Genomic DNA, 144,179 nt, shown 5'->3' on the forward strand with positions numbered 1-144,179 from the left:
ATAAACAAAACAATATAATGATCAGCAAACCCAGGAGTTGGTTCCTTTAAAATAACAGCAAAATTGAAAGACTTTTGGCTAGATTGACTATTAAAACAGACAAGAGAAAGAAGACTCAAATTACTAAAACAGAAGTGAAAGTAGGGACTTTACCAATTTTTCAAAAAGAAAAAGGATTATAAGAATACTATAGACAAATGTAGGCTAAGCACTCTGACAATCTTGATGAAATGGGAAAACTAGAAATAGACCCCTAGAAATACACAAACTACAAAAAGACCTACAAAAAAATAGAAAATCCAAACAGACCTAAACCAAAAAAAAAAAAAAAAAAAAAAAAAAGAAAGAAAGAAAGAAAGAAAGAAAAAGAAATTAAATCATTAAGCAAAAGCCTCCTAACAAAGAAAAGCCCAGGTCCAGATGGTTTCACTGGTGAATTCTTCCAAACACTTAAAGAATTAACACCAATATTCCTCAAACTCTTCCCAAAACTTGAATTAGAGGGATCACTTCCAAACTTATTCTGTGAGGTCAACACTACCTTGTTATTAAAAAACTACAGCCCAGTATCCCTTGTGAATACAGATGAATATAGATGCAAAGGTCCTCAACACAATACTAGCAATAATAATATGCTAGTGAATTCAACAACCTATTAAAAGAATTATACACTAAGACCAAATGCAATTTATCCCAGTCCTGTGAGGGTGGTACAAGCTATAAAAATCAATGTAATGTTAGGTGACAGGGTGTCTCAATTGGTTAAGCATCTAACTCTTGATCTCAGCTCATGTCTTGATCTCATGGTCGTGAGTTCAAGCCCCGCATTGGGCTCCATGCTGGGTATGGTACCTACTTAAAAAAATCAATATAATGTGCTACATTAAAAGAATGAAGAGACTGTATGATCAATTATGTGTCAGCTTCTCTCTGAAGAGAATGGTGAATATAGATGGGAACACCAGTGTCATGACTGAGGTATAGCAAGGAAATAACTTGACAAGAACAAATATTTAAATGTTCTTTATTTTTTTATTATGAAAGATACAGAGAATAAGAACCTACCTATAAACCAACAACCAGTTTTATCAATTTATAAGAATTGGCCACAGTTGCTTATTTTTTAAAGAAGTAAATGATTAAAACATATCTCCCTTTGCATCCTTTTCTCAATCTCATTTTTTCCCTTCCATATGTCACTCCTGTATTGGATTTATTATTTCCATGAATGTTGTAACACTAAATCTATATGGTATTTAGCCATATACACATAGCATCAATTTGCATATTTTCAAACTTTATATAAGTGGTACCATCTCATACAAAATACTCTCCAGTTCCATTTCATTAATATTATTTTAACATGTATCCTTTTTAAAAAAAGAACAATTTTTAAAAAATGAACAATTTCAATTCAATTTGAGCCTTTAAATAACTTTAAACTCCATGAGGACATAGTCTTAGTATTGATCACTACTGTCTCCTCATATCTAAAACAGTGTCCAGCAAACAGTAGCTACTCAATATTCACTGAATGAGTGGAAACATATATTTCAAATATGTAAAAGCCTATATATATTTGCAACTTCTTTTCCTCAATCCCCTTTTTGGTTTCAATTTTACAACCACTGGTTAAAAAATTTACAAAATTTGTACTTTTTCTGTGGTATGGAACAATTCAAAACCTTAAATTTACCTAGATTCACCCAATACAATTGCCTGAGCCTGGTGTCTTTTTATGGAATAGTATGAATTTTCTATGTTTATTGTTTTTTGGAGTTAATTGTGATAGTGTTTTCTTTCCTTGATCTAAATGTGAGTTCTGTATTCTGTGTGAATCCCCATTTTCTTTATATTGATTGGTTTATCCAATTATCTTTAGAAACTTCCTAAAACTGGTTGTAGGTGTAGGTCTACTACTTGTGTCTATATTGATTACTTATCTAGAGTATGAAGACTCCCACTTATGTTTCTCAAATGCTTGGGTTTTCTCAATTCTGACCTGCTGCTTCCCAGGAATGTTCTACTTTATCCACTGAGGAATCTTATTCTAGCTGTGACGAGTGAGTTTATATATGTTGAGTATGTAGAACAGTGCCTGGTGCATAGTAGGCACTCACTACATGTAAGCTATCATGACTTATTGAAAATCTGCTGTTGTGCTATGTGAAGCACTTTACATGCAAATTTATTACTTAATATGCATCAATCTATGACAGACACTATTTCATTTAATAATCACATTTCTACAATACAGTATCCTTTATTATCCCTATTTTAAGAATTAAAGAAAACCCTGAGGTTTACATAGGTCAAACAAATTCTCAAAGTCACATAATGCCACAGTAGTGGTAGAGCTATGATTTTCCAGAATCTAAGCTTTTAGTCCTGGGAAGTGCCTAGTGCTCAGAGAAGGAGACTGGAACAAAATAAGGCTGAAAGGTTTAGAACCAGATATGAAATGCCTCATAGACAATTTTAAGACTGTAGATATTAGCTTAAGAACAACAGTAAGCCCCAAAAAAGTTTTAATTGGAGGCAGTGATGTATTCTTACACTCAAAAAAAATCAGTTTGGGTCGTGGTGGGAAATGAATTTAAAGGGACCAAAAGTTGATACAGGAAGACATGTTAGAAAGCTACAGCATGGTGATCCAGGTGAGATGAACTGTAGACTATGGCAACATTAGACATAGAGAAAAGAGTATAAATTCTGGAAATGTTTATGAGAATGTCTAGAGGACTTGGTGATTGACAGGATTGGGTGGTGAGAGTGATTCCCCAAGATGGATTCTCTGATGATGAGCAAGGTGTGCATGCTGCCTGAAAGTTTTCTTGCATTCCTTACATTCATAAGGTCTCTCTCCAGTATGAATTCTCTGATGTTGGGCGAGGGATCCACAGTAACTAAAAGCCTTTCCACAAACATTACATTCATAAGGCTTCTCTCCAGTATGAACTCTCTGATGTTGAGTAAGGGATGAGTCATTGCTAAAAGCCTTTCCACATTTAATACATTCATAGGGTTTCTCTCCAGTATGAACTCTTTGATGTTGGGCAAGGTAGGCAATCTGGCTGAATGCTTTCCTACATTCTTGACATTTATAAGGTTTTTCTCCAGTATGAATTCTCTGATGTTGAGCAAGATGTGAATTCTGGCTGAAAGCCTTCCCACATTCCTTACATTCATAAGGTCTCTCTCCAGTATGTATTCTCTGATGTACAGTAAGGTATGCACGAAGGCTAAATGCTTTTCCACAGACATTACATTCGTATGGTTTCTCACCAGTATGAACTCTCTGGTGTTGAGCAATGGATGATCTATTGCTAAATGCTTTCCCACATTCAATACATTCATAAGGTTTCTCTCCAGTATGAACTCTCTGATGTTGAGCAAGGTAAGCAAACTGGCTAAAGGCTTTCCTACACACCTTGCATTCATAAGGTTTTTCTCCAGTATGAACTCTCAGATGTTGAACAAGGTGTGCATTCTGACTGAAGGCTTTCCTACATTCCTTACATTCATAGGGTTTCTCTCCAGTATGAATCCTCTGATGTTGAACAAGATTTGATCTCTGGCTAAAGGCTTTTCCACATTCGACACATTTATATGGTTTCTCTCCAGTATGAATTCTTTGATGAAGAGTAAGAGATGAGCTCTGGCTAAAGACTTTTTCACAGTCATTACATTTCAAGAGTTTCTTCTCTGTATAGATACTCTTGGGCTTAATGGCCATTAAATTTTTTTTAAAGCTTTTCTTATGTGTATCATGCTTATGTACTTTTTCCTCTTTGGTGATTATCTGTTGTGTATGAAGCAGTGTGTTCAGATGGAAACCTCCCCAAGATTTGTTATATTCTTGTGCTCTTTTATTAATAAGGGCTTCTTCATGAGTGATTGTCTCTTCCTTGAAACATGCCTTCTGATTAACTAACTGTTTCTCAAAATTGCCCTCACATTTCCATTCTTCTCTCAAACTAGAATACTCAAAGCCATAGCTTGTGAGTTTTTCTATTATCTTCTGTGATGACTGGGCTTCATAAATGTTCTGCTTTGAAGTTAATTCTTCAGTGTCACACATAGATTCCCATCCTGAAAAATAATAATTAAAGAAAACGTCTTGTGCTTGCTTCAACAGTACAAATTGAAGTATATGTTACATATATAGACATATATATAGTTAGTATATGTTCATAAGTACATATACTAAAAAAAAAAGAAAATGTCTCCTCTATCATGTACTAGAAGAAACATTTATGAAAGTACATTCATACAGTGAAGTATGCAAATTTAATAAAGCCACAAGAAAATTGGCTTTTATAGTTCTAATGTTTGCAAGAAACAAAACAGGTCACACAGAAACTTGAGGAGGAATGATTCGAATTATAAGGAAATCAGTAAGGTAAATCTAAGAAATTTTAGAAGTGGAGGGACTAGTGGTGCCTGGGTGGCTCACTGGGTTAAAGCCTCTGCCTTCGGCTCAGGTCATGATCCCAGCATCCTGGGATCAAGCCCTGCATCAGGCTCTCTGCTCAGTAGGGAACCTGCTTCCTCCTCTCTCTCTGCCTGCCTCTCTGCCTACTTGTGATATCTGTCAAATAAATAAATAAAATCTTAAAAAAAAAAAAAACAAGTGGAGGGACTTGGTTATAATTTTATGCATGTATGATTAACACAGGCACTAAAATAACTTTCATTCTTATAGTTGCTTCTTTCAAGAATATTCACTGAAACTTGTGCCATATAATCTGAATTTTTTAAGATTTTACTTATTTATTTGACACACAGAGAGAGACAGCAAGAGGGAACACACGCAGGGTGAGTGGGACAGGGAGAAGTAGGCTTCCCACTGAGCAGGGAGCCCAATGCGGGGCTCAATCCCAGGACCCTGGGATCATGACCAGAGCCAAAGGCAGATGCTTAAGGACTGAGCCACCCAGGCACCCCTTGGACCTTATATTCTTAGGAGGGATAGGAAATAAATGCTAAATGAGTAAATTTAATTATATATTAGGAAGTACTACGTGCCACAGAAAATGAAAAGCAGGATAAAAGAGATTAGGAATGCTGGTGAAGCAAGAGGTAAAAATAATTAGTAAGTTAACATTTAAGCAAAGATTTGAAGCAAGCAAAGAAGTTAATCACTTAGATATATGGAGAAAGCATTCTGGGAAAAGGAAACAGCCTAAAAGTAGAAGCATGTTTTCTATGTTTGAGAAATAGCAAGTAGGCCAGTGTTACTGGAGAGGTGTAATAGGAGATGAAGTCAGGAGATAAAAGATTATTTAAGCTTCCTATGCTTTCTAAGGAATTTGGCTCTTACCTTGAGAGGGATAGAGAACTACTGAAGTGTTTGTGGAGTAAAGGAGTGATATCTATTTACAGTTTAATAAAAATACTGAAAGGTGGAAAATAGGGATGAAGCAAGGGGACCTAAGATTTTAGTAATCCAGGTGAAGAGATGAGTAACCAGACCAAGGAGCTATCAATTCTAGGTATTTTTTGTAGGAAATGCCAAGAGGATATCCTGACAGATTGGATATGAACCGTAACAGAAAAATGAGACAAGCAAGCCTTCCAAATCTATGGTCTGAGCAATGGCAGGATGGATTAACCAACAACAGTGAAGGGGAAGGCCATGGGCACAGCAGGTTCAGGTAGAAAGATATGGAAGATCTGGAGTTCAATTTTGAATATAATAAACTTTTAAGGTATTTTTTTAGAGAATGAAATGGAAATACTGAGAAGGCAGATGGACCCATAAGACTGAGTTTAAGATAGAGGTCTGGAATTTTAAACTAGGAATTGCCAACATATACATGGTAGTTTGTATGCGTGTGTTTCTTAAAGATTTTATTTATTTATTTATTTATAAAAGTATTTTATAATACCCTGCTGAGCAGGGAGCCCGATGCAGGGCTTGATCCCAGGACTCTGAGACCACGACGTGAGCCAAAGGCAAACGCTTAACCCACTGAGCCACCCAGGCACCCTAAATATTTTATTTATTTATTTGTCAGAGAGAGAGAGCACAAGCAGGAGGAGCAGCAGGCAGAGGGGGCTTCAACCCAGGACTTGATCCCAGGACTCTGAGATCATGACCTGAGCTGAAGACAAATGTTTAACTGACTGAACCACCCAAGCACCTGCCAACATATACGTGGTAATAAAAGAGAATACATTACCAAGAGAATGAGTGTGGATAAACAGAAGAGAAAGGAGCAAGTAATGAACAACCCTAAAGCACTCCAACATTAAGATACCTGAGAAAACAGAACAAAGTCAAAGAGATTAAGAAGGAGTAAGTGTTAAAAAAAAATGTTAAGGGGCACCTGGGTGGCTCAGTCAGTTAAGTATCTGCCTTGGGCTCAGGTCATGATCCCAGGGTGCTGGGACTGAGCCCTGAGTCAGGCTCCCTGCTCCCTGTGTTTATACTGAAAAAGAATAAAATACTAAAAAAGAATAAAATTGGGAGACCTGGGTGGCTCAGTCAGTTGAGCAACTTGCCTTTGGCTAAGGTCATGATCTCAGGGTCCTGGAATCTAATCCTGCTTTGAGATCCCTGCTCAACAGGGAGTCTGCTTATCCTTGTCCCTCTGACCCTCCTCTCTGCTTGTGCTCTATCTCAAATAAATAAAATCTTTTTTAAAAAATTAAAACCTGGAATATTAGTCAAGAAATGTCACAAAAATAATAACAACAGCTAATGATAGTAATCATTAAAAAGAATTATGTGCATGTTTTGACTTGTAAAACACCAGAAATGAGTCATTACATAAATAAAAGGTGCCTAATAGAATGTAGAATCTATGTAGAAGGGAGATTACTGTAGTATTTATACTTACTGTTTCAAATAAGAATGTATCATTTTGCAATTTTAGAATCAATTTTAGAAAGCAATAAGGGAAAATAGAAAATAATTAACCTCAGAAGAAAACTGTAACATTGACAACAAAAATGAAGAGGGAAAATAGCCTAAAAATAAACTTTACAAGAAAAAGGCAGAAGCTTTACAATTCTAATGAGGGACCCAATGCCCCCCCACCATAAATCTGCATAAAGGGAGAAGATGCATACTTTGCTTTTCTATGTGAAGAACAACGTAAAGCCATTAATTCTAAATCAATATATTACTTTCACTCATAATCAGAATTGCATTGTGAATTTTTTTTAAAGATTTTATTTATTTATTTGAGAGAGAGAGACAGTGAGAGAGAGCATGAGCATAGAGAAGGTCAGAGGGAGAAGCAGACTCCCCATGGAGCTGGGAGCCCGATGTGGGATTCGATCCTGGGACTCCGGGATCATGACCTGAGCCGAAGGCAGTCGTCCAACCAACTGAGCCACCCAAGCATCCCTGCATTGTGAATTTTTTTAAAAAAATTGTTTAATAAAGTATTTGGCAGAACTTTGTGGTCCATCTAAAGCCTCTATATTCCTGGAAGGAGTGTCACTGTTATTCATAGTGAGCCCCTTGGACCACACCTGATAGTTTATAACTATAGTTTATGACTCACAACATACCCCTATATAATTTTTGCTAATGTGATGATTTAGTATGGAGGCTGGCCATGCCAGAAAGACCAACCATGTAACTAAAGTATTGATGCTTTGAGCCACCATGATATCAGTTTGACTTTTGGGAAGGGAAGGAGGCTGGAGATTGTATCACATTGAGGACTCAGCAATGACTCACTCAATCATGCCTACATAAAGAAACTGAAACACACAAAAACAAATAACCCTGTACAATGATGCTCTCTAGAGAGCTTATTCTTTTAAACACTGAAATGTCGGGAGGGCCCCTTCATGTTTGCAGGTCTTGGAGACCTTGCCCTTGGTGTCTCTACTTTTGGCTGGTTCTTTGTATCTTTTATTAAAATAAACTGTAATCAGGGCACCTGGGTGGCTCAGTGGGTTAAGCCGCTGCCTTCGGCTCAGGTCATGATCTCAGGGTCCTGGGATCGAGTCCCGCATCGGGCTCTCTGCTCAGCAGGGAGCCTGCTTCCCTCTCTCTCTCTCTGCCTGCCTCTCCATCTACTTGTGATTTCTCTCTGTCAAATAAATAAATAAATAATCTTAAAAAAAATAAAATAAAATAAACTGTAATCATAATATAGTTCTTCCCTGACCTCTGTGAACCACTGTTGTGAATTATCAAATGTGGGGGTGTCTGTGGGTACCTCCTTATCTATAGCCAGCTCGTCAGAAATGAGGGCAGCCCTGAAGATCCAAACTTGCAGCTGGTGTCTGAAATAAGCACGGTCTTGTGCAGACTGTTCTCTCAGATTTTGCAGTTTGGAAAACTGACCTTTTTAAGAATCCAGGGGTGCCTGGATGGCTCAGTGGGCTAAGCCTCTGCCTTGGGCTCAGGTCATGATCTCAGGGTCTTGGGATCGAGCCTCACACTGGGCTCTCTGCTCAGAGGGGAGCCTGCTTCCCCCTCTCTTTCTGCCTGCCTACTTGTGGTTTTTCTCTCTTTCAAATAAATAAAAAATCTTTAAAAATTTTTTTAAATCATAAAGCACATCAAAAAAGTAAACATGTATTTAGGATAGACTATGTGTTGTCTATAAAAGATGCATTAATAAAAAAAGATTGAAATCATACAAATTATCTTTCTCAATCATAATGAAATTAAACTAGGAATCAAGAGCAAAATGAAAACTGGAAAAATCCACAAATGTGTGGAAGTTAAACACTTAACCAACCAAAGAAGATAGCACAAGTTATCTTGAAACCCATGGAAATAAAAATATAACATACCAAAAATTATGGGATGCATCAAAAGCTGTGCTAAAAGGGAAATATATAGCTATTAATGCTTACATTAAAGAAGAAGGAGCCAAAATCAACAACCTAACTTTGCATCTTAACCAACTAGAAAAAGAGCAAACTAATCCATAGCTAGGAAAGACTAAGCAGAGATAAGCAAAATAAACAGAAAAATAATAGAACCAGCAAAACCAAGAGATAGTTATTCAAAAAGGCAGGCAAAACTGACAAACTTTTATTTGGGTTGTCTAAGAAAAAAGAAGATTTGAATAACTAAAATCAGAAATGAAAGGTGCCACACTATTACCAATCATACAAAAATAAAAAGGATTATAAGAGTACTATGAACAACTGCATGCCAACAAATGGAGTAAACTGGATAAAATGGACAAATTATAAGAAACATACACCCTACCAAGACTGAATCATAAAGAAATAGAAAATCTGAACAGACACATAACTAGTAAGTTGACTGTATCAGTAATCCAAAACCTTCTAACAAGAAAAGGCCTAGGACCAGATAGTGTCTTTGGTGAATTCTATCACACATTTAAAACATTCACGCAAATCCTCCTCAAACTCTTCCAAAGAAATGAAGAGGAGTGATGAATTCCAAACTCATTCTATGAGGCCAGCATTACTCTGATACCAAAGCAAGACTATAAGATACTATGAGAAAACTAGAAACCAGTATCTCTTATGAGCACTGATGTAAAAATCATCAACAAATACTAGCAAATTGAATTCAACAGCATATTATAAGGATTATACACGATAACCAAGTGGAATTTAATGCTGGACTACAAGGATGGTTCAGCAAAAATTAATGTAACACACATTAACAGAAGGAAAAATGATTATTTAAATTGGTGCAGAAAAAGCATTTGACAAAATCCATAACCCTTTCATGATAAAAAACACTCAACAAACTGGCAATAGAAAGAAACTACTTCAACATAATACAAACTATATATGAAAAGCCCATAGCTAAAATCATATTTAATGGTAAAGACTGAAAGCTTTCCTCCAAGATTTCCAGGAAAAAGGCAAGAATGCCTACCTTCACCACTTCTAGTCAGGACAGTACTGGATGTTCTAGCCAGAGCAATTAGTCAAGAAAAATAAAATTTAAAAATCCGTATTATAAAGTTAGAAGTAAAATTATGTGTTTGTAGATGACATGCTCTTCTATGTAGAAACACTAAAGACTCCACTTGCCCCCACCATCCATTTTAACTAATAAACAAATTCAGCAAAATAGCAAGATACAAAGTCAACACATCCCAATTAGTTGCATTTCTATACATGAACAATGAACAATCTGAAAATGAAATTAAAACAACTCTATTTATAATAGAATAAAATAGGAATTAATCAAAGAGGTGAGACTTATATAATGAAAACCGCAAAACATTGCAGAAAGAAATCAAATAAGCTGTAAATAAATGGAAATATCCTGAATTCATAAATTAGAACATTAATATTCTAAGAAGTATATACTACCTAAAGCTATCTACAGATTCAGTACAATTCCTGTTAAATCCCAAAGATTTCTTTTTCAGATATAAGAAACAATTGATCCTAAAATTCATATGGAATCTCAATGGACCCCAAATAGTGAAAGTAATCTTGAAAAGGAAGATCAAATTTCCAGACCAAATCTGGAAAAGCAAGAACAAAGTCCCACAATTCCTGATTTCAGAAATTTTTACAGAGCTACAGTAATCAAAACAGTGTATTACTGGCATAAGGACAGACATACAGACTAATGGAATAGAAAATAGAAAGCCCAACAATAAACCCTCACATATATAGTCAAATGACTTTTGATAAGGGTGCCAACGTATATGAAAGACCCAGCAATTATCAACCTCAATAGGGAAAAACTGAGTGCTCTTCCAGTACAGTCAAGAACAAGAGAGTGATGTCCACTGTCACCACTGTTATTTTTTCAAAAAGATTTATTTATTTATTGGAGAGAGAGAGAGAGAGCACTAGTGGGAGGGGTAGAGGGAAAGGAGAGAAAAACTTAAGTAGACTCCACACTGAGTGCAGAGCCCTTAAGTCCTCTTGAGCCGAGATCAAGAGTTAGATAATCAACTGAGCCATCCAGGCACTTCAGGAGACTGTTAACTACAGAGAACAAACTTAGCATGCTGGAGGAGAGATGGGTGGAGAAGATGGGCTAAATGGGTGACGGGCATTAATGAGGACAGTTGCTGTGATGAGCACTGGGTGTTATATATAAGTGATGAATCACTGAATTCTATTCCTGAAAGTAGTACTTCACTATATGTTAACTAACTTGGATTTAAATAAAATCTTGGAAAGAAAAAAAAAAGGAAAGAAATTTGTTGCATTTCCATACATCAATAACAAAGCAACAGAAATATAAATCAACGACTCAATCCCTTTTACAATTATACCAAAAGCCATAAGATACCTAGGAATAAACCTATCTAAAGAGGTGAAAGGGCTGAACTCTGAAAACTATAAAACACTGAAGAAAGAAATTGAATATGCTACAAAGAAATGGAAAGATGTTCCATGCTCATGGATTGGAATAACAAATATTGTTAAAATATCTATACTACCCAAAGCAATCTATAGGTTTAATGCAATCCCTATCAAAATACCAACAATATTTTTCACAGAACTAGAACAAACAAGCCTAAAATTTGTATAGAAACACAAAAGACCCTGAATAGACAAAGCAAACTTGAAAAAGCAAAGCAAAATTGGAGGCATCACAATTCTGGACTTCGAGTTATATTACAAAGCGTAGTGAACAAGACAGTATGGTACTGGCACAAAAATAGACATACAGATCAACAGAACAGAATAAAAAATCCAGAAATTAACCCACTACTATACGATCAATTAATCTATGACAGAGCAGGAAAAAATATCCAATGGAAAAAAGACAGTCTCTTCAACAAATGGTGTTATGAAAACTGGACCACTTTCTTACATCATACCCACAAAAATAAGTCCAAAATGGAAGAAAGACCTAAATATGAGATAGGAAGCCATTAAAATCCTAAAGAACATGGACAGTAACCTCTTTGACATCAGCCATAGCAACTTCTTGCTAGATGTCTCTTGAGGCAAGGGAAACAAAAACAAAAACAAACACTATTGGGACTTCATCAGAGTAAGTTTCTGCACATCAAAGGAAACAATCAACAAAACTAAAAGGCAACCTACTGAATGGGAAATGATATTTACAAATGAAGTATCTGATAGAGTTAATATTCAAAATTCTATAAAGAACTTATCACACTCAAACCCCCCAAAACAAATAATCCAATTCAGAAATGGGCAAAAGACATGTATAGACATTTTTTCCCAAAGAAGACATACAGATGCTAAGGGTGCAAAGACCATTCAGTGGGAAAGGACAGGCTTTTCAACAAACGGTGCCGAGAAAATTGGGTATCCTTATGCAAACAAAAGAGCTGGGCTCTTACTTTACATCATATACAAAAGTTTACCTCAAATGGATCAGAGACCTAAATGTAAAACCTAAAACTAAAATACTTTTAGTTGCCAACATAGGGAAAAATACTCAAAAATACTCATGACATTGAATTTAGCAATGATTTCTTGGTTATGATATCATAAAGCATAAGCACCAAAGGAAAAGTAAAACTGAATTTCACGAAAATTAAAATCTTTTATTTATTAAAGGTTATAATCAACAAAGTAAAAAGGCAACCCACAGAATGGGAGAAAAACATCTGCAAATCATGCATCTGAAAATGCATATATATCCAGAATATATAAAGAACTGCAACTGGACAAGAACACAACTAAAAAATAGACAAAGGACTTGAACAGACATTTTTCCAAAGAAGATATACAAATGGCCAACAAGTATGAAAAGATGTTCAACATCATTAATCATTAGGGGAATGCAAATCAAAACCACAAGATGCTACTTCATACTGATTAGGATGGCTATGATTAAAAAAGAAAGAAAGAAAAAGTAAATTACAGGTGGTAGTGAAAATGTTGGAACTGTTGGTGAGAATGTAAAATGGGAGAGCCTCCATGGAAAACAGTATGGAATTTCCTCAAAAATTAAAAATAAGATCCAGCAATTCCTCTTCTAAGTATATACCCAAAAGAATTGGAAGCAAGGTCTTAAAATAGGCGGTTGTGCTCCTATGTTCACAGGAGCATTATTTACAATACCCAAAAGATGGAAGCAAATATATATATATACACACACACACACACACGCACAGTCAAATGTTATTCCACTTTTGAAAAGGAGGAAATTGGGGCGCCTGGGTGGTTCAATGGGTTAAAGCCTCTGCCTTCAGCTCAGGTCATGATCCCAGGATCCTGGGATGGAGCCCCGCATCGGGCTCTCTGCTCAGCAGGGAGTTTGCTTCATCCTCTCTCTCTGCCTGCCTCTCTGCCTACTTGAGGTCTCTGTCAAATAAATAAATAATCTTTTAAAAAAATAAATGAAAAGCTGGAAATTGTGAGACATGCTACAATGTGATTCAACTTTGAAGACATTAACCCATGTAAAATAAGCCAGTCACAAAAAGACAATTGCTGTTCACTTATATCAAGTACCTAGATTATTGAAATTCAAAGAAAGGTGGAATGGTGGTTGCCAGGGACTAGGGAAGGGGAGAATGGAGACTTAACTGTTTAATGCATATAGAGTTTCAGTCTTACAAGATGAAAAGAGTTCTATGGAAAGATTCTGGTGATTGTAGCAAAACAATATGGAAAATATACTTTAAAAATAGTTAAGAGTAAATTTTATTACAGTAGCCTACTATAAAAAATTAATGTTTTTAATATAAAACAAACGAAAAAAATCCATAATAAGGTAGAACCCTTATAAATATGCAAAATGTATTAATAATTCATTAAAAATAGACAAATGATGTGAAGACACACTTTTAACTGGGTAATAAATGCATGTAACAATATCAATCTCATGTATTCAAAGAAATGTAAATTAAGAAAATACATTATGATATTATATTTAATCTACCATGTTATCAAAAGGTATAGATGCACCCTTTTCTCATTCACATGGAGTGTATATGGGTATAAAATTAGAGACCGCGGAGTGCCTGGGTGGCTCAGTGGGTTAAAGCTTCTGCCTTCAGCTCAGGTCATAATCCCAGGGTCCTGGGATCGAGCCCCGCATCAGACTCTCTGCTCTGCAGGGAGCCTGCTTCCCCCTCTCTCTGCCTGCCTCTCTGCCCACTTGTGATCTCTGCCTGTCAAATAAATAAATAAAATCTTAAAAAAAAAATTAGAGACCGCAACATGGTAATGAGTTGTCAGTCCTTTTAACAGTGTCAGGATTCCTGTCCAGCAATAGAGCAGGCTGGTTAGTATGACAAACCTGTCTGGTTAAAACAACTAAAAAACATAAGATGTTATGTAAAATACAGAAAATATCTTTTTAGATGTGTTGCAAAGCTGGCAAGACATTAAGGTAAACTTCCAGAAGTTAAAAAGACTCCAGAAGGTACTTTTAAGTAAGTAAGGGGCAACTGAAGCTAACACCCTTAGTTTAACCCTAATGAGAAAGAAGGTGTTAGCCACATCTAACTGGAGTCTTAGGAAAAGAAAATATAGAGAATAGGGAAGTGATAATATGTGAAAAAATAACCACTGATCATTACCTAGGACCTATTAAGACCTGAATGGTCAGATATCAGAACCATAATCCCAAGTAGAGCAATTAAAATGTTATTTAATTTAGATATGTCATGGTGAAAATACAGAATAACAAGGGCAAAGAGAAGGTAGTTTTTAAAAGAAGCAAGGAAGAAAATATTAATGAAAACTGACATCTTAATACCAACAATAGAAGCCAGAAAAGTATGGAGTGGTATCTCTAAGGTGCTGATAAAAATAATGGCTGTCAATTTATATGCATGAAAGCAAAATAAGTACACCAAACAAATGAATAAATTAATAATAACAAAATAGACTGTATAAATAGTATATTTATTGATAAAGGAGTTGACACAGGAAAAAGTTCTGGGATATAGAAAGGAATGATGAAAGAAGAAAATGAAACATGGGTAAATCTAAACAACACTAACTGAACAAAATAATGGTCTAAATTTTTAACTTCATAAAATGAAATGATTTATGGGATTAAAAAAACTGAAATGAGGATAAGTGAAATTAAATCATTCTAAAGTTCTTATATTTTTAAGGAAGGAAAATAAAGGTAAGGATTAATTTTAGACTTTGTTAAGGTGATTATTAATGTTAACTTTTTTTTTAAGATTTTATTTTCAAAAAAAAAATAAAAAAAAAAAAAGATTTTATTTTCAAGTAATCTCTACAGCCAAACTGGGGCTCAAACTTACAACCCTAAGATCAAGAGTCATATGTTTTACTGACTGAACTAGCCAGATGTCCCATAAATGTTAAATTTTTTAAGCTAACCAATAGAAGAATAGAAATAGACTGTTTATCTTTCAAAGTAGCAGATGGAGTAAAAGTCAAGAAACAAAATATAGGAAAAGAATTTATAAAAGAAAATAAGATGGTGTAAATTAGTCCAATTCTACCAATAATACCAAAATATGTAATTATCATCATTTAGTTAAAAGATACAGATTATCAGAGTAGACTAAAAATCTCTTTAGCTATAAATACTCTTTATAAGAGAAACACAGAAAGTAAGGGAGTAGAGGAATAGAAAAACTATACCAAGGAAGTATTAACAAAAGAAGGCTAGTATAGCTACACTAATATCAAGCAATATAGTTAAGGGGAAAATCATCACTAGATTTAAAGAGGGTAACAATAATATATGGAGGAGTTTACCAGAGAAATAAAACAATTCCAAAAACATATGACCTAATAAAATACTTTTAAAATATAAAAAACCAGTTGTCAGAATTACCCAAAAAATTATGTATTCACCATTAGAGTTTTTGGACAAGTCTTCCTATAATTGACTTCTCAGAGATTTTTTAAAAAAATCAATGATACAGAAGATTTGATCAGCAAAATTAATGAGCTAATTCAAAGGACATATATCAAATGCTATATATTGTACAACCAGAAAGATATTATTTCCTAGGACATACCAACTATTTATCAAAATTAACCACTAAGACATAAAATAAATTTTAAAGAATTTGAATTAAATAGACCATATTCTCTAACTACAGTGCAGTTAAAGAAGCAAAAACTTGAATTTGGAACCTAAAAATCCCAAGTAATTCATGGGTCTGCAAAAAAATCAATGGAAATTAGAAAATGCTTAGATATACATGATAACAAAAATACAACCTATCAACATATCATGATATCAACATATCATATATGTGGAATATATTCCTAATATGGTCTTAAAAATTTTTATTTCTAAGTAATCACTATACCTAGTATGGGGCTTGAACTCACAATCCCAAAATCAAGAGTCACATGCTCCACTGAGTGAGCCAGTCAGGTGCCTCTGTTCATAAGTCTTAAGTGCTTAAAATAGAAAAGAGAGATCCTCAAAAACAATCAATTATCTAACTTTAAAAGTTAAAAAAAGATTGGGGCGCCTGGGTGGCTCAGTGGGTTAAAACCTCTGCCTTTGGCTTGGGTCATGATCCCAGGGTCATGGGATCAAGCCCCACATCGAGCTCTCGGCTCAGCAGGGAGCCTGCTTCTCCCTCTCTCTCTGCCTGCCTCTCTGCCTACTTGTGATCTCTCTCTCTCTGTCGAATAAATAAATCTTTTAAAAAAAAAAGTTTAGAGGGGCACCTGGGTGGCTCAGTGGGTTAAGCCGCTGCCTTCGGCTCAGGTCATGATCTCAGGGTCCTGGGATTGAGACCCACATTGGGCTCTCTGCTAAGTAGAGAGCCTGCTTCCCTCTCTCTCTCTCTGCCTGTCTCTCTGCCTACGTGTGATCTAGCTCTGTCAAATAATTAAATAAAATCTTAAAAAAAAAAAGAATAAAAACAGTTTAGAATAAACAAAGGAAGAAGTTTAGAAAGTTTAGAAGTTAAAAAAGTTTAGCATAAACAAACAAGGGAAGAATTAAATAATAAAGAAGATAAATAAATGAAACTTTTAAAAGAGATTTTTATTTATTTGACAGAGGGAGAGAGCACAGGCAGGGGGAACAGCAGGCAGAGGAGATGGAGAAGCAGGCTGTGAATAGAGAGCCTGATGTGGGGCTCGATCCCAGGACTCTGGGATCATGACGTGAGCCATCCAGGCACCCCCATGAAATTTTTAAAAAGATAAACTAGAGAGGATCAGTAAAGTGAAAAGTGTCTGAAAATACAAAAAAAAAAAAAAAAAAAGAGAAATCCATGAAAAATTTTGATTCTTTTTGGAAGAAAAAAATAGGTTATAATTACAAACAATGCCAACTTTAGATAATAGAAGATAATGGATAACTTTATATAATAAATTTGAATATTTACATAAGACATAAAAATTCTTAGAAAAATACTACAACTCCATGATTATAAGAGAAACAGGATCTTGTAACAAATTGAATTAGTTGTTTAAATTCTTTTCATAAGAAAAATCACAGGTCAAGATGAACAAAGTTCTACCATTCAAAAAACAGAATTTTGATTTTACACAAATTATTCTAAGGAGGAAAAAAGAGGAATACCCACCAATAAATGTTAAGAGACTAATATCTTGATTCCAAAATCTGACAAGAAGAGTACATGAAGGAAAAATTGAACTTCAACATTACTCACTGATTACTGTAGATGCAAAAAACCTAAAAAATATATTGGCAAACAGCAAGTAGCCATGAATGAAAAAGAGATAAATGGGTTTGTTTCAGGTCTATAAAGTTAGTTCAACATTAAAAATGTAATATGTAATTCACCATGTTAACAGATGAAAAACTAAAAACCATCTAATCATCTACAGAGCTGGAAAAACATTTGTTAAAACATAAAAGCTTTCTTTCTTTTTTTTTTTTTTTTGAAGATTTTATTTATTTATTTGACAGAGATAGCACAAGCAGGGGGAGCTCCAGGCAAAGGGAGAGGGAGAAGCAGGCTTCCCACTGGGCAAAAAGTCCAATGTGGGGCTCAATCTCAGAACCCTGGGACCATGACCTGAGTCAAAGGCAGACGCCCAACCAACTGAGCCACCCAGATGCCTTTCAAAAGCTTTCTATAATGAAACTCTAGCAAACAGAAGCAAAAAGACCCCAAAAACCTCTAAATATCAGAGTTATTAATAACGAAATATGAAAGCACTCTCATTAAGACCAAAAGTGAGCAAGAATGCCTGCTATCATCACACAAAACTACATGAAATAAAAAGCATCCAAATCGAAAAGAATGTCTTCACTATTAGATGACATGATACTATATATAATAGAAAAATCCAAAAGACTCCACCAAAAAATTGCTAAAACTGATAAATGAATTCAGTAGTGACTATAAATGTTGCAGGATACCAAATGTACAGAAATCTGTTGCATTTCCATACACCAAAAATGAAATAGCAGAGGGGTACCTAGGTGGCTCAGTGGGTTAAAGCCTCTGCCTCCGGCTCAGGTCATGATCCCAGGGTCCTAGGATCGAGCCCCGCATAGGGCTCTCTGATCAGCAGGGAGCCTGCTTCCTCCTCTCTCTCTGCCTGTCTCTCTGCCTGCTTGTGATCTCTGTCAAATAAATAAATAAAATCTTTTAAAAAAATGAAATAGCAGAAAGAGAAATTAAGAAAACAATCATATTTACAATTGCATCAAAAGTAGTAAGACACCTATAAATAAACCTAACCAAAAAGGTAAAAGACCTGGGTTCTGAAAACTATAAATACTGATGAATGAAACTGAAGATAACACAAAGAAAATATCTCATGCTCATGGATGGGAAGAACAAAATACTGTTAAAATGTCTATATTGACCAAAGCGATCTATACATTTAATGCAATCCCTATAAAAATGCCAACAGCATTTTTCACAGTAGAGAAAATAATCCTAAAATGTGTAAGGAACCATAAAAGAACTCAAAAAGTCAAAGCAACCTAGAAAAAGCAAAGCAAAGCTGGAGGCATCACAATTCCAGACTTGAGTAATACACAAAGCTGTCATAATCAAAAGAGTATGATACCAGGAGCACGTGGCTGGCTCAGTTGGTAGAGCATGCCACTCTTGATCTGAGTATTGTAAAAATTTGAGCACCACGTTGGGTGTAGAGATTACTTAAAAACAAAATCTTAAAAAAAAAAAAAACCAACAATATGGTATCAGCACAAAAACAAACACATAGATCAAAAGAACAGAGTAGAAAATCCAGAATGAAACCACAATTATATGGTCAATTTCTGACAAAGCAGGAAAGACCATCCAATGGGAAAAAGGGAGTCTCTTCAAATGTTGTTAGGAAAACTAGACAGCAATATGTAAAAGAATGAAACTAGACCACTTTTTTATGGCATACACACACCAAAAAAAAAAAAAAAAAAAACACCTCAAAATAGATTAAAAACCTATATGTGAAGTCTGATGCCATAAAAATCCTACAGGAGAGCACAGACAGTAATTTCTCTGACAAAGGCTGAGCAACTTTTTTCTAGATAGGTCCTCTCAGGGATGGGAAATAAAAGGAAAAATAAATTCCTGAGACTACAACAAAATAAAAACCTTCTGAAAAAAAAAATAAATAAAATCCAGCACAGCAAACAATTGAGAAAACTAAAAGTGAGGGGAGGGGCAGAGAGCGAGAGAGAAGCAGACTCTCCACTGAGCAGGGAGCCCGACTCAGAGCTCACTCTCACAATCCTGAGATCATGACCTGAGCCAAAATCAAGAGTCAGATGCTTAACTGACTGAGCCACCCAGACCCCCCTCAGGAATATAATTTTGAGTTGAAAAAAAAAAGTCAGAATTATATGCCCCACATCTTTTCAGATGTAAAAAGTTAAAATACACAAATATCATATTTTGTTTAAGGGTAATGGCACAACTATTAAGAAAAGTCAAGAAAAGATAAGCAAAATTGTAGAATAATGGTTTCTCTGGTCAGGGGTAGGATGGGCCATGGGTGGGTAATGGTTTATCATTAGGGAGCCCTCAAAGGCCTATAATGGCATTGACAATTTCTTATTTCCTTTTTTTTAAGTAATCTCTATACCCAACATGGGGCATGCTCTACCAACTGAGCCAGCTAGGCACCCCAATAATTTTCTATTTCTTAAGCTAAGAAGTAGGTACATGGCTTTTGTTCTATTACTATTTAAACCATATACATATGCTAATATACATTCATGTATGTATGATTTATTTAGTAATAATAATTAACAAAATTTAATCATATATTCCTTGATACTACAGTTTCATATCAAATATTGTTTTTAAAAAATTGAATAAGAACATAAAAGACTAGGGAGGAGTACTGGGGGGGGTGAGTTGAGTGATACTGACAGAGATATTTACAGTAATACTCATTTTCCTTTTAACTTTAGTCTTCTGTTTTACCTAATGCTTCCTATGTCTAACTAAAACTCCTTCCTATGCCACAAACCTAAACTCTTAATTTATTCTCTCTCAAATGTTTTCTAGCGTCTCATCTGTGTTATATAGAGACCATAATCTTCTCAGTTACCCAGACTTTTTGGCCTCTCACCTCTTTCTCTGAGCTTCCTTGTGTGAGCTTTCTTCTCACATATGCCATTTATAGTTTAATATTGTATCTCTGCTACTGGCCCATCAATTGTTTGATAACTTCTACAAATACATAGTGCTCTAGGGGCACCTGGGTGGCGCAGTGGGTTAAGCCGCTGCCTTCGGCTCAGGTCATGATCTCAGGGTTCTGGGATCGAGTCCCACATTGGGCTCTCTGCTCAGCAGGGAGCCTGCTTCCTCCTCTCTCTGCCTGCCTCTCTGCCTACTTGTGATCTCTGTCTGTCAAATAAATAAATAAAATCTTTAAAAAAAAAAAAAAAACAAATACATAGTGCTCTAGCATCTTGCATGTAATCTTCAAAAATTCAATAAATGTTGATGAAAGGAATGAAAGAATGAATGAACTTACCATTAAAAGAAAAACAAGGCATTTGGGGAGACACTACTACACTACTACTACTACAATAACAACTAACAGCCTTTGAGTTCACAATATGAGAAGGGAACTGTTTAAGCACTTTAAAAGTATATCTCCAAAGACGACATACACATTGGCTAATAGACACATGAAAAAATGTTCATCACCACCAGCCATGAGGGAGATTCAAAGCAAAACCACATTGAGATACCACCTTACACCAGTCAGAATGGCAAAAATTAACAAGATAGTAAACAACATGTGTTGGAGAGGATGTGGAGAAAGGGGAAACCTCTTACACTGTTGGTGGGAATGCAAGTTGGTACAGCCACTTTGGAAAACAGTGTGGAGATTCTTTAAGAAATTAAATATAGAGCTACCCTATGACCCTGCAATTGCACTACTGGGTATTTACCCCAAAGATACAGATGTAGTGAAAAGAAGGGCCATCTGTATCCCATTGTTCATTGTGGCAATGGCCACAGTTGCCAAACCATGGAAAGAACCAAGATGCCCTTGAATGGACAAATGGATAAAGAAGACATGGTCCATATACACTATGGAGTATTATGCCTCCATCAGAAAGGATGAATACCCAACTTTTGTATCAACATGGACGGGACTGGAAGAGATTATGCTGAGTGAAATAAGTCAAGCAGGGAAAGTCAATTATCATATGGTTTTGCTTATTTTTGGAGCATAAGGAATAACATGGAGGACATGGGGAGATGAAGAGGAGAAGTAAGTTGGGGGGAAATTGGAGGGGGAGACAAACCATGAGAGACTGTGGACTCTGCGAAACAAAAGGTTTTGGAGGGGAGGGGATGGAAGGCTGGGTGAGCCTGGTGGTGGACATTATGGAGGGCATGTATTGTGTGGAGCACTGGATGTGATGCATAAACAATGACTTCTGGAGCACTGAAAAGAAATTTTTTTTTAAGATTTTATTTATTTATTTGACAGAGAGAGATCACAAGTAGGCAGAGAGGCAGGCAGAGAGAGAGAGGAGGAAGCAAGCTCCCTGCTGAGCAGAGAGCCCGATGCGGAACTCGATCCCAGGACCCTGAGATCATGACCTGAGCCGAAGGCAGTGGCTTAACCCACTGAGCCACCCAGGTGCCCACTGAAAAGAAATTTTAAAAAAGAAGTATATCCCATTTTACAGATAACAAAATAAAAGTAGAGAGGTTAAGTAACTTGCCTAGAATTTTATTGCACGTAAGAATCAAGACTTGAATCTAGCCCTTTAGTTACAGCTGTCTGTACAGCTCAAAAAGTTTATCAGATTAGGAAAAGATTAAAAGACTGGAAGAGACTTATGAAACTGGGAAGGAATGGGACTCAGAATAGATAAATGAGTTTTTAGAAAGGAGGGAGCAAATTATTAAAGGAGGGACCATGAAGAATAAATGGGAGAGAACATTAAAAGGCCCAAGTTTCTAGTAAGACCTAGAACATCAGAGAACATGCCAACAAAGAATGAAGAGGTGATACCTCTAAGTCAGGCTGAGCCATCATCTCCAGAGGTTTTTGCCTGCCTATTTCCTCTTCACTCACCTGAGCACAAGCCTTTTGCCAGCTCTCTCCTCACCATCCAGGGCTCTTTCCCTTGTTCCAACAATAATATCACATTTGGCTTAGAAAAGCAAAGTCCTGCATGTATGAAAAGAAACAATCTGGTCATGCAGAGGATATCCCATAATTTATAGCCAATCTGATCAACAGGGAAGAGGGAGTTTACAGTAAGCCAGAGAAAAATATATAAAGGGTTTGTATTAAAATTACAGGAAAGCTGAAGCTTCCAACATAGATTAATAACAGACCCATCTACTGGCAACTTTACAAATATTAAACCATTACTTTGGCACAGCGACTTCAGCCAAGCACTGAGGATGCCACCCAAAGATTCACAATAATGGTAGCAAAGAGGCCCTTATGAGCAGAAGCTCAATTTTACAAGGATAAGATATCCTTACCTAGGGACACCAAGATCCGGTAGTTCTCCAACATCACATTACTATACAGATGCCTCTGAGAAGAATTTAGACAGTCCCACTCCTCTTGGGAGAAATCTACAGCCACATCTCTGAAGGTTACCAACTCCTGAAATGAAATAAGTGAAATAACTTCATCTCTTACCATATACACCTTACTTGTTTTGCCCTAGGTATACTGTGCTTTCCCTGATATTACATCCTCAAATCAAAATAGTCAAACACGTTCCCCCTCGGGCCTTTTGGACTTCTCAGATCATTCTGTATTAAAATAGCAAGCTCTTACTCCTGTTCTGTATTTCCCTAACCCTCCTTTGTTGTTTGCCATGGCACTAATTATTTTGTTATTGTGTGCTCCCAACCTCCACTAAAATGTCAAGTCCAGGGGCACCTGGGTGGCTAAGTGGTTAAGCCCCTGCCTTTGGCTCAGGTCATAATCTCAGGGTCCTGGGATCAAGGCCTGAATAGGGCTCTTTGCTCAGCAGGGATCTTGCTTCCCCCTCTCTCTCTGCCTGCCTCTCTGCCTGCTTGTGTTCTCTGTCTGTCTAATAAATAAAGTCTTAAAAAAAAATGTGAAGTCCATGAGGGCAGAATACATTTTTGCTTTACTCACTGTTATAGCCCTAGTTATAGGACAGTATTTGGCACACATGAGGCATTCAAATATTTGCTGAATAAACTGAATTAATGAATGATCGGTTTGAAGAGTTCAAGAAACTATGAAAGGATCAAAAATGAGACCAGGAAGTGCTGGGGTACCTGGGTGGCACAGTGAATTAAGCATCCCACTATTGGTTTCTGATCAGGTCATGATCTCAGGGTCCTGAGATTGAGTTTCATTGTCAGGCTCTGTGCTCAGCTTGTAGTCTCTCTCCTTCTGCCTCTCCCCTTGTGCATGCTCTCTTTCTCTCTCAAATAAATAAATAAATTTTTAAAGAGAGAGAGAGAGAGAGAGAGAGAGAGAGACCAGAAAGTTCTTGCTATATCTCTGAAAATTGTGCTAGACCAAGGACAGCAGATCATCGATTCTATTAAAATTCAAATACTTTAACCCAGAGTACTTAAAATTTTGTATAAAGAAATGAGTGGGGGTGCCTGGGTGACTCAGTGGGTTAAGCCTCTGCCTTCGGCTCAGGTCATGATCTCAGGGTCCTGCATCGGGCTCTCTGCTCAGCAGGGAGCCTGCTTCCCCCACAACCCCCACTGCCTGCTGCTCTGTCTACTTGTGATCTCTCTCTCTCTGTCAAATTAATAAATAAAATCTTTAAAAAAAAGAAATGGGTGTTCTTAAAATGGGCAAAGTGCTTAAAATTTGGAGCTATGCTGTGATTCAGCTGGATATTAGTTTGCTATAATGTGACTGCCTGCTGATGAAAGCTAACATGTGTTTGTGTGTGTATATAATTTTTAGAAGAGGTGAATCTGTCAAGGCAAGAAAACATTTATTGGGTATTTCATACAATTTTGTCATAGTTAAACTGTCTCTACAGAATATAAATTATTAAAGTGTTTTACAGAGGTGCCTGGGTGGCTCAATCAGTTAAGCATCTCCCTTCAGCTCAGGTCATGATGGGATCCTGGGATCCCAGGTCCTGGGATTGAGCCTTGCTCAGCAGTGAGCCTGCTTCGCCCTCTCTTCTCTGCTTGTGCTCTCTCTTGCTATCACTGTCTCTCTCTCTCAAATAAATAAATAAAATCTTTAAAAAATTCTTTATTTTTTTCAAAGTTATTTTTTAAAATGTGTTTTACAACACTCAGTAACTTTTTCTTATTTATAATGTGAAATAGTTTGTGAATTTCTTCATCTCTGCCCTACCAATAACATCCCTCATATATTGCAATAACATCCCTCATATATTGTTCCTGTTAAGAGTTTGGTTCATATGCCATATATGCTTCCAAAAATATTTTCCTTACCTTATATAAATATATATAATAAATGTATAACTATTTTTTAATATATGACATACACTTTTCAATGATTCCTTTTTTTTAAATTCATTTATTTGACAGACAGAAATCACAAGTAGGCGGAGAGGCAGGCAGAGAGAGAGAGGAGGAAGCAGGCTCCCCGCTGAGCAGAGAGCCCGATGCGGGGCTTGATCCCAGAACCCTGGGATCATGACCAGAGCTGAAGGCAGAGGCTTTAACCCACTGAGCCACCCAGGTGCCCCGAACAAACACTTTCTTAGCAAAGTCTGACCCCTCCACTTGTCCACTAGCCCTCAGGTCCTCCTCCTACTCAAGCAGTGTTCCAGCAATCCCCTCTTCACTTTTCTTCATCTTCAAATTTCCCTTTCCACTGAATCTTAAACATCAGAATACAGCTATAAACCCATCTTGAAAAAAACCTTGTTGACCACACTTCAGTTACTACCCTTTCTCTTATTCCCTTACAGCTAAAATACTTGAAAGAATGTCATATACTTTCTATTGTTTCTATTCCTACCATGAAGAATCATATAATATGACTTGTGTAACAGAATCACTTTGACTGCTCTGTTGAGAATAGGCTAGAAGAGAGGAAGGGTGGAAGTAGAAAGAAAAAGTAGAAGAGCAAAGCAATAACCTAGATGAGAGATGACAGTTTGGACCAGAATGGAAGCAGTGTGGTAGTAAAAGTGGTCAACTTCTGGATATATTTTGAACATAGAACAAACCAGAACTTCATGATGGAAGACTTTTAGCTTGTGTACCTGAGACAGGGACATATGTAAAATATTCCTAATTGGTTTCCCTATTTCTATCCTTGTCCCATTCAGTTTATTCTCAACAGCAGCCAGAGTGATTCTATTAAGTGAGAATTAGATCATGTCACTTCTGTGCCCCCAAACTTCTAATGGCTTGTTTCACTAAGTTTGAGACATTTGAGTTTGAGGTATCATTATACAACCAAATGAAGATGCTAAGTAGGTAGCTGGATATACAAGTCTGGATTTCAGGAGAGAGGTCTCGACTATATATAATTTGGTGATTGTTGCCATATAGATGGCATCTGAAGTCATGAGACAGAATGAGATTACCAAAGGAGTGAGTGTAGGTGGAGAAGAGGACCAAGGACTAAGCCTTTTTACTCAACAGGTGCTCAATAAAAATTTGTTGAGGGAATAAATGTTTGAGCAGAATCTATAATGAAGAAGTTAGTCTGTATCTTGGGGAACAGCATTCCAGGCAGAGGGAACAGCAAGTACAAGTCTATAAGTTAAGAATGTATTCAGGTAAAAAAAAAATTTTTTTTTAAATGTACTCAGCTCACTACAAGGACACTAGTGTGCCTAGAGCTGAGTGAGTGAGTTACAAATGGAGTGATTACCTGAGCTCAAAAAGTGGACCAGATTATGTACGGCCTTAAAGGCTAAGGCAAGGACTTCAGCATTTATCCTGAATGAGGTGGGAATCAGCTGCAGGAGGGATATAATAAGTGACATGATTACTCACCCAGGAAAGTTTCAGCAAGAGCAAAGTTAATATCTGTTTGGTATAAAGAGCAGTAAAATATTTCAGGAAATAGAAAACACCAACTGACCTGGTACATGGCTTTAAGAAGTCCAACAGCCATTCTTTCCTCCTCTTAGCTCTTCTCTTGGGAAATGGCAGTGTCCTCAGATGACTGAGATGGGGAAGAGAACATGAAAAACTAGGGTTTCCTTGCAGCATCCAGAATCACCAGCCTAGAATTTTTCAGCTTCTCTTTCCTTCTGTTGCACCCTTCCTTCCAACAGAGAGAAAGCATAAGGGAGAGATCTAGAAATTTGTTTGCATGCAATTTAACCCATGACTAAATCACTGCCTAATTTGTTATTTTAGCAATAGATTTTCTAGATTTTTACAAATAAAGACTCCCAAGGAATGTAATCATTTACATAAAGACACACAACTAATGAATAACAGTACCCAGATCAAACAAAGGTCTTCCTGACTCCAGTCTTTCTTCTCTCCAATAAATAGACTAGTGCTTCTGAAACTTGGTGGCACAATGGCATCACCTGGCTAGCTTCAAAAGATACTGGTGGCACACAGTCTCACTCAGTACCCCCACCTACTCATTCTTAAAAACTACAGCGCCATCCACGGTCTTACACACAGAACAATCAGTCTGCCATGGGTATGGGCAGTCTCAACCCGTCACGCTCATCTGTAGCTCCAAGTCTCAAACACGAGGGTACCACAACCTACGTTTACAGTCAAACAACTCCAGTTACAAAGAGGCCGTGGGTACTGGAACAACGGGGGACACAATACCCTCCCACCCCCACTCACAGTCTCACACTCTGTAGCACCAACCATCAACTCGCCTGCGCCCACGGTCACAGATACGACGTGCACAGTCACATCAGATGACAGCCTCACGCTGTATGACAACCAACCACCATCTCGCACCTAGAGTCACACCGAGGGCCTGGGAACCGACGTCCGGGTGACCCACAGCCCACTCCTCAGCCCATTCCCTACCTGCAGAAGTCAACTGCGGAAAGACCCAGTCCCTGCTCCGAAGGCTCGGGCAATCTCTATTCCGGCCCACCTCCTGCCTTAAGAGTCTGATGGGAACCCACCCCCGCGGGCCCGGAAAGAAGCGACTGGGCCTCCGGAGGACACAAAGGGACCGCCGGCCCTGTGCTCGCAGGGGCCACTGGGAAATGTAGTCCAGACAAAAAAAAAAAAAAAAAAAGCGGCGCTGCCTAGTCCGACTGCACTGGCGCGGCGCAGTTCGGGGGTTAGTAACGCAGCCCCTCTGCCCCGGGTCCTCCCCACGCCGGGCTGTTCCAGGCCCTGCAGAGGGAGCCTAAATCTCACCTCGGATCCGGTGTCCGCCAAAGGAACCGGGTCGAGCGTCAACTAGACGGACTGGGACTGAAGTGCGCAGGCACAAGTGCTTGGTCCACCTCCCTTTGCAACGGGGCGGAGAACTTAGAGACGCCGAGTAGCCGCAGGGGGTGCGGTTCGTGTGTGCGGTCCGCACAAACGGGGTGAGGGACGTGCTCCTACAATTGAGCTGGGGTACCCGAAAAAACTGTGGGACAGGGAGAGCAGAGAGTAGAGTGCGCAGGTGCATTGTAATTCCACCCAGCTCCGCCTTCCCTAGGGCGTTTTTGGTTCGGAATGGGTTAGCTTGAAGATCCGAAGGGAGTGAGTCACCCTTTGTGTACGGTTCTTGTATTTGTGATTTGGTGATTATGGGTGTGAATGTGTCCCCCCCGCCCCTTACTAAAATGGCTCTTCTGCTGGGTATCTTCAAAGTTCCCTTACTTTAATATCCTTTCAGATATTAATGTCACACCTCCACAAAGGCCTTCCCTGATCACACCTCTCTGACCGCCTTAATCTGATCTATACTCCCTTAGAACAATAGCGTTTGTATTTTAAATTTTTATTTATTGTCTCCCCACAAGTTCTATCACAGAACTAATTTTGTGAGTTGCTGCATGACCCTTTGATTCTGTCATTGTGTGTGTTTCTGTATAAAACTCTGGGTGTTAGGGTGGGTATGCTGGTTTTCTGTGACCATGTGTAAGGTTGTATTATTGTGTGACATTTGTGGTGTTACCTGAGAGAATGTGTTATACAGAAAGGGACTGACTGGTGGAGAGTGGGGTAAGAATGTAATAGGATAGTGTGTGTGACAGGTCCTGAGCACTAGTCTAATGGATGTGGATAGTGATTGAAGTTTTTCTCTTAGGTATCTAATTAGAAAGCACCAACTGTGTGCCAGATGCTCTTCAAGGTGCTGGGATAGACATAGACAAAATAAACTTTAAAAAATCGCTAATAGAATATTAATGAGCAGAAGGACAACCTCAAGAGGCTAAAATATATGTATGATTGAATAACAAATAGAAATCTGGATCTACACAAGGGAATGAAGAGCATTAGAGATGATAACTGTAGGGTAAATATGTAAGACATTTTTATTAATTAAATCGCACCAAAAGATAAGTTACTGTTGAAAGAAAAACAATGTAGCTTTGGATATATATGGAAATCATAGAGTAACAATAGCAGAAAGGCCAGGAGAAGAGAAGGAAGTGGAAATAAACTATGTTTATTTCCTTATAGAAGTGGAAATAAACTATCCTAAGTTTACTACATTCTTTTTTTCTTTAAGATTTTATTTATTTATTCGTCTGAGAGAGCGCACACATGAGCAGAGAAGAGGAACAGAAGGAGAGGGACAAGCCAACTCCGCGCTGCATGCAGAGCCCAACATGGGGCTCAATCTCTGAACCCTGAGATCACAACCTAACCCAAATTCAAGAGTCAGACACTTAACTGACTGAGCCATCCAGATACCCCCAAGGTTCCTACATTCTTTGTGAAGTAATATAGTATCACTTGAACAAACACTGTAACAAGTGAAAGATTTTCACTCTAAGCCCTACAGCAACCACTAACCTAACAAAATAAAAAGTTATAGCTAATAGTCCAACAAGGAAGATAAAGTGGAATCCAATTATCATAAATCACTCAATCCAAAAGAAGTTAGAGAAGGGAACAAAAACCAGATGGGAAACAAATTGCAAAATGGAAGGCTTATATCAATTATCAGACTAAATATAATTTACTGAACATCCAATTAAGAGGCCCAGAGTTTCAGATGGGATGAAAAAGTATGACTCAACCACATGCTGCCTCTGAGAAGTTAAATAGAACTCTACCAATAGTTAGAAATACAAGATGGAAATACACCATGGTAATGCTGTGTAGAGAAAGCTGGAATAACCTCAGATTTTTCTTAGATGTGACAACAAAAGCACAAGCAACCAAAGGGAGAAAAAAAAAAAAACCAGATATATAAGACTTCCTCAAAATTAAAAACATTAACAAGAAAGGACCTTATCAAAGGACATTATCAAGAAAGTGAAAAGAGCCTACAGAATGGGTAAAAATATTTGTAAATCATGTATTTGACAAGGATTTAATATCAGTATATAAAGAACTCCTAAAGCGCAACAAGAAGACAATCCAATTAAAAGATGAGCAAAACACTTGAATTTATATTTCTCTAAAGAAGATAAAAATGGCCAATAAACACAAAGAGGCTCAATATTGTTAAAAATGCAAATAAAACTATGAGATACCACTGTATACCTACTAGGATCAGTATTATCAAAATAGCAAATATTGATGAGGACATGTATAACTTAAAAGCTTTGTATGATGATGTTAAGAATATAAAATGGTGCAGCTGCTATAGAAAACAGTTCGTCAGTTCTTCTAAAGCTTAGGTTTACCATATGACCTAGCAATTCCACTCCCAAAAGAATTGAAATCAGGGGCTTGAACAGATACTTGTATTCCAGCGTTCATTATAGCATTATTCAAAATAGCCAAAAGGTGGAAACAACCCAAGTATCCATGAACAGATGAATGGATAAACAAATGTGGTATGTACATACAATGGAATGCTATTCAGCCATAAAAAGGAATAAAGTTTGAGAACACATTACTACATGGATGAACCTTGAAACAATTATACAAAGTATAAATCATACACAAAGGGACAAATATTGTATTCTGCTTAAATGAGATATTTGGATTAGGCAACTTCATAGAGAAAGAAAATAGTAGTTACCAGGAGCTGTGGGGAAGGAGGGATTGAGAGTTGATTGCTTAGTATGTTTAGTGATTATAGAGTTTCCATTTGGATGATAAAAATTTTGGAAATAGACAGTATTGGTGATTATACAACATTGTAAATGCACTTAATGCCACTGAATTGTACACTTAAAAAATGTTAAAATGGCAAATTTTGTTAAACATTTTATATTAATATAAAATTTAATAATGTAACATACCAAAAATTGAACACATTAAAAGTTTGAATTGTATGATAGGTGAGTTGTATCTCAATAAAGCTGTTAAAAAAAACTGGAGTAGCTGTATTAATGTATACAACATAGATTTCAGAACAAAAAATATAGGGATAAAGAAGATCATTTCATAATAATGAAGGTCAGTTCATCAAAAGAAAATAACAATCATAAATGTTTATGCATCTAACAATACTTTCAAAATACATGAAACAACAACTGACTAAACTGGAAGAAAAAGAAAAATCCACAATGGTAAATCAGAGAGTCCAATACCACTCTCAGTAATTGCTAGAGGGGCACCTAAGCGGCTCAGTGGGTTAAAGCCTCTGCCTTCAGCTCAGGTCACATGATCCTAGGGTCCTGGAATGGAGCCCCCTCTCTCTGCCTGCCTCTCTGCTTACTTGTGAATTCTCTCTCTCTCTCTCTCTCTCTCTGTCAAATAAATAAATTTAGAAGAAGAAAGTAGTTAACCTGACTAGCCCTTATATCTATTAAATAGCATTTGTAATTAAAAACCTTCCTGAAAAAATAAAAATAAAAATACCAGTCCCAGATAGCTTCACTGCTAAATTTTATTACACATTTCTATTTAATTTTAATTTCTAGTAAACATTTTAAATTCTCTTAAGCATTTGAAGAAAAAAATGATTCTATACTCTTTCAGGATACTGAAAAGAGGGGAAATCTTCTCAACTCACTCTAGGAGTTATCTAGACAAAAATACTACCCCCTCCCAAAAACCACAAACATCCCTCGTGAATTATTAATAAAACTTTAGCAAATTGAATCCAAAAATATATAAAAATGATAATGCACAATGGCCAGGTGATGTCTGTCTCAGGAACCTAAGATTGGTTTAAGATTTGAGGCCCAGTGTAATTCACTATATTACTGTAGTAAAGGGAAAAAAGAGAAAATCAGTATTACCATCTAATAGATGCAGGGAAAGTATTTGACAAAAATCAACATCCATTTTTAATAAACACACTTACTAGGAAAAGAAAAAAACCTTCCTAATTAAAAGCTATCTAGCAGGGGCATCTGGGTGGCTCAGTGGGTTAAGCCTCTGCCTTCAGCTCAGGTCATGACCCCAGGGTCCTGGGATCGAGCCCCACGTCGGGCTCTCTGCTCAGCAGAGAACCTGCTTCCTCCTCTCTTTCTCTCTCTCTCTCTGCCTGCTTCTCTGCATACCTGAGACTTCTGTCTGTCAAATTAAAAAAAAAAAAAATCTTTAAAAAAAAAAAAGCCATCAGGGACGCCTGGGTGGCTCAGTGGGTTAAGCCTCTGCCTTCGGATCAGGTCATGATCTCAGGGTCCTGGGATCGAGTCCCGCATCGGGCTCTCTGCTCAGAAGCAGGGAGCCTGCTTTCCCCTCTGTCTCTCTGCCTGCCTCTCTGCCTACTTGTCATCCCTCTCTCTCTGTCAAATAAATTAAAAAAAAAAAAATCTTAAAAAAAAAAAAAAAGCCATCTAGCAAAAACCTTTCAACTACCATTTCACGGAACAACACTGCATACTTTCCCTCTAAGATCAGATACAGGGCAAAGATATCCCTACTTCTATTCAATCTTTTTCTTTAAATTTAAATTTAAATTTTATTATTTTTATTATTTTTAATTACATTTATTTTCAGCATAACAGTATTCATTATTTTCTCACCACACCCAGTGCTCCATGCAATCCGTGCCCTCTATAATACCCACCACCTGGTACCCCAACCTTGTATTGAAAGTTTTTGCCAGTGAAATCAGAAAAGAAACAGCATTCAGATTTGATAATGTAATGAAGAGTCTAATTCTATTTTTTGATGTTTGACTGCTCACAAATTGGAAAAAAAAAAAACACTTTTTTTTTAAACAAGACCCTTGACACAAAGGGAAAACTATCTAGGGTTCATTTCTTTTAGAGTAATTTATCCTAACTTAAAGACAGATTGCCTTACATGTAACAGATATGTACAAAGAAGTTATAAAATTATCCTTGGTTTAACAATGATAAATGAAAAACATTAAAATTATCCAATCAAACAAGGTAAACAAGGATTTTTGTTGTTCTGTTTTTGTTAAACAGAGCAAAATAACTTACAGAGTATATAAAGATAAAAGCTGAAAAGCATATTACTAATGGAAATGGGTATTTTCACAAAACCAGTATTTTTCCCTAGCCCATCTCCATTTGATGTTAATTAGCACTTAGGTTTTTTTTTTTTTAAAGCAATATGCTCATGCACGTACACTAATTTATGTACAATAAGGGAATAGGGAAGAGGAAAATGAAAGACCAGAAAAACCATATGGTAAACAGTTAAGATGTGGTGGAACCAAATTGCATTTTTCTAATTGAGGATGTCTTCTTTGTCTGGAGGAACACAGTTCTGGAGTAATGTAGCAGATCCCTTTTTAGGGATCTGTCTGCTGTTAGAACACATCAATTATATTTTCATCATCCATTTCCAATGGTGCAGATGAGTCTGTTTCACTGATTGTCTGCCTGTCAAATCAGAATCTAATTCACCTCATTAACAAACCCTATTGTTCACAGTAGGCTTTCATTTATACTAAGTATTGTATGCCCTCTTAATCTTAAAACTGCACCACAGGACCATCCTATTTCACCACCTCCAAGTGAATATGATCATTGTTCTCAATCTTGACTCATTCCTTGGGCTGTTTGCCAGCTGCATGGTGGTCTAGAGTCTCCTTAGCTGCTGCCTCACCAGGCGTGCACAGAAGGAGCATGCAAGCAGCGTGGAGAGTGGCAGAAGTTCCTGGTTTTTAAGCCTCACTCTTCCTCTTTCCTCTTGTGCCCACAAGCTCAGGTGCTCCCGCCTTTGGCACTTGCAGATTTAAACCCCACAAGTCCTGCCAATTTCAGTTCCTTGCTTTTGCAAACCATTTGCAGACTTTCTTGTGAAGCCTACCCTGCTTCTCCTAGGAAGCTTCATTATGTGAGTAATAAAACTTTCATACCCTCTTGGGATGTGTGTATGTGTGTGTGTGTGTGTGTGTGTGTGTATGTGTGATCATCAGTCTTAATATGCCAACCAAATTTTATGGGTAGTACCTGAAAATTGGAAAAGAAATGGGTATCACTATTTCCAACAATTAGGAATAGGTACCGATGTCTTTTTTCATAGGTGACATGATCATCTATGTAGAAAATCCAATGGAACCTCCAAAATTGTAGTAGAAACACTAAGTGACCTTAGCAAAGTAACAGGCTACAAGATCAACGTACAAAAATCAATTGTATTTCTATATGCTGGCAAGGAACAACTGGAAATTAAAATTTTTAGAAATGCCATTTACAATAGCATCAAAAAATCTGAAATACTTGGGGATAATTCTGACAAAAGATTTCACTACCTTCAAAAACTACACAATATTCCTGAGAGAAATGAAAGAGGATCTAAATGGAGATATATACTGTGTTCAGGGGTCACAAGATTCACCATTTTAAGGATGTCAGTTCTTTCCAAATTCATCTGTATTTTCAACACAATTGCAATCAAAATCTTGAGGTTTTCTTTTTCCATTTCTGTGTTTTGGTATAAACTGACAAATTCCTTCTAAAACCTTTCCAAGGTGTTCACCTAAAAGAAATCGAAATCTAGTCCACACAAAAAACTTTACACAAATGTGTACAGCAGCTTTAGTTATAATGGCCAAAAGTTTAAAACAACTCATGTTCTTCAATGACTGATTGAAGAAAGTGTAGTACATTCACACTGAATACTACTCAGCAACAAAAAGGAATGAATTACTTACACATGTAACAAAATATCTGAATCTCCAGGGAATTAAGCTGCATGAAAAACCAATGCCTATATTACATTTTATCATTCCATTTATTTAATATTCTTGAAAGGTTAATGATTGAACAGATAAGGGTTGCCTGGCTTTAAAGAGGAGGCTGGGGGCAGAAATGACGTAGGGGTGGCTATAAAAAGACACATGAAATATCTTTGTAATGATGAAAATATTTTAAATCTTGACTGTGTCAATGTTAATATCCAGGTTGTGATATTATATATAATATTATATATAGTTTTGGGAGATGTGGTCATTGGGAGAAACTGGATAAAGGGCACATGGGATTTCTGGATTATGTCTTACAACTGTATGCAAATCTAGAATGATCTCAAGTAAAAAATTAAAATTAAAAAAAAGCTAGGCCAAAAAAGTAAATAAATTCTAAAGTGGTAGACCAAAACCCAACTACATTAAATGTAAATTCACTAAATATGTCAAATTAAAGAAGATTGTCATTATTTTTAAAATAATGCTGTTTAATAACATATGCACTTTAAAAAATAGGTTAAAAGCAAAAGGGTAGAAAGAGATAAACCATGCACTAACCAAAAGAAGGATGGTGAAACTATAGTAATATCAATATAGACCAGACAAAAAAGCAATTATTATAAGGAGAAAATTCTATAAGGGACTGTTGGATCAATCCATAAGAAAAGTTACCACAACTCAAAATATATATCATCCAATAAGAGAGCTTCAAAATCTGTAAAGCAAAGTTAACAGAAATCAAAGGAGAAATAGACAAATCTACAAGCATAAAAAAATCAGGATGCTGGACGGACATAGAACAATTAATTCTGTTCTTTTATCATCTCTAAATAAAATGATAAGCAAAAATAATTCTTATAATAATTCAGTAGACAGAAAAAAACTACTATTGGTAGAGACAAAAGACAAGCAAAACTTATTTGGAGGACTTGTTCTGTCTTATGCAGTGTTTGGGAGTCTCTTGTCCCTTCTTAGATATATATTCACACTACTCTGGAAAAAAAAAAATGCCCTTTATCGCCTAGTGAAAGGAAGACTATCTTCTACTGCATCCTAGAGGCAACATAGTCATGTGGCCTTTATATAGCTTCATGGTAAGCTTATGAGTCAGAATCCTCTCTGATACCTCCGACAACCACAAGGTCTTGATATTTAGCATGCTGTAGTCTGCAGCATTTTGTTCTTTGTGAACATACCATAGCAGAAAAACACTGGGTTAGTGTTGTCATAGATATTTTCTCCATTTTAGTCTCTACTGCAAAATTATTGCAGTCTTCAATTTTCATGGTCAATAGTTTTTTTAATTTTTCTGGAGTCAGAGCCAAACGCACAGGAAATGCTGAAAAAAAGAGTGAGATCTTTGGAGCAGAAGTGACATATAGCCTGCTTTGTTAGATTTTTAGGTTTTTGCTCCTGGTTATTTCTCTACTTTCCCCCGTAGACTTTCCACTCCCGACATGACCTTTCCATTTGATGGCTCCATGTCTTTGCCCTCTTCAACAGTATCTTTCTAAATTACCAGTATCACCTTTGTCCATGTAACACACACTGAATATGGAGTAACACAGAATTAAAAAGCATGGGTGTTTCAGTAATATGGATTCACAGAGCTCTAAAATTCCTCCCATTTAATATCTTGGTGACTGTGGTTTATTGGTAATCTTTAAGTTTCAATATTGTAACAGGGGCCAGTCAGAAACGCAGAAACACACAAAGAATTAACAGAAGGACAGGGTCTCTGAAAAAACCGCAGGATTCGAATCAAACGGTTACAAGAACATACACCGCGACCATGGACACACAGATGATCGCGAATTCGCATGACCCCCAAAGTCACTGGATCTCAGAGTCTCTCGACTCCGCAGACACCCTACCCCAAGTTCCACGGCCGATATCTCCCGCACACGGTCACACAACGCCACTCCTCTTTTTCTGACTGCCGCCAGAAGCTTGAGACTCAAGCTGGCCCGTCTAGTCCCTCCACGGACCCCTAATTTTTTCGCCCACCTTCACCCCACTGAAGTCCGGGAGGGGCCTGGACCAGACGGAACTACACCGACTCAGCGGCGCTTCCTTCACGGATCCTGCACCATAACCCCGGGAACAGGAGACCCAGCCAACCATAAGGAGCAAGAGACTTTTCGCAGAAAATTGACTTGGCCGTGAAGACCTCTGGGAAATGTAGTTCGTATCCTAAAGTTGTGCACCCGTTCAGATTCTTCTCAGCACCAAGTTGCACTCCCGGGCTCCGAGTGGAGTGCCGGGCTCAAGCGAAGCAGCTGCAGCAAAACTCAGCTGAACCTCCTCGGCAGATCTGGACGTCCTTAAATGCAGCGGTAGATTATTCCCGCTACTCGCCGGCAGGAAAGCCGACCCGCCCCCGCCTGTGAGCCGCGGGGGCCTCTGGGAAGCGTTGGCCGGCGTCTAACGGACCGAAGCTCGTGCTGCCCTCAGGCACAGCCGGCGCGGACCTTAGAGGCTCCTCAGACTCGGTCCGCACCGGCGGTGCCACTTGGGCGGCACTGAGGTGTGGAACTGTGCCTATCTCCGCGGGTTCGCTGGTGAGTCTCCGGGAGGCCGCGAGCTCTGAGTCCGGGACCCTTTGTGCTGGTTGGGAGTAGGGGCCTGCGGACCCGCTGCCTGTGGTGCTGGAGGAGGATGCCGGCGGGGCTGCACGGGTGCGGCTGGTTTCCCGAGACCGTGGGAGGGGCCCGTGAAGGACTGGGAGTGTAGCGTGATGTGACTGTTTGCCAGACATTTGTTTGCGACAGAGTGTGGCCGTGAGACCGTGTGTGAGCGGATTTGGGGGACGTGCTTTTCCTTCTGTTTCATTATGGACATGGATGCGAACGTGCGTGATGTGGGATCGTGAGTGCTTGAGAAGCTCCGTGGAGGAAAGGTAGAGCACGGCTGTGTGTGTGTGTAGATTCGTGCGGCTTTTTATACCAGGGCTTCATTTCTTTGGTTTATGGTAATTGGAAATACGTTTTTATGAGAGCTACCAATAGCCCCAACACTTTTAGTATTTATTTATCTTAAATTTTATTTTTGTGTATTAGCCTCGTTGTTTTATGTGCGTACTAACTTCTTGTCCCTTGTCCCCGACTGCCCGCCCCAATCGCAAAATATAGAAAAGCTCAAAGAAAATAAAAATCATTCCGAATTCTGCCAGCAACTATCAAAATTTACTTACCATCTTTACCCCCTCTGTGAATACATACACACCCATTCATTTATTAACATATATGTGCATAATAGCTTGGAAATTGTTATTACACTATACATACAGTTCTGTAACCTACCTTTGTCGTTTAACAATACACCGTATCTTTCCATTTAAATTTATGTCGTTGGGCGCCTGGGTGGCTCAGTGGGTTAAGCCGCTGCCTTCGGCTCAGGTCATGATCTCAGGGTCCTGGGATCGAGTCCCACATGGGGCTCTCTGCTCAGCAGGGAGCCTGCTTCCCTCTATCTCTCTGCCTGCCTCTCCGTCTACTTGTGATTTCTCTCTGTCAAATAAATAAATAAAATCTTAAAAAAAAATAAATTTATGTCGTAATTTTAAAGTTTTTCATGCCATACATTTTAATACATTTACCCCTTTTGATGGGTAATTTGTTTTATCCAGTTTCTTGCCATTATGAACAATGGGTTTATCAGCAATTAGTTGTCATATGTTATAATGCGCTTTTCTAATTTGTGTGGGGGGGGGAGGAGACAGGTTCCTGGAAGTGTAACTAATTGGGCAATATGTATGTGTTTATTAAAGAGTCCCTAAGGGGCGCCTGGGTGGCTCAGTGGGTTAAAGCCTCTGCCTTCGGCTTGGGTGATGATCCCAGGGTCGTGATCCTGGGGTCCTGGAATCAAGCCCCGCATCTGGCTCTCTGCTCAGCGGTGAGCCTGCTCCTCCCCGCCTTCTCTGCCTGCCTCTCTACCTACTTGTGATCTCTGTCTGTCAAATAAAATCTTAAAAAAAAAAAAAAAAAAGATTCCCTAAGTCTATCCAATTATTCTCCTGTAAGGTTCAAATAATTTACACTATTATTGGCATAGTATAAGATTGCCTGTATCCATACATCCTGATAACAATGGTTATCTGCTATTAGTAATTTTTGCTAACTTCATAGATACAAAATTTTCTTAATTTGCAGTTGTTTGGTTACTACTGGTCAAGCATTTTATTTTATTTATTTATTTTTTATTTTATTTATTTATTTGACAGACAAGAGATCAAAAGTAGGCAGAGAGGCAGGCAGAGAGAGAGGGGGTGGGGAGCAAGCTCCCTGCTGAGCAGACAGCCCGATGCAGGGCTCGATCCCAGGACCCTGAGACCATGACCTGAGCTGAAGGCAGAGGCTCAACCCACTGAGCCACCCAGGCGCCCTTGGTCAAGCATTTTAAAAATCTTTTTTTGTGTGTGTGAATTATGTATTTCCCAAAATGTTCTTCTAAAGCAGTATTCTGTTTTCAAATTTATTTTCTAGATTCTTCAGGCATTCATTTATTCATCAACATACCATTTATTGACTGCTATCTGTGTGACAGGAACGGTTCTAGATGCTTCAGGTATAGCGCTGAACAAAAGAGAAACACTCTGCTGTCATGGTACTTACATTGTCGTGGTCCAGATAATAAATGAGGTGAGTTAAATATCACATATATTCAGCAGTGAAAAATATTAAGAGAAAAAGTAAAACAAAAACATACAGCATTTGAGAAGGGAATTAGAGTTTTAGATGGGGTAGCCAGGAAAGGCATCCTGAAAAGGTAATAATAAAGATTTGAAGGAAGTAAAGGGGCTATTTATGCATATAATTGAGGAGGCTATTTATGCATATAGTCTAGGCAGCATGGACAACAATTTAAAAAGTCTTGAGGTGGGACAAACCGTAAGTGACTCTTAATCTCACAAACTGAGGGTTGCTGGGGGGAGGGGGGGTCCAGAGAGAGGGGTGGGGTTATGGCCATTGAGGAGGGTATGTACTGTGGTGAGTGCTGTGAAGTGTGTAAACCTGGCAATTCACAGACCTGTACCCCTGGGTATATAAATACATTATATGTTTATAAAAGAATTAAAAAAATAAAAGTCTTGAGGTGGGAACATGTCTGTTACAGCAAAGAGGTTGGTGTGGCTGAAAAAGAGCAAATGAAATGAAGACTAGTGAGAAATGAGAGAAGGGAAGTGGAGGGAAGGAGGCAGATCAGGTTGAATCTTATGGGCCATATTTTGATTTTGGCTTTCACTGTGAATGAGCTGGGAAGCTGTTGGAGACTTTTGATCATGGGAGTGATCTTATCTGCTTACGATATAAGTGGATCACTTTGGCTGCTCTGATAAGAGAACTATAGGAGGAAGGCTGCAGTGGGGGGTCAAGGGCAGAAGCAGAAAGACCAATTAGGAATACAATACAGTAAGTACAATAATCTAGTGAAAAGATGATGATCTGGACCAGAGTAGTAAAAATGGTGAGAAGTCATGTATTTGATATAATTTAAAGATGGAGCTGATACAGTTTGCTGATGGAACTAATGTGGAATGTAACTGTGACAAGATAACAAAACATTTTTTAATCTGAGCAACTTGGAAGAATAGAGGTATCATTAACCGAGAAAGGAAAGACAGTAGGAAAAACTGACTTGGGGCATAGGGAGATAGTGAGATTTCAGTTAGGAATTTAGTATATGTAGCATGGGATGTCCACTAGACATCCAAGTAGAGATATTAAGTTGGCAGTATGATATATAAGTCTGAAGTTCAAAATGATCTAAGATCTAGGTTGAAGACATAAATTTATATCATAAATAAATTTATATCATATATAAATGATATTTAAAGTGTATTTACTGAATGAGATCAGTTAGAGGGTAAGATAGAAAAAGGTAGAGGGCTCAGTCCAACAAAGTCTGGGAAATGAGGAGGAACCAGCGAAGAGGATTGACAGGAGCTAGTTAGAATGGCTGGAGGGAATATAGGTGAGTTTGATTTCCTGGAAATGAAAGGAAAAATATGTGTTAAAAAGAACCGTGTCAGTCCTGCTGATAGGCAGGACTATGAAGACTGAGAAAAGAATGTTGACATTAGTAGCATGAAAGTCATTGGTGATCCTGAAGATCAGTTTCAGTGGAGTATGGGGCTAAAGAGAGAAATGGAGAAGAAAATTGGAGCTACATGGGGCATCTGGGTGGCTCAGTGGGTTAAAGCCTCTGCCTTCGGCTCAGGTCACAATCCCAGGACCCTGGGATCAAGACCCACATGGGGCTCCATGCTCAGCAGGGAGCCTGCTTCCTCCCCCCTCCCCCGCCTCTCTGCCTACTTGTGATCTCTGTCAAATAGATAAATAAAATCTTTAAAATTAATTAATTAATTTTTTAAAAAAATGGAGCTACAAAGTATAGACAACCCTATATTATTATATTATTATTCTCTGTAAATGGAAAAGGGAGGGAAATGGAGGGGTAGATGGAGTTGGATTTAACCAAAGTGTTGGTTTCATGAACTAATTAGGAATAGTGTGAGATGCAAGAGTATCTAAGTTGGTAGGAATTAATTATATTGATTGACTGTGAATTTTAGTCCAGATAGGTAGAAAAGTCAGGATAGGAAGGTGAGGGACAGTGGAAAATTGGTAGAACAGAGGAATGGAAGTTCTGATGGGGTTGGAGAACTGTTGGGTTGGTAGTAAGGTGGAGAGATTGGAGGATATTTGCCCTTTAGTTGTCCACTGTTTTCAAAATAGAACTGTCTTCCTTTTTACCAACATACCAGTTTAAGAAAACATGAGAGATTATCAGCTACATTTCAGTAGGGGTTACAAAATGATTTCTATCTATATCCCTTCTTCATTTACTGGCTGGAATATTTTTTTAAAGAAAAAATTTCTGTCATCAACTCTTTGGTTACATTGAGGAAAGTTTTTATAGGAAAAGTAAAATAAATTGATTCTTTCCCTTTTTAGGTTTTCAGGCTATTGAATTGATTTCTTAGCATTTCCCAGTGAATGATTATTTTACTGTTATATACACATCGATTTTGATATTGTGGTTATTTCCTTTGTGAAGCTCAAATTTTCCCATCTTTGGTTATCTCTTTGAGAGGCCTCTAAGTCTTTTCAACACATCTCCAGAAGTCTGATAATGTTCTACATTCTGGTATGAAGGGTTATTCCAAGATCATTTTGAACATTTCCTGCCCTAGGCATGGAATCAAGCATTTCTTTATGGTCAACTAATCTACAACAAAGCAGGAAAGAATATTCAATGGAAAAAAGAAAGTCTTTTCAGTAAGAGTGTTACTTGGGTTATTTGGGTTACTTGTGTGTTAAATGGGTACTTTTTTTTTTTTTTAAGGGCACAAACTACCAATATTTACTCAATAAGAAATAATCTGAATCGTATATTTATTAAGGAAATTGAATTTGTGTTTAAAAACCCATGATACTGGGGTGCCTGGGTGGCTCAGTGGGTTAAAGGCTCTGCCAGGGTCCTGGGATCGAGCCCTGCATTGGGCTCTCTGCTCAGCAGAGAACCTGCTTCCCCTTCTCTCTCTGCCTGCATCTCTGCCTACTTGTGATCTCCGTCTGTCAAATAAATAAATAAAATCTTTAAAAACAAAATAAAACAGAAAAAAACCCATGATACCAAAAGCAAACAAAAGCAAGGAAGTTAAAAACAAGTGGGACTACATAAAACTAAAAAGCTTATGCACAGCAAAGGAGACCAAGAAAATGAAAAAGCAGTCTTCTAAATGAGAGAAAATATTTACAAATCACATACCTGATAAAGGAGTTTATAAATATATATAAAACTCAGTAGCAAAAAACCCCAAACCAATTTTTAAAATGGGCAGGAGAGCTAATAGGCATTTTCCCAAAAAAGACATACATATGACCAACAGGTACATAAAAAGATAAAGTGATATTCAGCAATTAGTGATCTGGAAGTGCAAATCAAAGCCACAATGAGGTGTCACCTCACATCTGTTAGAATGACTATTATTGAAAAGACAAGGAAAAGCAAGTGTTGGCAAGGATGGGAAGAAAAAGAAACACTTATGCATTGTTGATTGGAATGTAAATTGGTAGAGCCACTATGGAAAATAGTTGAAGGTTCCTCAATAAATTAAAAATATAAATGATCCAGCAGTTGTACTTCTTATTTATCTGAAGAAAACAAAAACACTAATTTAGAAAGATTCATGTACCCCCATGTTTGTTGCAGCATTATTTACAATAGCCAAGATACGGATACAACTTAAGTGTCCCATTGATAGATGAATATGTAAAGAAAATGTGTGTGTGCATGCACATGCACATACATACATACATACAATGGGATATTATTTAGTCATAAGAAAGGATGAAATCTTGCCATTTGTGACAACATGGATGGACCTCGAGTGAAATAAGTCAGAGAAAGAGAAGTACTATATAATTTCTCTTTTATGTGTAATCTAAAAAAATAAAAAAAACAAATGTCACTCTAAAATACCAAGATCATTGATAAAGAGAACAGACTGATGGTCGCTAGAGGAAGGGCATTGGGTAGAGGATGAGAGAAATAGGTGAAGGTTGTCAAAAGGTACAAACTTACGGTTTAAACTTAAGCCCTAGGGATGTAATGTACAGCACAGTGACTATAGGTAACAATACTGTATTGCATATGTGAAAGTTGCTAAGATGGTACATCTTAAAAGTTTTCATACAATAAAAAAAAATCTTGTAACTATGTAAGGTGATAGATGTTGACTAGACTTATTTTGGTGATCCTTTCACAATGTACTCAAATATTGAATCATAATATTGTACACCTGAAACCTATATAAGGCTGTATGTCAACTAGACTTTTTTTTTTTTAAATATTTTATTTATTTGACAGATCACAAGCAGGAGGAACAGAAGAGGGAGAAGCAGACTCTCTGCTTAGCAGGGAGCCTGATGCAGGGCTCGATCCCACAACCCTTGGGATCATGACCTGAGCCAAAGGCAGATAGATGCTTAACTGACTGAGCCCTTCAATTATACCTTAATAAACAAAAAGACTTTCTAAAAAGGAAACTACACACCCAGAGAATTTCACAAGTGAAATCGCGAACATCTAAGGAAGAAATCATAACAATCGTATATAAACTTTCCCAGTTTATGTGAGCTGAACACTTGCCAACTCATGTTATGAGACCACCCTTACCCTGGTACCAAAACCAGACAGAGACAAGAAAAAAAACTGCACACTAATATTTCTTATGGACTAAAAACAAAAATCTTCAACATCGAAATGAAAAATTGAATCTAGCAATATAAAAAGGATAGTATATCATGTCTAAATGGGTTCATTTTGGGAATACAAAATAATTTTTTTAAAGATTTATTTGAGAGAGAGAGCATAATCAGGGTTGGGGGGCAAAGGGAGAGGGAGAAAGAATCCTCAAGCAGACTCCCCACTGAGTGGGGAGCCCAATGTAGGGCTCAATTTCAGAAACCTGAGATCATGACCTGAGCCAAAATCAAGAGTTGGCCACTCAACTAACTGAGATACCCAGGCACCTCAAGATTAATTTTAAGTTCATTATTTGAAAATTAGTTACTGTAATTCACCAGAAGAGAGTATGATCATTTTGATAGATGCAAAAGAAGCACTTGACAAAATCCAGCATTTATTCATGAAAAAAATAATTCTCAGCAATTTAAGAGCAGAAGGGAATGTTCTTTATTAAAGGTCAAAAAAAAAAAAAAAACCCCAAAACAACAAACCCAAATACTAGAGCTTACATTATACTTTGTGTTGAGATAATGCTTTACCTCTAAGATTGGCAACAAAGTGAAGATGTCCTCAGACCACCATTTTTCACCGTTCTATTGGAAGTCCTAACTAGTGCAATAAAGCAAGAGAAAGACAAAGACACACAAATCAGAAAGGAAGAAATACAGCAGTTTCTGTTGGAGACAACACAACTATTAAGATAGAAAACCTCAAAGAATCTACAAAAAAGCTCCTAGACCTCTTACATGAATTTAGCATGGTTGTAGGATACATAATCAGTATATAAAGTTAAATCATTTTTATATTCCAGCAATGAACAATTGGAATTTGAAATAAAAATTTATTAGCATGCCCCAAAATAAAGTACTTAAAAATAAATCTCAGAATATGCATAGGCCTTGTATGCCAAAAATGAAAAAAACTATGATCAAAGAAATAAAACATAAGTGGAGAAATATACTATATTCATGAATTGAAAGACTCCTATTTTCATTTGATCTTTAATTTGATCTATAGATTAAACACAATCCCAGTCACGTTCCTAGCAATCTTTTTTATAGATATCAATGAAGATGGAGGTGGAACTTAAAATGGAAGGCAGAATGAGACAAATTTATTTACATGTACTATTATATAAATGTAGGACCTAACTGTGTTGAAGGTGACATAGAAGAAACCCTCTTTAAATAAGAGCTCACATTTCTTTTCATCATTTGTAAGTCCTTAATGAAAATATAATTTTTTTGAACCATCCTTCCAGTTCACATACTGCTGCTATTAGAAATTTTTTTTTTTTTTTTAATTTGAGAGAGAGAGCAAAGCAGGGGGTGTAGAGGAAAAGAGAATCCCAAGCAGATTCCCCACTGAATGGGAACCCAATGCAGGGCTTGATCCTAGCACCCTGAGATCATGACCTGAGCCTGATGTGGCTCTCAATCCCAGGACCCTGAAATCGAGACCTGAGCTGAAGGCAGACACTTAACCAACGAAGCCTGCTATTAGAAATTCTGTGATGAAATCCATCATGGGGCACCTGGGTGCTCTTTTGGTTAAGAAGGGAAAGAGGAAAGAGAGTAGAGGGAGTTCTGATTGGTGTCCACTCTTCAGCTAGTTGATGAATTCAGTTCACCATAAGCAATTGTTTTTAAATAAAAAAATTCTCTTTTAGTCTATACCCATGCCCACCTTTTTTTTTTTTTTTTTTTTAAGATTTTTATTTATTTGACAGACAGAGATCTCAAGTAGGCAGAGAGGCAGGCAGAGAGGAGGAAGCAGGCTCCCTGCCGAAAGTGAGCCCCATGCGGGGCTAGATGCCAGGACCCTGGGATCATGACCTGAGCCAAAGGCAGAGGCTTTAACCCACTAAGCCATCCAGGCACCCCCATGCCCACCTTTTAATAGACTGATGTTCACTACTAGAACTGGAACAGTCCTGACAACAGAATGTGCTGGTATGTACCTCCAGGCCCAAGGGGCTGCTATATTCAGGAGATAATATGCAGAAAAATAAAATATCACAAATTTTTCCATATCTCTTCTCCCCCAGTAAATACCTTAACTCCTGTTATCCAGTATTGTGTCACATTGTAACTCAGAGCTGCAAGGGTTACTGGAAAAGCGGGTAACAGGAAAAGGAATAGAATTATCTTCACTGTCCTGGATCAATCATGATTCATCCTTGGAAGAATGTATATTGCCATGTGAAAAAATTAAAGTTTAGTTTTCAAGGAATAAAGTGAGGACAACTGGCTATTGTTGGTAACATTATCTGCCACATATAGCCTTTTAGAATATGCTGGCTCTCTCTCCTTAGCAAGGTATCAAATTTTCTTTACAGAATTTTGCACTGTTATTGCTGGGGAACTACTGAGACACCCATTTTATTCTGCTGTTCTCTCTTTCTCTCTCTCTTTTTTTATTTGAAAGAGAGAGCGAGAGAGGGAACACAAGCAGGGGGAATGGGAGAGGGAGAGGGAGAAGCAGGCCTCGAGCTGGGCAAGGAGCCCAATGTGGGACTAGATCCCAGAACTCTGGGCTCATGACCTGAGTGGAAGGCAGACACGTAACTGCTGAGCCACCCAGATGCCCCTCTGCTGTTCTCTTTTAAGGATTGATTATAATGGTTCTAAGAATGTGGGGTTCCCAGGGTCACAGTGCTTATTAGTGGGAGAGAGACTAGAAAGCAAATCTTTGCTCCCAAGTCACTGTTCTTTCCTACTATAATTCATCTGTCCTAAAGCTTTTCTAAAAAAATGCTTTAAGAAAAAACTTCAAATGAGTGACAAAAATCAATTACAATCCAACAACAACCAAAAAATTTTTTTTTACTTAGTAAAAGAAGATTAATTTTCTTTAAAGTAAAACTGGGAAAGAAACTGTGCACGGGATGGAGGAGGACATCTGCGTTGTTCATTATACACTGTAGTACTGATTGCAATGGTATGTGTTTTCTTGATTAAATTTTATTTTGGAGAAAATAATAGGTGAACTTTTATTTTAAAAACTGAAATAATGCTACTAGACTTGTAATAATATGAAAAACTGTGTCCTGTTTCTTTTTTCCCCATCCCTAATTCCTGTTTCCAACGAGAAAGCACTTTTAGCTCCTAAAGCTCCTAAGTGTGATTTCTTAAATTTCTTCAATTTTTCCAAATCACATGTTTATCTTGTTATTATTTGATACTTTACAGATTTATATGTTTATTTTTTACTATGACAAGAATTTAACTCTCTTACCACCACCAATATCTCTGATACACATCACTCAGACACACAAACTACTTCTTACTCCTTCTTTGAAATATATTACCATTTTGGGCAAATTCCCATTTAGTTGGTAATGTCTCAATACATTAAAATAACAGGTATTTTGTCAATTTCATAATTTTCTTGGTTATGTTCTTTTATGAAGCTATATAGCTTACTGTTCCTTGTGAACTGTTTTGTTCTGTTTTCTCATACAGAGTTATTGACAAATTCATGGGACATCTCCCACATATGAGCTCTTATTCTGACCCACCTTATGCCTAAGCTATGCATGATCATTCTAGTCATCCTTATACCTGTCAGCACCTCTGGTATGAATATTCTTGGCCTTTCTGCTGGATCCAAGAATCATTTACAGGGCGACCTTTAATCCACAGTGTGGGTGCAGGTTTCCGAAACCACTAAGCGTGCCTGGTCTAATGGCTTTTCTTCTCTTTCACAGCTTTGCCTTTTCAAGCCCTGTCTATTACCAGAAAGAGGAAATGACTGAATCCCAGGTAAGTTTTAAGTAGTATATTTGTTCTCTACTATATTCTGTAATGTGGTTTAAAAGGATTACAATAATCCGTACAGTAAATTGGAAAATCCTATATAGATAAACTTTTTCAGAGGAATTAAAGTTGGAAGATTAAGACCAGGAAGAGTTAAAATATGGTAATGCAGAAAGGTATTCATCTAGAGAGATTAAAGTTGGGCTTCAGTTTTCAGTTTCATTATTATAGGTGAAACAAACCAGAGCAAAAATTCATGACATAATTTGTATTGCAAATAAAAATTAAAATGAACTTTTTTTTAGGAGAAGTAAGCTCTTCTTTGGCACCTAGGTCAATGAATATATTAGAGTGTGACCTCTTATACTTGACAAATCCAGCTATTGTGATGGTCTGTTTTGGTAAAGGATAAAACAAAGTATATGTGTTAAAAAATAGCCAGCATAGGAAAGAATGCAAATGAAGATTATCAGAAAAAGGGATTAATTATCCCTTGCATGCAAAAGAAGACTACACAACAATTTTTTTTTAAATGACAGATACTGGTTACCCACAACAATATAGATAAATTCCAGAAACATTGGAGTGAGAGAAGCCAGAAACAAAAGATACGGTTCCATTTATATGCAATTTGAAAGCTGGGAAAACTAATCTCTTGTGATAGAAATCAGGATAGTAGTTACCTTAAGAGGATAGTAACTGGGAACGGGTGGGAGAGAATCTTCTGGAGTGCTGAAAATGTGGTTGTTTTGACCTGATTACATAAATATTTAAATGTATAAAAGTGTATCATGTACATTTAAGATTAGTGCATCTTAGGGGTGGCTGGCTGCCTCAGGCGAGCATGTGACACTTGATCTTGCAAGTTGTGAGTTTGAGCCCCACGTTAGTTGCAGAGATTACTTAAAATCTTAAAAAAAAAGGTTAGTGCATTTCACCACATTATTCTATATGTGTCATACATAATTTTAAAGAATACTAGAATGTCCGAAGAAATAGATGAGATATGTGTATCTCAAATGACCCTACATAATTATATTTTTCGGTGGGTATTTACTGTAGATTGGGCCACAGTCTAATAATTTCTGGTAAATTATTTTAGTCCACTGAAATGTGAACAGAGAATATGCTTTATTTGGTTTACTGATGTGTCTCCAGCCCCTAGAACATTCTGGCCTTGTATACATAGTTTTTGTGAATATCTGTGGTTTTAATGTCTTGAATCCATGGTTCCTTGTTTTTTTACTCTTAAAATAAGTGATATTGGGATGCCTGGGTGCTCAGTCAGTTATACAAGTGCCTTAAGCTCATGTCATGATCTCAGGATCCTGGTATCAAGCCCTGCATTGGAGCCCCACATTGGCTTCCTGCTCAGCAGGGAGTCTACTTCTCCCTCAGCTCTTCCCCCTTATGCTCTCTCTCTCTCTCAAATAATTAAAATCTTAAAAAAAAAAAAAAAGTAGTTGACGTCCACCTCCTCTTCAAGGATAATCCTTTTCCTCAGAACTTCAACTTGCATACTTTCTTTGTATCTTTCAGATTTATCCTGCTTTTCATCCTCAGGTCAAAGTTTTCATATACTGAGATATACCTTTCTTTGACTGTGTATCCGTATATAGCAGCTTCTCTATATATCCAGTTTTTTTCTTCAAACACGTTAATTTTCAAAGTGAACACACTGTCAGTGTGTAACTTGCAAAAGCAATAGATCGAGAATTAGAACATTACCCTAATAACCATGAGATTTCTTCTGCACTTTTCTAAAGTCATTACCCCTACCCCAGGGGTAACCACTATTCAATTTCTGTCACTATAGATTATATCTGTCCGAGTTTGAACCTCATTAATATATATACTCTGTGTCTGGCTTCTTTTGCACAATACTGTGTGTGTCAGATTCATGTTGAATTATTGCATGTAGTTATAGTTTGATTAATTTCATTGCTTTATATTATTCACTTATGTGAATAAACCATAATTTTATTTATCCATTCTATTATTGATTGCCATTTAGGTAGTTTTTATTTGAGGACAATTACAAATATTACTGCTATAAGAAAATTCATAGCTGTCTTTTATTGCACGTATGTACACTTTCTTTTGTATATAAACCAAAAGTGGAATTTCTGAGTTATAGGTCGTATACATAGGTTACCTTTTATTGATACTGCCAAACGATTTCTGAAGTGACTGTCCAAAATTTCACTTTAAAAGAAAGGAAAAGTCTGTCTGTTAATATCAGGTATGGTAACAGTCGAAACAGTAAGCTCTAAACAAACAAAAAGAACAGAGCTTTAAAATGAGTGCAATAGATAATACAGATCAATGGTTTAGGACTGCTTTCTTATCAGATAACCAACAGCAAATTTACTGTAAGTAACACTGGAAATAAGAAGATATGTATTGGTAGGGAAACTTTCATTAATGTCTTAACTCATGCTAGATGAACTAGATATAAAAAATGTATCTACCAATAATAATTTGATAGAGCTAATAGATTAAGGTAGCTTATAGCCTCAAAAAAGTTACTATTCCTTATTTGGATATGAAATAACTTAAAAACTGACCATTTATTAGGCATGAATAACATTCAGTAAATTTCAAAAGTAGAAACTGTACATTTCAGTAGTTCCACAATGCAATTAAATATGAAGTTAATAACAAGAGATTCAAAAAGAAAAATATTCACATGGAAATTTTTTAACTAGCATAAACAACCCAGACCAACAGGGACTTAAAAATTTATGTTGCAGAACATCTTTTTAAAAAAATTTTATTTATTTATTTGACAGAGATCACAAGCAGGCAGAGAGGTAGGCAGAGAGAGAGCCCGCCGCTGAGCAGAGAGCCCGCCGAGGGGCTTGATCCCAGAACCCTGGGATCATGACCTGAGCCAAAGGCAGAGGCTTTAACCCACTGAGCCACCCGGGCGCCCCCATGCCCAGATGTTGCGGAACATCTTTAAAAATAAAACAATGCGCAGGGGCACCTGGATGGCTCAGTGGGTTAAGTCTCTGCCTTCGGCATAGATCTTGATCTGAGGGTCCTGGAATTGAGCCCCGCATCCTGCTCTCTGCTCAGCGGGGAGACTGCTTCCCCCTCTCTCTCTCTGCCTGCCTCTCTGCCTGCTTGTGATCTCTCTGTCAAATAAATAATTATTTTTTAAATCTTAAAAAAAATAAAACAATGCACAGAAGAAAAGCTACAGCCTGAAAAAGTGTTAATAAACGTATCAGAATGAAATGAATGAACAAAATATACCATTCTAGTCATTAGAAACAAAATGAGAAAATTTAAAAAGGAATCGGTAAGAATAAAGTTTAAGTCAGTGAGTTAGAAAAACACAAAATAATAGAACTAATAAAGAGCTGCTTTTTTCTTTTTTTTCTTCTTTCTTCATTATTTTAAAATCTAAGAAGAGGGAGGGAGAAGTGGAATAAGCAGCCACATACGCAGCTCCCCAGATTAGCAGATTTTAATCTTTTGTCATTTTTGCCTCAGGATTTTTTTTCAACAAAGTAGTCAGAATATTACAGATACTTTGTCTCACAGGCAGTCACTTTTATGAATGTTATCTATATCCATAGAGCTCATAGTTTTATATTTTTACCACATGATTTTATATATATAAACACTACTTGAAGTTGTTCTATGTTTTAGGTTTTTAAATAACTGGGAACCCGATGGACTTAGAGTTCTGCAACTCATCTTTTTTTTCATTCCACATTGTGTTTTCAGACCTATTCATGTTAGTATATGTATTTCTGACTTTACGTCCTTTTCCATTGTTTTGATTTCCTGTGTCAATCCCGCTATATCTGAATTACCATATATAGTTATAAAAATATTTATTCGATAATGCAAGTTAATCCTGCATCTTTTTCTTCTTCAGCATTGCCTTAGCTACTTGTAGCTACTTATATTTCCTTATCGATTTTAGAATTAGTCTGTTTCCACAATTAAAACTGCTGACATTTTGACATCGAATTACATTAAAAAATATATTATCTGCAAGTGAACAGTTTTCTTCATTTTAAATTTTCATGCCCCCTTTTTTTCTTGCCTAATTTTGATTGCTAAATGTAGTATAATGTTGAACAGATGTGGTGGTGGGTGATCTTTGTCCTATTCTGTTTTAGGAGTATATATTCAGTAATTATGAGTAAGTATGATAATTCGGTATAGGTATTTTTGTAAATACTCTTCTGGTTCAAAGAAATTTCCTTGTATTCTTAGTCTGCTAAGAATGTCAGTCATAAATTGGTGTTAAGTTTTGTCAAATACTTTTCGTGTATATATGATCTTGATCAAAGTTTTCTCCATTTTTCTGTTAATTTGGTTAATCACGAAACCAACCTTGGTGGGTGTATACTCACTTGGGTTTTTCCTGGAGAGTTAATATAGTAGTTTATAATAAGGTATGTTTGACAGACATCAGAACTTCCTTGAAAGCAGATTTTGGTAGGTTGACTTCTGGCATTAGAAGGTAGGGTGGAACCAAGATATAAGTGCCTTTGCAAACCTGTTTTATTTAGCAGTTCCTGTAGTGCCTACCACAAGTGCTCAATGAATGCTCTTTGGACAGAGATGTCCAAAACTATGAAGACGAATTTTTCCTAATGCCAGTGCGATTCTAGCATTGCCAATTTTGTGACTATAAATTCTTTAGAGAATTTGAACATTGTCAGACTTTCATTTACCTCCTCACAGCATCCATATTTTTTGTCTATTAACTTTATTCAGTGATTTCATATATATAAAGGTCACAGAATTACTGTACTACACTGAGATGTGCATTAAAAATACACTTTATTAAAAATATGTTGACATCCTTTATGAATTCTGTTTAACAGAATGAAAAAAGCTAGTTTTGTTTTTTTAACATTTTTAAATTATTACTATTTTTTAAAAGATTTTATTTATTATTTATTTGACAGATGGAGATCACAAGTAGGCAGAGAGGCAGGCAAAGAGAGAGGGGGAAGCGGCCCCCTGCTGAGCAGAGAGCCCAATGTGGGGCTCGATCCCAGGACCCTGGGACCATGACCCGAGCTGAAAGCAGAGGCTTTAACCCACTGAGCCACCCAGGTGCCCCTAAATTATTTTTTTAATAACATATAATGTATTATTTGCCCCAGGGGTACAGGTCTGTGAATAGCCAGGCTTACACACTTCCCAGCACTCACCATAGCACATACCCTCCCCTGTCCATAGCCCAACCACCCTCTTCCCACCCCCCTGCCCCTGGCAACCCTGTTTGTTTTTTCAGATTAAGAGTCTCGTATAGTTTGTCTCCCTCCCAATACCATCTTGTTTCATTTTTTCCTTCCCTACCCCCCAAACCCCCCACTATGCCTCTCAAATTCCTCATATCAGGGAGATCATATGATAATTGTCTTTCTCTGATTGACTTATTTTGCTGAGCATAATACCCTAATACCCTCTAGTTCCATTCACGTTGTTGCAAATGGCAAGATTTCATTTCTTTTGATGGCTGCATAGTATTCCATTGTATATATATGTATGTGTGTGTGTGTACACGTACATATATACATACATATGTGTGTGTGTGTGTATACTTTATCCATTCATCAGCTGATGGACATCTAGGTTCTTTCCAAACTTTGGCTATTGTGGACATTGCTGCTATAAATGTTTGGGTACACGTGCCCCTTTGGATCACTACATTTGTATCTTTAGAATATATACCCAGTAGTGCGATTGCTGGGTTGTAGGGTAGCTCTATTTTCAACTTTTTGAGTATCCTTCATGCTGTTTTCCAGAGTGGTTGCACCAGCTTGCATTCCCACCAACAGTTTAGGAGGGTTCCCCTTTTTCTGGATCCTTGCCAGCATGTGTTGCTTCCGGACTTGTTAATTTTTGCCATTCTGACTGGTGTGAGGTGGTATCTCGTGGTTTTGATTTGTATTTCCCTGATGCTGAGTGATGTGGAGCACTTTTTCATGTGTCTGTTGGCCATCTGGATGTCTTCTTTGCAGAAATGTCTGTTCATGTCCTCTGCCCATTTCTTTATTGGATTATTTGTTCTTTGGGTGTTGAGTTTGGTAAGTTCTTTATAGATTTTGGATACTAGCCCTTTATCTGATACGTCATTTGTAAATATCTTCTCCATTCTTTCCATTGTCTTTTGATTTTGTTGACTGTTTCCTTTGCTGTGCAAAAGCTTTTGATCTTGATGAAGTCCCAGTAGTTCATTTTTGCCCTTGCTTCCCTTGCCTTTGGTGGTGTTGCTAGGAAGAAGTTGCTGTGGCTGAGGTCAAAGAGTTTGCTGCCTATGTTCTCCTCAAGGATTTTAATGGATTCCTTTCTCACATTGAGGTCCTTCATCCATTTTGAGTCTATTTTTGTGTGTGGTTTAAGGAAATGGTCCAGTTTCATTCTTCTGCATGTGGCTGTCCGATTTTCCCAACACCATTTGTTAAAGAGACTGTCTTTTTTCCACTGGATATTCTTTCCTGCTTTGTCAAAGATTAATTGACCATAGAGTTGAGGGTCTATGTCTGGGCTCTCTATTCTGTTTCATTTGTCTGTATGTCTGTTTTTGTGCCAGTACCATACTGTCTTGATGATGACAGCTTTGTAATAGAGCTTGAAGTCTGGAATTGTGATGGCACCACCTTTGGCTTTCTTTTTCAACATTTCTCTGGCTATTCAAGGTCTTTTCTGGTTCCATATAAACTTTAGGATGATTTGTTCCATTTCTTTGAAAAAAAATTGATGGTACTTTGATAGGGATTGACTTAAATGTGTAGATTGCTTTAGGTAGTGTAAACAGTTTCACAATATTTGTTCTTCCAATCCATGAGCATGGGACAGAAAACTAGTTTTAATGCAATCTGTTCAAAACTTAGTACATCAGGAAATTGTTTCTTTGAGTAATTATTCAGTCATTCAGTCAGTCTGTACCCTGTCCTCTTTTAAGGTGGTGACTGAGGTATGGAAGAAGATCTTTCTGACTTGGGGAGGAAGATGTTCCCTGGTCCCTTCATAAATCTGTGCTAGCTGGTATCTACTGAATCTGATTTATCTGGCTCCTTTTTCTCGGCATTCTATAGCTGATAAATTTGTGTTATGTTTCATCTCAGTCATGGTGCAAGAGCCTCTTCTTTTCAACTGTCCTCCTTTGGATCTTGCTTCCTCCATAGATTTCTTGAGTCTCTGTCATGTCCTTCAAAGAGTTGCTGGATTCCATATATCCCACAGTCTGGGGTACTCTTGTCTTCTGCAAGAGCCCTGTCATACCCTACTCAGGATGTATGCTACAATGGGAACCAGAGGCTACTTAAAGTCCTCCTAACTTGACCATGACACTTTGCCCTCCTAACTACTGTCTATCTCACTCCTCCTGAATGTGCTGGAGTTGGGGGGTTCTGAGCACACATTTAACTGCCTACCTCCCTATGCCCCAGTCTTTCTTTTCTATCCCAGGTCTCCAAGGGGAGGGAGAAGGTTTTCCTCTCCCAATTTAACCTCCGTCTTGAGTCTGTGAGTGCCAATATGAAGCCTGGCATAGTATAAAAGAAGGCCATGGAAGGTCCCAGGATATTGATGACAAAGTGCATCTATTCAGAAGTAAGAAAATTAGCCACTAGAGGAAGACTATTTTGTGCTTTTCTTTCCATATTATCTGTTTTTCATCTGGAAATAGTAGGTTCATTTCTCCAGAAACATAGAGCAGAGTGCCTAGGAAAATTAAATTGACAAACCTGTGTACTCTGCATTTGGCTTGGGTTAGTCCTTTACTTGAGCTATTTTTTTTTTCATGAAGATTTTAGTTAATGTTTAGTGTCACTTCCTTTAAGTCTAAGGAACTTTCTTTATTATTTTTGGTGAGGCCAGCTGCTAGCAGTGAATTCTCTGTTTAACTGGAAATATTTTTCATAATCCTTTTCTTAAGTTGAAATTCACAGAATATAAAGTAAATTATTTTATTTTTTTAAAAGATTTTATTTATTTGTTTGGCAGACAGAGATCACAAGTAGGCAGAGAGGCAGGCAGGGGGAGAGGGGAGCAGGCAGAGAGCCTGATGTGGGGCTTGATTCCAGGACCCTGGGACTATGACCCGAGCTGAAGGCAGAGGCTTAGCCCACTGCACCACCCAGGCACCCCTAGAGTAAATTATTTGAAATTGAACATTCAGCAGCATCCACTCTGCCATTCACAGTATTGTGCATCTACCACCTCTACCTAGCTCCAAAGCATTTTCATCACTCTAAAATAAATCCTATGCATTAAGCATTTACTTCTCCATCCTATTCTTCCCCTAGCCCTTGGCAACAACCAGTCTGCATTTTGTCTCTATGAATTTGCCTATTCTGTATAATTCATATTGGTAGAATAATAAAATATGTTACCTTTTCTGTCTTGCTTATTTAGTATGATCATTTTATTTTTGAAAGCTCATCTTGCTAGATATATCATTATTATTTGAGGGGTACCTGGGTGGTGTAGTTTATTAAGCATCTGACTCTTGGTTTTTGCTCTGGTCATGATCTCAGGGTCATGAGATCAAGCCCTGCATCAGGATCAGGCTCTGCACTGAGCAACAGAGTCTGCTGGGGACTCTCCCTCTGCCTGCCTCCCCCCACAAGCCCCCATGTGCATGTTCTCTCTCTCTTTGTTAAACAAGTAAATCTTAAAAAAAAAAAAAAGATTATTAGTAGATACTTTTTTTTTTAAGTATTTTTAATATATTGTCTCAATGCCATTTGGCTTTCATTGTTTCAGATGAGAAGTCAGCTGAACAGTTCTATCGTGGTCTATAGATAATGGATTGAAACTTGTGCTGCTTTTAAGTTTTTCTCTTTACTTTTATCATTTTTAAAGTTTTATTTTATTTTTTAAAATTTAATTTAATTTTTTTTAAAGATTTTATTTATTTGACAGAGAGAGAGATCACAAGTAGGCAGAGAGACAGGCAGAGAAAAGGGGGGAAGCAGGCTCCCTGCTGAGCAGAGAGCCTGACATGGTTTCTCAATCCCAGGACCCTGAGATCATACCCAAGTGGAAGGTAGAGGCTTAACCCACTGAGGTACCCAGGCGCCCCTTTAAGTTTATTTTTTCAGTGTTCTAAGAATCATTGTTTATGCACCATACCCAGTGCTCCATCCAATACATGACCTCCTTAATACCCACCACCAGGCTCACCTAACCCCCCCAACCTCCTCCCCTCCAAAACCCTCAGTTTATTTCTCAGAGTCCACAGTCTCTCATGGCTTGTCTCCCTCTCTGATTTCCCCCAGTTCACTTTTCCTTTCCTTACTCCTAATCTCCTCCATGTTATTCCTTGTGCTCCACAAGTAAGTGAAACCATATGATAATTGACTCTCTCTGCTTGATTTATTTCACTCAGCGTGATCTCCTCCAGTCCTGTCCATGTTGATACAAAAGTTGGGTATTCATCCTTTCTGATGGAGGCATAATACTCTATTATATATATGGACCATATCTTCTTTATCCATTCGTCTGTTGAAGGGCATCTTGGTTCTTTCCCCAGTTTGGCGATTGTGGCCATTGCTGCTATGAACATTGGGGTACATATGGCCCTTCTTTTCACTGCATCTTTATCTTTGAGGTAAATACCCAGTAGTACAGTTGCAGGGTCATAGGGTAGCTCTATTTTTAATTTCTTAAGGAATATCCACACTGTTTTCCAAAGTGGCTACACCAACTTGCATTCCCACCAGTAGTATAAGAGGATTCTTTCTTCATATCCTCTCCTCTTGTTTACTGTCTTGTTGATTTTAGCCGTTCTAACTGGTGTAAGGTGGTATCTCAGTGTGGTTTTGATTTGAATCTCCCTGATGGCTAATGATGATGAACATTTTTTCATGTGTCAGCCATTTGTAAGTCTTCTTTGGAGAAGTGTCTGTTCATGTCTTCTACCCATTTTTTGACGTGATTATCTGTTTTTTGAGTGTTGGGTTTGAGGAATTCTTTATAGATCTTGGATATCAGCCCTTTGTCTGTAGTGTCATTTGTGAATATCTTTTCCCATTCCATGGGTTGCCTTCTTGCTTTGTTGACTGTTTCCTTTGTTTCCATGAGCAGAGAATGCTTTTCCATCTTTTTGTGTCTTCTTCAGTTTCTTTCATGAGTGTTCTGTAGTTCCTTGAGTACAGATCCTTTGCCTCTTTGGTTAGGTTTATTCCCAAGTATCTTATGGTTCTTGGTGCTATAGTAAATGGAATTGATTCTCTAATTTCCCTTCTGTATTTTCACTGTTAGCGTATAAGAAAGCAACTGATTTCTGTGCCTTGATTTTGTGTCTTGTCACATTACTGAATTGCTGTATGAGTTCTAGTAGTTTGGGGGTGGAGTCTTTTGGGTTTTCTGTATAAAGTATCATTAATCTGTGAAGAGAGAGAGTTTGACTTCTTTGCAAATTTGAATATCTTTTATTTCTTTTTGTTTTCTCATTGCTGTTGCTAGGGCTTCTAGTACTATGTTGAACAACAGTGGCAAGAGAAGGCATTCTTTTTTTTTTAATTTAATTTTTTAAATAAACATATAATGTATTATTAGCCCCAGGGGTACAGGTCTGTGAATTGCCAGGTTTACACACTTCACAGCACTCACCATAACACATGCCCTCCCCAATGTCCATAAACCCACCACCCTCTCCCTCTCCCCCCGCCCCCCTCAGTTTGTTTTGTGACATTAAGAGTCTCTATGGTTTGTCTAGAGAGAGGGCATTCTTTTTGTGCTCCTGATCTCAAAGGGAACACTGTCAGCTTTTCCCCATTGAGAATGATATTCACTGTGGGTTTTTCATAGATAGATTTTATGAAGTTGAGGATTGTCCCCTCTATCAATATGCTTTGAAGAGTTTTAATCAGGAACGGATTCTGTATTTTGTCATATGCTTTTTTTTGCATCAGAGGACCATGTTGTTCTTTTCTCTTCTCTTATTGATTTGTTCTCTCACATTGATTGATTTGTGAATGTTGAACCACCCTTGCATCCCCAGGGATAAATCCCACCTGGTCATGGTAGATAATCTTTTTAATGTACTCCTGGAGCTTATTAGCTAGGATCTTGTTGAGAATCTTGGCATCCATATTCATCAGGGATATTGGTCGAAATTCTCCTTTTTGATGGGGTCTTTGCCTGGTTTGGGGATCAGGGTTGTGCTGGCTTCATAGAAAGAGTCTGGAAGTTTTCCTTCCGTTTCTATTTTTTGAAATAGCTTGAGGAAATTAGGTATTATTTCTTCCTTTAATGTTTGGTAGAATTCACCAGGAAATCCATAGGGTCCTGGCTCTTGTTTTTTTGGGAGGTTTTTGATCACTGCTTCAATCTTGTTACTAGATACTGGTCTATTCAGGTTGTCAGTTTCTTCCTGTTTCAGTCTTGGAAGTTTATATGTTTCCAGGAATGCATCCACTTCTAGGTTGCTTACCTTATTGGCATATAACTGTTGATAATAATTTTGGATGATTGTTTCTATTTCCTTGGTGTTAGTCCTGATCTCTCCCCTTTCCTTCATAATTTTATTAATTTGGATCCTCTGTCTTTTCTTTTGGATTAGTTTGGCCAGTGGTTTATTGATCTTATTGATTCTTTTTAAAGAACCAGTTTCTGGATTTGTTGATGTGTTCTACTGTATCTCGGATCTCTAACTCATTGATCTCTGCTATAGTCTTGATTATTTCCTTTCTCGTGTGTGGGGCTGGCTTAATTTGTTGGTGATTTTCCAATTCTTTAAGGTGTAAAGAGAGCTGGTATATTTGGGATTTTTCGGTTTTTTTGAGTGAGGCTTGGATGGCTATGTATTTCCCTGTTAGGACCATCTTTGCCATATCCCATAGGTTTTTGGACCAATGTGTCTTTATTCTCACTGGTTTCCATTAATTGTTTAAGTCCTTTTTTGATTTCCTGGTTGATCCAAACATTCTTGAGCAGGTTTGTCTTGAGCTTTCAAGTGTTTGAATTCCTTCCAAACTTTTTTTTGTGGTTGAGTTCCAGTTTCAAAGCATTGTGGTTTCAGAATATTCAGGGAATAATCTCAGTCTTTTGGTATCGGTTGAGCCCTGATTTGTGACCCAGTATGTGGTCTATTCTGTAGAAAGTTCTGTGTGCACTCGAGAAGAATGAGTATTCAGTTTTAGGGTGGAATGTTCTGTATATATTTATGAGATCCATTTGGCCCAGTGTGTCATTCAAAGCTCTTGTTTCTTTATTGATTTTCGGCTTGGATGATCTGTCTATTATTGAGAGTGTTGTGTTATTATCCCCTCCAATTAATGTATTCATATCAATATGACTCTTTATTTTGATTAACAATTGGCTTATGTAGTTGGCTGCTCCCATATTGGGGGCATAAATATTTACCTGTTAGATCTTCTTGGTGGATAGACCCTTTCAGAATGATGTAGTTTTCTTCTGTATCTCTGACTACAGTCTTTAGCTTAAAATCTAATTTTATCTGATACGAGAATCACTATCCCAGCTTTCTTTTGAGGTCTGTTGGCATGAAAGATGCTTCTCCATCACTTCACTTTCAGTCTGGATGTATCTTTAGGTTCCAAGTATGTCTTTTGTAGACAGCATGCGGATGGATCCTGTCATTTCATCTGATCTGCAACCCTGTACTGTTTTGTGGGAGCCTTTAGGCTGTTCACGTTGAGAGTGATTATTGAAAGTTAAGCTTTTCTTGACATCGTGTTGCCTGTGAAGTCTTTGTTTCTATAGATTGTTTCTGTAAATTTCTGTTCTGTGTCACTCTTGCGTTCTTTCTTCTTTTATATATCCCCCCTTAAGATTTCTTGTAGTGCTGGCTTGGTGGTCACATACTCTTTTCAACCTTGCCGGGCTTGTAAGCTCTTTATCTCTCCATCCATTTTGAATGTCAGTCTTGCTGGATAAAGTATTCTTGGCTACAAGTTCTTCTCATTTAGTGCTCTGAATATGCCTTGCCACCCCTTTCTGGCTTGCCAGGTTTCTGTGGACAGGTCTGACATTATTCTGATAGACCTTTCTCTGTAGGTAAGGAATCTCTTTTCCCGGGATGCCCTTAGAACCTCTTGTCTAAAATTACGATTCATGAATTTGACAATCAAGTGTCTGAAGGTCTTTCTAGATTCATTGATTTTGGTAGGTGTCCTTTCTGCCTTTATCTAGGACACGAATGCTTGTTCAATTCCCCATATTGGGGAAATTTTCTTATAAAATTTGTTCAACTCTATCTTCTATAGTCTTCTTTCTCCACTCCCTCAGGGATCCCAGTAATTCTGACATTAAAACGTTTCACGGTATCATTTATTTCCCTAATTCTGTTTTCATGGCTCATGGCTTCTAAGCTGTTTGTTTCATGCCGCCTCCTGATCCTTTTTCTCTATCAGTTTGTCCTCTAGATCAATAGTTCTGTCTTCTGCCTTGGTTACCCTTGCTGTTAGAATATTTAGATTAGATAGGATCTCATTGATAGCATTTTTAACCTCTGCCAGGTTGGCTCTCACCTCTGCTTTTAGAGATTCTGTGTTGTCACTAATGGTTTTCTCCAACCTAGCCATTGCCTGGATAATTGGTACCCAGAATTCCCTTTTCGACATACTGTTTATGTCCATACCCAACAGTTCTGTGAGAAAGGGCACATTCTCTGAATTTTTCCTCTGTTGGGTGTTCCTCCTCCTAGATATTCTGATGAGAGATGGTTGAGGGGATGTATAGCTGAATATATGAACCACAATCCAGGCAAGGTGCACCCTGGAAAGTTTCAGAGTGATCAGAAGTCACCACCAAAAAGAAAGAAAAAAAGAGAGAAAGAGAGAGAGAGAGAAAAAAAAGAGAGAACCTACCCAGAATGAACCCCCAAAGTAAGATTTATGAAGTATATAAACAAAAATGAACAAAGAAAAAGACCGACAAAAGTATATGATAAGAAAAAAAGAACTCAGCCAAAATGAACCCCACGAATAAGATTCGCATAATAACAGAACAAAAACAAATACACAGAAACACTGACAGACAAATAAGATGGGAGGGTAGTTATGAATCCTTGAAGTGGGCACAGAAGGTTATTTTGGTTCTTCTTGAGTGTATCTTGATATCTTTGTTAAAGGACTCAACTTTCCAGAGATAGAGGAAGATTAAAACTGGTTTATATATAGAGATATATTTTTTTTAAAGATTTTATTTATTTATTTGACAGAGAGAGATCACAAGTAGGCAGAGAGGCAGGCAGAGAGAGAGAGGAAGAGGCAGGCTCCCTGCTGAGCAGAGAGCCCGATGCGGGACTCGATCCCAGGACCCTGAGATCATGACCTGAGCCGAAGGCAGTGGCTTAACCCACTGAGCCACCCAGGTGCCCCTAGAGATATTATTGAGTAGGGAAAAAGAATTACCATGAAACTTAGATCTACATGTATATTAAGGAAAAAAAAGAAAAGAAAAAGAAACAGGTATATGTATGAAAAGTTCAGTTTTAAAAGTTATGGAATATGTTGTATTAAACCTCTAGTTGTAATGGTAAGTAGGTTAAAAAAATTAAAAGAATAAGAAGCGTGAGAATGAATTTTTTTAAAAAGTTGTGTCTATGAAATAAATTGCTTTTCCCTGATGTTGGGGTTTTACAGTTTTATGTGGACCCTGTGGTGGTTTTCCTCCTGTTCTTTCAGTGTGCCTTCTGAGGGAGAGGCCTGTTGCATTGTTCTCCTGTCAGTCTTGCTTGGGTTGGGTTGCCCTGCAGGTTATTCCCTGGGCTGGGCTTTGTGGAAACCAGTTTTTCAGGCTTTTGTTCTCTGGAGGTATTTGTTTTTTTGAAGCTTTTTGCCCCTTTTCAGAAGGTCAGAGTAAAGAAAAAGAGAGAAGCCTTAGACTGTTTCCCTCTGGGTGATCCAGAACACACAGACTTTACCTCTACAAACTCCACTGAACAGTGCAACCACCCACAGGCGGTTTGTACCTCCAGCAACCATCATCCTAGTGGTCACCCGAGGCACCCGCTTGTCTCTGCACCCCCCGTGCCACTAAAATCACGAGGGAGCCCGCTTCCAGTGGCTGCCTTTGCCAGGACTACTGTCTGGAGTCCAGGCCCCACCAGCGGGTGTGCTCAGACCTAGTGGTCCCTCAGTTCACCGAAGGGTGCCACCAAGGGATCCCGACCAGAGATTGTGCTGGGTTCTCTCATGTGGGGGCTGGTAGCATTCAGACCCCATGGCGGGTCACGGAAGGCTGTGGTCCTAGAGACTGCCATCTGGTGCCCACACTAGGCTCTCTCAGGTGCTGCCAGAAGGGGGAGTGAGCCCAGTTGACTGGTGGTGCAAGCAGTGGAAAGCCACGAGCTCAGGGACCTCGGACTGGAGGCTCCACTGGACTCTCTGGCAGGGGTGGTCACCTGCGGTGGCTGACCTGGTTCCATGCGCTTAGGCCTGTGCCCGAGACCGCCCAATTCTACCAGTTGCCCCTTAGGATCTTTTGCTCTTTTTGAGTGCTTTTAACCAGACTCCAAGTTAATTCTGGTCCCCAATCACAGGGCAGTTTCATATTGGAGTATTACTTTCCAGTGGGTTGCTTCTGGTGGCTCCCTTCCCCATCTGTTTATCCTCCAATATCAGTCTGAGCGTTCCCACTCCACTTTTCCTCTCCACTGACGTCTTCTGCCCTGTGGAGATCCACAAGTGTATAATCTTATATTTCAGTCTGATTTCATGGTTGCTCAGAGTGTTCTGGTAGATATATGGCTCACTTTAGAGGACCAGTTGAAACTCCTGCTGCTCTGCCATCTTCCCCCAGGAACCAAGTTTTTATTTTATTTTAATGCCGGTATAGTTAACATACAGTGTTGTATTAGTTTCATGTGTACAATACAGTAATGCAGCAATTCTGTATATCACTCAGTGGTAATTATACATGTACTTTTAATCTCCTTCACTTATTTTACCTATCCGCCCCATCCACCTCCCCTTAGGTAACCATTAGTATGTTTTCTATAGTTAAGGACCTGTTTCTTAGTTTGTCTTTTTTTTTTTTTTTCTTTGTTAGTTTTGTTTCTTAATTTTATATATGAGTGAAATCCTATGGTATTTGTCTTTGACTGACTTGTTTCACTTAGTATGATACCCTCTGGCTCTATCTGTGTTGCTTCAAATGGTAAGAATTCATTCTTTTTTATGTCTGAGTAGTACTCCTGTGTGTGTGTGTGTGTGTGTACTACATCGTTTTTATTCATCTATCAATAGACACTTGGGTTGCTTCCATAATTTGATTATTATAAATAATACTGCAATAAACATAGGGTTGCATATATCTTTTCAAATTAGTATTTTCTTGTTCTTTGGGTAAATACCTGGTAGTGTAATAACGATTATTTTTTTAAAAGGTTTTATTTATTTGACAGAGATCACAAGTAGGCAGAGAGGCAGGCGGAGAGAGAGAGAGGAGGAAGCAGGCTTCTTGCTGAGCAAGAGGCCGATGTGGGGCTTGATCTCAGGACTCTGGCATCATGACCTGAACCGAAGGCAGAGGCTTTAACCCACTGAGCCACCTCGGCGCTCCTTACTTTTTAATTTTTTGCAGAACCTCCATACTGTTTTCCACAGTGTTTGCAACAGTTTGTGTTCCCACCAACAGTGCATAAGGGTTTATTTTTTTTATTATTATTTTTTTTACAGTGTTTTTTTTTTTACAGTGTTGCTAACACTTGTGCCTTCTGTTGATGCTCCCAGACTATTACTAGGGCGGCAGTATGATAATTGCTTGTAGATATCTTTCCTTTTAACCAGGGCAGGAGTCACTTTGGAGTGGTGTTGGCCTCTATAAGGGTTGCTTACACGCTGACAGGCTTGTGGCACTGCTTTGGATGGGCTTTCATTAAGCATTTTGCAGGGGGCAAATCCACAGAAGCAAGTAGGAAGAGTTCAGGAGGTATGCTATTAGCAAGGTTTGCGTGGGACCTGGAGCTGAGGCCTGGCTGAAAGGGGTATGTCCACAGAAGAATGTGGAAGCAGGGCACCCTGTTAGCAAGTTAGGTGGCAGCAACTGTCAGCACTGTACTGGTTCTTGTTATTCCTGGAGAAATCTCTCAAGGATCCCTGCCTTCTAGCACAATGCTCTGAGATTAGTAAACAAATCCTCCCCCCACTCCCGCCTGGTTATGATGAGGGAGCAGGAGGCTGGCTGAGGACAAAGCAAAAGCTGGCGCCTTGCACCCCTTCTTCACCCGCTCCCCTCCATATGTGTAGCATTCCTCAGGCACCCCTGACTGCCATAAAACGATAAATAGTTAACTTGCAGGGATCGCAATGGCTCCGAACCTCCTCACCCCACCGAACCTAACTTAGGTTCTGGGACTTCATCAGTTATACCCCAGAGTTTTTCACACTGCTATTTCTATGTTGTATCTCTGTAGGGGTTTTTGTGCTCTCTTTATGGGTGGGGGCTCAATTTCCTCTCACCCAGCTCTCCCAGAACTGAGCCGGCTGATTTTACAAGTTCCAGGATTTGAGTCCCACTTACTATAAGAACACCTGAAACTTAGCCCCCTTGGTTTTCAAAGCCAGTGTTCTGGGGATTCATCTGACTGGACTCCCCAGTGAGCGAGTCCGTTTCTTTCCACTTTCTGTGCCTGCGGCATCCTTCCCTCTTGAATGTGGTTCCATGGGTTTGTTTAGTTCCCAACTATGTCTCTACCCTTCCTACCCTCTTTGATGGTGCCTCTTCTCTGTATTTAGCTGTAGTGAGTTGTTCTGACGTTTCCTGGGTCATTTTCTGGGTTACACTGATGTGAATGTTCTCTAGTTGTCTTTGTAGGGTCCTCCTGCTCCACCATCTTCCCTGGAGTTCTCCTTTCAGCCTCTTGAATATGAAGTGTTTGGGTTTGACTGTCCATGTTTATCCTGCTTAGGGTTCATTGACTATTTTGGATTTGTGTATTAGGGGGTTTTTAAATATCAAACCAGGATGTTTTCAGCCATTTCTTTTAATTCTTTTTTGTCCTTTCCTCTCTTTCTGATGTTCATATATACCTATGTTCATATACTTATTGCTGCTTCACATTTCTAAGTCTGTGTTCATTTTTAAACATTTTTTTCTTTCTTCCTCAGATTGTATAGTTTCTTTTAATCTATTTCTTCTTAAGCTTGTTGATTCTTCTGGTAACTCAGATCATCATGCAACGCTGATAAAGCCTTAGCCAGTTCAGCAACCAAACATTTCCTATCAGAAGAGTCTCACATCAGGTAGAAATGGTCCAGGCTTTAATACCCTCACTGTTAGTCTTAGCTGGAAGTATCTTGGGAAGATCATGGTCTAAGCATGAACTCAATAGTAGAAGCAAAGAAAGAACAGCTGGAGGATGTCCACCAACTATGCTTCTCAAAGTTGATTCTGTTGAAGGGGATCTTAGAACATATCTCTATGGTTGCAAAGATAGTAGTTTGAAATGCTCTCTGTCTGGCATGAGCATTTTTATCTATGTAGATTTAACTATGTAGATTTAACTATTTAGGATTGCTTGTGATGGCAATCCTAAATAACAGTTGCTTAAACAGGACAGAATTTTATTTGTCCCTCATGTAGAAGTTCAGGTACCAACAAACAGATCTAGTCCTCTGTCTCCAAGGTATAGGAAACCAGAAAACTTCTATATAATTACTCTATCTCATCCTCTAATAGTTCGCTTCTGCTTCATTAGCCCAAATGTATATTTACCTGGCTGTCACATTTCCTTTACTATTCCACAGGAAAGAGGAAGACAAAAAAGGTATCACCTCATCCCTTTAAACTCACTTACCAGTAGTTACACATAATATTTCTACTTTCATCTCATTGTCTAGAATTATTATTATATAAAAATACCTTTTCCAAGGAATTTAAGAATGATAATTTATTTCAGGAGGCCATGAGCCCAGGCAAAACTTTGTAAAAGGGGAAGAATACATCCTGGAGTAAAAGAGTAATGTTCTGTGCTACGGTAGCACACTGTTAACAGATTTCTTCTTTTTCTTTTTAGAGGGTGTAGGTTTCATATTTCCTTTTATTTATTTTATTATTGGAGTATAATTGACAAACTATGCCGTTTCCTTTCAAGTGTATAGTATTTGATTCAGCAATTCTTTTTTTTTTTTTTTAAAGATTTTATTCATTTACCTGACAGAGATCACAAGTAGGCAGAGAGGCAGAAGCAGGCTCCCCGCGAAGCAGAGAGCCCGATGTGGGGCTCGATCCCAGGACCCCAGGATCATGACCCGAGCCGAAGGCAGAGGCTTTAACCCACTGAGCCACCCAGGCGCCCCTGATTCAGCAATTCTTACATTACTCATTGCTCACCATGATAAGTGGTTACCACCTATCACTATACAAAAATATTATAAAATTATTCACTTTGTTTTCTGTGCTCTACTCTTCATTTTTGTGACTTATTTATTTTATAAGTGGGAGGTCACACCTCTTAATCTCCTTTATTTCACTCATTCCCTCCACACATCTGCCCTCTGGCAACCAGTAGTTCTTTGTATTTGAGTATTTTGTGGGGTCGTGGGTGTTTTTTTTGGTATGTTTATTTGTTTTGTATTTTAGATTTCATATAAAGGTGAAATCAGCTGATATTTGTCTTTCCTTCTCTGGCTTATTTCACTAATACCCTCTGGATGCTTCTATATTTTTGCAAATGGCGAGATCTCATTTTTTATGGCTGATTAATATTCCATCATGTATGTTTGTATATATATTACAATTTTAAATCTATTCATCTATCAGCGGACTCTGGTATCTTGGCTATTATAAAGAAGACTGCAGTAAACACAGGGGTGCATACATTTTTTTAAAAGATTTTATTTATTTGACAGACAGAGAGATCACAGGCAGGCAGAGGGCAGGGGAAGCAGCTCCCTGCTGAGCAGAGAGCCTGATGTGGGGCTTGATCCCAGGACCCTGAATCCAATCCCAGGATCCTGAAATCATGATCTGAGCTGAAGGCAGAGGCTTAACCCACTGAGCCACCCAGGTGCTCCTGCATATATCTTTTTGAATTAGTATTTTCATTTTGCATTTTGATGTCCAGTTTTCCCAACACCATGTGTTGAAAAGACTGTCTTAACTATTGGATATTCTTTCCTGCTTTGTCAAAGATTGACCATATAATTGTGGGTTCATTTCTGAGTCTTGTGTTCCACTGAGCCATTCCATTGTCTGTTCTTGTGTCAGTACCATACTGTTTTGATTATTACAGCTTTGGGGTTTTTTTTTAATTTAATTTTATTTTTTCAGTGTTTCTTGTTCAGTGTTCATTGTTTATGCTCAATGCCAAAGATACAGATGTAGTGAAAAGAAGGGCCATATGTTACTCCAATGTTCATAGCAGCAATGTCCACAATCACCAAACTGTGGAAACAGACAAGATTATTATAGATTTGTAATAAACCTTGAACTCCAGAATTGTGATGCCTCCAACTTTGCTTTTGTTTTCAAAACAAAACTGGGTCTATTCTGGGTCTTTCATGGTTCTATACAAATTTTAGGATTGTTTGTTCCAGTTCTGTGAAAAATGCTGTTGATATTTTGCTAGGGATTGCCTTAAATATTTGGACTGACTTGGGAAATATAGACATTTTAACAATATTTGTTCTTCCAGTCCGTGAGCATTGAATATCTATTTCTTTGTGTCCTCTTCAGTTTCTTTCATCATTGTTTTATAGTTTTCAGAGTACAGGTCATTTACCTCTTTGGTTAGGTTTATTCTCAGGTATTTTACTGTTTTTGTGAATTTGTAAGTAGGGTTGGTTCCTTGATTTCTCTTTCTGCTGCTTCACTGTTGGAGTATAGAAATGCAACAGATTTCTGATTGATTTTGTATCCTGTGGTTTTGCTGAATTCGTTTATCAGTTCCTGCAATTTTTTGGTGGTCTTTGGGTTTTCTCTATGTAGTATCATGTCATCTATAAATAGTGAAAGTTTTACTTCTTCCATACCAGTTTGGATGCCTTTTATTTCTTTTTGTTGTCTCATAGACTTCCAGTAATATGTTAAATAAAAGTGGTGAGAGTGGACATCCCTGTCTTATTCCTGACAGTACAGGAAAAAGCTCTGAGTTTTTACTCATTTAGGGTATTGTGGGTTTTTCATGTGTGGCCTTTTATTATGCTGAGGTATATTCCCTTTAATCCTACTTTGTTGAGTGTGTTTAGTGAATAGATGCTATACTTGGTTCAGATGCTTTTTCAGCATGTACTGAAATGATCATGTGGTTCTTAGCCTTCTTTTATTAATGTGATGTATCATGTTGATTGATTAGTGAATATTGAACTGCCCTTGCAACCCAGGAATGGTTCCCACTTCATTATGATGAATGATACCTTAAATGTATTGTTGGATTTGGTTTGCTTGTATTTTGTTGAGAATTTTTGCATCTATGTTCATCAGGGATATTGGCCTGTAGTTCTCTTTTTTAATGATGACTTTATCTGATTCAGGGTAATGCTGGCCTCATATAATGAATTTGAAAGTTTTCCTCCTTCTTCTACTTTTTGGGATAGTTTGAGAGGAATAGGTATTAACTCTTCTTTAAATGTTTGGTAGAGGGATGCCTGGGTGGCTCAGTTGGTTGGACAACTGCCTTCGGCTCAGGTCATGATCCTGGAGTCCTGGGATCGAGTCTCGCATCAGGCTCCCAGCTCCACGGGGAGTCTGCTTCTCTCTCTGACCTCCTCGCTCATGCTCTCTCTCACTGTCTCTCTCTCTCTCAAATAAATAAATAAATTCTTAAAAAAAAAATAAATGTTTAGTAGAATTCACCTCTGAAGGCATGTGGCCCTGGACTTTGTTGGGAGTTTTTGATTACTGATTCGACTTCTTTGCTGTTTTTGTTTTTGTTTTACTATCCAGGTTTTCTATTTCTTCCTGTTTTAGTTTTGGTAGTTTATATGTTGGAGGAATTTATCCATTTCTTCCAGGTTCTCCAATTTGTTGGCATATAGTCTTCATAATAATTCTCCTATAATTATATGTATTTCTGTGGTGTTCATTGTTATTTTTCCTCCCTGGTTTGTGATTTTATGTATTTGTGATTTCTGTGGTAAATTTAGCTAGAGGTTTATCAATTTTATTAATTTTTTCAATGACCCAGCTCCTGGTTTCAATTATCTTTCCTGTTGTTCTTTTAGTTTCTATATCCTTTATTTTTGTTCTGATCTTTATCATTTCCTTTCTTCTGCTGGCTTTAGGTTTCATTTGTTGTGGTTTTCCAAACTCCTAGGTATAAGGTTAGATTGTTTGAGAATTTTGTTTCTTAACGTAGGCCTGGTATCACAATAAACTCTTTTCTAACAGCTTTTTCAAAATCCCGCAAATTTTGGACTGCAGTGTTTTCATTTTCATTTGTCTCCATATATTTTTAAATTTCCTCATTGGCTTCTTTTTTGACCCATTGGTTGTTTAATAACCTGTTGTTTAGCCTCCATGTGTTTGTTTTTCCCAGTTTTTTTCTTCTGTTTTCATTTCATATTGAGGTAGAAAAGATGCTTTATGTGATTTCAGTCTTCTTATATTTATTGAGACTTCTTTTGATGTCTAAATATTATCTGTCCTGGAGAATTTTTCATGCCCCCTTGAACATAATGTGTATTCTGCTGTTTGGGGAAGTAATGTTCTGTATGTATCTGTCAGGTCCATCTTGTCTAATGTGTCATTCAGAGCCACTGTTTCCTTGTTGATTTTTTGTTTGATTGATCTATCCATTGGTTTAAGTGGGTTGTTACAGCCTTTTAATACTACTGTATTATTATCAATTTCAATTTCTCTATGTCTGTTAATGTCTTTTATATATGTATTGGGTATGTAGATATTTATAATTGTTATATCCTCCACTTGCATTTATCCCTTTATCATTATGCAGTACCCTTATTTGTCTCTTGCTAGTCTTTTTTTAAGTCTGTTCTGTTTATATAAGTATTGGTATCCTGGCATATGTTTTTTCATCTGTTCATTTTCCGTCTGTGTTTCCTTAGGTCTGAAGTGAATCTGTTATAGATAGCATATAGATAGGTATTGGGTTTTTTATCCATTTAGTACCTTGTGTCTTCTGATTGGAGCATTTAGTCATTACATTTAAAGGATTATTGATAGGTATGTACTTATTACCATTTTGTTGTTTTCTTACTTTTAGATCTTCTGTTTTTTCTTAAATAGATCTCTTCCTGTGTGGTTTGATGGGGTTTTTCTTGGTCTTATTCTTGGGGTCTTTTCCCTTTAGTTTTTGTGTATGTATTATAGATTTTTGATTAGTGGTTATCTTTAGGTTCATATATAACATCTTTTGTGTATAGCAGTGTATATTAAGTTGTTGCTTAAGTTTGAACACATTCTAAAAGATCTGAGTGTTTACTCTGCCTCGACATTTTATATATATAATGATGTCATATTTTACATCTTTTACTTTTGTGTCCCTTGACTAACTTTCATAGATATAATCAATGTTGCTACTTTTACGTTTTAGTTTCTGTACTGGCCTTTTAAGTGATTAATCTACTACCTTTATTATACATTTGCTTTTACGTGTGAATTTTTTTCTTAGATAATTTCCTTACCCCTAGTTTTAGCCTTTTTTTCCCACTTAAAGATTTCTTGTTAACATTTCTTATAGAGATGGTTTAATGGTGATGAGCTCCTTTAACTTTTTTTTTTTTTTTTTTGGTCTGGGAAACTCTTTATCTCTCTTTTTATTCTGAATGATAACCTTGCTGGATAGAGTATTCTTGGTTGTAGGTTTTTCCCTTTCAGCACTTTGAATATTTCTTGCCACTTTCTTGTGGCCTGCAAAGTTTCTGCTGAAAAATCATCTAATAACTTTCTGAGGTTTCCCTTGTTATGTAACTTTTCTTGTCTTTTGCTGCTTTAAACTTCTCTCTGTATCAGGTTTTTTCCATTGTAATTGTGTGTCTTGGTGTGGACCTACTTGGGGTCATCTTGTTTGGGGCTCTCTGCAGCTCCTGGACATGGCTGTTTCCTTCCCCACAGTAGGGAAGTTTTCAGCTATTATTTCTTTGAAGTTTTCTGCCCTACCCCCATTCCTTCTCAGATATAATACAAATGTTATTTCTCTTAATGATGTTGCAGAGTTCCCTTAACCTATTCTTCTTCTGCATCTGCTTCTTTCTTATATCTTTCTTCTTCACTTTTCTTCTTTCTTTTCTTTTTCTCCTCCTCTTCCACTTCCTCCTCCTCCTCATTATTTTTATTTTGCATTCATTTCATTTCATTTCTTCCAGATCACTGATCCATTCTTCTGCATCCTCTAATCTGTTAATGTCCTCTAGTATTTTTTTATATCAGTTGTTGAATTCTTCAGCTCTGATTGGTTCTTTTTCATATTTTCTATGCCTTTGCTGAATTCTGAGTTCATCCACTCTTTTCTCATGTCCTGTCAGAATCTTTATGATCATTACTTTGAATTCTTTTTCAGGCATATTTCTTATCTCCATTTAGTTTAGATTTTTAACTCTGATTTTGTCTTGTACTTCCATTTGGGACATACTCTTCTATCTCCTTTTGTCTGATTTTCTGTGTATGTTTTTTGTGTACTATGTAGGTGAGCTACATCTCCTGGTCTTGAAAGTTGAGGCTTATGTAGAAGAGGTCCTGTGGTTCCATGTAATGCAATCCCTACTGGTGACCAGAACCAGGTACTCCACTGGTGTCCCCTGTGTAGGTTTCATGCTCCCTCCTCTTGTGCCTGAACTGTATTTGCCTTCAGCCAAGCCAGCTGCAATGACCCGATTTGCTTTTTTTTTTTTTTTTTTTTTTTAATTATTTGACAGGGAGAGAGAAAGCACAAATGGGATGTGGTAGAGGGAGAGAGAAGCAGGCTTGAGCAGGGAGACACTTAACTGACTGAGCCACCAGGCACTCCCTGCTTTGCTTTTTGTGGGCATATTGAGCAGAATTTGCTCCCTGAGTTGTGGAGGGGGCCTGGCTACCACCAACATGTGCTTATTGGTGGGTAGGGCAAACTTTTAGCCTACCTGTCTACAATTAGCCTCTCTGTCACAGCTGCAGGTGCACTGAAGGGCAGGGTTTGCTCCCTGTACAACCAACTAAGAGACCCTGCTTCATGTAAGAGACCCTGCTTCAGGAACTGCATGTGCACTGGTGTGTGCTGTTATCGGTCCTCCTCCCCAGAGCAGGAATCCATTGGGAGTGGCACATTTCTGTCCAAGGCTACCTGCCAAGGGTAAGGAGGTAGGAGCTGCTTTAGAGGAATGCCTACTGAGGTGGATGAGTTGGGTGGGGAAGGTTGGCAGGGGGATGTCGGGTTGGGGCAGGCAGTGCTAGCAGGTTAGATAGGGTTAGTGTTTGCCTGCTTCATTATTTATGTTTTTTTTTTTTTTTTAAGATTTTATTTATTTATTTGACAGATCTCAAGTAGGCAGAGAGGCAGGCAGAGAGAGAGGAGGAAGCAGGCTCCTCACTGAGCAGAGAGCCCGATGCGGGACTCGATCCCAGGACCCTGAGATCATGACCTGAGCCGAAGGCAGAGGCTTTAACCCACTGAGCCACCCAGGCGCCCCCATTATTTATGTTTAAAACATCAACTTTTAGGGTCGCCTGGGGGACTCAGTTAAGTGTCTGCCTTCAGCTGAGGTCATGATCCCAGGGCCCTGGGTTCAAGTCCTGCATCCTCTGTCTGACAAATAAATAAATAAAATAGAAACTTTTAAATCTGGAGATTTATGTATATAAGGTCTAGATTTCTCATTTTTAGGCTATTTTCACATTTGCAAAATTATATTCAGTATTTTCAAGATGATTTAATTATTTCTTTTTGAATTCTCTCACTCTTGAGTTGGGTGCAGTTAGGATTTTCTTGCCAAATCTGTGGTGTTTGTTTTTAAATTTTATTTACTAGTTTATTGATCCATCTTAGGAGAAATATGAGGCTGAGGCAGTATTATCAAGAATTCATCTTACATGGTTCTGTCCTTCTATGTGATTAGTGAAACTATTATGCTAGGACCAGCTTTCTGCATTGTGTTTTCTCCTCGGCCCTACTTCTTAACCAGGTGCTTTGTTCAAGCTTAGGTTGGTGATTAACCCCATTAAAGGGAATTCCCAAGAACTCCCTGAATTTCAGGATCTTAAAACTTTGGCACTTTGCTTTTTAAAAAAATATTTTTCAGCTTTATTGAGATATAATTTACATATAATATTGTGTTAGTTTAAAGTATACAGTGGTGGGTACCTGGTTGGCTCTGTCAGTAGAGTATGCTTCAGCTCTTGATCTCAAGAGTTGTGAGCTTTATGAACTTAGATAATACAATCTCCAGATTTGGAAGATTTCAGGCATTATTTCTTTAAATAGGCTTTCTGCCTTTTTTTCTCAGTCTTCACATTCTGAGATTGTCATAATGTGAATATAGTTTTGTTTGATGATGCACCATGATTCATGTAGACTTCACTCTTTTTTTATTCTCTGAACAGATAATTTATAGTTCTGTCTTCTAACTCACAGATTCTTTCTTCTGCTTAATCCTTTGTGTTGTTGATGCTCTTTAGTGCATTTTTGTTTCATTTATTATATTCTTCTGCTCCAGAATGTTTGGTTCTTTTTTATGATTTCTCTGAGAAATTTTGATTTTGTTCATGTCTGTTTTCCTAATATCAATATATGTTTCTGTGTTTTTTGTAGCTCTTTGGGTTTCCTTAAAACAGCTACTTTGAAATATTTACTGGGAAAATCACATTTCCATGTCTTTGAGATCAGTTACTGATAGATTATTGTGATCCTTTGGCAGTATCATGTTTCCTTGATTTTCTTCATATTCCTTGAAGTTTCTGCCTTGCTATCTTCACATCTGAAGTAGCTCTCACATCCTCCAGTCATTAACTACTTGAAAGTAGTTAATTTCTCTCCTGAAGGAAAGAAATAACTTTCATCAGCACTGCTAGGGATTCTGAGGCTTTCTTAGAACTTCTATTAATACACCTGCCCCACTGTTCTTGCTCTTTCTTGTAGCAGAATTCTTAAGCTTGTCTACCTTCTCTTCATCCTACAGCACACTAGGTTGCTTGCTGACAGCCTCCTTGTTTTTCCAAAGGCAGCACTAAAACTCACGTTTCTGGTCTCTTCCTTGCCTGCATTCAGACTGGATCTCTGCTGTGGGGTGGGAGTTTGTGGAGATAAGGTCTGCAGAACTCTGAGGGTGCCCACGGGTGAGGGGGATCTGTAGGCAAAAAACATGGAGCAGCTCATGAGCAGTCTTCTTAGTGGAGTTTGCAACACAGTAAGATCTGGATCCCTTTAATACCCTATGAGATTCTTTATCTGCTATTCTCCCAGACTCATTCTACCCTCCAGGCATGCAGCTCAGAATTAAGTACTCTGGATGCAGTGAAAGAGAAATAAGCCACTTTGGCTCTATCCCACGCAGCTAGGAAACCAAGTGCTCACTCATACATTCTCACTTTCCTCCATGGATAAGTTCATTGGCCATGAACATCCCTCATGGTCCTAAACTGTGCTACCTTGGGAGATAGGTGATGTGAGTAAAATCACACTGTTCTTCTTATCCCCTGTGATAAGTCCAAACTCATATATTTTTTTTTTCTCTCAGCAATATGCTGGGACATAAGAGAACAAAAGTTCTCTTATTCATGGGTGATTGTCTAAGACAGTATTTTCCAAAGGTCCAGGACCTCAGCCAAGAGGGGTAGATTGGTTCATGGGTCATTACAAAATCCACACCTAGAGCTGAGCTCTTAAATGCCTGTTACCCCAAGCATGAGTAGGCGAGTCTCCTCCTTAGCCTCTTGGTGTATGGTGCTCTGACAGCTCCCACAAAAGCACTTTTGTCCATAGATGGAAATCAAGTTGTTGAGTCAGGGAAACAAATGAGAGATATCTTATTCAGGCATATGGCCTTTGGTTTCTTAAACCTGTTTATTTCAAAGGTCTTGATACTTATTAGAAAGGATTCCAAAAGAGGATTTCAATACTACAGCCTACTCTGAACCCTTTGTGTTAGTAGATGTTCATATTCATAGGGTCCTTTTAGATCTACAAATAAATTCTTAAAAACATGGATTGTGAATTAGCTCCTGGTGATTTCATCTCACCCAGTCTCTCATAGAAATTCCTCAAAGGGTAGCAAGTTTGGACAGACCTCTTTGTTCTGTTGCTGTTGAAGATTTTTTTCCTCTGTTAATCTTTTGAACATTTCAGGTTTTTTATTATTATTTTTATATTTTATTATTATTCAGGTATTATTATTTTTTATTATGTTCATTTGGCTACTGTATAGTACATCATTAGTTCTTTTTTTTTTTTTTAAGATTTTATTTATTTATTTGACAGAGAGAGATCACAGTAGGAGAGAGGAAGGGAAGAGATCACAGAGAGAGGAAGGGAAGCAGGCCCCCTGCTGAGCAGAGAGCCCGATGCGGGACTCGATCCCAGAACCCTGAGATCATGACCCGAGCCAAAGGCAGCAGCTTTAACCCACTGAGCCACCCAGGCGCCCCATCATTAGTTCTTGATATAGTTTTTAACTAGGAAGATTGCATTATATTTCTATATACAAATCATATTGCTCTCATAAAACTTGTCACTGGTACCTCATTTCTGAACTTACTCTAAAGCTTTCTTGATACTCTTTTCTCATGCTTCTAGTTGTGATTCTGGTTCAGACCATTTAAAAAACTTTGTTAATCTTTTTTTAATTGTTTTTATTTATCTGTTATTTGCTAACAAAGTTAGCATTTCTCATTTTCCCATTTTCATGGCTGCATACACTTATTATAGGCTTATGAACAAAACATCCTCATTTTTCTAAATTTCTCTTGATCTAATGAACAATACATCCAGCTGCTACTGTACTTCAAAATTGTGTATATCATTCTCTCCCTATTTCTGCTTCCACCCAAATCCAGTTTTCATCTTTGCCTACCTTAATGAGTCACAAGCATCTAGTGAGTTCCCAAGTAGTAAAGTTTTATATTCCTCCCATTTTCCACACTCAGTATAATTTGGTGCCGAAGATCTCTTTAAACCTATGGTAGGTATTTAACATACATGCTTGCTGATTCTGTGAATGAACACAGACTGATAGAATGTTGTTAATATGTTGGGTTTTTTATGTTGTTGTTTGTTTAGAAAATAACAAAACCCCATAAAATTTTAAATAATCTCTTACCTTTGGATACTCTGAGAACATGGTTCAGTATGTTTTCTACATCATTTAAAATGGATGACTTCAGATTAAGTAGGAGTATGTTGTTACAGGGAACAGTGACATTCAAAGATGTGGCTATTGACTTCACCCAGGAAGAGTGGCAGCAGTTGGATCCTGCTCAGAGGAACCTGTACCGGAATGTGATGCTAGAAAACTATAACAACTTAATCACAGTGGGTAAGGGTAGTTTCTTGTATAACTCGAATTCTGGGAGTAAAATACTTTTCCCCCAAATTTCTGAAATGTGTGGAACCTTTAAATGTTAGACTGGTTTCGCCTTGAGGTGCCTTTGCTTACATGTATATATGTGCTGCAGCTTTCAAAACAAATGGTCATCCCCCTTATGTTTCAGGGGCAGCATCCCCACAAACCATGTCCTTGTCCTTCAGAAAGCCTGGTCCCTGGGCCAGTGTCAATTCTTGAATGATTTAAAACAATTTTTTTTTTTAGTGTTCTGAGATGTTGAATGATTTTTTTGTTCCTGGTGTTTATGCCCAAATCTTATGTTACTTCCCTTGACAGGCTGTCCATTTACCAAACCTGATGTGATTTTCAAGTTGGAGCAAGAAGAGGAGCCTTGGGTGGTGGAGGAAGAAGTGTTAAGGAGACACTATCCAGGTTAGTTAGGGAGGGAACAGACAGGTGAGGTGGGGCCAGAACTCTTTAATGGTTAACCCATGACTAGTTGACCCCTCTGAAATGTTCTCCAAATATATTTTCCTAGAGACTGTAGACTTTTAAGTAATAATAGTCTATGTGAATAATTTACTAACCTAAGATGTCTTTTCTAGATAACATTCTTCTTTCCACAGAACTTAAAGGATTAGTTGGCCTTTTTATCTGTGTGTTAGCATTTCCTAATTCATTTCCAGCTTTACTTTGACAATCATTCTGTTTCTAGCATCTTCAGTCTCTCTGCCCACTTTGTTACATAGGATTCTTTCATTTTGCATTCGCATATTCACATAACCAGTTGCTCAACTAAACTGTTGACATTTATGTTAAAAACTTTCTTTTCTTCCTTCTATTATAAATGCCTTAGTATTTTATTTTGTACTTAGTTACATTTCCCACTGTATTTTTAGCTTTTGCTTTCATACTTCAGTAATGGCTACAGCTGTTTTACTCAGTAAGTTTTCAAGTCAGTGATACTTTTCTCATAGTTTTATTTTTCTGCTGCATTTGCCATGTATTTGTGCACACAGTTGTCTGCACATGTATTTATACACACACATAGACCCACATACATATACATACACATATAGGCAATATGTATATACACATATGTGCATATATTTCTAATTTGGTAGTAGATAGTGCCAAGTCTTTTTTTGCTCTCCAAAGAAACTACATTTTTATTTCTACCAGGGATTTCTGCCGACATAGTCTTAGCATTTTTAAAAACTTTCCCAATTTGATAGGCGAAAAACAATTCATTTTTGTTTGAATTTGTATTTCCTTTATTATGAGTGAAATCGAGGATGTTTTCATATGTTTAAGCTCTGTATTTCTTTATAAATGGCCTATGTTTTTTGCCTGTTTATCTGTTGAATTTTTAATTCATATGACTATATTGATGTGAGAAGCCTTTTATCTTTTGTATCTTTTTCCAGTATTTTTTCACAGTTGGACATTCCTCTTTGAGGTACTTTTGGAACCTTAAGTTTTTTTTTAATGTTCATTTAGTTAAAATAATCTTTCCTTACAAGAGATTATCCTATGATTTTTTCATTCATGTATATAGGTGAATTATGTCTTCATACTTCTTCGTAATTACTCATGCTTACATTTTTACTATGAATTTAAATAATTGTTCAAACTTTTTCAGGCTTTGGATGCATTGTTACACTGGTTTATAATTAGAATTTAAAGCCATTTCTCCTTCTTCTGGAGTACTTGTAATAGCATATAACTCCCTTAAAATTTTGGTTTATCGTACTTGTTCACCTGTTTGGACCTTGTGGGTTATTGAGGTAAAGTGCTCTTGACAGCTTTTATCCATTGTTACTTTATACTGTTCTCTATAGGTGTTTTGTATCTTTTGGCATTAGTTTTTGGTAATAGGTTATATTGTTCTAGAAAATTACCTACTTAATTCTGGTTTTCAAATTAATTTTTACAGAGTTGAACAACTTAATTTCCATAAATACTTGTTTGCTCTGTATCTGTAAAGTTTTACTATACACTGATGTTCCAAGGTAGTCTATTTCATCTGTATTTTCCAATCTATTAGTATAACATTTCCCATGATGCTCTTATTTTTGTCTTCCTTAACGCTGTAGATTTCTTAGCCAACATCATCAGATATTGACTTCCTTCATTCTCTCTACATCTCCTTCTGGGACTCCTAAAGACAGAGGCTAGATCTTTTTTCCTTCATATTTTTTTTCATTTCCTTTACTATTTTGTGTCTCCCTTTCTGTGTTGAGTTCTCAGTAATTACCTTAGATATCTTCAGATTTACTCATTCCGTCTTCAACTGTGTCTATTCATCTTTTATCTCATTTGCTTTTCTTTTTTTTTTTTGGCTTTTTTTCTCCTATGTCTTTCTCACCCCTGATTTCTGTGGCTTGTTCATGTTTGTGTTTTTATCCTTTGCTTTTTTCAAGATATTCTATGTAGCTGTTCTGTTTTTTGTATCTGACAATTCTAATATTTTATGTCCTCAGGTTTAAATATATTGTTTTAATGATTTGCTTATTGTATTTGATTTTTCACATGCTTGATGACTGCTGATTGTGAATTCAGCATTTTTAAACCTTTTTGCAATAATCTTGTTGTCCTAAATTGGGGTTGCATTCTTCCAAAGATGATTCCTATGTGCTTCTGATAGATGCCAACAGCCATTACCAAGTGAAGACCAGTTGACCATTCTTTGAATATTCTGGCTTTTTATAGGAACCTCAGTTGATCTTCTTTTCCTTATTCCTGGCCCGAAGCTTATGCTTCACTTAATAGGCTTTCATTTGTCTAGGAAGTCAAGTCAAATTCATCTTCCCACTTGCTTTCTAAAACCCTCTTGCAGACCTGATTTTGCCTAATACTTGTTTTATTCATTTTTTAGTGTATGGTATTCAGGTGTGGTTGGTGGAGTGTGTTGTGGTGGTCTTGGAGATTTATGCTACTTTATATAAGCCCAGTGATGCATCAGAATTTGTTTTACCATTAGCTTATTCTTCACTGTGAGGCTACTGTACCATAATTTCAATACTAAAAGTACTACCTAGTCTCTTTCCCCCCACATTTGCATGGTATTCTTCATTTTGCTTGGTTTTATTTTTCTCTTCTATTTCTTTCCTTGGTTCTACCACTTATTTTTTTCACCTATCCCTTTCTGTTTTCTTATTTTCACCTCATTTGTTTATATTTTCAGCTCTTGATTTATAGATTTATTATCATTAAGCTTTGCCATTTGTGGAAATAGCCAACATTTTCATTTACTGTGTGCCATAATTGTTTTAGCTGGTGCCTTTTTTCTGCTTTCTTTATATCATGTTTCTTTTACATTTTTTCTTTTGTAATACATCTTATAGATCTGGTTTTAGCCCCTTCTCATTTTTAGTGGTAGGCTAGTTCTTCCTTGACTTGCTTTTTAAATAAAGGGTAATGTTAGGGAAAGAAAATGAGTACTCTGATCTAGAACAGGGATCATCAGAAAACTATACTATGGTTTGTAAGCCTGCCTCTTATTTTTGAAAATACAGTTTTATTAAAACATAGCCACACCCAGTCATTTACATCTTGTGTAGGATTGCTTTCACATTATAATGGCAAACTTGAATAGTTGCATCAAAGACTGTATGACCCACAAAGCCTAAAACATTTACTATCTGACACGTTAAGAAAAAAGTTTACCAATTCTTGTATATGAATGCATCTGTTTTTCATATTGAAGCCCTTTATTGTTGTGGAATCAAATTCTTTTTCATTTCTCTTTGGATGTACTTTGGCAGCCTAATCTGACCTTCAACATCATTTGCTTAATGGGACTTCTCTTTTTCTCCTAAGTTACCCAAAAGGCTAGTATTTTGCCCTTTTACATGTGTAATGTGCAACCAAGTCTCTTAAGTTTACCTGCTTTACAGTTGCACAGGAATTTTCCCTTCCTTTATTATCAGTCTGGCAGAGAGGGAGAAAAATCTCCATTTTCCAACCTCGGAGCTAAGCAGCAACAGGGAACTGAATGTTATCCTTCAGTAAGTAGGTAGGTTTGTAGTTACTCTGTGCTTGAGGCAGTTCCTTTATTTTGTATCCTCTGCCTCATGTTCCTGACTTGACAGCATTTCTGCTTCCATTTTTTAAGAGAATGGTCTTCCAAGAAATTGTCTTTGTTAGTTTATGCGTTTTTCTTTATCTCACATTGGTGTGATTTTGGGTTGGATGAAATAAATTCATGTATTTATTATACCATATTTAAGCTTAATTTCTCCCTCGTTGTTTTCCCTTCTGCTCACCTTACCCACTCCCTATCCAGTCATGCTAAGTAGGCTCTTCCAATTTTATGTTCCAACCCTTTGATTGAGTTTTTATCTGCCCATTGTTTGTTCTCACTTTATTAGTGCAGTACTCAGAACAATTTTACTTACTTTTTAAAATACATAATACATGATTATAGTATAAAAGCTCTAAAGTACAAAAGGATACATATTGAAAAATAGCTCTTCTCTTACACATTTCCTAAGGTGGTAACCCCTAGCATCATTTTCCTTTGAGCTGTATGTAACCTGTATTTTCAAATATTTTTAATGAAATTACATTGATAGGTTAGCTTGTGAATAAACGTCATTTTTGTGGTTGAATGTTCTTTTCCAGCAATGTGATTTTCTTAGTTTCCTAGGGCTGCCATAATGAAGTACCACAAACTGGGTGGCTTAGAATAACAGGAATTTATTCTCACAGTTCTGGAGGCTAGAAATCCTAAATCAAGGTGTTGCCAGGCCATGCTCCCTCTGAAATCTATAGAGGAAGGATCCTTTCTTCCCTCTTTCAGCTTCTAGCAGCCCTAGACATTCCTTGGCTTGCAATGGCACAAGGCCAGCCTATGTCTTTATTCTCACATGTTGTTCTCCCTGTGTTTGTCTGTTCACATTGCATCCTTTGTGTCAGAACACCAGTCAGATTATGAGCTACCTACTCTGGTATGACCTCATTTTAACTAATTGCATCTGCAGTGACCCTTTTTCCAACTAACTTCACATTCTGAGGTACTGGGAGTTAGGATTTCAACATATCTTTTTTGCAGTACACACAATTCAACCTGTAGCACCTTTCCATTTGATCAAATCTGTGTGCACATTTTAATTTTCTGAAAATCTTGGGATCTTATTAAATTCCCATATTTTTTCATATTTTTGTTGTGATTGTAAGTATAGTCTTTTATGTTTTCTAAATAGTTCTTTGTATTTATGAATGTTATTGAAACAATTTCTAAAATACAATGAATTTAATGATTTTACTTTTATAATAATTTTTCACTTTTGATCTTGCATGTAAATTGTTTTATTCTTGACAAAAATGTTAATCTTACCTTTCCTTTCCACATTTTCTACCTCTGATTTGTCTCTCAGGGCACTACACAGTACTGTAATAATAGTGCTGATAGTACTTTTTATTATGTCAGTGCTTTGGGATTTTTCCTTTTTGGGCTTTTTTTGGCTGGGGGTAGATTTTTCTTATTAAATATAGTGCTGTTGAAGTTGCACTGTACTTTTTCCCAAGTTAAATAAGTATTCCCATTTTTTGAAAGTTTCATTGTGGAAAATTGATGTTTAGTTTTATCATTTTTAAAAATATCTTTGGAAATGATTAGATTTTAGAAGTAGATTTTTCTAATAGTAAAATAGATAGTAAAAATAGTAAAATAGTTAAAAAATAGTAAAATAGATTTTCCTAATAGTAAAACATACTTCTGTACCTTAAAACCTACACAAATATGATGTAACATATTTAATGTTCTCAAAGTCACTTTTTTTTTCCTTCTGGGTTATTTTGATGTTTTAGGTAGAATTTTTACATTGATATTCATAAGTGAAGTTGGTGTGTAGTTTGTTTTTTTGTTATCTTTTTCATGTTTTGGTATTGTTACATTTTACACACACAAAAATGGGAAATTCTCTTTTTCTATATTTATAACGTTTTTGCAAATCATGAAAGCGAATGTCCCCTAAATGTTCAAATTCCCATGTGGGTCTTGGTGGGCCTTTTGGATTTGTTTTTATGGGATTGCTTTGTCATATTTTTCCATTATTTTGTGGAAGTTGGTTCATACAGGTTTTCTACCTCTTACAGGGTCAGTTTTGGTAATTTGCATTTTCCAGAAATTTATGTTAAGCAGTTTGTAAAAGCTTATTTTAATAGAGTCCTACAAAATAGTTTTATAATTAACTTCCTATTTTTTTCCTCTGTCATTTTTTCTTACTTTGTTTGTACATTCTGCACTCTCCCTTTTATTTATCTGGCAGTTCATCTGTTTTGTTTCAGATCCCATTTATAAACACAATCAAAGCTATTTGTATTCCTATTTTCCTCTACTCATATTTTTCCTGGGATCTCCCAAAGCTTCAAAAATAGGAGATCTACACACCTGAAATTTGCTTTATAATGGGGAACTAAACCGTAAACCAAGAATCAATCCCATGATAGCATATTTCCTGAAATTTTCTTCATTTTACAATATTGGAAAATTTTTCAAGTGATACTTATTTGCAATCTGTTTTAGGAGAAATGTGGGGGATTGAGCATCAGAAAATCCAGGACAGACTTTTGACACAATTTGAAGATAAATACACAAAAACACTGACTGAAGAAAAAGTCAATGAATGTCATAAGAAATTTGCAAATGCATTTCCTCTTAATTTGGACTTTTTTCCTTCCAGTCACAATCTCTATGAATATGACTTGTTTGGAAATTGTTTAGAACATAATAATTTTGACTGTCATCATAATAGAATCCTTATAAGAAAGGAACATTCTGAATTTAATGAACCTATGAAATCATTTTGCATTAATCCATCCCATCTTGCAGTAACTCCCTTTAAGTGTAATCATTGTGGGAAAGGATTCAGTCAAACTTTGGACCTCATCAGACACCTGAGAATTCATACTGGAGAGAAACCTTATGAATGTAAAAAGTGTAGAAAAGCTTTCAGCCACAAGGAAAAACTCATTAAACATCATAAAATTCATAGTAGGGAGCAGTCTTATGATTGTAATGAATGTGGGAAAGCTTTCATTAAAATGTCAAATCTCATTAGACATCAAAGAATCCATACTGGGGAGAAACCCTATGCATGTAAGGAATGTGGGAAATCGTTCAGCCAGAAATCAAATCTCATTGATCATGAAAAAATTCATACTGGAGAGAAACCATATGAATGTAATGAGTGTGGGAAAGCATTCAGCCAGAAGCAAAGCCTCACTGCACATCAGAAAGTTCATACTGGGGAGAAACCTTATGCATGTAATGAATGTGGTAAAGCCTTCCCTCGAATTGCATCCCTTGCACTTCATATGAGAAGTCACACAGGAGAAAAACCTTACAAATGTGATAAATGTGGAAAAGCCTTCTCTCAGTTTTCTATGCTTATTATACATGTAAGAATTCATACAGGTGAGAAACCCTATGAATGTAATGAATGTGGAAAATCCTTCTCTCAAAGTTCAGCCCTTACTGTACATATGAGAAGTCATACTGGTGAAAAACCTTATGAATGTAAGGAATGTAGAAAAGCCTTCAGCCACAAGAAGAACTTCATTACACACCAGAAGATTCATACTAGAGAGAAACCTTATGAATGTAATGAATGTGGGAAAGCTTTCATTCAGATGTCAAATCTTGTTAGACACCAGAGAATTCACACTGGAGAAAAACCCTACATATGTAAGGAATGTGGCAAAGCCTTTAGCCAGAAATCAAATCTCATTGCCCATGAAAAAATTCATTCTGGAGAGAAACCCTATGAATGTAATGAATGTGGTAAAGCCTTCAGTCAAAAACAAAACTTTATTACACATCAGAAAGTTCACACTGGAGAGAAGCCTTATGATTGTAATGAATGTGGTAAAGCCTTTTCTCAAATTGCATCTCTTACTCTTCATCTGAGAAGTCACACCGGAGAAAAGCCTTATGAATGTGATAAATGTGGGAAAGCCTTCTCTCAGTGTTCACTGCTCAATTTACATATGAGAAGTCATACTGGTGAGAAGCCCTATGTATGTAATGAATGTGGAAAAGCTTTCTCTCAAAGAACTTCTCTTATTGTGCACATGAGAGGTCATACAGGTGAGAAACCCTATGAATGTAATAAATGTGGAAAAGCCTTCTCCCAAAGCTCATCCCTTACTATACATATACGAGGTCACACAGGTGAGAAACCCTTTGACTGTAGTAAATGTGGAAAAGCCTTCTCTCAAATCTCATCTCTTACACTTCATATGAGAAAACATACAGGTGAAAAGCCTTATCATTGTAATGAGTGTGGTAAGGCTTTTAGCCAAAAGTCACACCTTGTTAGACACCAGAGAATTCATACTCAGTAGAAATAGAAACACTGTGAATATTGTGAAGATGGAAAAGCCTTCAGAATTAGCATCTCCTTTCATTAAAGCCTTTTGAAGAAGTCACACAATTGTGAAACATGAGAATTCTTATACAACGTGACAAATTGTGTAACAAATAAGTTGAACATCAAAAACCTTGGTAGACCTCTGTTGATATTTATTCAGGATTCTTATTAAAATATGAAACAAGATGTCTGCTAAGAGAATATCAGCATTACAGTTGAGCTCCTTTTGTAGCCAGTACGTTAAGCAAGAAAAAGAAGATTTGGGGGGAAGGAAGAAACTATAAAAATATCACAGGAAATAGTTAATTGGATAATGTGTTGATATAAAATGTCTAAGGATAACACAACAGCATTACAAGACACACATATATATAAAGTTACAAAAAACATTTTGAAGAACATAAAGTAGGACCTGAAATTCTGAGAAAAATAACACTGTCTGAAAACACATTTTCAAAAATATAAATTCACAAATCTTTAAGGTACTTCCATTCTAAGTTTTCACTAAATTTTAAGAATTTCACAAACTGGTTTAAAATTTTGTATGAGAACATAAAGGACCACAAATAGCTGAAACAAGTGAAAAACAAGAGAAAACACAGTTTACCAGATAGCATCACATATTTAAAGCTGGTATCTAAACAATGTGTTCTTGCTAAATAAATGAATCAGTGGAAAGAAAACAAGGATTGAAGAAAGGAGATAAGGAAATTTTTTGTATGGTATTGCTATTGAAAAGTCATTGGAGAAAGAATGGCCTATTCAATAAACAGAAGATTCATTTGAACAAAAAAATGACAGTTGTTTACTTTATACTATATATACAAATAAAATCCAGATTGAAGACTAGAATATAAAAAGCAAAATTCTAAAACTCTGATGAAAATGAAATAGATTTATTACTTTAGAGTAACTGGATCACTCTAAGAACACATAAATATGAAATAGTCGTTTCTATTTTGGTGTATTGCAGACAGATAAAGGCACGAAGATACACATCTCTATGTTCATCGTGGTTTGTATTACACTAAATTGGACATAACAGATTCTCATTAGTAGAAGGATAGATTAATACCATGTAATTATTGTTATGATAGAATACAGTATTTAGAAGGTACAAATTTTACATATAGTACCTAGATCACAATATAAATATTGAGAGAAAAAAAAGCAAAATGTACAATGAAAAGATGTAACATTTGTATAAGTTTAATAAAATAATGCAAAGAACAGTACTGTGTGTTGGTCATATATTCATTTATGACATTGGTTGCCTTGGTGGAAGTGAGAGAGGTTTAGATGGAATTGTTATATTTATCTGTAAAATTTCTTTAATTAAAAAATGAAAGAATGAAAGCAAATATGGTGGTAACAAATCTGGTTGTTAAGATATGTTGCTATCTTTTGTATTCTTCTTTGGCCTTTCCTTATTTTCCCGTTTCTCTAAAATAAGAATCAAATGGGAGAAGGACACAACCTATAGAAACAACTTAAAAATTGTCTATGACCAAATACTAACATTTATAGAAGACTATCTTTACTAATACACAAACCAAACTGAATTAAGATGATACTTCGCTTACCCTCTCCTCACAATGTTAACTTAGATAATAAAAACCAGCAGTATATACATAGCATTTACTTGCTGGGAATTTTAAAATTTTTATTTTTATTTCAAACACAAATTCTCTATGTTGAAAGCAGTGAAGAAACAAAAGAAATAGTCAATTCTTGACATAACTGGCTCTTCATCTGGGGAAAAAAATCACCTACATTTGGCTTGGTTTCAGATCGAGGAGAGACTGGCCCTTCATACATACTGTAAAAAATGATTAATATTCTGACAGTGTCAAGCCAAGTATAGATGCCTGTATCAGAGCAGAATATTTAGCATATCTCAACAAAGCTTTATTTGGTTTCTGAATCCTTAAATGAGGGTGCAAATGCTCGTGATTTTAGACATTGTGAGGTATGTGGCCAGCGGATATGAAAGCTCACCTCCCTGTATCAGATCTAAAATGTTTTATATTTAGACCTTTCAAATATTTATTGAACTCAAATATCCTTTTCTGTGAATAGCTGATTCATTATTTTATCTCTGTTTTCTACTGGGACTTTGAAAAGATGTCTTTATTGGGGCACCTGGGTGGTACATTTGGCTCAGCATTGGACTCTTGGTTTCAGCTCACGCTATGATATCACGCCCTGCAACGGGCTCTGTGCTCACCTCTGAGTCTGTTTGAGATTCTCCCTCTGCCCCTCTACCTCTCTACCCTTTCCCCCACTTTCTCCAATAAATAAATCTTTTTTCTTAAAAAGATGTTTTTATTTAGAAATAATGATTTATAGGAGGTTGCCAAAATAATACTCTATAGTACTGTTTAGTTCGTGTGTCCTACATCCAGATTCCCCTAATATTAACATTTTACATAATTCAAGTATAATACCAAGTTTGACATTGGCATGATCTGTACATGTTTTCAGGTATCAGTGGTTCTACATGCACCTCGTGTATGTGTCCATGTAGTTATATATGGTTTTATCTCCTGTTGATTTCTCTGCCACCACAATCAACATACAGAACTTCCACCACCACAAAGATCCCTTGTTCTAACCCTTTGCTGTCACACCCTTAACCCCTTTGACAAGCAGTAATCTCTTCTATAATCGTGTCCTCTATCAAGAGTGTTTTACAGGGGCACCTGGGTGGCTCAGTCAGTTAAGGGTTGACTCTTGATTTGGCTCAGGTTATGATCCCAGGGTTGGGAGATCGAGCCCTGCATCAGGCTCTGTGCTGGGCAGGGAGCCTGCTTGGGAATCTTTGTCCCTCTCCCTCTGCTGCTCTCCCTGTGTGCCCTGCTCGCTTTACAACAACAACAAACAAAACAAAACAAAAAACACATTATAAATGGAATCAGGGTGCCTGAGTAGCTCAGTCAGTTACGCATCTGGCTCAAGTCATGGTCTCAGGGTCATGAGATTTTTTTCATTTGTTTTTTTAGTTGTCACATATAAGTGAAATAATACAGTATTTGTTTTTTTCTATCTGAATTACTTAGCATCATGTCCTCTAGACTCATCAGTGTTGTTGCAGTTAGCAATATTTTGGCTTTTTATGGCTGAGTAATATTGTTTTAAAGATGTCACATCTTATTTATCCATTCATCTATCCTTAGACATTTAGGTTGCTTCCGTGATGAGCATAGGGGTACATATGTCTTTTCTAATTGTGTTTTCATTTTCTCCAGATAAATAGCAGTTTTATTTCCCATAGTGATACACCAATTTACATTCACACTGACCGTGATCAAGAGCTCCCTTTTCATCACATCATCACCAAACGTCTTTTTTTTTACTTGCATTTCCCTGATAGTTAAGTGATATTGAGCATCTATTCATGTGTCATCTTCCTTGGAAAAATGTGTATTCAGATTTTCTGCCCACTTTTAATCAGATTACTTTTATGTTGAGTTGTATGAGATTTTTAAATATTTTGAATGTTAACTGTTTATCAGACATACTACTGGCAAATACCTTCATTCAGTAGGTTGCCTTTCTTTTTATTTTTTTAAAAAGATTTTATTTACTTATTTGACAAGAGATTACAAGTAGACAGAGAGGCAGGCAGAGAGAGGGGAGGGGAAGAAGGCTCCCTGAGCAGAGAGCCTAATGTGGGGCTCGATCCCAGGACCCTGGGATCATGACCGGACCGAACACAGAGGTTTTAACCCACCGAGCCACCCAGGCACCCTGCCTTTCTTTTTACTGATGGTCTCCTTTGCTGTACTATAGCCTTCTCGTTTATGTAATCCATTGTATATTGTTCTTTTTGTTCTCCTTGCCTAAGGAGATCAAAAAAGATATTGCTAAGACTGATGTCAGAGTTTACTGCCTTTGTTCTAGGAATCTTATGGTATCAGGTCTCAATGTAAGTCTTTAATCCATGTAAGTTTATTTTTGTATACACTATAAGAAACTGGTGCACTTATGAAAGAAACTGTCTTTCACCATTGTATATTCTTACCTCCTTTGTCATAGATTAATTGGCCATTTTAGCCTGGGTTTATTTTTGGGCTATCTATATTTTCCCATTAATGTATATTTCTTTTGATTACTATAGCTTTGTAGTATAGCTTGAAATAAGACAGTGTGATACCTTCAGCTTTGTTATTCTTTCTCAAGATTGCATTGGTTATTTGAGGTATTTTGTGATTCTCTTCAAATATTAGGATCATTTGTGCTAGTTTTGTGAAAAATTCCATTGATATTTTGATAGGGATCATACTGAATATGTCGGTTGCTTTGGGTATAAATTCTTCCAATCCATGAGCACAGTATATTTCCACAAGTTTCTGCCATCTTCAGTTTATTTCATCATGTCTTACAGTTTTCAGAGTACAGGTCTTTTTCCTCTGTGGTTAAATTTATCCCTAGGTGCTTGATTCTTCTTAGTGCATTTGTAAATGAGACTTTTCTTAATTTATCTTTATGATAATTTTTAATTAGTATATAGATGGGCAAGATTTTTGTATACTAATTTTAGATTTTTGTATATTCACTTTCTATCCTGCAACTTCACTGAATTCATTTATTCTAATAGTTTTTTGGTGGAGTCTTAGGGTTTTCTATATATAAGATCATGTCATCTACAAATAGTGACCATTTAACTTCTTCCTTTCTGATTTGGATGCCGTGTTTATTTTTCTTACCTAATTGCTATGGCTAGGATTGCCAGTACTATGATGAATAAAAGTGGTGAAAGTGGGAATCCTTGTCTTGTTCCTGATCTTAGAGGAAAACTTTTAGCTTTTCTCCACAGAGTATGATGTTTGCCCTGGGTTTATCATGAATAGCTTTATTATGTTGATATACTTACCCTGATAAACACTTGGTTGAGAGTTTTTACCATAAATATGATGAATTTTTGTCATATGGTTTTTCTGGATCTATTGATGATAATATGATCTTTAGTCTCTGTTAATGTGGCATATCGCATTGATTGATATGCATGTATTGAACCATCCACTTGACCATGGTGTATGATTTCTTTGATCGTATTTATTCAGTTTGCCAGTATTTTGTTGAGGATTTTAGCATCCATGTTCATCAGGGATAATTGCTGCTAAATAATTATCTTCCTCCCTCCTTCCCTCCTTCTCTCCTCTCCCTGCCTCCTTCTCCCCAGCCCTCCCTTCCTTTTGTGGATGTCTGGTTTAGGTATCAGTGTAATGCTGGCCTTGTAGAATGAGTCTGGAAGCTTTCCCTCCCTTTTTTTCTTGACATGAGACTGTACTGGTATAATCTCCTGTTAGAACAATTTTTGCTGCATCCTATAGATTTTGAATATTGTGTTTTCATTTTTATTTGCCTCAAGATTTTTTTTAAATTTCCTCTTTGATTTCTTCATTGACCCACTGGTTGTTTAGCAGCATGTTGTTTTGTCTTCACATATTTGTGTTTTTCCAGTTTTCTTCTAATACTTGATTCATAGTTGCATTCATGTGGTTGGTAAAGATGCTTAAATGACTTCAATATTTTAAATTTATTGAAACTTGTTTTCTGCCCTAACATGTGATTTATCCTGGAAATGTTCTATGTCCACTTGAGAAGAATGTGTATTCTGGAATGGAATGTTCTGTATATATCTGATAAATCCATCTGTTCTAATGTGTTTAAAGCCAGTGCTTTTTTTTTTCTTCTATCTAGATGATCTACCCACTTATGTGAGGTGTTAAAGACCCCTGCTTTTATTATATGACTGTCAATTTCTTCCATTATGTCTGTAAATACTAGATTTATACATTTAGGTATTCCAATGTTGAACACCTAAATAAATGTAAGTGCTGTATCTTACTGGATTGATCATTTGTTATTTAATGCACTTCTATGTCTTTTGTTACACCTCAGCTTTAAAGACTATTTTGTTAAGTATTACTACCCCAGTATTATTCCATTTCCATAGAATCTTTTCCCATCCATTCTGCCTTAGTCTGTATCTTTAGATCTGAAGTGAGTCTCTTGTAGGCATTACATAGGTCTCAGGACTCTGAGATCATGACCTGAGCCGAAGGCAGCGGCTTAACCCACTGAGCCACCCAGGCGCCCGATATACCTATCTTATTTAACTATAGTTGACACACATTACATTATGTCCAAGTGTACAACATAGTGATTCAACTTCTCTATGTTATACTATGCTCACCATAAATGAAGCTATCATCTGGCACCACACAATGGTACTACATTATCACTGACTAGATTCCCTATACTATACTTTTTATTCCCATGATTTATTCATTTCATAGCTGAAAGCCTATATCTCCCCCCACTCCCCTTCATCCATTTTATCCACCTCCCCTATGGCAACCATCACCTCGTTATTTATAGGTTTGATTTCATTTTTGTTTCTTTACTCATTAATTTTGTTTCTTAGATTCCACATATGAGTGAAATTATGTCTTTGTTACTTGGTGTGACTTATTTCACAGCATGATACCTTTTAGGCCCATCCATGATGTGGCAAATGGAAAGATCTAGTATTTTATTTTTTAAAGATTTTATTTCTTTATCTGACAGAAATCACAAGTAGGCAGAGAGACAGACAGAGGTGGGGGTGGGTGGGAAGCAGGCTCCCTGCCAAGCAGAGAGCCCAATGAGGGACTCGATCCCAGGACCCTGGGATCATGACCTGAGCTGAAGGCAGAGGCTTAACCCACTGAGCCACCCAGGTGCCCCAAGATCTAGTACTTTTGTGACTACATAATATTTTTTCCGTTGTACCACATCTTCCTTATCTGTTCATCCATTGGTAATCACTTGCTTCCATATTTTAGCTGTTCTAAAATAATGCTGCCATAAACATAGGGATGCATGTATCTTTTCAAATTAGTGTTTTCATTTTATTTCAGTAAATACCCAATAGTGAAAATACTGGATCATATGGTATTTTTATTTTTAATTTCTTGAGGAGTCACAATATGGTTTTCTGCAGTGGCTGTACCAAATTCCATTCCCAGCAGCAGTGCATGAAGGTTCATTTTTCTCCACATTCTTACCAACACTTGTAATTTTTTGTCTTTTTTAGTTTAACCATTCTAACAGGTGTAAGATAATAGCTTATTGTGGTTTTGATTTTTTTGATAATTAGTGATAGCATCTTTTCATGTGTTCCATGCAACATCACTGAATTCATTTATTCTAATAGTTTTATAAGTGGGGGAGCTCTTTAGGGTTTTCATGTATATTATCATGTCATCTGCAGGTAGTGACAGTTTAAATTCTTCTTTCCAAAATGGATGACTTTTATTTCTTACTCTTCTCTAATTGCTGTGGCTAGGAATTCCAGTAATATATTGAATAAAAGTGGTAAGAATGGACATCCTTGTCTTGTACCTAATCCTAGAAAAAAAGCTCTATTTTCACCATTGTGTATGATGTAACCTGTGGATTTTTCATATATGGCCTTCACTATGTTGTGGTATGTTCCCCCTAAACATACTTTGTTGAGAATTTTTATCATGAATTCATGTTCAATTTTGTCAAATATTTTTATGCATGTATTGAGATGATCATATAATCTTCATCCTTCATCTCACATTGATTAATTTACAAACACTGAACCATCCTTTTTTCCCTGGAATAATGTCACTTCACCATGGGGAATAATCCTTTTAATGTATTGCTGAATGTAGTTTACTAATATTTTATTGCAGACTTTTCCATCTGTTTTCATCAGAGAGATTTTTGGTGGTGTCCTTGTCTGGTTTGGGTATCAGAGTAATGCTGGCTTTGTAGAATGTATTTGGAAGTTTTCCGTCCTCTTCCACCTTATGAAATAGCTTAGGAGAAGAGGTACTAATTATCCTTTAAATGTTTGTTACAAGTCCCTGAAAAAATATTTGATACAGGATGTTTATTTCTACGTAGGTTTTTGGTTTTCTGGTTTTGGTTTTGGGGTGTTTTGTGTGTTTTTGTTTTGTTTTGTTTTTTGCTTTTTAGGGGTTTGTTTTGGTTTTTTCATTTTGTTTTGTTGATTCAATTTTGTTACTAATAATTTTTTAAAGATTTTATTTATTTATTTGACAGATCACAAGTAGACAGAGAGGCAGTGGGTACATAGATATTTATGATTACTATATCCTCTTATTGGACTAATCCTTTTATCAAGGATATTCCTTTTGTTAAAGTCTGTTTTAAAGTCTATTTTGTCTGATATTAGTATTATACAAATTTTTAAACTTTTGTTTGCCTGGTAAATACCCTTCATTTTCACTTGATAGGTGTCTTTAGATCTGAGCTGAGCATCTTGTAAGCATTACATAGGTAGGTCTTTTTTTTTTTTATCCATTCTGCCAATCTATGTCTTTTGAGTATTTAGGCCATCCACATTTAATTGTTGATAGGTATGTGCTTGTTGCCATTTTGTTTTGTTTTTGTAGTTCTTCTCTATTCTTCTTCTCTTGCTTTCTGTGTGATTGTTGAGTCCCTCTAGTGTTATGCCTGTAATCTAACATGTAATCTATCAAAGAGAATGTTTCCTATGCAGGTCAAAACAGTGTGCTCTGTTCTTTTTGGATGTAATATCCTCTATGTGTTATGTCTATTTGGTCTAATAATTTGCTTGACGACAGTATTTCTTTATTGATTTCCTGCCTGGTTAATCTATCCATTGATGTAAGTGGGGTGTTAAAGTCCCCTTCTTCTTTTTTTTTTTTTAAAGATTTTATTTATTTATTTGACAGAGAGAGACCACAAGTAGGCAGAGAGGCAGGCAGAGAGAGAGAGGAGGAAGCAGGCTCTCTGCTCGGGAGCCCAACGCGGGACTCGATCCCAGGACCCTGAGATCATGACCTGAGCCGAAGGCAGCGGCGTAACCCACTGAGCCACCCAGGCGCCCCAAGTCCCCTTCTATTCTTATAGTACTAATCAATATATCCCTTTATGTCTGTTAGTATTTGCTTTACATATTTACTGCTCCAATGTCGAATTTTTTGTTGGATTGATCCCTTTAACATTATGCTTTGTTTTAAAGTCCATTTTGTCTGATACTAAGTATTATTTATTACCCCAGCTTTTGTTTCACTCCCATTTGGATGGTAAATGTTTTCCCATCCCTTTACTTTTAGCCTGTGTGTTTGTCTGAAGTGAGTCTCTTGTAGATAGGATATAGATGGGTCTTTTTTTTTTTTTAATGCATTCCACCATCCTGTGTCTTTTGAGTGGAGCATTTAGCCCATCTACATTTAAAGTAATTATTGAGAGGTATGTACATTTTGTTGTCTTCTTGTTTTTGTACTTTAATGTGTTCCTTTCTTGTTTGTGGTGGGTGAGTTTCTAGAGTGTTATGTTTGGCTTTCTTTTTGTTTCTTTTTTGGGTATCTAATATAGGTTTTGAGTCTCTGGTTACCACAAGGTTCATATATAATATCCTAAGTAAATGGCAGCATATGCAAAGTTGATGGTCATTTAATGTCAAACACATTCTTTGAAATCAACTTTAACTCCCTCCTCCAGGTTTTATTGTTTATGTTGTCATATTTTACATCTTTTATTCATAATTTTTCTTACCTCTAATTATGGCCATTTCTTTTCTTCCAGTTTTTTTCTTGTAAGGCCAGTTTGGTTCTGATACACTCCTTTAATGTCTGTCTGGGAAACTATCTCTCCTTCAAAAATGAATGATAATCTTCCTTGGTAGATTATTCTTAGTTGTAGTTGTTTTCCTTTTAGCCCTTTCAGTATATCAAACCACTCAATTATGGTCTGCGAAGATTCTGCTGAAAAATCAGCTGATACCCTTAGGGAGGTTTCCCCTGAACATATTTTGCTTCTCTCTTGCCACTTACAAAATTCTTTAACTTTTGGCATTTTAATTTTTATGTACTATGGCATGGGCCTCCTTGGGTTCATCTTGTTTGGAACTGTGGTGCTTCTTGAACCTGGATATCTATTTCTTTCCCTAACTAGGGAAGTTTTCAGTTATTATTTCTTCAAGTAAGTTTTCTGCCCTTTTCTCTTCCTTCCCCTCCTCCTCTGCCCCTCCTCCTCTCCTTCTCCTTCCTTTTTTTTTTTTTTTAAAGATTTTATTTATTCGACAGAGAGAGATCACTAGTAGGCAGAGAGGCAGGCAGAGAGAGAGGAGGAAGCAGGCTCCCCACCAAGCAGAGAGCGTGATGCAGGGCTCGATCCCAGGACCTTAGGATCATGACCTGAGCCAAAAGCAGAGGCTTTAACCCACTGAGCCACCCAGGCGCCCCTCTCCTTCTCCTTCTTGAGAACATTTATTTCATTTGTTGCCATCCAAGAGATCCTTAACCTACTCTCATTTTTATTTTTTAACCTGTCCCACCCACCCTCTTTTATTTCTCTACATGTAAAGCAGCATTTCACAAACCCTAAAGCAGAGGGATCATAAATATTTTTCTTTTATATTTGCTGGTAGGCTTCGGTGATTCCCATTATTCTCTCTTCCAGACTGATGATCCATTCTTCTGCATCCTTTCTCTAATCTATTGTTGATTCCCTTTAGTGTCTTTTTCATTTCAGTTATTGTATGCTCCAACTGTGATTGGTTCTTTTTTATGTTTTCTAAAGATTTCACTGAGTTCTTCTACTAGTCTCTTCTACTAGTCTCTCCAGCCCAATGAACATCTTCACAAATATTTATTCTTTTAAAAAGATTACTTATTTATTTGAGAGAGGGACAGTGAGAGAGCGCATGAGACGGGGGAAGGTCAGAGGGAGAAGCGGACTCCCCGTGGAGCTCGGAGCCCCATGGGGCCTGATGCAGGACTCCATCCTGGGACTTCGGGATCATGACCTGAGCCGAAGGCAGTTGCTTAATGAACTGAGCCACCCAGGAGCCCACAAATATTTTAAATTCTTTGTAAGACATATTGCTCATCTCCAATTAATTTAGTTCTTTTTTAAGGTTTTATCATGTTCTTTTGGGGTATAATCCTTTGTCACCCCATTGTGCTTGATATTCTCTGTGTGTTCCTCTGAGTTAGGCAGAACAGCTCCTTCTCCTAAACTTGAATGGTCTCATGTATGGTCATCTCCTCTGTAGACTGTGTTTGCTTGGTGACTTTCGCTGGCTGGCTGGCTGGAGCTGCGGGTTGTATGGGCTGGGGGTGGTGGGGTACTCTGTGCTGGGGCTGCCCTGACAGGATGGCTTGGGCCAAAGTGGACACACACTGGGATGGTCCTGAGGCACTCCACATAGAAGGTTCCCAGCAGGAAAGCTGATGCTGATATAAGTGCAAGGGGAGGTGTCCTGGGACCCTACACACAGACGGTATCTTGGTAGGATAGCAGAAGTTGAGTGGGTGTAAACCAGAACTCTACTCTTCAATTTTGAAAGATAAACTTGCCAGGTAGTATATGTTGGTTGTACGCTTTTTCTTTTCAGCACTTTAAATACATTGCACCATTCCCTTTGGCTCAAAAAGTATCTCCTGATAATCTAATCTTAGGGGAGTTTCCTTATATATAATGTGTTGCTTTTCTCTTGCTGTTTTTAAGGTTCTCTTTAATTGTTGACGTTTTAATTATGTGTCCTGGTGTGGATCTCTTTGCATTCATCTTGTTTAAGACTCTCTATGCTTTCTGGACTTGGTGTTTCATTTGCCAGGTTAGATAAGTTTTCAGCTGTTATTTCTTAAACTAAGGTTTCTGCCCTTTCTTCTCCTTCTGGGACTTTTATAATGTGAATGTTAGTATATTTGATATTGCCCCACAGGTCCCTCAAACTATCCTCATTTCTTAAAAAGATTATTTATTTATTTGACAGAGATCTCAAGTAGGCAGAGAGACGGGCGGGGGGTGGGGTGGGTAGCAGGCTCCCTACCAAACAGAGAGCCCGATGTGAGGCTCAATCCCAGGACCCTGAGACCATGACCTGAGCTGAAGGCAGAGGCTTAACCGCTGAGCCACCTAGGCACCCCTCATTCAGCCATTTTTATGAGGTTTTGTCTTATTCTTTCATTTGAAACTTATTTTTCAGTCTCATTTAGCCTCTTTGTTTCTAGGTATTAGGCAATTCAGCTACAGCTCCCTGACTTGAAGGAATGGCCTTACATAGAGATGCCCTGTGAAGCCCTGAAGTGTAATCCTCCCTGGCCACTAGAGTCAGGTGCTCCAGGGGTATCCAGTGTATGGGTTTCACCCTCTTATCGTGATGGGGCCTTACTGCTGCATATGTGCTGGTAGGTAGGGCTGGCCCTCAGCCTGCCGAAACTGCCGTGGGCATGCTGGTGAGCAGGGTGGTCATCCTGTTGACTGCAAGGCCTAGCCAACATGCAGGGTTGTGTGGGGGCATTCAGCAGCCTCTAACCTCTGGCATTAGCAGTCTATAGGGAGAATTAAGAGCAGAATCATCAGGGCACAACAAGAAAACAAAAATACCATCCACCAGTGTCTCAGTCCCCAGGGAAAGGTCCAGGTTCCTTTTGCCTCTCCCAACAGATGCTCCAAGATTCGTAAGTGAATCTCCTTCATGTATAATTTATGCACTCTTTGGTGGTGGAAACCAAGTGAGTCTGTGTAAGCCTTTTAAGAGCAAGTATTCCTTTATCTACATTTCTATAGTTTTCCTGGACATATTCCCTGTTGGTTTTCAAGGTGAGGTGTTCTGGGGGCCTAGCTCTCCTGAATCTCTTGTTCCTCTGATAAAAATTCTATACCTTTGAGATACCTCCCAACCATGGAACACCATACCTGAGGTGTGGTTTTTCCTTAGCAAGACCATATCTGTGTTTATTCTACCCAGTTTCTAGTTCAGAGGAAGTTGTTCCCACGTGTAGTCATATATTTGTTGTGTTCATTGGAGGAAATAAGCTCAGGATCTTCCCATGCTGCCATCTTGAACCATTCTTTTAACTCTTAAATTTGAGTCATTGGTCAATTTCAAGGCAATTTTTATAAATGGAGTCAGTCAAGGGTTCATTTTAATTCTTTTACTTAGCTTAGCTAGTAGTCCCAGAGAGAGAGAGTTAAGGGATAAGGTCAGAGGGAGAAGCAGACACCTCATGGAGCTGAGAGCCCGATATGGGACTTGATCCCAGGACTCCGGGATCATGACCTGAGCCAAAGGCAATTGCTTAACCAACTGAGCCACCCAGTCTTAAAGAGACTATCTGTACCCCTCATTGAATGGTCTTGGTATCATCAAAAATCAATAGAATATAGATGTTTGGGTTTATTTCTAGACTTGCAACTCTATTTCACTGGTCCCTACGTCTCTCCTCACATTAGTAAGTTTTGATTACTGTAGCTTAGAAGTAAATACTGAAATTGCAAAGTGAATCTTTCAGCTTTGTTTTTCCTTTTCAATATTGTTTTGGCTATTTGGGGCTTGTGAAATTCCATATGATTTTGAGGATCAGCTTTTCCAGTTTGCAAAGGAAGACTGTGAATTTTAACAGGAATTGCACTGACTCTGTACATTACTTTAGGGAATGTTGCTATTTGTCCCCAAAATTCATATGTTGAAGCCTTAACTCATTGTGTCACTGTATTTGGAGATGGGGCCTGTAAGGAATCACTTAAAGTTAAATGAAGGCATAAGGGTGGGGCCCTAATCCAATTGGAATAATGTTCTTATAAAAAGAGGAAGAGATACCAAGAAAGCACACATCCAGAGAAAAGACCTTGTGAGGATACTGCAAGAAGGTGACCATCTGCACAGCAAGGAGAAAGACCTTAGGAAAAATCTGCCAACACTCTGATCTTGGATATTCAGCCTCTAGAATTGAGAGAAATGAATTTCTGTTTCTTTTTTTTTTTTTAATAATTTTTTATTTTTTATAAACATATATTTTTATCCCCAGGGGTACAGGTCTGTGAATCACCAGGTTTACACACTTCACAGCACTCACCAAAGCACATACCCTCCCCAATGTCCATAATCCCACCCCCTTCTCCCAAAAGAATTTCTGTTTCTTAAGCCAAACAGTCTGTGCTATCTTTCTATGGTAGCCCTTGTAAAGTTGCTCTCCCCCCCCCCCCCCCGCCCCGGTGATGATAAGAAAAGAGGCTATGAGGCAAATGGATCCGAGAGATGAACTTTATTGCAAGCACCCTCGGGCAAGGTTCCATGCCTCACAGAAAGAGGGAGGAAGGGGGTAGTGAGTCAGGGAAGTCATGCTGGGAGGGAGTTGGAGAGGTTCTTTTATCGGGTTGAGGTAGGGCATAGCCTTGCACCCATTGGGTATGTGGTGATTGGAATATATGGGGCTGGGTGATCCATGATGGCCAGTTCCCAATTTGGAAGCTCCTGGGTGGAGAGTTTCAGTCTCCGGACGGTAAAGTGGAGGCCACAGTGAGGGTGATGGGATAGTCCGCCATTTTGGAGCCCCGGTTTCCCAGCCGGCCCATCAGCCCTAGCACTCCATATGTCTTCCAATCCGTGAAAATGAAATGTGTTTATAAATTATTTAATTATGATTTTGATTTTGTTCAGCAATATTTTGAAGTTTTCATTTCCTTAGTTGAATTTATTCCTAGGTTTTTTATTCTTTTGAATGCTACTATAAATAGAATCATACTCTTACTTTCCTTTGGGGATTGTTAATTGCTGGTGAATATAAACACAATTGATTTTTTTTAATTTAATTTTTTATTTTTTATAAACATATATTTTTATCCCCAGGGGTACAGGTCTGTGAATCACCAGGTTTACACACTTCACAGCACTCACCAAAGCACAAACCCTCCCCAATGTCCATAATCCCACCCCCTTCTCCCAAACCCCCTCCCCCCAGCAACCCTCAGTTTGTTTTGTAAGATTAAGAGTCACTTATGGTTTGTCTCCCTCCCAATCCCATCTTGTTTCATTTATTCTTCTCCTACCCACTTAAGCCCCCATGTTGCATCACCACTTCCTCATATCAGGGAGATCATATGATAGTTGTCTTTCTCTGCTTGACTTATTTCACTAAGCATGATACGCTCTAGTTCCATCCATGTTGTCGCAAATGGCAAGATTTCATTTCTTTTGATGGCTGCATAGTATTCCATTGTGTATATATACCACATCTTCTTGATCCATTCATCTGTTGATGGACATCTAGGTTCTTTCCATAGTTTGGCTATTGTGGACATTACTGCTATAAACATTCGGGTGCATGTGCCCCTTTGGATCACTACGTTTGTATCTTTAGGGTAAATACCCAATAGTGCAATTGCTGGGTCATAGGGCAATTCTATTTTCAACATTTTGAGGAACCTCCATGCTGTTTTCCAGATGGCTGCACCAGCTTGCATTCCCACCAACAATGTAGGAGGGTTCCCCTTTCTTTGCATCCTCACCAGCATCTGTCATTTCCTGACTTGTTTATTTTAGCCATTCTGACTGGTGTGAGGTGATATCTCATTGAAACACAATTTATTTTTATGTGCTGATCCTGTACCCTATAATTTTGCTCAGTTTGTTAGCCACACCAAAAAACTAGTTATTAGAGCTATCTTAGGCTGTCATCTACAAACAGTTTTCCTTCATACTTTCTAGTTTGGATGCTTTTAATTTTTAATTGAATATTTCTGGCTACAACTCTCAGTACCAAACTGAGTATCAGTGGTAAAAGTGGACATTCTTGTTTTGATCCTGATGTTATCAAGATTTCAGTCTTTTACTACTGGGGATGATGTTAGCTGTGGGTTTTGCATAAATGCCCTTTATCATGTTAAGGAAATTCCCTTCTTTTCCTAGTTTGCTGAGCATTATTATCCTGAAAAGGTGTTGACTTTTTTCAAATGCTTCTACATCAATTGAGAGGATGATGTGGGGTTTTACACCTCTTTGTTCCATTAATGTAGTGTTAGGTAGATTTATTTTCATAAACTGAACCACTTTGCATTCCTGGCATAAATCCCACTTTATCATGCAGAATAATCCCCTCAGTGTACTACTGGATATGATTTGTTAGTATTTTATTCAGGATTCTTTTATCTATGGCCATAAAAGACATTCATCTGTAGTTTTCATTTGTAGTGGTATTTTTGTCTAGTTTTGGTATCAAGGATAAGGCTGGTCTCACAGAAGGTTAGGAAGCATTCCCTCCTCATCTTTTGGAAGAGTTTGAATAGGCCTGGTGTTACATTTCTTTAAATTCACTGAGGATGCCATCTGGTTCTTGACTTTTCTTTTTTGGAGATCTTGAGGTACTGATTCAACCTTTTGTTATAGGTTGCTTTAGAGTTTTCTATTTTTTTGAGTTAATTTTGGTAATTTCTGTGTATGTAGAGATTTATACATTTAATTTACATTATTTAATTTGAGGTATAATTGTTTTTCACCTAAAATCCTTTAAAGCTTTCTTAAGAATAGTAATTTCTTTCATTTCCAATTTTAATTATTTACATTGTCTCTTTTTTCCTCAACAAAAGTGACAAACTGTTTATCATTTCAAAGAACCAACTTTTGGTTTCATTGATTCTCTATATTGTTTATCTGTTTTAATCTATTTTCTTCCTCCAGCTGAGAAAATGAGGAGCAAGATTAGGTTGACATTTTAAGTAGAATAAATTTCCTTCTGAGTTTTGTTTTTATTGCCTCATAAATTTTGGTATATATTGTTTTTATTGTACTTCATCTCAAAGTACTTTTTAAAATTTTTCAGTGTTCTTAAGATTGTTTAGGCACCACAGCCAGTGCTCCATGCAATGTGTGCTCACCTAACCCCCCTCCAAAACCTATAGTTTTGTTTAAGAGTCCACAGTCTCTCACGGTTTGTCTCCCCCTTTGATTTCCCTCAATTCACGTTTCCTTTCCTTCTCCTAATGTTTTCTGTGTTATTCCTTATGCTCCACAAGTAAGTGAATCCATATGATAATTGACTGTCTCTGCTTGACTTATTTCACTCAGCATAATCTCCTCCAAAGTACTTTCTAATTTACATGGTGATTTCCTTGACTACCGGTAAAGAGTATGGTGTTTAATAATAATTAATATACTATATATAGTTTTCTTTCTATTATTGATGCCAAGCCTCATTCTATTGGTGAGAGAGGATACTTTGTAGTCTTTTGTTTTAAATAAGAATTGCTTTATGGCCTACCACTCGGGCTATACTGGAGAATGTTCATGAGAACATTACTGACATACTGAGAAGAATGTGTATCTGCTGTTGGTGGGTGGAGTGTCTTGGTTAGGGCTATTTGGGGTTTAATATTATTCAAGTCCTCCAGTTACTTACCGATCTTTTGTCTGTATGTTTTATCCACTAAAGAGATATTTATGTGTCCAACTATTGTTGTGGAACTATTTTTCCCTTCAATTCTGTCCATGTTTACTTCATATATTTTGAGTGTCTGGTGCATATATCTTTATCTTCTTGATGAATTGATCCTTTCATTATTATATCATTTTCTCTTTGTCTCTTGTAACAATTTTAACCTAAAACACATTTTGTATAGTAATATAGCTACCCAAGATCTCTTCTGGTTGCTATTTGCATGGAATATCTTTTTCTATAATTTGATGATGTATCTACTAGTGTCTTTGGGTCTAAAATAAGTCTCTGGCATGCAGTATATAGTTGCATTGTTTTTTCTTTCATTTTTAAAATCCATTTTGATTCTTATTTTTTAATTCCTAAGTTTAGTTCATTTACATTTAAAATGATTACTGGGGCGCCTGGGTGGCTCAGTGGATTAGGCCGCTGCCTTCGGCTCAGGTCATGATCTCAGGGTCCTGGGATCGAGTCCCGCATCAGGCTCTCTGCTCAGCGGGGAGCCTGCTTCCCTGTCACTCTCTCTGCCTGCCTCTCTGCCTACTTGTGATCTCTGTCAAATAAATAAATTACTGATAATGCAGGACTTGTTTTGCTGTTTTACTATTTTCCATACATGATATGATACCTTCTTATCCCAGTGTGCCATTTTTATTCCCCCTTTTTAGTATACTCTTTAAAGAGGTTACTGTGGGGATTACAGTTAACATTCTAACTTTATGCCAATCTACTTTGAATTAATGCCAAATTAGTTCAGTGACACATTACCTCTGCTCCTATCCAACTCTGTCCCAAATTTTTGTTGTAATTTCGCAAGTCACATCTTTATACATCATGTGCCCATTGACATAGATTTAGAATTGTTTTATGCATTTGTCTTAATCATGTAGCAAACAAAAACCAGAAATACAGTAATACTAGCTTTCATACATACACCTACATGGTTACCTTTGGTGGTCATCTTTATTTCTTCGTATGACTTGAGTTACTGTCTCATGTCGTTTGTCCTTTTATTTCAGCCTTTAGAACTCCTTTCACTGTTTCTTGCAGGGCAGGTCTAGTAGACAAAAATTCTCTTGCCCTTTGTTTATCTGGGAACTATATTAATATTTCCTTCATTTTCAAAGAGCAGTTTTGCCAATAAACACTTTGTTGGAAGGACTTTAATTTTTTATCCCATTGAGAAATCAGCTGTTAATTTTATTGATCCCTTGTCTGCTCTTCTCTTGCTGCTTTCAAGATATTCTTTCTTTCAGCGATTTCATTTTATTCAGTGTGGACCTTGGAGATTATCTTCCTTTTTTTTTTTTTTTTTTTTTAAGATTTATTTATTTGACAGAGAGAAATCACAAGTAGACAGAGAGGCAGCCAGAGAGAGAGAGAGAGAGGGAAGCAGGCTCCCTGCTGAGCAGAGAGCCCGATGCGGGACTCGATCCCAGGATCCTGAGATCATGACCTGAGCCGAAGGCAGCGGCTTAATCCACTGAGCCACCCAGGCGCCCCGGAGATTATCTTCCTTGAAGCTCACTGAGCTTCTTGGATGTGTAGTTTCAGGTCTTTCATAAAATTTGGGATACTCACTATTATTCACGTATATGGATGACAGTTAATGTCAGCAGCTGATTACTTCAGCTGGTGCATTTGACACCACTACCTATATATGACCCCAGGTTGGCTCTGTTTTTTTTTATAATAGCACTCCAAGACTGAGCATTCCAAGACAACTGGACTAAAGCTATAGGCTTTTTATAACCTAGCTTCAGAACCTTACTTCTGCCATATTCTATTGGTCAACCAAACCATTAAGAACATCTCAGATTCAGGAGGCAAGGAATTAGATAAAGGACTCCTGGCATATTTTTAACCCATCAACGATACCTTGTTGATTCCAGGAAAGTTATTTCCACAGCAAGCAAATGACAGAGAAGAAATGTCAAGGATAGGTCTCTCACCTGCGTGGGAAGGGAAGGATTTAGCAATGTCCTACACCTGTACTAGCGGGAGGAAAACCCCTGCATTAAAGACAGAAATATAGGGAAGTCAGGGGTGAAAAAGGGAAAAAAAAATCCTGCTTCCCCAGGATAAGAGAAAAAAGTGCTACTTCAGCGATGCTTCTTGGAATGGAAAGGGAGAAGAATAATGATGGCCTCCAAGAATTCAGAATATTTGAGACCCTTCTATGGCTACAGCCTCCATCATCATCACCTTCCAGGTACACTATGAGCATCCATGTGTTAAAGGCTCAGGGGAGAGAACACTGTCTGCCACTTTTTAGATATGAGAATATTCCAGATGAGGCACTTGAGGCTGCAGGTCATCTGGAATACACACAACCACATTTTTAAATGTAACTTACTAAGTAATCTTCTCATTCAGTCAAATGATTTTACTCTGAAGAATATCTAACTCACTTTTCACTAGGAATCCCTACTCACTCCCCAATAACTGTGCATCACATTTTTAATAATAATTGACCAATTCTGAGGTAGATGTTTTTCCAATTTACTTAGCTTAGATCTTTTTCCAGTTTAATTATCACACCAAGCCCATTTTACATTTAAGGAAAATGAAGCTTAAAGATATAACTTTTTTCCAAGAACATGGAGAAAATGGCACAGCTAGGAATAAATTTTGTATCTCGTTAGGGCCACAGTGTTTGCCCTTTACTATACAATGTTTTATCCTTAAGACTCAATAAAATTCATATTTGTCATAAGGATAGTCTATATGATTAATTCAGCAACTATGTCGTAATTATCCCTGATTAAGAATATACCTTCTGCCACTGTTGGTGTAAACAGGTACTTAAATGTATTTAATTTATGAAAGTCCAGTCCAAGATTGTGATGTTAGAAGATACTGAACTCACCTCCTCCACAGACAGACCAGACCTCTATTTATACATCACTTCCTCCTGAAGAAGAACTGAAGGATGACTGAACAGCTTTTGCAAAACAAAAGACAGAACAGCAAGACAGGTTGAGACATGGTAATGGAGGGAACCCCTACCCCCAATGAAGTAAACTGCAGTGGGAAAGGACAGAAGGACCAGAAGCAGATTCATCTGTCCTGGGACACAGGTAAAAAGCCATGGCTTAAAGGAGCAACTACTATAAAAAAGATCCAACACTAGGGGTGCCTGGGTGGTGCAGTGGTTTAAGCATCTGACTTTTTTTTTTTTTTTTAAGTGTCTTGACTCTTGATTTTGGCTCAGGTCATGTTCTCAGGGTCATGAGATGGGGCCCCATATTGGGCTCTGTGCTCAGTGGGGCGTCTGCTTGAGATTCTCTCCCTCTGCCCCTCCCCTCCAGCTCACATGCACTTGCTTTCTCTTAAAAAAAAAAAAAAAAAAAATCCAACCCTGGAACTCTCTCCACCTAGGTGGGGCTGGTGAGCACCATGATTTACACAACCCCTCCATCTTGAGAGTGTAGGCTATAGCAGGGTCCAGATCCCATAGCTGGCCTGTTGCCTCAGAGAGGCGTGTGTTCCTAGCCTACACCAGCCCCAGACGCATGGGCATAGAAAGAAAGCCAAAATTTAAAAGAGCAACTAACATATCAAAAAGCCAGCCCTAAAACTCTGCCAAATGCCGGAAAAGCTGCTGGAATTCTCTTCAGATTGGGAGAGCTGGTAAGAAACATGGTTTATACTCCCCCTCCATCTGGGTATGAATGTGAGCAGGATCCAGTACCCTAACTGGTCTGCCACTTCACTGAGTCCCAGGCCTCTAGCTCACACAGCCCCAGCTATTCCACCAAGGTAGACATGGGGCAGTGCATACCAGGACACTCCTGATCAGTGCTCACTACAGCTCCAACCATTGCATCAAGGTAACATAGGCAAAGCACCTTGGAACATTCTAGGCCCACACCACTTCAACTTTAGATGGCTTGTTCGAGCACCCCCAACAGAATAATCCAGGACCTCCTTATTAATGCCTACTTCAGCCATGCCAAAGGACTTCCTGCAGACAGCTCTACCCTTCGTGGATTACCACAGGAACCAATGGCCTGTGTCAGTTTTGGTTTCAACCACTTCACCAGGGCACATGCTACAGTGAGCACCCAGGGACACCCCAGCTTGCACCTACCTCAGCTGTTCTGCTAGCTCACCCTCAGTGTAGAGAACCCTGGGACATTCCCAAATGGGATCCCGCTCAGCTTCAGCTATCCTCCCATGGCGGACTTTGAATAGAGAGCCCAGAGACCACACTGGCCCATGCCCACCTCTGCTCCATCCATCCTGCATGGGCACTATCTACACAGAACAAGAAAACCCAGACTTATACTCACTTCAGCTTCAGTTGTCCTGCCAGTGTGTCCTCTGCATATAGAACCCAAGGACCACTCCCCTCTACATCCATGTCAGCCTTTGCTGTTCCGCCAGGGTGCCCTCTGCACAGAGAGCCCAGGGACTGTGTGCCCACTTCAGCTTGTGCTATCCTCAAAGTTACCTTCTCTGTGTAGGTTCCCAGGACACCTCCCCTTGCACTTACATCAGCATCAGCTTTCCTGCCGGGAACCTTCTATGTGGAGTGCCTCAGGACCATCCCAATGTGTGTCCACTTTGGCCCCAGCCATCCTGTCAGGGCAGCCCCAGCACAGAGTACCCCACCACCCCCAGCCCATACAACCCGCAGCTCCAGCCAGCCAGTGAAAGTCACCAAGCACACACAGTCTACATGGGATGACTGTACACAAGAACCAGTGAATTCTACTAAAGAAGAGTTAATACACTTTCTCTTCAAACTATTCCCAAAAATAGAAGAGAACTGAACGTGTCCAATTCATTCTACAAGGCCAACATTATTCTGATTCCAAAACTGGACAAAGAACCACCCCCCAAAATTACAGGCCAATATTCCTGATGAACGTAGGCACAAAAATACTCAACAAACTATCAGCAAATTCTATTCAACAATATATTTAAAAGTATAGTTCTCTACAATAAAGTGGGATTTATGAATTCCAAAATGGTTCTATCTTTGCAAAAAATATACCACATTAATAAAATGAAGGATACTGGTGCCTGGGGGGCTCAGTGGGTTAAGCTTCTGCCTTCAGCTCAGAAACTCAGCTTCATAAACTCAGGGGCCTAGGATCGAGCCCCCATTGGGCTCTCTGCTCAGCAGGGAGCCTGCTTCTCCCTCCATCTCTGCCTCCCTCTCTGCCCACTTGTGATCTGCCAAATAAATACAATCTTTAAAAAAGAAAATGAAGGTTAAAAATTATGATCATCTCAATACATGCAGACAAAGGATTTGACAAAACATAACATGCAATCATGATCAAAACAAAGTGGGTACAGAGGGAATATTACCTTGACATAGTGAAGGCCATATGTAAACAAAACCTACAGCTGACATCACACATAATGGTGACATAGTGAAGGCCATATGTAAACAAAACCTACAGCTGACATCACACATAATGGTGAAAAACTGAAAGCCTTTCCTCTAGGTTCAGGAACAAGACAAGCATGTCTATTCTCACCACTATTATTCAACACGGTACTGGAATTCCTAGTCAAAGCAATTGGACAAGAAAAAAAATAGAAGATATCAGTATAAGAAGTTAAACTGTCTCCATCTGCAGATGACGTGATACATAGAATACCCTAAAGATTCCACCAAAAAACTACTAGAATAAATGAATGTAGTAAAGTTGCAGGATAAAAAAATACCCAGAAACTCAACAGGAGATTGAAGAGAAGAGCAGCAGCAATTGTAGGAACAGAAAATTGACCTCTTTCTGAAAGGTAGAATGTGTGGAGAAGTGAATCCAAGCTACAGGAATATAGACCATGATGGGGGACGGGGAGGAGGGTCCACCTCCTGGCAAGCAGTGGAGCAGCGGAGCACAAAATCAGAACTTTTAGAAGTCAGCACCACTGAGGGATGTCGCTCCAGAGGTTAAGCAGGGGGATGGAGCCCTCGTGGGGACAGTGTTCTCAGGTCCCATGGGGTCACAGAAAGATTGGGGGTGCCTACTGGACCACAAGGGGAGAATTCGAGAGCTAAGTGATATCATAATACAAAACAATATTAGAATAATTGGGATTCCAGAAGAAGAAGGAGAGGGGCAGAAGGTATACTGGATCAAATTATAGTAAAGAATTTCCCAAATATGGTCAAGGGAACAAGCATCAAAATCCAGAAGGCACAGAGAGCCCCCTCAAAATCAATAAAAATAGCTGCACACCCCATTATCTAATAGTAAAAATTATAAGACTTAGTGACAAAGAGAACATCCTAAAAGCAACTTGGGACAATTCTGTAACATACAATGGTAGAAATATTATAGATTGGCAGCAGACTTATCCAGAGACCTGGCAGGCCAGAAAGAACTGGCATGATACATTCAGAGCATTAAACAAGAAAAATATCCAGCCAAGAATACTATATCCAGCTAGGCTGTCATTGAAAGTAGGAGATAAAAAGCTTCCAGGACAAACAAAAACTGAAAATTTGTAAACACCAAACCAGCCTTACAGGCAATATTGAAAGGGGTCCTCTAAGCTAAGAGAGAGACTAAAAGTAGTAGGCCAGAAAGGAACAGAGACAATATGTAGCAACAGTCAATATGTAGTAACAGTCAATTTACAGGCAATACAATGGAATTAAATTTATATCTTTCAATAGTTACCTTGAATAGGCTAAATGGGCTAAATGCCCCCAATTAAAAAACACAAGGTATCAGAATGGATTAAAAAAATACATGAATATGCTGTCTGCAAGAAACTCATTTTAGACCCAAAGACACCTCCAGACTTAAAGTGAGGAGGTGGAAAACAATTTAAGATGCTAATGGACATCAAAAGAAAACAGGGGTGGCAATCCTTAAATCAGATAACTTAGATTTTAAGCCAAAAACTATAATAAGAAATAAGGAAGGACACTATACCATACTCTAAGGGTCTGTCCAACAAGAAGATCTAACAATTGTAAATTATCTATGCCCCTAACATGGGAGCAGCCAACTATATAAACCAATTAATAACCAATTAATAACAAAATCAAATAAACACATTGACAATACTACAATGATAGTAGTGGACTTTAACACCTCCCTCACTGAAATGGACAGATCATCCAAGCAAAAGATCAATAAGGAAATAAAGGCTTTAAATGACACACTGGACCAGATGGACATCACAGATATATTCAGAACATTCCATCCCAAAACAATAGAATACACATTCTTCTCTAATACACATGGAACATTCTCCAGAATAGATCACATCAGATCAAATCAGGTCTCAACCAATAACAAAAGATTGGGATCGTTCCCTCCATATTTTCAGACCACAATGCTCTGAAGCTAGAACTCAGTTACAAGAAGAAAGTTGGAAAGAACTCAAATACATGGAGGCTAAAGAGCATCCTACTAAATAATGAATGTTCATCATCACTAGCCATCAGGGATATTCAAATTAAAACCACATTGAGATACTATCTTACACCATTTAGAATGGCCAAAATTAGCAAGACAGGAAACAACGTGTGTTGGAGAGGCTGTAGAGAAAGGGGAACCCTCTTACACTGTTGGTGGGAATGCAAGTTGGTGCAGCCACTTTGGAGAACAGTGTGGAGATTCCTCAAGAAATTAAATATAGAGCTTCCCTATGACCCTGCCATTGCACTACTGGGTACAGATGTAGTGAAAAGAAGGGCCATCTGTACCCCAATGTTTATAGAAGCAATGGCCACGGTCACCAAACTGTGGAAAGAACCAAGATGCCCTTCAACGGACGAATGGATAGGAAGATGTGGTCCATATACACATGGAGTATTATGCCACCATCAGAAAGGATGAATACCCATCTTTTGTAGCAACATGGATGGGATTGGAAGACATTATGCTGAGTGAAATAAGTCAAGGAGAGAGTCAAGTATAATATGGTTTCACTTATTTGTGGACCATAACAAATAACATGGAGGACATAGGGAGATGGAGAGGAGATGGGAGTTGAGGGAAATTAGAAGGGGAGGTGAACCATGAGAGACTGTGGATGCTGAAAAACAATCTGAGGGTTTTGAAGGGGTGGTGGGTGGGAGGTTGGGGGAGTCAGGTGGTGTGTATTTTGTACCACTAGGTGTGGTACAAAAACAATGAATTCTGTTGTACTGAAAAGAAAAAAAGAATGAGTCAACCAGAAAATCAAAGAAGAAATGAAAAAATTCATGGAAACAAATGACAAAACACAACTGTTCAAAGCCTTTGGGACAAAGCAAAGGCAATCCTGAGAGTAAAGTATTTAGCAATACAAGCCTTTCTGAAGAAGTAAGAAAGCTCTCAAGTACACAACCTAACCCTACATGTAAAGGAGCTGGAGAAAGAACAGCAAAGGAAGCCTAAACCCAGCAGGAGAAGAGAAATAATAAAGGTCAGAGCAGAAATCAATGAAATAGAAACCAAAATAACAGTAGAACAAATCAGCAAAAATTGGAGCTGGTTCTCTGAAAGAATTAATAAGATTGATAAACCCTGGCCAGACTTATCAAAAAGAAAAGAGAAAGGACCCAAATAAAATCATAAATGAAAGGGAAGAGATCATAACCAACACCAAAGAAATACAAACATAAGAACATATTATGAGCAACTATATACCAGCAAATTTGACAATCTGGAAGAAATGGATGCATTCCCAGAGACATATGAACTAACAAAACTGAACCAGGAAGAAATAGAAAACCTGAACAGACCCATAAACAGTAAGGAGATTGAAGCAGTCATCAAAAACCTCCCAACAAACAAGAGCCCAGGGCCGGACGGCTTCCCAGAGGATTTCTACCAAACATTTGTTTTTAAGATTTTATCTATTTATTTGACACAGAGAGAGAGATCACAAGTAGGCAGAGAAACAGGCAGAAGGAGAGGGGGAAGCCAGGGAGCAGAGAGCCTGATGCGGGGCTCAATCCTAGGACCCTGAGATCATGACCTGAGCCAAAGACAGAGGTTTAACCTACTGAGCCACCCAGGTGCCCCTCTACCAAATATTTAATGAAGAATTAATACGAGGAGGGGGACAAGATGGCGGGGGAGTAGGAGGAGGCGCCTTTTCAGCCCATACCCCAAAGTGAGCTGATAACCTACCAAAGAACTCCGATCAGCCATGAAATCAGCCTGAGATCAGAATTATACACGTCTGGATCTCTACAGGGGCAGAAGACGCCAGTGGGCAGGTAAAGCAGAATGGGAATGGTGGACTGATATTGGAAGATAAACAAAAGGGGGAAAGGGCCACCAGAGGCGACCAGTTGGAAAGTAATACCCCAATATGAGCGAGAGTGCCCTGCGTCTGGGGACCAGCATTAACTTGGAGACTGGTTGAAAGCACTCCAAAAGAGCAAAGGATCGCGGGGGAAATTGTGGGAATCGGGAATCGGGGTAGCTAGGGACAGGGACTTAAGTCCCGGGTCCCAGAACAGCCTCCCCGGCGCTGAGGCAGAGAGAGTGCGGTGGAGAAACCAGCTCTTAATCCCTAAGCTGCCAGAATGCGTGGGTTCTAGTTCCTGTAAGGGGATCGGAGCCACGCCGGTTGGCAGAACACGCGAGCCCTACCACAAAGCTTGAGATACGCACACACACGTCCCCCATGCTCCCCTGAGTTACAAAGGCCCGGCCGGTGCTCTTTGACCCGCGCCATTGTTTCAAAGCCTAAGCCGTGTGCCCCAAACTCTCCCCTTACAGAGGTGCGCAAAAGCCCAGCCTGGTGCTTACAGACCAGCGCCCCGATCTCAGTGTCTGAGATGCGCACGCAACTCACAGCCGCCCCTGAAAGAGGTGCTCACAAGCCGGGCACTCTTAGACCCAGCAAGACCAGTCACTCCCAGCCCATGCCAGCGGCAAAATTTCAGTGTGCAATTGCTGCTTGGAACCTCTCTGGCGGTCGGGAGCTCCCAGACAGCCGCGACTGCCTTGGCTTTGGGTACAAGCAAAAGATCCTGCGCCCCCAGGGTCTGCAACTTGGAACCTGCTCTGCCAGCGGCAAAGGGGAATTTATTTAGGCTGTACACCCAGACTGAGGCTTCTCTCTGAGAGGGAGATCAGGGTGCGGTTTGTTTTCCTCTAAAACTACAAAAACCATCAAAGACGGCCAAGGTGAGAGAAAAAAAAAAGTGAACAAGCATAAAAACCGCCAGAGAACAAAAGCCTGAAAAAAAAACAGTTTCCTCAGAGCCCAACCCCTTGAGGGGGGTGGGAGGACTTAACTCAGGAAACATCATTGACTGATAACCCACGTGGCAGGCCCCTCCCCCAGAAAACAAACCAAGAAAGAGAGAAAAAAAAAAAGAGAGAGAGAGAAAAAAAAAGGACTAAAAGAGAACAACCACTACTTCATAGGAAAACTTGTATTGTTCACTCGTTCCCACTATTCCGGTTCTTTGTTTTGTTTTGTTTTTTAACACATAGGTAATTTTTTTTTAACCTATTTACCGTCACAGCGAGTTGTACAGTGCATCAAATTCCATAATACCTTTCTTTCTTTTTTTTTTTTGAGGAAGGCTTTTCTCATTTTTTAAAAATTTTTATTATTTATAAACATATTTTTATATGTTTATACAGGTCTGTGAATCACCAGGAGTACAGGTCTGTGAATCACCAGGTTTACACACTTCACAGCACTCACCAAAGCACATACCCTCCCCAATGTCCATAATACCACCCCCTTCTCCCAAACCCCCTTCCCCCAGCAACCCTCAGTTTGTTTTGTGAGATTAAGAGTCACTTATGGTTTGTCTCCCTCCCAATCCCATCTTGTTTCATTTATTCTTCTCTTACCCACTTAAGCCCCCATGTTGCATCACCACTTCCTCATATCAGGGAGATCATATGATAGTTGTCTTTCTCTGCTTGACTTATTTCACTAAGCATGATACGCTCTAGTTCCATCCATGTTGTCGCAAATGGCAAGATTTCATTTCTTTTGATGGCTGCATAGTATTCCATTGTGTATATATACCACATCTTCTTGATCCATTCATCTGTTGATGGACATCTAGGTTCTTCCATAATACCTTTCTAACCTGAACTTTTTGATACATACACATATGTTTCTTTTGCATTTTTATTTTTTGAATTCCTTTTTAAAATTTTAGTTTAGTTTAGTCTAGTTTATTCCTTTTTATTTTTATCCTCTAATATCCATATAGAGTTAAACTTCAAAGTAATGGGTAAACCAATTTTTAATCCCCTTTATCTTAGGAAAGTTGAGTCCTTTAACAAAGATATCAAGATACATCCAGGAAGAATCAAAACAACCTTCCTCGCACACACTGAGAATTTATAAGAACTCTCCCATCTTCTTCGTCCACCAGTATTTCTGTGTTTTTTATGTTTGTCCTGATAGCATATAAATTTTACACTTGTGGTTCTTTTTGACGAGGTTCTTTCTTTATTTGCATATTTTGACGAGGTTCTTTCTTTATTTGCATGTATATATATTTTTTTCTCTTGTCATATACATGTATCAGTCTTTATCTCTTTTTGTTTGTCTACTTCATAAATCTTACCTTGGGGCCCATCCGGGCTGAACCTTCTTTTTCATCTTCCCTATCTTTCCTGTCTCTCTCTCTCTCTCTTTTTTTTTCCTTCTTTTCTTTTTTCTTTTCTTTTCTTTTCTTTTCTTTTCTTTTGTCTCTCGTTTGGGTGGGGAATCCTGATTGCTCAGAAGTGTTCCAGGGTGCACCTTGACTGCACCACAGTTGATACATCCAGCTACATCTGTTCAATCATCTCCCACCAAAATGACTAGGAGGAGGAATGCCCAACAGAAGAAAAATACAGAGGATGGACCTTCTGCAACAGAGCTAACAGATATCAACATAGACAATATGTCGGAAAGAGAATTCAGGCTAACAATTATCCAGGCAATAGCTAGGTTGGAGAAAGCCATGGATGACCAAACAGAATTGATTAGGGCTGAACTGAAAGCGACCAGACAGGATGTTCACAATGTTAGGGTGGAGCTTAAAGCTACCAGGGAGGAGGTTCACAATGCTCTCAATGAGTTCCAATCTAATCTAAACTCTCTCAAAGCTAGGGTAACTGAGACAGAAGATAGAATTAGTGATCTGGGAGACAAAAAGATAGAGAGAAAGGATCAGGAGGAAGCCTGGAACAAACAGCTTAGAAACCACGAAAACAGAATCAGGGAAATAAATGATGCCATGAAGCAGGGGGAGGAGAAAGAAAGAAGTCTAGAAGATATAGTAGAACAAGTCCTTCATGAAAATTTTCCCAATCTCATGAATGGAACCAGCGTTCATGTACTAGAGGCTGAACGGTCTCCACCCAAGATTATACATTCCAAAAAAACATCACGACACCTGATAGTCGAATTGAGGAATTATACTTGTAGTATAATCTCTTGAAAGCCGCCAGGGCAAAGAGGCTCCTTACTTACAGTGGGAAGCCCATCAGAATAACGTCAGACCTGACCACAGAGGCCTGGCAAGCCAGAAGAGGCTGGCAAGATATATTCAGGGCACTAAATGAGAAGAACATGCAGCCAAGAATACTTTATCCAGCAAGACTGACATTCAAAATGGATGGAGAGATAAAGAGTTAGTTTCCAAGACTATGCAACCACCAAGCTGACACTGCAGGAAATATTAAGGGGGGGTTCTATAAAAGAGGAAAAATCCTAAGAATAGCATTGAACAGAAATATAGAGACAGTCTACAGAAAGAAAGACTTCACAGGTAACTCGATGTCAATAAAAATGTATCTATCAATAATCACTCTCAATGTGAATGGCCTAAATGCACCCATAAAATGGCACAGGGCTGCAGATTGGATAAAACGACAGGACCCATCCATATGTTGTCTACAAGAGACCCATTTTGAACCTAAAGATACATGCAGACTTAAAGTGAAGGGATGGAGAAGCATCTTGCATGCCAATGGGCCTCAAAAGAAGGCTGGGGTAGCGATTCTCATATCAGATAAATTAGACCTTAAACTAAAGACTGTAGTCAGAGATACAGAAGGACACTAAATAATCCTTAAAGGGACTATCCACCAAGACGATCTAACAATTGTAAATATCTATGCTCCCAATATGGGAGCAGCCAATTACTTAAGAAAACTGTTAATCAAGATAAAGAGTCATATTGATATAAATACAGTAATCGTAGGAGATCTTAACACACCTCTCTCAGAAATAGATCATTGAAACAGAAAATCAATAAAAATAAGAGCATTGAACGACACATTGGACCAGATGGACCTCATAGATATATACAGAACATTCCACCCTAAAACAACAGAATACTCATCCAGAATAGATGCCATACTGGGTCACAAATCAGGAATCAACTGATACCAAAAGACTGAGATCATTCCCTGCATTTTCTCAGATCACAATGCTTTGAAACTGGAGCTCAATCACAAGGAAAAGTTCAGAAGGATTTCAAACACCTGGAAGCTAAAGACCACCTTGCTTAAGAATGCTTGGATCAACCAGGAGATCAAAGAAGAACTGAGACAATTCATGGAAACCAATGAGAATGAAGACACTTTGGTCCAAAACCTATGGGATACAGCAAAGGCGGTCCTAAGGGGGAAATACATAGCCATCCAAGCCTCCCTCGAAAAAATTGAAAAATCCAGAACACACCAGCTGTCTCTACACCTTAAAGAACTGGAGAATCAACAACAAATCAAACCAACTCCACACATAAGAAGGGAAATCATCAAGATTAGAGCTGATATCAATGAGGTAGAAACCAGAGATACAGAGCTGATATCAATGAGGTAGAAACCAGAGATACAGTAGAACGTATCAATGAAACTAGAAACTGGTTTTTTGAAAGAATCAATAAGATCGATAAACCACTGGCCACACTAATCCAAAAGAAAAGAGAGAAAGCTCAAATTCATAAAATTATGAATGAAAAGGGAGAGATCACAACGAACACCAAGGAAGTAGAAACAATCATCAGAAGTTATTATCAACAGTTATATGCCAATAAGCTAAGTAACCTAGATGAAATGGATGCATTCTGGAAAACTATAAACTCCCAAAATTGAACCAGGAAGAAAATGACAACCGGAATAGACCAATATCTAGTAATGAGATTGAAGCGGTGATCAAAAACCTCGCAAAAAAACAAGAGCCCAGGACCTGATGGATTCCCTGGGGAATTCTACCAAACCTTCAAAGAAGAAATAACACCTATTCTCTTGAAGCTGTTTCAAAAAATTGAAGCAGAAGGAAAACTTCCTGACTCTTTCTATGAAGCCAGCATTACCCTGATCCCCAAACCAGGCAGACTCTACCAAAAAGGAGAATTTCAGACCAATATCACTGATGAATATGGATGCTAAGATTCTCAACAAGATCCTAGCAAACAGGATCCAACAGCACATTAAAAAGATTATCCACCATGACCAGGTGGGATTCATCCCTAGGCTACAAGGATGGTTCAACATTCGCAAATCAATCAATCTGATACAACAAATTAATAAGAGAAGAGAGAAGAACCACGTGGTCCTCTCAATTGATGCAGAAAAAGCATTTGACAAAATCCAGCATCCGTTCCTGATTAAAACGCTTCAAAGTATAGGGATAGAGGGAACATTCCTGAACCTCATCAAATCTATCTATGAAAGACCCACAGCAAATATCATCCTCAATGGGAAAAAGCTTGCAGCCTTCCCATTGAGATCAGGAACAAGGCAAGGATGCCCACTCTCACCACTCTTGTTCAACATAGTATTAGAAGTCCTAGCAACAGCAATCAGACAACAAAGAGAAATAAAAGGTATCCAAATTGGCAATGAAGAAGTCTTTATATGGAAAACCCAAAAGACTCCACCCCCAAACTACTAGAACTCATACAGCAATTCAGCAATGTGGCAGGATACAAAGTCAATGTACAGAAATCCGTGGCTTTCTTATACACTAACAATGAAAATACAGAAAGGGAAATAAACCTAACCAAAGAGTTAAAGGATCTGTACTTGAGGAACTAAACACTCATGACAGAAATTGAAGAAGAGAATTCCATGCCCTTGGATTGGAAGAATAAACATTGTTAAAATGTCTATACTGCCTAGAGCAATATATACTTTTAATGCCATTCCGATCAAAATTCCACTGGTATTCTTCAAAGAGCTAGAGCAAATAATCCTAAAATTTGTATGGAATCAGAAGAGACCCTGTTGCTAAGGAAATGTTGAAAAACAAAAATAAAGCTGGCGGCATCACGTTACCTGATTTCAAGCTTTACTACAAAGCTGTGATCACCAAGACAGCATGGTACTGGCATAAAAACAGACACATAGACCAGTGGAACAGAGTAGAGAACCCAGATATGGACCCTCAACTCTATGGTCAATTAATCTTCGACAAAACAGGAAAAAATATACAGTGGAAAAAAGTCTCTTCAATAAATGGTGCCGGGAGAACTGGACAGCTATAAGTAGAAGAATGAAACTCGACCATTCTCTTACACCGTACACAAAGATAAACTCAAAATGGATAAAAGACCTCAACGTGAGACAGGATATCAGCCACAGCAACTTCTTTCAAGATATGTCTCCAAAGGCAAAGGAAACAAAAGCGAAAATAAACTTTTGGGACTTCATCAAAATCAAAAGCTTCTGCACAGCAAAGGAAACAGTCAAGAAAACAAAGAGGCAACCCACGGAATGGGAGAAGATATTTGCAAATGACAGTACAGACAAAAGGTTGATATCCAGGATCTATAATGAACTCCTCAAACTCAACACACACGCAACAGGCAAACATATCAAAAAATGGGCAGAAGTTATGAACAGACACTTCTCCAATAAAGACATACAAATGGCTATCAGACACATGAGAAAATGTTCATCGTCACTAGCCCTCATGGAGATTCAAATTAAAACCACAATGAGATATCACCTTACACCAGTTAGAATGGCCAAAATTAAGAAAACAGGAAACAACATGTGTCGGAGAGGATGTGGAGAAAGGGGAACCCTCTTCCACTGTTGGTGGGAATGCAAGTTGGTGCAGCCTCTTTGGAGAACAGTGTGGAGATTCCTCATGAAATTAAAAATAGAGCTTCCCTATGACCCTGCAATTGCACTCCTAGGTATTTACCCCAAAGATACAGGTGTCGTGAAAAGAAGGGCCATCTGTACCCCAATGTTTATAGCAACAATGGCCACGGTCGCCAAACTATGGAAAGAACCAAGATGCCCTTCAACGGACCAATGGGTAAGGAAGATGTGGTCCATATACACTATGGAGTATTATGAATACCCAACTTTTGTAGCAACATGGACGGGACTGGAAGAGATTATGCTGAAATAAGTCAAGCAGAGAGAGTCAATTATCATATGGTTTCACTTATTTGTGGAGCATAACAAATATCATGGAGGACAAGGGGTGGAGAGGAGAAGAGAGTTGGGGTAAATTGGAAGGAAAGGTGAATCATGAGAGACTATGGACTCTGAAAAACAATATGAGGGGTTTGAAGTGGCAGGGGGGTGGGAGGTTGGAGTACCAGGTGGTTGGTATTATAGAGGGCATGGATTGCATGGAACACTGGGTGTGGTGAAAAAATAATGAATACTGTTTTTCTGTAAATAAATAAGTTAATTTATAAAAAAACATTATGCACTAAAAAAAAAAAGAGGGCACTTGTGAGGAGCACTGCGTGTTACACATAAGTGATGAATCACTAAACCCTACTCCTGAAACCAATATTACACTATATGTTAACTAACTAGAATTTTAAAACTTTTTAAAAATAAAGATGTGATTGATGTGTATATGCCCACACACGGTGGAATATTCCTCAGCTATTTAAAAAAAGAATAAAATCTTGCCATTTGCAATGACATGCATGGAACTATAGAGTAGTATGCTAAGAGAAAGACAAATACCATATGCTTTCACTCATATGTGCAATTTAAAAAATAAAACAAATGAGCAAAGGGGGAAAAAAGGAGCCAGGCAAACCAAGAGATGAACTCTTTAACTATGGAGAACTGAGGGTTACTAGAATGGAGAAGGTTAGGGGGATGGGTTATATAGGTGATGGGGACTAAGAAGTGTACTTACGATGAGCACCAGCTGTCGCACATTAAGTGCTGAATCACTAAACTGTACATCTGAAACTAATGTTACACTGTATTTTAACAAACTGGAACTTAAATAAAAACTTTAAAAAAAAAGATATGGTATATACACAAGGGAATTTTACTCAGCCATAAAAAAGAACAAAATCTTGCCATTTGCAACAACATGGATGAACCTCAACATCATCATGTTAAGTGAAACCAGGTAGACAGAGAAAAAGAAATACCATATAACTTGACTGATTTGTGGAATCTAAAAATGAAACAAACAAAAAATAGAAGCAGACTCACAAATAAATATAGAAAACAAACTGTATTTGGCAACTGCCAGAGGGGGAAGTGGAGATGGATAGGCAAAATAGGTAAAGTAGATTAAGAGGTACAAACTTCCAGTTACAAAATAAATAAGTCATGAAAATGAAAAAGTACAGCATAGAGAACATAGTCAATGATATTGTAGTAAGTTTGTATGGCGACAGATGGTAACCACTTATTGTGATCTTTCATAATGTATACTGTCAAATCACTATGTTGTACATCTGAAACTAATAATTATCAACTACACTTTAACTAAAAAAATACAAAGCACACAGTGCTAAATTCAAAGAGGAAACTGATGTGATTCACATTTTCAAGAAGTGAAGCAATGAGAATTTAATACGGAATTTTCAAAAAGATTTTAAAATTAAAATTAAAAAAATAATTTTTACGAAAAAAATTTTAAGGCTGTTTTCTATAACATTTATAAGCTTTTTCATCAGTCTTTCATATAACACAAATATACACACAGTGAAACAAACTAAACCAGCACTTACTTCATATCTATTGTGATTCACGTATTTATTTTTTTATTTTTTTAAAGATTCCATTTATTCATTTGACAGAGAGACATCACAAGCAGGCAGAGAGTCAGGCAGAAAGAGAGGAAGGGAAGCAGGCTCTCCGCTGAGCAGAGAGCCCGATACGGGACTCGATCCCAGGACCCCGAGATCATGACCCAAGCCGAAGGCAGTGGCTTAACCCACTGAGCCACCCAGGCACCCTGATTCACGTATTTAAAGACACATTTTTTTCACATTTAAAGATATCTGAAATTAGGATTCATTTAAGGCCAATGGTATGTCATAGTTTAAGTGGCAGTGATTTTTCCTCATGATTTTTCTTTCTCAAAGGTACAAAAATAAATGGTGCATCACGCTGTCAATGGCATCTTAGTTTCAATAAAATATTATATTGGTCATCAGTAGTAATATTACTATGTGGAAGAATTTATGCTGGCCAAGAGCTAAATAGGGAGACAGGATGTTTGCAAAAACACTTAGATGAATAAAAATAAAAATTTTTTAAAAGTTTAAAATGTCTATTAAGCAGTATTCTTGTGTAAAGTGAAAGCAACAAAAACCGAGATATTTGTGTGTTATTTATTACAAGGAGACACTTAAACTTAAGGACACAGTGAGTTTGAAGGGATTAGAGATGGGATAAAAGGGAATTCTGTGGACCTGAGTTTTGATAAAAATTACATCTCTGTATTTCTTTAAGACTTAGAGAGTGTGTGAGCATGTGTACCTGAGCTGGAGGAAAAGTGGGGGGTAGGGATTGGTAATCTCAGGGTGACTTCTCTCTGAGCCCAATGTGGGCTTGATCCAACGACCCTGAAACCAGGACCCAAGCTGAAAGCAAGAGTCAGATGCTTAACTGACTGAGCCACCTGGGGGTCTCGTGTTTCTTTATTTTTTAGATATGTTACAAACCAGCATGTATAATCTCAATGAAATTATTTTCAAGGCCAAACTTTACTATGATAAATATTTTTAATGCAGGAGAAGGCTTTGAGAGGGAAAAAAAAGTACCTGTCCTAGCTCTGGAGAGGGCATGAAGCCTTCTCTGAGTAAATACAGACAGACTAAACCCCATGTGAACTCAGAATAGAGTAACAGACATTTTAATTTTGAACAAAAGGAAACTTATGTACAGTGTCATAGAAGTGGCAGAATGAATAGGGATTGTGCAGACCAAGGAAATCACATGGAGAGATAAGCTTAAGTAATCAGCAGCCAGATTATCAAACAGTTGGTATATCACAGAGAGAAGCTCAGGCATCATCCAATAAGCAACAGGAAATGATAAGAGATTACACAGGACAGTGACTGTTAGGGACAGATTTTTGTACTGTGAAGTGGGAGTGCTTCTATAACAAAAGCCTAAAACTTGGTTATGGACAAGAGGCTGGAATATTCTTGAGGCACATGTTAGAAAAAGCCTCGATGCATTAAAGAAACTACTGGTAGAAAGATACAAATTGAAAGTGGTGCTCTAGAAAACTGGAAGAATGGTGATCCTTGTTAGGAAGTGACAAAGAACTTGGCTGAACTGTGTTCTAGTGCTCTGTGGAAGGCAGAACTTGTGACTGGACAACCTTGGATATTTAGCTAAGGAGATTTCTAAGGAAAGTATTAAAGGTGCAGTGCAGCCTGGTTTCATATTGCTTATTGTAAACTGCAAGAGGAGAGAGGAGAGACAAACTGAAATTGTTAAGCAAAAAGGAACAGAACTTGGGAGGAGTCAAGATGGTGGAGAAGTAGCAGGCTGAGACGACATCAGGTAGCCGGAGATCAGCTAGATAGCTTATCTAACCATTGCGAACACCTACAAACCCAACAGGAAATCGAAGAGAAGAGCAACAATTCTACAAACATAAAATCTATCACTTTCTGAAAGGTAGGACCTGCGGAGAAGTGACTCCAAAGTGACGGGTGGAAGGGCCTCTTAGCCAGAGCGAGCCATTTTGTTGTTTATGCAGTAAACTTAGATTGACCCTGCCCCCCTAGAGGAACATACTTAGAAACAAGTCTGGGAAACCAGAAAAATATGATTGACCAGCCCCTGATAACACAGCCCATATACCAGGACGTGTCAGGTCAGGGGGAGGTAAGAGAGCCCAGAATACAAGGATGAGCCAAGCCAGGTGGAAACATCCAATCAGGAAAGCACTTCCCTAACCACCCAAGAATGTGGGCCCTGCATTTTAGACCCGAAGACACCTCCAGATTTAAAGTGAGGGGGTGGAAAACAACTTAACATGCTAATGGACATCAGAAGAAAGCTGGGGTGGTAATCCTTATATCAGATCAATTAGATTTTAAGCCAGACTATAATAAGAGATGAGGAAGGATACTATATCATACTCAAAGGGTCTGTCCAACAAGAAGGCCTAACATATTTAAATATCTATGCCCCTAACATGGGAGCAGCCAACTATATAAACCAATTAATAAAAAAATCAAAGAAATACATCGACAATAATGCAATAATAGTAGGGGACTTTAACACTCCCCTCACTGAAATGGACAGATCATCTAAGCAAAAGGTCAACAAGGAAATAAAGGCTTTAAATGACACACTGGACCAGACGGACATCACAGATATATTCAGAACATTCCATCCCAAAGCAACAGAGTATACATTCTTCTCTAGTGCACATGGAACATTCTCCAGAATAGACCACATCCTGGGTCATAAATCAGGTCTCAACTGGTATCAAAAGATTGGGATCATTCCCTGCATATTTTCAGACCACAATGCTCTGAAGCTAGAACTCAGTCACAAGAGGAAATTTGGAAAGAACCCAAATACATGGAGACTAAAAAGCATCCTTCTAAAGAATGAGTGGGTCAACCAAGAAATTAAAGAATTGAAAAAAATCATGGAAACAAATGATAATGAAAACACAACAGTTCAAAAAATGTGGGACACAACAAAGGCAGTCCTGAGAGGAAAATATATAGTGGTACAAGCCTTTCTCAAGAAACAAGAAAGGTCTCAAATACACAACCTAACCCTACACCTACAGGAGCTGGAGAAAGAACAACAAAGAAAGCCTAAACCCAGCAGGAGAAGAGAAATCATAAATATCAGAGCAGAAATAAATGAAATAGAAACTAAAAAAACAATAGAACAAATCAACGAAACTAGGAGCTGGTTCTTTGAAAAAAATTAGTAAGATTGACAAACCCCTGGACAGACTTATCAAAAAGAAAAGAGAAAAGACCCAAATAAATATAAATAAAATCATGAATGAAAGAGGAGAGTTCACAACCAACACCAAAGAAACACAAACAAGTATAAGAACATACTATGAGCAACTCTATGCCAACAAATTCGACAATCTGGAAGAAATTCATACATTTCTAGAGACATATAAACTACCACAACTGAACCAGGAAGAAATAGAAAACCTGAACAGACCCATAACCAGTAAGGAGATTGAAACAGTCATCAAAAATCTCCAAACAAAAGTCCAGGGCCAGATGGCTTCCCAGGGGAATTCTACCAAACATTTAAAGAAGACTTAATTCCTATTCTCCTGAAACTGTTCCAAAAAATAGAAATGGAAGGAAAGCTTCCAAAGTCATTTTATGAGGCTAGCAACACCTTGATGCCAAAACCAGACAAGGATCCCATCAAAAAAGAGAATTACAGACCAATATCCCTGATGAACAGAGATACGAAAATTCCCACCAAAATACTGGCCAATAGGATCCAACAGTACATTAAAAGGATTATTCACCACCACCAAGTGGGATTTATTCCAGGGCTGCAAGGTTGGTTCAACATCCGCAAAACAATCAATGTGATACAATACATTAAAAAAAGAAAGAATAAGAACCATATGATACTCTCAATAGATGCTGAAAAAGCATTTGACAAAGTGCAGCATCCCTTCCTGATTAAAACTCTTCAAAGTGTAGGGATAGAGGGCACATACCTCAATATTATCAAAGCCATTTATGAAAAACCCACCGCAAATATCATTCTCAATGGAGAAAAACTGAGAGCTTTTCCGCTATGGTCAGGAACATGGCAAGGATGTCCGTTATCACCACTGCTGTTCAACATGGTACTAGAAGTCCTACCCTCAGCAATCAGACAACAAAAAGAAATTAAAGGCATCCAAATCGGCAAAGAAGAAGTCAAACTATCACTCTTTGTAGATGATATGATACTGTATGTGGAAAACCGAAAAGGCTCCACTCCAGAACTGCTAGAACTTGTACAGGAATTCAGTAAAGTGTCAGGATATAAAGTGAATGCACAGAAATCAGTTGCATTTATTTACACTAAAAACAAGACAGAAGAAAGAGAAATTAAGGAGTCAGTCCCATTTACAATTGTGCCCCAAACCAGAAGATACCTAGGAATAAACCTAACCAAAGAGGTAAAGAATCTATACTCAGAAAACTATAAAGTTCTCATGAAAGAAATTGAGGAAGACACAAAGAAATGGAAAAATGTTCCATGCTCATGGATTGGAAGAACAAATATTGTGAAAATGTCTATTCTACCTAAAGCAATCTACACATTTAATGCAATCCCTATCAAAATCCCATCCATTTATTTATTTATTTATTTATTCATTCATTCATTTATTTATTTGACAAAGAGAGATCACAAGTAGGCAGAGAGGCAGGCAGAGAGAGAGAGAGGAAGAAGCAGGCAGAGAACACAGGCAGCAACCTCTTTGACCTCAACCACAGCAACTTCTTCCTAGGAACATCGCCAAAAACAACAGAAGAAAGGGCAAAAATGAACTACTGGGATTTCATCAAAATCAAAATCTTTTGCACAGCAAAGGAAACAGTGAACAAAACCAAAAGACAACTGACAGAATGGGAGAAGATATTTGCAAATGACATATCAGATAAAGGGCTAGTATCCAAAATCTATAAAGAACTTACCAGGGGTGCCTAGGTGGCTCAGTGGGTTAAAGCCTCTGCCTTCGGCTCAGGTCATGATCCCAGGGTCCTGGGATCGAGCCCCGCATCGGGCTCTCTGCTCAGCGGGGAGCCTGCTTCCTCCTATCTCTCTGCCTGCCTCTCTGCCTATTTGTGATCTCAGTCTGTCAAATAAATAAAATCTTTAAAAAAAATGTTTAAAAAAAAAACCAGAACTTACCAAACTCAACACCCAAAGAACAAATAATCCAATCAAGAAATGGGCAGAGGACATGAACAAATATTTCTGCAAAGAAGACATCCAGATGGACAACAGACACATGAAAAAATGATCCACATCACTCGGCATCAGGGAAATACAAATCAAAACCACAATGAGATACCACATCACACCAGACAGAATGGCTAAAATTAACAAGTCAAGAAATGACAGATGCTGGCGAGGATGCGGAGGGAGGGGAACCCTCCTGCACTGTTGGTGGGAATGCAAGCTTGTGCAACCACTCTGGAAAACAGGGCGGAGGTTCCTCAAAAAACTGAAAATAGATCTACCCTAAGACCCAGCGATTGCACTACTGGGTATATATCCTAAAGATACAAATGTGGTGCTCCAAAGGGGCACGTGCACCTGAATATTTATAGTAGCAATGTCCACAATAGCCAAACTAGGGAAAGAACCTAGATGTCCAACAACAGATGAATGGATAAAGAAGATGTGGTATATATACACAATGGAATACTATGCAGCCATCAAAAGAAATGAAATCTTGCCATTTGCGACGACGTGGATGGAACTAGAGAATATTATGCTTAGCGAAATAAGCCAATCGGAGAATGACAACTATCATATGATCTCCCTGATATGAGGAAGTGGAGATGCAATGTGGGGGGGGTTGGGGGTAGGAAAAGAAAAAATGAAAGAAGATGGGATTGGGAGGAAGACAAACCATAAAAGACTCAATCTCAAAAAACAGACTGAGGGTTGCTGGGGGGAGGGGGGACGGGAGAGGGTGGTGGGGATATGGACATTGGGGAGGGTGTGTGCTATGATGAGTTCTGTGAAATGTGTAAACCTGGCGATTCACAGACCTGTACCCCTGGGGATAAAAATACGTTATATGTTTATTTAAAAAATAAATAAATTTTAAAATTAAAAAAAAAAATCGGAACAGAACTTGAAGATCTGGAAAATCCTCAACCTATCCTTATTGCCAAAAAGTGAAAATGTGTGTTCTGGAAAGAAGACCAAGAGTGTGGCTCAACAATTAGAGAGATTACTAATGGCTTTCATCAGGCAATTCAGTTGAAGTCAGGAATAGAGATGGGATTACACCAGCGGACACACTACCAGTTGGGTAGAAAATGGAATGGGATGAAGGAAATTTGCTGGATTTCTGAGATTCTACAGGACAAGGCAATAGAGCCATCTGGCTTTGAATATATATATTAAAGAAAAAAAATGAGGTTCCAGTTCAGGATGGTAACCTTACATTTACAACTACAATAAATAAATTTCCTTTGAAATAGACTCAAAATATAGCTAAGTGACGGGGGCGCCTGGGTGGCTCAGTGGGTTAAGCCGCTGCCTTCGGCTCAGGTCATGATCTCAGAGTCCTGGGATCGAGTCCCGCATCGGGCTCTCTGCTCGGCAGAGAGCCTGCTTCCCTCTCTCTCTCTCTGGCTGCCTCTCTGTCTACTTGTGATTTCTCTCTGTCAAATTAATAAATAAAATCTTTAAAAATATATATATATATATAGCTAAGTGACCCCACACATTGGGTGAAAAACAAAGAACCCACACTGGACCAAGTAGGAGAGCTGCGACACAATCTCACCATAAACCTCACCAAACACACAAACCACACACAAACCAAACACAGCAACCAAAATAAGGAGGGAACCTATAACTCTAAGCTTCTTCCTAAGGAGCAAAGGATTTTATTTTATTTTTTATAAAGATTTTATTTATTTCAGAGAGAGAGCACAAGCAGAGACAGCGGCAGAGGGAGAAGGAGAAGCAGATTCCCCACTGAGCAGGGAGCCCGAAGCTGGGGCTCAATCCCAGAACCCTAAGATCATGACCGGAGCCAAAGGCAGACATGTAACTGACTGAGCCACCCAAGCACCCCAAGCAAAGGATTGTAACCCCACATCTGGAACACCAACTTTTCTTTTTTTAAAAGATTTTATTTATTTATTTGAGAGAGAGAGAGAGAATGAGAGAGAGAGAGACAGAGGATGAGAAGGGGAGAGTCAGAGAAGCAGTCTCCCCACTGAGCAAGGAGCCCGATGTGGGACTCAATCCTGGAATTCCAGGACCATGATCTGAGCCAAAGGCAGTCATTTAACCAACTGAGCCACTCAGGTGCCCCTGGAACACCAACTTTTAAGACCTACACCTAAGAGCCAAGACCCCAAAAGTTTTGAAACCAACCAAGCTTTTGTCCATGAGACTCCTGAGGCTCTAACAAACAGTTCTTCAAGGGCTTGGTCAGATGTACCATTTACCCTCACAGAGCCCAACACAAAGGCAGATGATTGAACTGCAACCATTCTTTCCGTGAAAGAAAACTGTTTATCTTAAAGCTTTAGCCTGTGGGGCAGGTTATTTTACCCATGTTTAGGGGCCTACATTACTCTCCAAATGTCAGTAAAACCTCTTGCTCAACGAGACCTCAACAGTTATTTCGTATGGTACTTTCTTGAGGCACTGACAATGACTAGAACATTCCCACCACCAGGCCAGAAAAACCCTGACAGCAACTGGAATGTCTAGAACATACCTCACTCATACCCTTCCCTGGCCATGACCACTTACCAACCCCCACGCATAATCATGATCTGCTCTCTTGCACATACCCTCCCAATCTCACCTTATAAAAATCGAGGTGTCAATCTTGCAGGCAGTTTGATTGCTGAGGCCTGAACCCGCCACCTGCCCCAGCTGCTGGCACTCCAACAAAATTTCTCCCTTTCTCTTTGCCAAACCCTCATCTCTAGAGTTATTGGCTGCTCTTGCAATGACTTTATCCAAGTTTGTTCAGCAACAGTGTTGGCAAACCCAGCCAGGAGTTATGCTGGGATTGGTCCCTCCCCTTCGTAATTCTCCAGGATGGAGCAGTTAGCCACAGCAGTGCACCAAGACTTACCATTCATTTCCTGAATCAGTGGCTGTGACAGATCGTTCAGTAACACAAAGACTGTGAAGCCCAGCAGGTACCATCTTCATACTGTTCCCTCTGCCTTGATTAGGGTCTCTGCAGTCTCCTGGAAAGGAGCCTGGGCACACCCAAGTCCCAGTTTCTGTGGGTGCCACCAGGGAATACCAGGGCTCTGGTGGCCAATGAGGCTTACATCCAGGGGTCCCAGAACTGTAACAAATAGAGAAAGAGATCTTAAGGAGCTATCCCCCAACCAGGACACATCCAGATAGGCAACAGACTACACCTCCCAGACTTTCTGTGAAAGAGGCCTAACAGCTGATCTTCATAGCTGTGACCCAAAGGCCAGGCTTCTGATTAAATACACACCTAGGCACCAATCCTCTCCAGAGATCAGGAAGGCTGGTAGGTGTCAGCTCCATGCTCTCCCTCTGCTCCACCCCAGGTCAGCACTGTCTACAGGAAAGAAGCTAGTGAACATATCTGGCACCTTGGCTTTCATGGCTGCTTCCTCTATCACCTGCCTCTGATGGCCTGGAGGGCTTGTATTCAAGGGTTCAACAGTATAGCAGCAAACAAAGAAACAGTTCTTAACCAACCATCCCCCAGGGCTCAGTGCAGAAAGAGCAGACAGAATTACCCATCTCTGGGCGCCTGGGTGGCTCAATGGGTTAAGCTCAGGTCATGATCTCAGGGTCCTGGGATTGAGTCCTGCATGGGGCTCTCTGCTCAGCAGGGAGCCTGCTTCCCCCTCTCTCACTGCCTGCTACTCTGCCTACTTGTGATCTCTCTCAAATAAATAAATATAACCTTAAAAAAAAATACCTTAAAAAAAAATACCCATCTCTCAGTCTTCTCCTGAAAGAGTAATATTTGCATACTTTAAAAGCTACTGCCTGAAGGTCTGGTTTCCAATCTTCCACTTTGGATCTCTGATGAGTGTTGGCACACCCTTAACTACTGGGAGTGAATCTGGTAACCAAAGATTTAACAGGGCAGATGAGCAGAGCTAGGTCTCTTTTATCCAAATCGGCTTGTTCTCAGCATGCTCTCTGCCACCATGTTTTTATAAGAGAACATTCTTGCCTGATACCATGATAAATAAGTGTTGATTTAGTTGTTTTGCAGAGACTCAATTAATCTTCAAGAAGCCAGACAGAACTGGTGAGAACCACTCACCTCTGAGCACAACAAAATGAAATTAACCTTCCTCTATTTCATTTTTTTTTTTAAAGATTTCATTTATTTATTTGACAGAGATCACAAGTAGGTAGAGAGGCAGGCAGAGGCGGGGGGGTGGGGCGCTGGGGAAGCAGCCTCCCTGCTGGCAGAGATCCTGATGTGGGGCTCAATCCCAAGACCCTGATATCATGACCTGAGCTGAAGGTAGAGGCTTTACCCACTTAGCCACCCAGGCACCCCTCATTTTCTACTTAGTAGCTTTACCTGACTTTGAGTCACATAACTCCTCTACCATTTACCCAGACCCCTTTCCACTGCCTTAAAAATCCTCAACTCTCCCGGGCACATGGGTGGCTCAGTCAATTAAGCATTAAATCTTGATTTTGGCTCAGGTCATGATCTCAGGGTCATGAGATTGGGCCCCATGTCAGGCTCCATGCTCAGTGTGGAGTCGCTAGGGATTCTCTTTCTCCTTCTCCCTCTACCCCTCGCCCCCCACTCACTCTATCTTTCTCTAAAATAATAAAATCTTTTTAAAAAAATCCTTGACTCTCTCCCTTCCAGGAGTCAGATTTAAGGCTTGCTCTCCTGTTTCTTCATTTGACTTCCTCTTTTATAAACCCTTTCCTTACTGTACACTCCATATCTAACCGATTGTCTTTTGCTGTGCATTGGGCAGACGAATTTGGGTTCAGTTACAGGAGCCACTAAGAACAAAGTAAGCTACTTGGATAATAACAAAAATTTGAGACAACTAAGAGCTAGGGTATGGTTGAACAATGTTTCATGTCACAAGAGACTTAATTCAGATGTAAGGACACACACAGACTGAAAATGGATAGAAGAAGTATTCCATGCAAATGAAACCAAGAGAAAGCTGAAGTAGTGGTATTTACATCAGACAAAATAGACTTTAAGACAAAGAAATAAGAGACAAAAAGGTCATGTAACAAACAATAAAAAGGTCAGTTCAACAAGAGAATATAACATTTGTAAATATTTATACACCCAAAATAGAACACATAAATATACACAGCAAACATCAGCAGACCTAAAGGGAGAAATAGACATCAATCAGTAATAGTAGGGGTATTATACCCCTACTATTTCATCAATGGATAGATCATTCAGACAAAAAATCAATAAGGAAAAATGGGCCTTAAATGAAATGTGAACAGAAAGAACTTGTGAAACATCAGAGATAAAGCAGATGGCATGGTATGACGTGCCATTGTAGGTACTTCATAAGTGTGAATTCCTCCAACCGTTCCCCCACAAAAACCACCAAGTAAAAAATAGTATCTATGTGCAGATATTTGTTTTATAATATATTTTAAAATACTTTTTGCCATAAATACAATTTAAATACAAGTTAATTTCTGGAGAATTCTGGTTCATCACTGTGAACATAATCTAATATTTTTCCTAATGACTTTTAAAAAAATTCTTCTGTGATTATGGACTCTGAAAAACAATCTGAGGGGTTTGAAGGGGCGGGGGGGTGGGAGGTTGGGGTACCAGGTGGTGGGTATTATAGAGGGCATGGATTGCATGGAGCACTGGGTGTGGTGAAAAAATAATGAATACTGTTATGCTGAAAATAAATAAATTTAATTAAAAAAAAAAAACTCTGTAATCTGGTTCAGGGTCCAAGTCCCTACTCCGTTGTGTCGGGTATACTTGGGCCCAAGCTTAAGCTTGTCAAATAAACCCTCGTGTGATTGAAAAAAAAAAATCTTCTGTGATTGATTTCAAAAAATAGGAAAAAAATTTAAATATCTACCTATGTCAAGAGAATGAGAAGGGGTGCCTGGGTGGCTTAGGTCATGGTCTCAGGGTCTCTGCCTACTTGTGATCTCTCTGTCAAATAAATAAAATCAGATCACAAGTAGTTAGAGAGGCAGGCAAAGAGAGAGTAAGAAGCAGGCTCCCTGCTGAGCAGAGAGCCGGATGTGAGGCTTGAGCCCAGGACCCTGAAATCATGACCTGAGCTGAAGGCAGAGGCTTTAACCCACTGAGCCACCCAGGCACCCAATAAATAAAATCTTTAAAAAAGAGAGAGAGAGAATGAGAAAACAAGCTATAGACTATGAGAAAATATTTGCAAAAGATATAACTGATAAAGGAGTTATCCAAAATATACAAAGACCTCTTAAAACTCAACAACCTGATTTAAAAATGGACAAAAGATATGAACAGACACCTCACCATAAAAGACATATAGACGATAAATAAGCATATGAAAAGATGCTCCACACCATATGTCTTGGGGGAAATGAAATTTAAACAAAATACCACCACACACCTATTAAAATGGCCAAAATCCAGAACACTAACAAATGCTGAAGAGGATGTAGAACAGGATCTCCTACACATTAATGGTGGTAATGCAAAACGGTACAGCCATTTGTAAGTTTGGCAGTTTCTTACAAAACCAAACATACTCTTAACAATTCACAATCCTTGGTATTTACCAAATGAGCTGAAAACTTATGTCCACACAAAATTCTGTACACAGATATTAACAACAGCTTTATTCACAACTGCCAAAACTTAGGAATAGCCAAGATGTAATTCAGTAGGTAAATGAATAAACAGGTACATCCAGACAACAGAATATCATTCAGCACTAAAAAGAAAGATACTGTCAAGCCATGAACAGACCTGCAGGAAGCTTAAATGCATATTATTAAGTGAAAGAAGCCAATCTTAAAAGGCTACATGCAGTATAATTTCAACCATATGACACTGTGGAACAAACAAAACCATGGAGACATTAGAAAGATCAATGGTTGCCAGGGGTTGGGGGTGGGGGAGGGATGAGTAGGTGGAGCACAGAGGACTTTTAGGTCAGTGAAAATACTCCACATGATACTGTAATAATGGATACATGTCACTATACACTTGTCCAAAACCTGTACCACTGTAAGACACAAAGAGTGAACTCTAAAGTAAACTGCAGACTTTGGGTAATATGATGTGGCAATGTAGGTTCATCCACTCTGGTGGATGATGTTGATAATGGGGGAAGTTGCGCATGTGTGGGGGCAGGGGGCATATAGGAAATCTCTGTACCTTCCTCTTAATTATGTTATGTACCTAAAACTATTATAAAAAGTGAAGACTTTTTTTTAATGTACCTAGGATTTTTAAAATGTTTTGTGAAAGTTTTCAAATATACAAAGGAAAGCAATGAACAAGCATATAATCATCACCTATATTTAATGACTGTTCATATTTAGTGAGTACCATATTTGATTTATGTATATTGCTGAACTACTTTAAATCAGATATGATGACATATAGCTCTAAATAGTTCGGGTTACATCTCTAATGAATGGCACCTCACAAAAGGACACCACACTTAACAAAATTAACATAAGTCCTTAACATCATTTAATATCAAGTCTGTGTTCAACTGGAATTGTGAATAATTAAATATGATTTTAGCTATGCTTTCACTGTAGGATGCCAATTTAGGGCAAGATTAAAAGCGTTCTTAACACTTTGGGGGGTTTTATGGACTGAATGTTTGTCTTTCCAAAATTCATTTGTTGAAATTTAATGCCCAATACGACAGTATTTGGAGGTGGGGGCTTTGGGAGGCAATCATGCCATGAGGGTAAAGCAATTATGCCTTATGAATGTCACTGATTGGGCGCCTGGGTGGCTCAGTGGGTTAAGCCGCTGCCTTCGGCTCAGGTCATGATCTCAGGGTCCTGGGATCGAGTCCCGCATCAGGCTCTCTGCTCAGCAGGGAGCCTGCTTCCTCCTCTCTCTGTCTGCCTGCCTCTCTGCCTACTTGTGATCTCTCTGTCAAATAAATAAATAAAATCTTAAAAAAAAATGTCACTGGTACTTTTATAAGACAACAAACAGACCAGAGCACTCTCTTTGGGCTATGTGAGGATAAAGAAGGTGCCAGTCTGCAGCCTGTAAAGAGGGTCCTTACCAGAACCCAACCATGCTAGCACCCTGAATCTGGCTTTCAGACTTCCCTAAGTCACCCACTTTATGGTATTTTGTTACAGCAGTCTGAGCTAAGACAGGAGTTATATATCTCTTTTGGAATCTAACCGTGTTCCCTAGAAAAACAGCTAGGCCTCAATATGCAACGCTGTACAGACAACTCACTGTGCATACACTGAGTTCATGAATCTCTAGGAACCCATCCAGGGAGTTCCCAAACTTCAGGTTAAGGAAATCAGCTCCTTACTTGCAACTTGTAACTGTCCATTGGGCCACACCACACCCTGATGGAAAGTGTGCTGTAAAGACTGACCTAGAATCCCAGACTGCTCAACTTTAAACCAGACCCTTCAGGAATAACAGTAAACCTTGTGCTTCATCTCCCCTCAGTTCTCTGACCGAATTCCTATCCTGCTGACCCATATCTCTGCTAAAGGCCTCAATCACAAACCTTTTAAATTCCTCCTGATGCAGATGCCCCCTATCAGGTATCAGGATCTCCCTTCTGTTGGGGCCCATTCCATGTTAAACCCCTAGGGCCTGCCTGGGCCTGCTTAGCCAGAGTGACTCCATGTTGCCTAGATAGCCATTTCGTTGCCTAGGTAGCCATTATGTTGTTATGTTGCCTAGGTAGCCATTTTGTTATTTAATAAATGCCTCAGCAGTTAGTGATATCAGTTCCGGGTCACAGTCGCTAAAACACACACCTAAAATAAGGCCAGACAGGTAAAAGACATCCAATCAGCCAAAGCCACATACGTAGAGGTCTGCGGTTGTGCCCTATAAAAAGTAGCCTGTAAGACCAATGGGAGTCGCTCTCTTCGGAGGCGGCCCTGGCAGGTCAGTTTGACTTCTAATGCTTGGCATAGAATAAGGCTTTGCATAACTTTCACTTTGTCTCAGTCTCGTTCCTTTGATAACGGACCCAACACCTTCTGGTCTTAAAAACTGCTATGTATGATGTAGGCAATGTTACTGTATTTCATCAAGTTGAATATACCATTGGTTAAAAAAAAAAAAAAAAAAGACATCCCAATTTCAGAAATGTTAAGATGCAAATGAACATGTCAGTCTTAGAACCTTACAGATTGATAAAATGGTTGGTAAACAGCTCCTACACCAACCATCCGCCAAGTAAAGAATGGAGAGAGACCAAGGAGGAAAGAGTGGGAAGTGGTGGGTGCCCAGGTGGCTCAGTCATTAAGCCTCTGCCTTTGGCTCAGGTCATGCTCCCAGGGTCCTGGAACTGAGCCCCGAGATCAGGTCCCGGGGGAAAGCCTGCTTCTCCCTCTCGCACTTACCCAGCTTATGTTCCCTCTCTTGCCCTGTCAAATAAATATAAAAAATATTTATAAATATAAAAGCATTTCTTTAACCCTCCTGCCCCTTACTCAGTTCTCGCAGTAGGAAGAACTTAAGACCAAATGCCAGAGAGCCTGTTAGGACAGCAAACTTTAAACAAAATACTGAGCTTAAGTCATGAAAAACAAGATGGTGTTTGAGGAAAGACGGAACATAGCAATTCACCTGGGCCAAGACTTCAAGGCTTAAGTGGTGCAAACTTCCCTCTGCTCCATAGGTTAGTAGTACAGAGTTCTATGGTCTGGAGGAAGAAAAACGAGACAGAAGACTTGCAGCTTCCAAACACACATGATTTGAAATTCATTCTTGCTTCTCTGGCCATGACACAAGATTCTTTAGTCCCCGCAAAAACTCCAAAAGGCGGGGGTTCAGTCCCTCAGACACCAAAGAGAGCCTACATCCCTGGTCAAAATGGCTGTATTTTCCCACAGAACTTGCCTTGGGCTCTAGGAGTTTGAGTTCACGGCTTTCTCTCCTGAACAAGGGGTGAGAGCACAGCGCCGCACCACCTGGGAGGGCGCCGGGAGAGAAGCAGCGCGGATAACTCTCCCAGAAACCCGACAGAAACACTAATCAGCCGCCCACCCCTCCCACCTTAAGAAAGGCCGGCGCTGACGTTGCCACGTGCGTCACAAAACCCAATCGGGCCCCAGTGGCCTCTGGGAAATGTGGGGGCGGGGAATGGCTGGAGCCTATCCGGCTTGAAGGACTCTGGGACTCCTCCTTCAGGAGGGCGAAGCAGGTGCTCCCAGTTATCTAACCCGCGCAGGTGGCGGGCAGAGTCGGCCCTAGGGCCAAATTCCCTCCACCTCCGGTTCCCCCCGCCGAGCTAGGGTTGGGACCTCAAGTGTTTTTGCACCGGAGAAGGAGTACTGAGGGGGTGGGGGGGAAGTGGTGGTGGTGGATGAAGGGCACCGAAATCAGAAGCGGAAAGGAATAAGCTCCAAAGTGTTTAAGAGGAGCATTTCTATGGACCCCTTCCTACCCGCGCAGCCCGGAGGTGCCTTTGTCTGGAAGCCCTGGCTGGGGGGTGGGGAGCTACTCCCAGGAGAGAGCCGCTCTAGGGATGCTCGTCCAAAGGTACCAGTGAGCCAAGGAGCTTGCAGGTCACGTTAATTTTGGCAGCCCTTTGCCTTATAACCTAGCTCAGAGGCATGGAGGTAACCTTTGGGAAACTCGGTTTTCCTGGTATCATTATGCCTCTCAGACCAGGCAGAACAGGATAAAGTTTTGTAAGAGCTGCAGAAACAGCAATGAAAAAAGTATCTGTCTCGGAGGAAGCAAAACTCCTGTCTCCCAGCTAGAAAAGCAGCAGTCGAGGAAACACTAGGCCAGGGCAAGCCACGATGCAGATACAGTTTTTCATGGATGCTGAGCTCCTGGTTGTGGGTGGGAGCATCCTGGAGACCTCCAGCAGCGAAGCTCACTAGGCTTTACCTAACCAGGTGTTACCCGAAGCAAGGCAATGGCTTCCTATGGCCGACACCCACTATATGCCCAACTTTTCTGCAAGAATTGGAAGTAGCCAGTCTATATCTTGGGACCAAAATAAGCTACATACCTGGATGGGTAGGAGAGAAAGGATTTCCTCCTCGATGACATTGAGGAGAAGGGGCTAGCAAAAGGGACAAAGAAGAAGAGGTATAAGTCATGGTGATTTCCAACCTTCATCATGGCACAAACAGAAAATGGTAACATTGGTATGGCACACTGGGCTTGTATAAGTTAGGGTGTAGATTAAGCTGATATAATAAAGACCTGAAAACGCAGTGATCTAAATATATATTTATTTCTCCCTCAAATGAGTCTAGGTAGGAGCAGTCCAAGACTGGTGGGGTAGCTCTGCTTTCCTGAACAAGTAATTTCCATCTTTGGGGAAAAGGGAGATGTTAAAATTCTCATGATCTCCCAGCCAGTAAAGCAGGCACAAAAATGATAATCGTCCCTATTTCTTTCATCTCATTGGCCAAATAAATTGGACTTGATAAAAATTAATAACTTTTGTGCATTAAAGGACATTATCAAGAAAATGAAAAGATAACCTACAGAATGGGAGAAAATCTTTGCAAATTTTGTATACAATAGGGTCTGGTATACAATGTATATAAAGAACTCTTTAAGACCCAACAACAAAAAGGTAAACAGCCCAGTTAAAATTTGGGCAAAGACTTGAATAGACATTTCTCCACAAAAGATAGACAAATGGCCAACAAATATAGGAAAAGATATTTAACATCATCAGTCATTAGGAAAATGCAAATCAAAACCACATGAGGTACCACTTCACATCTATTCAGATGGCTTAATTTAAAAAAGAAATGTAAGCATTAGTGAGGGTGTGGAGAAGCTGGAAACCTTGTACAGTGCTGCTGGGAATCTAAAATGCTTTAGCCATGTAGAAAATAGTTGGCAGTTCCTCAAAAAGTTAAGCACAGGGGCGCCTGGGTGGCTCAGTGGGTTAAGCCGCTGCCTTCGGCTCAGGTCATGATCTCAGGGTCCTGGGATCGAGTCCCGCATCGGGCTCTCTGCTCAGCAGGCAGCCTGCTTCCCTCTCTCTCTCTCTCTGCCTGCCTCTCCATCTACTTGTGATCTCTCTCTATCAAATAAATAAATAAATAATCTTAAAAAAAAAAAAAGTTAAGCACAAAATAATCATATGATTCAATAATTTTCCTAGCATATGCCCCCAAAGAACTGAAAAGAAGTGTATGCATGTTCTAAATAGCACCATTCACAATGGCCTAAAAGTGTAACTATCCCAAATCTCCACCAACATACTAACAGATAAACAAAATGTGGTATTTACATACAGTGGAATATTATTCAACCATAAAAAGGAATGAAGTACAGATAATGCTTACATGAGTGTACCTGCAAGCCATTACACTAAAGAAACCAGATACAAAAAATCATATAATGTATGGTTCCATCTATATGGAATATCCAAAATAGATAAATCAATAGAGACAGGATGAAGTTTAGTGGTTGACAGGCTATGAAGGGAGAGGAGAATGGGGAGAAACTGCTGAATGTGTAAGGAATTTCTTTGGAATGATGAAAATGTTTTGGACCTAGAGAGAAATGGTGGTTGCACAACACTGTGAATGTAGAAAATGCTGCCAAATGTTTACTTAAAATTGGCTAGTTTCATATTATGTGAATTTCACCTCAATAAATTATTCTTAAAATGTGAATGGTCTAAACACCCCAATTAAACAGCAGGGATTTTCATACTGAATTTTTAAAATAATTTTAAAAAACCAATTATATGGGGAGGTTGGGGGAACCAGGTGGTGGGTATTAAAGAGGGCACGGATTGCATGGAGCCCTGGGTGTGGTGCAAAAACAATGAATACAGTTATGCTGAAAAGAAATAAAAATATATATATATATAAAACAATTATATGCTGCCTATGAGAAACCCAGTTTAAACAGAAAGACACAGGGATGCCTGGTTGGCTCAGCTGGTAAAGTATTTGATTCTCTTGAGAGACAGGGTGCGGTGGGGGGGGGGGTTGAGGTGGGTAGGGAAGGACAAAATGAAAGAAGGTGGGATCAGGAGAAAGATAAACAATAAGAGACTCTTAATATCATAAAACAAACTGACTGGCTGCTGGGAGGTGGAGAGGTAGGGATGGGGTGGCTGGGTTATGGACATTGGGGAAGATATGTGTTATGGTGAGTGCTGTGAAATGTGTAAGCCTGATGATTCACAGACCTGTACAACTGTGGCAAATAATACATTATATGTTAATTTTTAAAAGGGGGAGGAACCTATATGATTTGTGGCCTTAAGAGTGTAAGTTCAAGCCCCATTTTGGGTGTAGAGCTTACTTGAAAAAAAGAAACAAATAGAAAGACACAAATAAATTAAAAGTAAAAAGATGGGGAAAGATACGCTATACTAATACAAATTAAAAGAAAGCTAAAGTGGGTATATTAATATCAGACAAAATAGATTTGGGAACAAAAATGTTTTCAGGGACAAAGAAGGTTCTTTTATAATGATAAGAGGATCAACTAAGAGTACATAACAATCAACAACAACAAATGAATAAACAAGCAAAAATAAGAATCAGACCCTTACATACAGAGAATTGATAGTTACCAGTTGGGAGGGGGGTAGGAAATATGGGTAAAGGGGAGTAAGATATACAGGCTTCCTGCAAGGGATGAATAAATCCCAAGGAAAAAGACACAGCATAAGGAATATAGTCAATGACACTGTAATGTATGGACAGATGGTAACTACACTTCTAGCAAATTTAGCATAATATGTATAAACTTTTTGAATCACTATGTTGTACACATTAAATTAATGTAATAGTGTCAACCATGCCTCCAGAAAAAACAAAACAAAACAAAACAAAAACAACCACACACACACACACATTTTTTTTTAAAAGATTTTATTTATTTACTGGACAGAGAGAGAGCTCACAAGTAGGCAGAGAGGCAGGCAGAGAGAAACGGGGAAGCAGGCTCCCCGCTGAGCAGAGAGCCCGATGCAGGGCTCAATCCCAGGACTCTGAGATCATGACCCAAGCCGAAGGCAGAGGCTTTAACCCACTGAGCCACCCAGGTGCCCCCAATACACTTCCTTTTTAAAAATCTCTCTCTGGGGACACCTGGGTGGCTCAGTGGGTTAAGCCTCTGCCTTCGGCTCAGGTCGTGATCCCGGGGTGCTGAGATCGAGCCCTGCATCAGGCTCTCGGCTCAGTGGGGAGCCTGCTTCCTCCTCTCTCTCTGCCTGCCTCTCTGCCTACTTGTGATCCCTGTCTGTCAAATAAATAAATTTTTTTAAATATTTTTTTTTAAAAAAGGAAGTGTATTAGGGGTGCCTGGCTGGCTCAGTCAGTGGAACATGTAACTCTTGATCTTGGGGTCATGAGTTCAAGCCCATGTTGGGCATGCAGCCTACCTTTTAAAAAATTTTTTTTAGTGTTTTAGAAAGAGATACCAAATTTATCAAAATTTTGGTTCCTATTTACATAATCCTGTAGGGTTTCTCTTTTACTTTATGTTTATGAACTCCCATTATTATGAATTATATTGCTAAATGTTGACAAATTCCCAGATATTGATTGATCTAGGCTTGCATTCTTGTAACAAACCCTATTTGGTCATAATAGATAGATGACAGATAGATAGTGATAGCAATGTAATTAAGGAAGAAAAAAAGAGTATGTAACAATTCCAAATGTTTGCATTTCCTGCAAGAGCTTCAAAACACAAAAAGCAAAAACTGCTAGAACTAAAAAAGAGAAAGAGAAATGGACAAATTCACAATTATACCCAGCAATATCAAAACAAATAGAGATGGTAGACTTGACAAATTAATGCAACAGAATAGGAATTACATGAATGTACCCAAATACATGTGGTAATTTGGTATATGCTAAAGGTGACATTTCAAATAAGTAGGAAAAGTTGGATTATTCATAAATGATGCTGAGAAATGGAGTATATAATATAATGGTAAGATTAGATTCTTGCAGGGGCGCCTGGGTGGCTCAGTGGGTTGGAGCCTCTGCCTTCGGCTCGGGTCGTGATCTCAGGGTCCTGGGATCGAGCCCCGCATCGGGCTCTCTGCTCAGCAGGGAGCCTGCTTCCCCCTTCTCTCTCTCTGCCTGCCTCTCTGCCTACTTGTGATCTCTGTCTGTCAAGTAAATAAATAAAATCTTTGAAAAAAAAAAAAAAAGATTAGATTCTTGCACACACACAAAAAACCTGTAATGTAAAAAAGTGAAAACAAAAGTAATAGGAAAAATCATAGGACCATTTTTAAATTATCTGAAGATGCAGAGGGCCTTTTAAACATGAATTAAAAACTCAGAAGGTTTAAAAGAAAATACTTGTTAATTAGGTAACAAAAGTCACTTGGCAGGGCAAAAGAGGACCCTAAACAAATTAAAAAAATTTGTGAATCATAGGTGATTTCCTTATTATATAAGTAAAAGGTTACTTTGAAATTGAGTATTGAGCAAAAGAGGGGCGCTTGGGTGGCTTGGTTAGTTGGGCAGCTGCCTTCATTCGGGTCATGGTCCTGGAGTCCCAGGATCGAGTCCCGCTCCCTGCTTGGTGGAAGTCTGCTTATCCCTCTGATCCTCTCTCCTCTCGTGCTCACTCTCTCTCTCAAATAAATAAAAAAAATCTTTTTTAAAAATAAAGATTTTTATGAATATTGAGCAAAAGATACAGTTCACAGAAAAGAAACCCAAACTTACAATAAGAAAAAAACAAATTAAAACTACAGTTGGTTAACATTTTTCAGCTATCAGATCGATAAACATCCAATAGATTAGACAAACCATAAGAGACTCAATCTCAGGAAACAAACTGAGGATTGCTGGAGTGGAAGGAGTGGGAGGGATGGGGTGGCTGGGTGATGGACACTGGGGAGGGTATGTGCTATGGTGAGCGTTGTGAATTGTGTAAGACGGATGAATCACACACCTGTACCTCTGAAACGAATAATACATTATATGTTAATAAAATAAAATATTAAAAACTAAATAATTTTAAAAATCCAATAGATTCATAGCTTGACCTAAAAGACTTGAAGTTTATACACCCCAAAGCTCAGAAAGGATATACTTTTTGAATATACCTGTAACAGTTATAAAAATGGAGGTTCATTCAATTCCATTGAATCACTCAATTCCAAAGAAGCAATATATTTTAAACATATTTAAACATAAAACATAAAAGGCAGTAATCAGTACAGGATATGAGAGATAAAAGGATAGCAAAACCAAAAGATAGGATGTTGGGTTTTTTTTTTTATCCATGATCAATAAGTTATAACAACCTTTGTTAAGCCTGACAAAAAGTACAAAGATGCAAATAAGAAAATGAGTAAGAAACCAAATGAAGTTAGAAGAGTAATAAAAGAATCTTATGAATGACTATTTGCAAACAAATTTGACAACCTAGGTATATGACCGTATTTCTTTAAAAAATACCAAAATTGGCATAAGAAACAGAAAGAAATTTTTTTTAAGAAACAAAAATTTAATAAACTCAATAATTTGAAATGGTATAAAACCATCTCAGAAGACAACGCCTAGAGCCCAGATGGATTTGCAAGTAAATTTTTTAAAAGACTGTATTTATTTGACAGAGATATACACAGCAAGAGAGGGAACACAAGCAGGGGGAATGGGAGAGGGAGTAGCAGGTTCCTTGCAGAGCAGGGAGCCCAATGCAGGACTTCATCCCAGGGTCCCAGGATCATGACCTGAGCCAAAGGCAGACGCTTAACAACTGAGCCACCCAGGCACCCCTAAAAGTAAATTCTAACCAAACTTTTATGAATGGATTTGATGACATATTTGATAGGAGACAAACAAGGTAAGAAAAAAACCACTTGATGGAGTCCAAATGACTGAGAAGTATATGGAGATATGTTCCAGCTCACCAGAAGTCAACAATAACAATGCAAACCAAAAACATCCAAGGAAGATAATATCAAGTGTTTACCAACACATAGAAAGAGGTGCTGTTGGTGAGAATGTAAACAGAGGCAGCCACTCTAGAAAGTAATCTGGTTGTACCTAATAAAACTGCAAAAAAACAGGTGCAATATTCCAGGGTAAGTATTCTAATCTAGTCCATGTCTACAAGGGGATACATACTAGGATGTTCTTTGTGAAAGCCAGGAGTTGTATCCATCACTTCAGGGGGGAAAGAATAAATAAAACACAGTAAGTATATATTATTAGTTACTATGCAAGTGTTAGAAGTGATGAATAGCATGAGATGACCACACACCGAGAAACACGATGGATCTAAAAACCATGCAGAGTAAATGGATGTCCAGAGAAAGCCAGGTTAGCATTACTTATATCAGACAATATAGACTTTAAAACAAAGACTATACACAACAAGAGACAAGGACACTATATAGTCATAAAGGGGACAATCCAACAAGAAGACATAACAATTGTAAATATTTATAAATCCAACATGGGAGCTCCCAAATACATAAAACAATAACAAACATAAAGGAAATAATTGATAGTAATATAATAATAGTAAGGGACTTTAACACCTCACTTATACAGATGAGCAGATCATCCAAACAGAAAATCAAAAAGGAAATAGTGACTTTGAATGACATAATGGACCAGATGGATTTAACAGATATATTCAGAAGATTCCATCCTAAAACAGCAGAATACACATTCTTTTCCAATGCATATGGAACACTCTCCAGAAATAGATTACGTATTAGGCCACAAAACATTCTCAAAAAATTCAGAAAGATTGAAGTCACACACCATGCATCTTTTTATCTTTTTTTTTTTTTTTTAAAGATTTTATTTATTTGTCAGCACAGCAGGGGGAGTGGCAGGCTGAGCAGGCAGAGGGAGAAGCAGGCTCCCTGCTCAGCAAGAAGCCCTATGAGAGGCTCAATCCCAAGACCCTGAGATCAGGACCTGAGCCGAAGGCAACAGCTTAACTGACTGAGCCACCCAGGCATCCCTCATGCACCTCTCTGACTGCAATGCTATGAAACTAGAAATGACCCACAAGAAAAAATGTGGAAAGAGCACAAATACATGGAAGCTAAATAACATGCTACTAAACAATAAATGGGTCAATGTAGAAATCAAATAAGAAATAAAAAATTACATGGAAACAAATGAAAATGAAAATACAATGGTCCAAAATATTTGGAGTTCAGTAAAAGTGGTTCTAAGTTGAAGTTCATAGCAACCACCTCTAGAAGAAAGAAAAATCTCAAAACAATCTAATCTTATACCTAAAGAACCTAGAAAAGAACAAAACCCAAACTAGCAGAAGGAAGAAAATAAAGATTAAAGCAGAAGTACATGGTCTAAAACTTAAAAACACAATAGAACAGATCACTGAAACTAGAAGCTGGTTCTTTGAAAAGATCAATTAAATTGATAAACCTCTAGCCAGACTCATCAAAAAAACCAAAAGCCAGAAACCAAAAACCAAACACACAATGAGAGGATGAAAATAAAATCATTAATGAAAGAGGAGAAATAATAACCCGCACCACAGAAATACAAGCAATTATAAGATTGTGAAAAACTATGTACCAACAAAGTGGGCAACCAAAAGAAATGGGTGAAGTCCCAGAAACGTATAACCTACCAAAACTGAAGCAGGAAGAAACTGAAATTTTGAACGAATCGATTACCAGCAAAGAAATTGACTCAGTAATAAAAAAAATTCCAACAAATAGAAGTCTAGAACCAGCTGGGTTCACAGGTGAATTCTACCAAACATTTTAAAAACAGTTAATATGTAGTCTCAAAATAT

At 38.3% G+C, this 144,179-nt stretch overlaps 2 protein-coding genes across 10 annotated transcripts; one reads left to right on the top strand and one right to left on the bottom strand.

Moving 5' to 3' along the window:
• Positions 1-1,008: 1,008 nt before the first annotated feature.
• ZNF570 (zinc finger protein 570) lies at positions 1,009-36,519 on the bottom strand. Of its 7 annotated transcripts, none has more exons than XM_059151514.1 (5): positions 36,409-36,519; positions 26,317-26,498; positions 22,773-22,899; positions 22,354-22,449; positions 1,009-4,092 (listed from the first exon to the last, which is right to left on the bottom strand). In XM_059151514.1, the coding sequence occupies exons 2-5, from the start codon at positions 26,347-26,349 to the stop codon at positions 2,735-2,737; spliced, it is 1,614 nt and encodes a 537-aa protein (XP_059007497.1). In that variant the 5' UTR covers positions 26,350-26,498; positions 36,409-36,519; the 3' UTR covers positions 1,009-2,734. The 7 variants fall into 7 exon arrangements, with proteins under 7 accessions (XP_059007497.1, XP_059007499.1, XP_059007496.1 ...); XM_059151516.1 differs by lacking the exon at positions 36,409-36,519 and adding an exon at positions 27,585-27,847 and having other exon boundaries at positions 26,317-26,400; XM_059151513.1 differs by lacking the exon at positions 36,409-36,519 and adding an exon at positions 27,585-27,846.
• A 279-nt stretch (positions 36,520-36,798) lies between these two features.
• Positions 36,799-86,393, top strand: ZNF569 (zinc finger protein 569). 3 transcript variants are annotated; one of them, XM_059151440.1, is made up of 7 exons: positions 36,799-36,962; positions 38,886-39,041; positions 47,366-47,420; positions 72,420-72,600; positions 76,648-76,774; positions 77,120-77,215; positions 83,316-86,393. In XM_059151440.1, the coding sequence occupies exons 5-7, from the start codon at positions 76,741-76,743 to the stop codon at positions 85,133-85,135; spliced, it is 1,950 nt and encodes a 649-aa protein (XP_059007423.1). In that variant the 5' UTR covers positions 36,799-36,962; positions 38,886-39,041; positions 47,366-47,420; positions 72,420-72,600; positions 76,648-76,740; the 3' UTR covers positions 85,136-86,393. The 3 variants fall into 3 exon arrangements, with proteins under 3 accessions (XP_059007423.1, XP_059007422.1, XP_059007424.1); XM_059151439.1 differs by lacking the exon at positions 72,420-72,600 and having other exon boundaries at positions 36,800-36,962; XM_059151441.1 differs by lacking the exons at positions 36,799-36,962; positions 38,886-39,041 and adding an exon at positions 71,959-72,052.
• Positions 86,394-144,179: the final 57,786 nt, after the last annotated feature.

The sequence above is a fragment of the Mustela lutreola genome, chromosome 16 (assembly GCF_030435805.1).
Source record: "Mustela lutreola isolate mMusLut2 chromosome 16, mMusLut2.pri, whole genome shotgun sequence".
Classification (NCBI taxonomy): Eukaryota; Metazoa; Chordata; class Mammalia; order Carnivora; family Mustelidae; genus Mustela; species Mustela lutreola.

What these genes read in the sequence shown, in the direction of transcription:
- ZNF570 (XM_059151514.1), bottom strand. Translation starts at nt 26,349, where the DNA reads ATGGCTGTTGGACTTCTTAAAGCCATGTACCAG. An exon ending in TTCTTAAAGCCATGTACCAG is followed by an intron (nt 22,900 to 26,316) that starts GTCAGTTGGTGT and finishes ATTTCATTTCAG; the next exon opens with GAGTTGGTAACCTTCAGAGA. An exon ending in CCGGATCTTGGTGTCCCTAG is followed by an intron (nt 22,450 to 22,772) that starts GTAAGGATATCT and finishes TCATACATGCAG; the next exon opens with GACTTTGCTTTTCTAAGCCA.
- ZNF569 (XM_059151439.1), top strand. An exon ending in AGGAAATGACTGAATCCCAG is followed by an intron (nt 47,421 to 76,647) that starts GTAAGTTTTAAG and finishes ATGTTGTTACAG; the next exon opens with GGAACAGTGACATTCAAAGA. An exon ending in TAACAACTTAATCACAGTGG is followed by an intron (nt 76,775 to 77,119) that starts GTAAGGGTAGTT and finishes TTCCCTTGACAG; the next exon opens with GCTGTCCATTTACCAAACCT.